The sequence below is a fragment of a genome, unplaced genomic scaffold (assembly GCF_019419815.1).
Source record: "Pyrus x bretschneideri cultivar Hongxiangsu unplaced genomic scaffold, Pyrus_bretschneideri_v1 Contig26, whole genome shotgun sequence".
NCBI lineage: Eukaryota > Viridiplantae > Streptophyta > Magnoliopsida > Rosales > Rosaceae > Pyrus > Pyrus x bretschneideri.
The window spans coordinates 4975344-5118157 of record NW_025999568.1 but is presented as its reverse complement, the minus strand read 5'-3'; the positions used below and the strand labels follow the sequence as shown (position 1 = coordinate 5118157).

General features: G+C 36.9%; 11 protein-coding genes, 2 long non-coding RNA genes and 1 pseudogene across 18 annotated transcripts in view; 8 read left to right on the top strand and 6 right to left on the bottom strand.

Moving 5' to 3' along the window:
• The window catches only part of LOC103957172 (protein ROOT HAIR DEFECTIVE 3), a 10541-nt gene extending 8884 nt beyond the window's left edge, over window positions 1-1657 (bottom strand). Inside the window, 3 exon segments of the mRNA XM_048587169.1 lie at window positions 8-74; window positions 410-559; window positions 1477-1657. Of these exon segments, the coding sequence (XP_048443126.1) occupies window positions 8-74; window positions 410-559; window positions 1477-1480 (221 nt within the window). The 5' untranslated portion in view covers window positions 1481-1657.
• Window positions 1658-16681: 15024 nt separating this feature from the next.
• On the top strand, window positions 16682-22791 carry LOC103933110 (WD-40 repeat-containing protein MSI4-like). The gene is made up of 15 exons (XM_009342759.3): window positions 16682-16909; window positions 17295-17358; window positions 17776-17862; window positions 17953-18015; window positions 18934-18999; window positions 19153-19227; window positions 19526-19601; window positions 19866-20073; window positions 20286-20367; window positions 20599-20672; window positions 20879-20990; window positions 21107-21181; window positions 21808-21875; window positions 22132-22231; window positions 22360-22791. The coding sequence occupies exons 1-15, from the start codon at window positions 16788-16790 to the stop codon at window positions 22453-22455; spliced, it is 1368 nt and encodes a 455-aa protein (XP_009341034.2). The 5' UTR covers window positions 16682-16787; the 3' UTR covers window positions 22456-22791.
• A 1702-nt stretch (window positions 22792-24493) lies between these two features.
• Window positions 24494-29182, top strand: LOC103933134 (transmembrane 9 superfamily member 7-like). The gene is given in 8 exon segments (XM_009342788.3): window positions 24494-24742; window positions 26009-26173; window positions 26302-26411; window positions 26621-26729; window positions 26805-26917; window positions 27484-27634; window positions 27760-27813; window positions 27815-29182. Coding segments are annotated over 8 exon segments (2040 nt in total). The 5' UTR covers window positions 24494-24508; the 3' UTR covers window positions 28919-29182.
• A 4716-nt stretch (window positions 29183-33898) lies between these two features.
• Window positions 33899-35295, top strand: LOC103957187 (bromodomain-containing protein 2-like). The gene is made up of 2 exons (XM_009369299.2): window positions 33899-34999; window positions 35257-35295. The coding sequence occupies exons 1-2, from the start codon at window positions 33899-33901 to the stop codon at window positions 35293-35295; spliced, it is 1140 nt and encodes a 379-aa protein (XP_009367574.2).
• A 907-nt stretch (window positions 35296-36202) lies between these two features.
• LOC103957168 (beta-galactosidase 1) lies at window positions 36203-42655 on the bottom strand. The gene is made up of 19 exons (XM_009369277.3): window positions 42134-42655; window positions 41824-41919; window positions 41605-41717; window positions 41437-41503; window positions 41238-41330; window positions 40951-41094; window positions 40382-40470; window positions 40149-40254; window positions 39974-40061; window positions 39259-39377; window positions 39010-39174; window positions 38637-38815; window positions 38418-38527; window positions 38040-38149; window positions 37833-37943; window positions 37642-37752; window positions 37312-37517; window positions 36887-37223; window positions 36203-36790 (listed from the first exon to the last, which is right to left on the bottom strand). The coding sequence occupies exons 1-19, from the start codon at window positions 42308-42310 to the stop codon at window positions 36680-36682; spliced, it is 2532 nt and encodes an 843-aa protein (XP_009367552.1). The 5' UTR covers window positions 42311-42655; the 3' UTR covers window positions 36203-36679.
• A 24831-nt stretch (window positions 42656-67486) lies between these two features.
• On the bottom strand, window positions 67487-71237 carry LOC103957167 (mini-ribonuclease 3). Its single transcript, XM_048587092.1, has 7 exons — window positions 70923-71237; window positions 70152-70312; window positions 69374-69463; window positions 68792-68844; window positions 68470-68572; window positions 67778-67892; window positions 67487-67694 (listed from the first exon to the last, which is right to left on the bottom strand). The coding sequence occupies exons 1-7, from the start codon at window positions 71146-71148 to the stop codon at window positions 67675-67677; spliced, it is 768 nt and encodes a 255-aa protein (XP_048443049.1). The 5' UTR covers window positions 71149-71237; the 3' UTR covers window positions 67487-67674.
• A 1047-nt stretch (window positions 71238-72284) lies between these two features.
• Window positions 72285-78213, top strand: LOC103957166 (DEAD-box ATP-dependent RNA helicase 20). Of its 3 annotated transcripts, none has more exons than XM_048587212.1 (10): window positions 72285-72484; window positions 73001-73266; window positions 73666-73845; window positions 73961-74122; window positions 74343-74497; window positions 75749-75841; window positions 76050-76135; window positions 76232-76458; window positions 77101-77168; window positions 77268-77410. In XM_048587212.1, exons 1-9 carry the CDS (start codon window positions 72429-72431, stop codon window positions 77151-77153), a joined length of 1278 nt encoding a protein of 425 aa, XP_048443169.1. In that variant the 5' UTR covers window positions 72285-72428; the 3' UTR covers window positions 77154-77168; window positions 77268-77410. The 3 variants fall into 3 exon arrangements, with proteins under 3 accessions (XP_048443169.1, XP_048443170.1, XP_009367550.2); XM_048587213.1 differs by having other exon boundaries at window positions 77096-77168; XM_009369275.3 differs by lacking the exon at window positions 77101-77168 and adding an exon at window positions 77968-78213 and having other exon boundaries at window positions 72286-72484; window positions 77268-77501.
• A 2000-nt stretch (window positions 78214-80213) lies between these two features.
• LOC103957165 lies at window positions 80214-83329 on the top strand. Its single transcript, XM_018649853.2, has 3 exons — window positions 80214-80511; window positions 80667-80834; window positions 82798-83329. Exons 1-3 carry the CDS (start codon window positions 80229-80231, stop codon window positions 83091-83093), a joined length of 747 nt encoding a protein of 248 aa, XP_018505369.1. The 5' UTR covers window positions 80214-80228; the 3' UTR covers window positions 83094-83329.
• Window positions 83330-88974: 5645 nt separating this feature from the next.
• On the top strand, window positions 88975-96456 carry LOC103934102 (3-epi-6-deoxocathasterone 23-monooxygenase CYP90D1). Of its 2 annotated transcripts, XM_048587149.1 has the most exons (9): window positions 88975-89783; window positions 90174-90498; window positions 91504-91653; window positions 91853-92107; window positions 92872-92961; window positions 93061-93246; window positions 93386-93507; window positions 95735-95864; window positions 95998-96456. In XM_048587149.1, the coding sequence occupies exons 1-8, from the start codon at window positions 89491-89493 to the stop codon at window positions 95832-95834; spliced, it is 1521 nt and encodes a 506-aa protein (XP_048443106.1). In that variant the 5' UTR covers window positions 88975-89490; the 3' UTR covers window positions 95835-95864; window positions 95998-96456. The 2 variants fall into 2 exon arrangements, with proteins under 2 accessions (XP_048443106.1, XP_018505368.2); XM_018649852.2 differs by having other exon boundaries at window positions 88976-89783; window positions 95735-96456.
• Window positions 96457-98415: 1959 nt separating this feature from the next.
• LOC103957161 lies at window positions 98416-104482 on the top strand (annotated as a pseudogene).
• Window positions 104483-106463: 1981 nt separating this feature from the next.
• On the bottom strand, window positions 106464-107086 carry LOC103957185. The gene is made up of 2 exons (XR_007259493.1): window positions 106812-107086; window positions 106464-106705 (listed from the first exon to the last, which is right to left on the bottom strand). It is a non-coding gene; the product is annotated as an uncharacterized LOC103957185 (long non-coding RNA).
• A 6469-nt stretch (window positions 107087-113555) lies between these two features.
• Window positions 113556-115804, top strand: LOC125478691. The gene is made up of 3 exons (XR_007259459.1): window positions 113556-114307; window positions 115130-115267; window positions 115561-115804. It is a non-coding gene; the product is annotated as an uncharacterized LOC125478691 (long non-coding RNA).
• Window positions 115805-132180: 16376 nt separating this feature from the next.
• On the bottom strand, window positions 132181-133313 carry LOC108867940. The gene is made up of 3 exons (XM_048587148.1): window positions 132981-133313; window positions 132520-132769; window positions 132181-132215 (listed from the first exon to the last, which is right to left on the bottom strand). Exons 1-3 carry the CDS (start codon window positions 133311-133313, stop codon window positions 132181-132183), a joined length of 618 nt encoding a protein of 205 aa, XP_048443105.1.
• A 346-nt stretch (window positions 133314-133659) lies between these two features.
• On the bottom strand, window positions 133660-135915 carry LOC103957164 (calcineurin B-like protein 10). 3 transcript variants are annotated; one of them, XM_009369272.3, is made up of 9 exons: window positions 135773-135915; window positions 135486-135660; window positions 135273-135355; window positions 135070-135129; window positions 134602-134710; window positions 134449-134501; window positions 134238-134318; window positions 134041-134153; window positions 133660-133935 (listed from the first exon to the last, which is right to left on the bottom strand). In XM_009369272.3, the coding sequence occupies exons 1-9, from the start codon at window positions 135842-135844 to the stop codon at window positions 133881-133883; spliced, it is 801 nt and encodes a 266-aa protein (XP_009367547.2). In that variant the 5' UTR covers window positions 135845-135915; the 3' UTR covers window positions 133660-133880. The 3 variants fall into 3 exon arrangements, with proteins under 3 accessions (XP_009367547.2, XP_009367548.2, XP_048443069.1); XM_009369273.3 differs by having other exon boundaries at window positions 134083-134153; XM_048587112.1 differs by lacking the exon at window positions 133660-133935 and having other exon boundaries at window positions 133942-134153.
• Between the last annotated feature and the right edge of the window lie 6899 nt (window positions 135916-142814).

Below are 142814 nucleotides of genomic sequence, written 5' to 3'. Positions count from 1 at the left end.
AACTTGCCTTCCTCTAAAAGCATCCATCTCGCGAAAGTTGGTAGCAAATAAATGATTTAACAATGTGCTCTTTCCTGGCCAGATCATTAGTAGGAAAAAAAAATTAAGTGAAACCTTAACATATATTCAGGAAGAAGAAGACAATATGACATTCCTCCATGCAAGCTAAACTCAAAAAATAGCTTATCAGTGTCAGATTTGAAAACAGAAAACATATTCCATAGAAATTCATGCCTTTAATTACCAAAGCACATTATAAACTCTTCTCCGTCTGATTTAAACTTCAAACAGGTAGCAATATACTGAACAATAATTTAATAAAACACACTTCATCATATCTAAACCCTCAACAAAGTTACCCGGGAAAAATAAAGACTTATATGCTATGCTTGAGGAAATGAATGCATACCACTACTTTGTGGTCCCATAATGGAGACAACGGCATAAGAAAGTCCGCATTCAGCCAATTTTGCCTCCTTAATAAACTGATCAATTCCGGTGACATTGAATGTACCATCCCCGTCAAGAAGCTGAGTAGAGCAGCACTCCTCACTTTTTGCTGGATGAGAGTGTGCTCAAATGTTAGATAAGAAACAAAATCCATGGATTTCAACGATACAAAATGTCCTTAAGAAACAGATAAAGAATTCAATCTGGCACACATTAGGTTTGTTGATTCAAATATCATGGAAAGCATTTATAAAAAGCCAAAATAAACAAAGACCAACTGTACAATCAAACAAAATAGCCACCAATTTTCTCATTACTCTTAAAAATTCATCCAATCATATATATTTCTGCGTGCCTTTTGTACATCACAACAAAAACATAATTTTTTTAGTTCTTGAATTTAGAAAGGTAAATTTTTTACACTGATCTGCAAGTATCATGCAAATTAACCTTACCCCGATATTACATTGCTGATGAGAAAGTTAAATCAATTACATTTGTGTAACAAATTAATCTAACTGACCTCAATTAAGCCAAAAAAAATCCTATAATCCCCAGATTAACATCCAATTACATTTCCGGCATCTCAAGCTTAACTCAATGAATAAAAGAGAAAACATTTTGGTATGTTTTCCTACACTTTCTGACTAACCAAACAGAAACAAAACAAAAACAAAAAAAAAAAAAGGGGGCTTTTACAACCAATTATTTCCCCTTAATCTACCCTTCAAAACCCCAAAATTTGCATCCAACTGATGCAAAATCAATCAAATCAACCTAAATTAAGTTATATTACACGAACAGTTAAACACAAAAACTGAAACCCAAAGTAGAAAATGCTATATACGCATGACCGCTCTCTGTATCACAATCAATAAACGTCTGAAATTGATGGCAATCAAGTGGTAAATCGCAATTAATTAATGCAAAACGGAAAATTAAACAAATGGATAAATAAATAAACGTCTGGTTATAATTATGATTTGGGTAATATAAATCAGGTGGATCGGAGGAATGAGAAGGTACCCATTTTCGGGCGAGATTGGCCTCGAAGAGCTTGAGATGACAGGCTTCAAAATGTGTGCGAGATTGAGAGAAAGAGATCGGTTAGGAGCAGAGAGAAGAGAGGGAGAGAGAAAGAGCAAGCGATCGCAGAGGAGAGAGAGTTTGAGCTTTTGTTCTTAAAAAGTGGGCGTGCGTGACTTTCTTTTGTTCCTCTAATTACTTTTAGGTGATTCCTTTGGCTAAATCATTTTCTTTTAATAGGTAAAACTTTTTTTTTTTTTTTTAAATTCCCTCATTTTACTTTCTCCAATCAACTTGATTGAATAATTTAACTAGTATTTAAAATATTCACGAAATTGTTATTTTTTTTGTAATATATTCGAAAAATCAAATGATTGATACAGAAAGGTAAAATGCAAACTTTACCTTATATCGTCGAGATGTAAGAAAATCAGTGGATATTAATAATATTTACCAATTCACTACAGAATTCCACCAGAACATATTGCTGATTTTGAACTTTTGAATTTTTTTGAGAAATTATTGTCATTTTGATTAAATCTAAATGAGTTGACCCACCCAATTACAAATTTTTATAAGTTTTGTTGAGGATAACTGATATCGATTTCGTTATATCCATCGATATTTCTATAAATTTGTATATCGATATTTCCACCTATATCGATATTTTAAACACTAAATTTAATAGACACCAATATTTTTTTCTTGTAGTGAAAATATGCTAGTTTTACCTATAAATGTGGTATTTGCTAATCATTTTGATTAATTTATTCAACATTAAGAATATTTTGTTTCTGATGTTAAAGCTTTTCAAACTTTTTTTTTTTTTGTCAAATGATATATTTTGTTAGATTAGTCATCGACAGGCTTGAATCCACTGTCAGTCATACAAGGGCTCAACACATTTCCACCACTATGGTAAAGGATCACTTGCTCAAACTTTGTATTAAGGCAAATAGGATTCTAAAGCATCCCCAATGAAAATATGCAAATTTGATATTAGAAAAATCATATTATATTCTTTTTTACTTAAGAGAGATGTAGATGAGAGTTATTACTTTTGATTTTATTTATATTTTTTGATAAAGACGATACTTTTCGATAAAGATTTATCTTGTACATTTGTTAAGCATTTGGCATCCCTAACCACTGTTAAATGGCACACCTCATTTTAAAGCTTTCAACTAGAAAATCATGTTGTTGTCAATTTTCGCATCTCGAACACAAAATCATAGAACATTACTAACATGGAATTCTACGGCATTTCTACTAGACCACTTATTAGTACGCATGCTATGCATCAAATTTTAATTGAACATGATGGTTGAAAAAGAAATATTGTGTGTGCTCTTTATATACACACATACAAAAGAACTTGTATACTATACGTATCATAAACATGTTCCACAATTTAATTAAATCCCCGTCCTCCAAAAAATTGATACAAATTAGAGGACAAGCATATATTTCATAAAGCCTTTAGCTATTGGTCGCCATTTCTCGAGGCAATTATGACACATGATGACTTACGGAATTATTAAAGTTGAAAAGAGTGAATTATTATTTGGAAGTTTTAACGAAAAGCACATGATATATTTCATTTTAACTAAAAATTATATTTTTACACTAAAAAATGAGTCATGATACTATTCATATTATCCTTTATTTTATCTTTATCATTAAAACTCAAAGTTTTCAAACCTTTTTCATTAGTTTTCTTTTATTATTTTGGAAGATTATAGTTGCACATATTTTTCTTCTTTACACATTGTTTTTACTTTTAACTAAATATTATATTATCGAAAAAATGTATATTACATGAGTTCACCAACATTTGGTGTTTTAGGTTAATAATAAGAGAATTTGTGTTTTTTTTTTTACACATATTCTTGTGCTCTCGTCAAAACTGAAATTAGTTATATCAAATGACAACTAGTACTACAGTCTAGAGGTATTCTTTTTCACTTGTAAGTGAGAGGTTTTAGGTTCGATTTTCACCAAAGGTGAATTTGAATCACATTATTGCTAGCCTATTATAAGTCTAAGCCCACCCCTTTTCCTTTAGCGTAAATAATATCGTTTGTTCAAAAAAAAAAGTCACTTAGTACTACGATTTAGTGGTATTTCTTTACTAGTAAGCGAGAAGTTTTTTTGTTCGATTCTCACCAAAGGCGAATTTGACCCACATTATTACTAGCTCATTGTGAGACTTAACTCACTCCCCACCTCCTTAACGTATATAATATCATTGTCAAAAAAAAAAATTCTTGTGCTCTTGTTACAAGACGATACAGCAATTGTTTTTGTTTTTTAACAATCAATATTATCTATACTAAGGGAGAGTGAATGAACATAACATCACAATGGACTAGCAACCTATAGTATACAAATTGATATCCAAAATGGATTTGAATCCCATCCGGATTCAAATTGTGAGGATCCTAAGGATCCTCATATTCTAGTCATTCATCGTACATCGTGCGGTCATAAATTATTTTGAATTTCTTATTAAAAATTAAACACAAATAGCACCTAACAAAAAATGGTCGCATAATGTATGATGAACAGCTAAGCTATGAGAATTCTTAGGATTCGCAAAAAAAGAATCCGAATAGGATCCCCACCAAATAAAAAAAAAAAATCAAGATAGGATCCCACAAAAAAATCAGAAAATAATCCCTATAAAAAAAATCCGGAGAAGATCCCACAAAAATGATCGGAGAGAATCATCGTCTCTTCAAAATAGGGGTGCATGGACCCACGTTATTTCACCGACCCAGTTGCCGCCCAGTGTCGTTTTCAAGAATTGAAAAAGAAAAAAGGTTGGACGGCTCGATCGGCATGGACTTTGCAGCGCCGTGGGGACACGCCCAGCTCGCAGCCTTCCGTAGTGGCTGCTTTCGGTCCACAAACCCAAGCGTGGGACCCCTCTTTGCTCGATTCAATATTCAATATATCTTCCCGCGGTTTTATACTAAAATTAATCACCAAAATACATTAATATAATAATAAAACAATATTGAATAGAAATGAAGAGCGATGGCTCTCATCTGTATCGATATTTTTTATTTTTTATTTTTTTGTAGGGTGGTGGTGGATAAACTTTTTATTGTGATGGGAAACATTAATGATACACCATATATTTTTATGCAAATGGTTGAAAATTTTATCTAAGTTATTAACTTTTTAACATACATATTCAACTATTTATATAGTAACACATGATGTACCACCTTGTGTGCTGATCACACTAAAAAATTTCTAGTGGTGAATGTTCCATCATTATTAAACAACATTCGTTTGTCGAATATTGGTCAACAAGATGAAGTTATAAAGATAGTCCAAAATTACACATTCATTTATTAATAATACCAAAGAGTAGTGATAACCAGGTAAACGTTAAAGGTCTGAGTCAAGTTTGTTGTACATCTTGTTTCGCTTTGTTTTCTAAATTTTTAATTTGGCTATGAGGTACTATGCTTTTAGTATGAACCAATATCTCCATGTCTACGAGTTTTACTAATTATTTTTGTAAAACTAAAGGTATTTTCCCATTTAGTTTGTAGAAGACTGAATTTGTAATAAAAGTGTAATTTTCAAATTCTCTTAAAACTTTTTTTGTTGAACAACTGATAGTATCTACATTAAAGATGAAGGAAGCTTAGTCTCATAATGCACTAGCAATAATGTAGTCCAATTTCACATTTGATGATAATCGAACCTAAGATCTTTCATTTACAAACACATACAAAGCTACAGAGGGGGCCACCCCTCCCTCACCAGAAATGAAGCCTAGGAGTAATGATATGTCCTTCCAATGGGGTAGCCGCAAAGGCGCAAGGAGGTGCGGCTGCACCTTCAGTCGACAAAAATCAAGCCTAGAAGCGAGATTCCACCCCTCTACTTACTACTACTTCTCTATTGCGGTTGCAATGGCAACGGATCCCTTTTTTTTCAGAAATCTAGGCCAAAACAACGTTAGTAAAGAAGAAAGTTTTAAATGAAACTGGTTTGTTTTGTTAAAATGAAGAACAAAACAGCAGGTGACCCATAATCCATATACACACACATATTGACGCACTTTGTGGTCATCTGGCGATCTGCATAGATTTTCCGCTCATTCACTTTTAGGTTACAACTTACGTGGTGATATGAGATGAGATGACATGTTAAGGTCAAGTTTTTAGTGATCTATTTGTGAGAGTTTCCCTAACTAAAATTTTAAATCCAATTAGCAGGTTAATTGGATGCCATATATGGCCTATACTTATTAAATTTTTTCACCACCAATCAAAATATTTGCTAGGAGCCTAATTAAAAAGAGTTTGACTAGATAACGTAAATTTTTTTAAATACATTTAATATACATAGGCATGTGAAAAAAAACGTTTCTCTTGTAATATGATTCGACATGTTGTATTATTAAATTATCAATTATATATTAATTATTAATTGTCTATGTAATTTTTATTTGAGCTAGGATTTTTTTAAATAATAACACAACATGCCATGCGCCATTATCTAGAAACCATTCCTAATGGAAATTGTCACGAACCTGAAGTGGTCTTATGGAGCTCATTATCTAGAAAAATAACATGAAAATAGTGGTGTTTTAATGAAAGTCACTCACTAAGTTGGGATGTATTAAGTAGTCCCCTCACTCATGAATGTTGGAGAATAAGTTTGATCACTTATCAAAGGAATGATGAAATGGTAGATCAATGATTACATGATAGCATGGTTGTTTATACTGAGAAATATGTCTTTGCTTTTATAGATGATGAGCCTATTATGCGATGTTTTATTGACGTAAAACTTCGTCGTTAATAATTGTAACTTGTTTATATTGATAAATTAAGAACGACAGTAATATTGTCTACTATCTAAAAGGATTTGGTTGTCTACATTTTCTTGGGATCATTTACCCTTCAAAATTTTGCTCCTCCTCTTGACACATCTTGGCTTTGCCACTGCTTACAAGTGAAGATGAATACCACTAAACTGTAGTACTAATGAGAAGGAAAAAAAAAGCATTACAAGAAAGATGGGGGAAGACTGTTCTTGTCACGCCCCGCCCCGAAATATTTATTTCGGGAAATAATATTGGTGATAGGCCCAAACTAAATTCTTGTTTAGTTAACTACCATTAATCACTATTCCTTACTTCAATTCCTTAATTCCTCACAAAATTATATCCATATTTCAATTATCAAAACATACAATTAGATTATCAATTAAATCCCCAAATTCCTTCTATTAAAACAACTTTCCAAAAAAAAAGTTAAAATTCTTGATTATTTAGGGCTGCATCTAACCCTTGTTAGACTACCTACGTATCCTTGAGCGGGATTAAGCCCTTCGTAGTTCACCATTCAACCTTTTATCTATTTCCGAAAATATTCTAGAAATGAAATATTCACCATTATGCTTCCACAATTGAATCACATCACATAGGTACCAAATACGGATTTAAAAATATTAAAATCTGCATGAAAATGAAGCGTCAGCCCACTGGCCACGCGCCACCGCAGGTGGCAGTTTCCGACAAACGGACCCAATTTTTCAACTAACTCTAAAAATTACTAAACTTTACAAGCAAGTAGATTTCAATGAGAGGAACAACTTTCATACCTGGGCCAAAGTCTAATTCGGTCGGGAAACACCTGAAATCATCCTTGGACCACCGAACCCTAGAAATAGGTGTTCTCAATTCGACCTTAAACGAACTTCAATGCCCCAACCATTGCTTGGGCTTTGTTCCATACATTGAGGGGAGACTATTGGTGATGGTAATGGCTGGAGTTAGCTCCAGGTTTTGGCGAATCGAGCCCAAACCCACCGTACCCACCATGCAGGTTCCTCTTAAAATCAACCATTTTTCTTCGGTTTCTTGGGTGTAACTTGGGAGGGAGGACAACTGAGTTTGAAGTAAGGATCATTTTGGCACCGGTTCTGTCGTTAACGGTGATTGGAATCGGGAAATCTGACCGGGTCGAGTCGGGGGTCAATGAAGGATCCAATTTTCTCCTCTATTTTTCCCTCATTTCCCCTCATTTTCTCCATCTCCTCATTGGCGGGTTCCCCCATCTCCTTTCCCTCCTTTCTCTCATTTCTCTCCTTCCCTCTTCATCACAGCCACACACGTGGCATGCTCCAGATTTTCTGGAACATTCCAGATTATAGGAAAATTACCAAAGTGTCCTTAACTTTAAACGTTAATAACTCTTTCGTTATAACTCTGTTTCATGAACGGTTTGCGCTTACCCGTTCGTAAGTTCAAGTCCTATTCAAAATATAAATTGTGACCTAAAAAGGTCTACAGATTTTAAATAGTTAATTTCTAAACTTTAAACCTCATAAGCAGTTTAATTTAAAACTGAACTCAAATAAATTAATATAAATTCCCGAAAAATAATATAAACTCTCAATACTACGAGTACGTACATTATAATAATTCTCGTAACAAAACTTTACGATTTTTCCCAATTCTATCTATGGGACCGTACATCGATTTAATTTCGATTTTCTTCACATATTCACAATTATGAATATAAAATTCATATATTTAAATTTTCAGGGTGTTACAATTCTGTTGACTTTTCTGTCCTCTGGCATGAAAAGAAATCAGAGGGGGAGGGTGGGATTCTGGATGACATTTGGTATTTATACACCTATCTTCAAATTCATCAAAATCCATCCTCTATTAAAATCCTAGCAAATCTTTGAGATTTTCACTACCTAGACTTGTATGGACTTTTTTATAATCCTTAACGACTACTCCCGGATTTAGATGTATTCCTTAAAATCCTCTAAAATTCTGATTTGACTACAATATAATTTCAAATTTTTTTAAAATCCTAATTTACTACACTCAAATTTTAAAGTCTATTAAAATCGTATCAAATCCTGATTGGGTTAATGACACTTACACCCCCTCAAGTTTATCGTGTTTTCACAAAACCCCATCACGTTTGAAACTTAACACTAACACCCCTTGAGGTTCTAATTGGCTTTCACATAACCCATTTAGGGTTGACATCACCTTAAAACATTTTCTTAAAGACAAATTTAGCCTTATTTTAATTGATTTAAAAATAATAACAACTTTGTTTAAAATCAATATAGGGGTTTAGGGCCTCGCCCCACCCCCCCGGCGGCGCCCCCCTGGGCGGGGTTTCACCACAATATAATGGAAATTCCTAACATGTTTCACCTCTTCCCTAGCCGTCATCACATGAAGCTACTCCTTTGTCCCGGTTTTTCGATCAATCAGCCTCTCCACAAGCTTGGCCTCCCTCTCTGCCATAAAAAAAATATGAAAACCGCCGAATTTCGGAGAATCTTCCTCATGAAATGCAAGTTGTCATTGGAAACCTTGAATCTTTTATGCCGAATTTTGGAGAAAGATCCAAGTCCATGGTAGAGGAAGAAAGATAACAATATTTCTTTAATTTTCTTTTTACTTTTTTATTTTTTTCTCAAACGATAGATTTTGGTAGATTAGATGCTAAATTAGTCACCGACGGAGTTCGAACCCACACCATCATGCAATGACTCAACTTCTTTCCACCACTGTGGTAAATGACCACGTGCTTCTTTTTATTTATTTTTAATTATAATGAGGGCAAATTTTTCCTAAAGGGGTTATGTGAAAGTGAACTAAAACCTCAAGGGGTGTTATTGTTATGTTTCAAACGTTAAGGGATTTTGTAAAATCACAATAAACTTGAGGGGGTGTTAGTGTAATTAACCCAACCTTAATTTGACTACACCCTTAAGTGGTTAAATTCTCTTAAAACTTTTGAATCTTCATTATTAAAATTATAAAGTATTTACTATTATTTTAATGTACCATTTTGGAGAATTCTATTACGATTGCTGCTAAAAATGTTTATGTTTTCGATTGAGTTGGTTGTGGTTGTAGTAGAGGTTTCAACCTCTAACTATTTGTTTCATTATCTTTACTAATTAATAAAACACTCATTGTCAACCAAAATCCTATGAAATTACAAGTTTAGCCCTCTAATTAAAACATAATATGAATAAAAAAATATGGGGCAAAAATTTAATTTCACATAATCAAAATTTGCTATTTTTTTTCAAAGCCTCAACTATATGCAATCCTAACATATCTCTAATTAAAAAATTAAAAAATTCTCACTCCCACATTCTCTATCACTCTCTTCTTCTCTCATTCTCTTTCAAAAACAAAAATAAAAAAATTTCTTACACACTTTGTGTGTGCCCATATGCTAGTCTATATAAAATAAAGGTTAATTATGTCCATTAGGCGACAATGAAATTAATGAACAATTGTGAAAATTTACGATTGGGAGAGATAGAAATTGAAAACTTATGGGGGCTTAAAAGGACAATACTTGGGTACGCACAGGTGAGTACCGAATTTACTGACTTCATGATGTGGCACAATAAGAATAGGCCACTGTCTCATCTAAAACTGCCCCAAACATTGGTTATCTTTGTAACCAAACATCAGTCTTCTTCCTCACCTTCAAAGCCTGTTTTCTTTGTGCACCCCAACAACAACCCCATCAAAAAGGACTAGAGTGGGATCACCAGAGGACTAATTGGGGTTGCCGTCAAAGAGACGATTGACGTTGGATTCGCTGGCGAACAGAAGGGTTGGTACAATTGAGGTCACCGGAGGAGAGATGGGTGGAGTTGGGGTTGTCGGGGAAAGAAGAGATTGGGGCAAGCTTACTAATAAATAGAGGGTTTGGGGGTGGGCTCACCTGAGAAGAGGGATTGATGGAAAATTTGGGTTGAATTTGATGTAACCAGAGGTTGGAAGAAGAAGATCGACGAAGCAAAGTTCGATGGAAGTGAGAGGGATGGGATGAGACCTGGGGCAAAGGCTTAAAGGAGAGTTGGCTGTTTGGTTATAGGTGCAAAGGTTACATTGGTTGTTTGGTTATAGGTTTAGAGAGCTTTTGTAAATTACACGTGGGTATATTTAACTAGATCACATGACAATGTCAGTATATTGGGTCCTCCCTGGTGAGGACCCAAAGTATTAGTTCTTATTAGAGAGCTATTTTTCTCTGCCACATGTCATGTTCGTGTTGGTTCTTATTAGTGGATACTACCAGCTGTTAGTGTCACATGGTAGTACTATATCATGAATAATTTATTGATAAATAGAACATGGTAGAGTAGAGGAGAAGATAACAAGATTTCTTCAAATTTTTAATTTTTAATGTAAGATTTTAATTTGGATTTTTTTTATTCTATTTATTTATAAAAGATTTTTCATTTTTAAAGTAAATAATAATGAGGGCAAAATTGTCTTAAGAATTTTTTTTAAGATGATGTCAACCCTAAAGGGGTTATGTCAAAAGTGAATTAGAACCTTAATGAGTGTTGGTGTTATGTTTCAAAAATGAGAAGTTTTGTAAAAACACGAAACTTCAATAGATGTTAGTGTAATTAACCCGTACTTTATTAGGGCTCGTTTGGATGTGCTTTTAAAATGATTGAAAACGCTTTTAGAGAAAATGTTTTTAGGTTCTAAAAGCACTTGAAGTGCTTTCTGTAAGAAGCATTAGTTATGTTTGTAATGACCCAAAATTTCTAATTCAGAAGCCAAACACAGGGTAGGCCACAATAAAATAATGGTTAATTATAATTCTAACTAACCACACTAAAAAAAAATAATCATTTTGTTTAATTTATGGCTGCATCTAACATCCTGGTTAAACTGCCTATGTACCCTAAACGAAGGGATCAAGCCATTCTTAGTTCACCTTACGCTTCTAAAACAACATACTAAAATTTCATTCCGGTTCAACGGTCAGATCTTCGCTAATCACGAAATCAAATGGTGGTCAACGTTTTATTTTATAAACTTGCAAATCCAATTCGAGAAGATTTGTACGTTGGACTCCCGATCTGTAAGTTCCTAAGGTCCTCAAATATTACATACGATAAGGTCTCAAAGTTTGGTGACCATCCAACGGTTGGATCATCGATTCACAAATTGATCAAGTAAGGTATCGTAGTGAATTTAGGTTCAAACGATCAACCTACGTCATACGAATATCAAAACTAAAATCAAGGCATCTAATTTGGCCTAAAAATAACATTGACGGCCCTCTGGCCATGCACCACAGTGGGTGATGGTCGGCCACCCCGACACACCGGAAAATTTCAATTGTTTCCAAAAATTCTTAAATTTTATAGAAATGAAGATCTCAAAGAGTATAGCAAACTTTATACCTGTGGCCAAGTTCAATTTGGCTGGAAAGGCTCCAAATTGACTTGAACCCTGTCGAAAACCCTTGATTTGGGTAGTTGTTGATTCGTCACCAAAATGAACTTTGTCGCCTCATCAAAGACTTGGGCCTTGCTCATGGGGTTGAGAAGAGTCTTGTGGTGATGGTCATTGATGGTGAAGCTTGCCGGAGCCACCGGAAAAAGATTAAAGCCGCCTCAAAAGTCATGGGCTTTATGGCTTCAAACTGGAGAAATGGCAAAGAAATTGGGAAATCTAACACTACAGAGATGTAGGGCTCGTCAAGGGCTTTCCATGAACACCAAAATCACCTAAAATGGAGTTCGTAAGGAAGAGATATGAGCAGGTCAAGTTGGTGGGTTGAGTGGAGAAACCGGGTTGGCTGGTTCTCTCATTCTCCCATCCTCCTTTCCTTCATTTTCCTTTTCTCTCATTTCCCTCCTTCCTTGTTTTCTGATTGGGCAGTGCTCTCCCTCCCAACCAATGCCACACACATGGCACCTCACAATTATCAGGAGAAATCCATATTATGGTCAAATGACCATTTCACCCTTAACTTCACTCATTCATATCTCATTCGTTATAACTCCGTTTCACAAACAGTTTGTGCCTACGCATTCGTGAGATCGAGCTCTATCCAAATATGCCAAGAAATACAACGAAGCATATAAGGACAAAATACGTCCTCATAAAATTACATTTAGTCTAAGAGAGACATTTTTGTCATTTCACTTTCCGATAAAAATTTCCACATAATCATATATTTAAAATTTTTTAGGGTATTACAATGTGATTCTTCCATGAAGCACTTTAAATGTTTTTTCATAATTTACTTGCATTTATACTAAAGATTGGTTCCAAAAACATTTTCATCAAAAGCGTTTTCAATCATTTTAAAAAGGGTAAATTACACAAAACTACCTCAGCTATGGGTCGATCGATACTATCATACCTCATTTTTTTAAAATGACAATGTCATACCTCATCTTACGAATTTGTTCCAATGTCATACCTCCATTGGTTTTTCTGTTAAATGTTGACGTGGCTAGAGGTGGGTGGGGCCTACTCACTAATCCAACTGGATTAAAAAATAATCAAATATATTTTTAATAATTAAATATTAAAAATTTAAAAATTGAAAAATTAAAAAACTAAACAAATAAAAAATGGCATAGGGACGTGGCCTTCCCTTTCCTCCACCCGCACCAACCCTTTTTCTTCTTCACTTCGATAACCACCAAACCCTTCCTTACCCGTCCCCCCAACCTTCCTCCACCACCATCTCTCTCTCCTTTCTCTCTCCTCTCTCTGGGCAACCTACAATCTGCAATTTAAAACTCTAAAAAAAATCTAAAATTTAAAATTCAAAAAAAGTAAACCTAAATCTGAACCCTTCCCTATCACCCAGACCCCTTCTTCCTCCCTCGTCCTTGTCGACTCGGTCTCCCTTGTCGGTCCCTCTCCCCACTTGGACTTGTCCTTCCCTCACCACCATCTCTCAACCCGACCCATCATTCCTTTAGTCCCTTTATACCTAACCGGACCCATCATTCCCCTAATTCTTCCATACCTAAACCAACCTGACTCGATCTCCCTGCATGAAAGATCTAGTACATATTGATGCACTATGTTCATGCCGCTGACGGCGAACGACTCAAGCTGGTCAAATCCGGAGGATGGCGGGATTGATGGTGCATATGAGCTTGGTGCGCCTGGTGGAGAGGAATCCATTCTCTGGGAGCTTAGCTTAGGTGACGGTGTCAACCTCCATGGAGCTGAAAAGAGCATGGTCGGCGTGCGAAGCAAAGGGTTGGAGCCCCGAAGAGGATGTGTCGTTGTTGGTGATGAGAACGGAAGGCTCGCGATCGGGGAATGAGGCTCTGATTGAGAGCTTTGGGAACAAAAGGGAAGCGATTATGGTGGTGGTGGTGACCGGCAACCGGCGATTAGACTTTGCATCTCGCAATGCGTGGTCTTTGGATTTGGGGGGACGGGTGGGGAAGGGTTTGGTGGCTGTCGAAAAGAAAAAGAAAAAAGGTTGGTGTGGGTGGAGGAAAAGGAAGGCCTGCATCCCTAGGCCATTTTTTATTTGTTTAGTTTTTTAATTTTTAATTATTTTTTAATCTAGTTGGATTAGTGAATGGCCCCGCCTCTAGCCACGTCAGTATTTAATAGAGAAATTAATAGAAAAACTGACGGATGTATGACATTGGAACAAATTTGTAAGATGAGGTATGACATTGTCATTTTTAAAAGATGAGGTATGATATCGTTTAACCTATAATTAAGATAATTTTGTGTAATTTACCCTTTTAAATAAACATCCAAACGAGCTTGCGTGTCGTAAACCAAACTCAGTTCAGTATTAGAGCAGTTCCATCGGACACAAAATTGCCCAGGACCCTGTCCAAAATTCAGCCTAGCACCCTATCAATCTACTCCAGCCAGCAAAACAACCTGGCACCCAGCCCAAGCCAGGCAACAGACCAGCCCATTTCGGACAGACCTAGAGGCCGGCCTATTTGGCTGGCACGTGCAGCACACTTGCGACTGGCCGTGAGTAGGAGACAGGGATGTAGGCAGCGGGGCCCGCTTGTTAGCCCACTTATGTTCACTTGGATTACAGCTACGTGGCCCTCCTCAGTGTCGTTGGATTTCCAACGGTAAAAAAATTTTAAATTTGACTTTTAAAATGGACCGTCCGATCACAGATTAATGGTCCACGTTTTTTCCACCAAAAATAAAAATAAAATAAATAAAAAAAGGCCTAACGGTCATAATTATGACCATGGGCCATGTGGCAGCACCTTGGCTCTTGGATTTGAATATTTTTCAAATCCAACTGTCGAGATTAATTAACTATATTAAAATTTATTAAAAATTATGAAAAAATACAAAAAAATTATTAAAAATACAGAAAATTTTTAAAAAAGTTATTTTTTTTCTATAAATACCTAACCCTCATCTTCCACCTTACACTACATTTCAATATTTTCTACACTTTCTACCAAAGCCTTCATATACTTTTTGTGTGAAAAAAATACCAAAAAGCTCATCCTTGATTTTTTTTGTCCATATAAACCATACATCCCTACATCCATCTTCATCGTTTTCAAATCTTGAGTTTTTTTTACAGTGTCTTCTTCAAGGAGAGTGCATAAACAATTTGTGGAGCAACATAAAAGATAGTTGGCACAACAAGAAGAATTGATCAATCTGGAGGAAGGTGGAGGTGGAGATGAGGCTATCGCAATGGAGGAGGACTCGGATGATGACCATAGAAGGTAGATGGCCTCACATTCTCGTCGTGTCATGAAAGATGTGGATCAGATAGCCAAACCCAGATGTGCCGCAAAGTTCAATAGAAAAAGGGAAAGACGAGGTAAAGATCTATTGGAAGATTATTTTATTCCCAACAGCGTATTCCCTTATTATGATTTTAGACGTCGTTTTAGAATGCAACGAAGTTTGTTCAACAAAATCATGAGTGCTACTTGCAACCATGATCCATATTTTGTGCAAAAAGAGAATGCTTTTCGTGTTCTAAGTCTTCTTCCAGAGCAAAAAATTACGGCTGCCTTGCGATTGCTTGCATATGGAGCATTTGCAGATCAAGTGGATGAGATCGTGAGGATGGGAAAAATAATTGTTTTGGAGTCCCTGATGCGGTTTTGCTCTGCAATTGAAGCCCTGTACACTAATGAGTACCTCCGGACACCCACGCTAAAGGACATGCGAAGGCTTCTGAGGAAAGGTGAGATGCGAGGCTTCCCTGGCATGATTGGAAGCATCGACTGCATGCACTGAACTTGGAAAAACTGTCCAAGTGCGTGGTAAGGAGCTTATGGCGACATAAAAGGAGTCAAAAGTATCATTTTGGAAGCGATGGCTTCATTTGATACATGGATTTGGCATGCTTTTTTTGGTGTTCCAGGAGCTCAGAATGACAAAAATGTCCTTGCTTAATCTCCAGTGTTCGACAATCTGCTGCAAGGAAAATCGCCCAGATGCACATATTGGGTTAATGGCACTAAATACGACAGAGCATACTACGTTGCAGAAGGCGTTTACCCAAGGTGGTCTACGTTTGTCAAAATAGTGCCACATCCACAGATTGAAAAGAAAAACACTTCGCAAAATGTCAAGAGGGGTGTAGGAAGGATGTGGAGCGTTGTTTTGGTATCATGCAAGCTCGTTGGGCGATTGTCAGGTCTGTTGCTAGAATGTTTGATGTCGAAGCTCTTCGATCCGTCATGACGACGTGTATTATTCTCCACAACATGATTGTGGAAGATGAGTATGATTATGATGCCGTCGATGAATATGAGCCGGATTCGATGAACAACTCAAGAACACGTATCTACTGTGCTCATGACCGGACCGAAGATCCCGTGCAACACAAGCAGTTGGAACAGGATGGACGTTATAATGAATTGATCGTTCAGTGGTACACTGATGTGCAAGAGCCATACTGGCACGTAACCCGCTAGAATGACTTGATTGAGCACCGGTGGGGATTGCAAGAAGGTGAAGATAATTAAAATAAGCTTGTGGTTGAAGAATAAAGTGTATTTGATGAGTTTATGTAATTTTATTTTAGTGTGTTTTTTTTAAGTTTATTTGATGAGTATGTAATTTTATTTTAGTTTGTTTTCTTTTAAGTTTATTTGAAGTTTTATCCGAAATTGGTTAAAAATCTTATCTGAAAATAAAATTATTATTTTTATTTATTCTTGTTAAAAACCCAGCACATTTTGTAAATGTGGAGATCGTTTGTGCTATCGAATTTTTAGACTGGGTGCCAACGCATTTTTTTAGGGGTAGAGAGCTTTGGCTTATTATTGTTCATTGGGATATATTACTGTTCATTTGAATGGGTAAATATGCTGATGCAAAGTCTTTAGGGTGGAACTGCTCTTAGTGAACTGAACCGTTCCCTGCACTTAAAAAAGCCGTGTATAGTCGTATTCGTCACTCCTTAAAAAAGCCAGGAGAGTGAGAGCGACCGAGTTTGATAGAATTGGCGGGAAAAGAGGAGACTCGGAGAGAGACGAAGGAGATGAAGGGGAAAGCTACGGAGGCGTCGGTGAACGATCGATACACGCAGTGGAAGTCGCTGGTGCCAGTGCTCTACGACTGGCTCGCCAATCACAACCTTGTTTGGCCTTCTCTCTCTTGCAGGTCCGTACTCTCCCCCTAGGGTTTCCTCTTCTTCTAAATTCAATTATTTTCGTATTTTTATCGAATTTATCACATGATTTTGCACAATGTGGGTTGTCCTTACCTGGCTCTCTTGTACTTTTACAAGCACTAATTAGTTTCGTTTTCGATCAAATTTTTCGGTTTGGATTTGGGTAAATGCGTGTGAACTGTGAAGTCAAAGTAAAATTAACTTTGTAGAGAATGTGCGCTGTTCTTAATTTGTGTTTGCAATAGATCTTTGTAGTGATGCTTGTGTTTGTTTCAAGCTTTCGGTGAATAAAAATTCGTGTATTGGTGCTACATTTGTGATTGCAGACTTCTAAGTGAATCAAAATTGATGATTTATCAATTTTGTTTCTTGTAGATGGGGACCGCAGCTGGAGCAAGCCACTTACAAGAGTCGTCAGCGCCTTTTTCTTTCGGAACAGGCATGAAGATCTCTCTTGCAGCATCTGACTCTCCATTTTGTATTTGATACAGAAATGTTGTAATTTTTTGTTTGGATAGCTCATTAATACGATCAGATGCTTAAAACCACGTGCCCTTGGCATTGGCGTGTTAGTTTTAAACATTTCTTATTAGTAGGTGGTCGCCTGGTCGGAAGTTTGTGATGTAATGTGGAATGATTTTGTCAACTGTCAATGCTGTGCATCCCTCTCTAAAAATTAGTGCCTCATATCATATATTTACCAACATATGATTATTCATAATCGTGGGCAACGCAGTTACTTGCCTACGCATGTAGTGTTGATATTATGTGGATGTGCCATCTTGTCTCTTTTAGATTGTGTATCATCCTCTTTATTGTTGTAGTGTGTTTTGCTTACGTTTGTTTGTTTCCACAGACTGATGGCAGTGTGCCAAATACACTTGTCATTGCAAACTGTGAAGTTGTCAAACCCAGGGTTGCAGCTGCCGAGCACATATCACAGGTTATGTTTCATTTATTTGCCTTAGCTGATATCCTGTAAATTGACTAATTTATTAGCTAATTATGGTTATCTTTTGCTTGATCTATACAGTTCAATGAAGAAGCACGCTCTCCCTTTGTGAAAAAGTATAAAACTATTATACATCCCGGTGAGGTAAATTACATTAAAGTGTGTCTGCTTACAGTAATTTCTGCTTAATGAGTTCTTGATGAGAATGATTTGCACCGAAAAGTACTTAACATCTTATTTTTTAACGTAATTGCCGAATCATCTTTTTAAATGGAACTTATTAAGATAATTGCTCTATATCGGAAATGGAAAATGGGTTGTATTGGAAACAAGGAAAAAATTTCAACTATTTATGAAGACTTGCTGACTGTAGTCAATACGCTAAGAAGATAATTTCTAGGTAATAAATCAGTGAACTATATTAGTCTCCGTTTAAGGGGTTAGCCTTGTGCATTTGATTCATTGATGGCATATCTAAAAACTAACTTGTGCTTTAGTTAATAATCTATGCATGATCTTCTAAATGATTTGTAGCCATGAGTATATTGTCTTGCGGGAATGCTAATGTCTTGAACAAATTGGGTATGACTTGTGTGAATTACTTATATTGAATTCGGACCAAGCTAATGGATAGTATTACGTTTAAGATGCATTGAAGATATGTAGCATAGATATTGCGAGTCAATCCCAATCGACATACTATTGAAAAGACAGGTCTTCTCCAATTTTCATATGTATCCTTACTGAGATGCATATCAGACTTTTGCATGCTCAATTTGATGCTATTTAAAAGGAACGGAAAACCCTTTGGGGAAAATAATGGAACCAACTATAGTTAATTCAAAACCCATTGGTCGGCCATTGCTATTACCACCTTCTCCGTGCCAGAAGATATCCATTTAGATCAACTGCCCACCAAAACCACTGAACCCTAAACCCAAACATTCCCCACCCACCTCCAAAAACAAATTGGTGTAAGCTTATCTCTAAGATATTTTCTTCCATTATACTGCAATACGAAATAAATCTGGATTGTCAGTAATCTACGATTATGTTTTGCAGGTGAACAGAATCAGGGAACTCCCTCAGAATAGTAAGATAGTGGCAACACACACTGACAGTCCTGATGTAAGCATTCAGTTATATGTTCATTCTTATGGATGGATATTAACTATTAAGCTTCCAAGGGTTTTTCAGTTAACGTTATTTTTTATTACGTATTTGGAAGTTTATATAGACAAGTGGAGGTGGATAAAGTTTTTCAACTTGTAAACAAAGCAGGTTCTCATTTGGGATATTGAGGCTCAACCTAATCGCCATGCTGTTCTGGGAGCTTCAGATTCTCGTCCAGATCTGGTATGCCCTGTTTAGAGAAAACTAATCCTCCTGCTTTCAGTTTTACTTAGATCGACTTGATAGGTTTTTTTACACGGTGCATGACTATCTGTTTAGAACTCAAAATCTTCCAACTGTAACCTTAGACCTGCACCAATTAATGGCTCCTTAAAGCTTTGGAGGGTAAAAATAATTGTAAATACCTTCATTCTAATCATGATCACAATATACTGAAAGAAGAATTTATTCATTACAATAGCTTCATCATCTTTCTCTCCTTGCATAGGTGTATACTAAATTTAATTGCATTGTGTTACAGCTATTGACAGGGCATCAAGATAATGCTGAATTTGCTCTTGCCATGTGCCCATCTGAACCCTTTGTGCTCTCTGGAGGTCAGAACTTTCTATTTTAGTGCTGTATTCTTCATTTATTATACTGATTAGGCAGGAAATAATGTGTAAAGGGAATGTCAAGTAAACTGCATAGAATATTATTCATTTAACTCACCTTACTTTCTGTAAATATAACTTCCTTTGATTTACCTTCTTTCTTTTGATTAAACTTCAATGCACCCACAAACGAATTACGTGCTGCATGGACCATGTTTGTATTTTCCTTGTACCTTCTCATCTTCTGAATGGGAGATCTTTGCGCAGGGAAGGATAAATCAGTGATTTTGTGGAGTATTCATGATCATATCTCATCTTTAGCATCAGAACCAGGATCTGGAGGTGGCAGTGCTAAACATTCTTCTAAGATTGGTGGGAGTAACGATAAACTCAGAGACAGCCCTTCTGTTGAGCCACGGGGTGTCTATAAAGGGCATGAGGATACTGTTGAGGATGTGCAGTTCTGCCCATCTAGGTATGTGTTGATTAATAATCAAATACATTTCATATCCAGCTTATTTTGTTGACATTGCCACTCCTTATGTCCACTCATGTACTGGCAGCTATAAAAGCTTTTTTTTTTTTTTTTGGATGAGAAAGTTATTTTATGAAGATAAAGTAGTTCAAGATGATGGCACATCGGCAATTTTCTGATTATATTATCTGTGTGTTATTTATGTGTTGTAGTGCACAGGAGTTCTGTAGTGTAGGTGATGATTCTTGCCTCATACTATGGGATACAAGAGCTGGATCTAGTCCAGCTGTCAAGGTTCTTTTTCTTCCCCCTCAAAAGTCTATCAGTCTGCCCTTATGTTTAGTTATTCCATTATGACATTTATCTTGCGTATCAGGTCCAATCTGCGTTGCTCTCTCTCTCTCTCTCTCTCTCTCTCTCTCTCTCTCGCTCTCCGCATGTGTATAAATATAGTTCGAGTGATGATTTTTTATTCAATCATTATTTACATTTTTTATATTCATATTCATTAACTTATTTGAGCAGGTTGACAAAGCTCAGGATGCTGACCTTCATTGCGTTGATTGGAATCCACATGAAGTCAATCTCATACTTACAGGGTATCTGCATCTTACAGGAATTGCTGGATCATAAACTTTGATATCCACAGTGCAATAAATGAAACTTGCTATCCTGATCAAAATGATCAAAATCCTTATATTGCTATGTTGACGTTTTATATTGATGCATCCATAAAAAAGAATTTTCACATGGACAGTCTCATGCTGTTTGGTTCCATTTATTTTAATTTTCTCTTACCTCTTAGGTCTGCCGATAATACTATTCGCTTGTTTGACCGCCGATATCTCACTTCTGGAGGAGTTGGATCACCTGTTCATACATTTGAGGGCCACAATGCAGCTGTCCTCTGCGTACAGGTGCCAGGAAACTCTTCTGGCTTCTTTATTAACTCGATTTCTGCCTTTTGTTTTTCATAATATACTTCAAGAACTACATTTTCATTTTTCTGTGTTTCATTTTGTTGCTATTCCAGTGGTCTCCTCACAAGGCATCTGTTTTTGGAAGCTCTGCCGAGGATGGCTTACTAAACATCTGGGATCATGAAAAGGTGTGAATATTTAAATGAAATTAATGATATTTATTAAAGGTATAAGTAGTAGCAATTTCTCTGGAAAGTTTACGTGTCCAATTATTCTTTGGTTTCATATTTACTTTGTATTAGTGGGTCTGAACGTTTGATATATTTTCGTAGTGGTGTCAATATTTAAGCGATTCAAAACAATTAGATGACAGTAGTGCTCTTCATCTTCCTTTTTTGTCTTTAACTCTTACCTTCTCAACAAATGGTAGGCCTTTTTCTTTATTATTTCAGGAGTAAACAGTTTTGTTTAGTCTAATCACAGTCTAAAAGATCTCTATATATGTTTATATACATACACACATTCGGGGGTTACACTCTTTCTTCTTATGCGACATTGTTACATTTTGTAGCATTTAAGATCTATTTGTTGCATTACACTTTGTATGGACATTTGAAAAACCAGCTTTGGTCCTTTTTGTGATCATGAAATAAAAGAAGATGAAGGCCATTAGTATATAAATTAGGTTTTTACTCTACAGTGACATTATCTGCATGAAATTGTGGAGGCATAATAAATGAAATTGTTGCGATTGTTAATGCCCTTCCTACCGTTTCCATCAATTTAGAGAAAAATATTATTGGCTTCCTTTCAGGTTGGCAAGAATGGATCAAAGCCTTCAAATGCTCCTCCAGGATTGTTCTTTCGACATGCTGGTCATAGGTATGTATGATTTACATACATGTTTTAACAAGAGCGGCAGTGATGCTTTGACTACTTTCAATGCAAGCAAGATGGTGTAGATCCATCTGTTTGATGATGTCGACAGCCAACTCCTTACTATGCATGTGCAATCGGTCTTACCTGCTACCTTTAATCTTAGAAAGAAAAAAACAAAAGATAATTACGTACTAATATCAATATTGGACAAGCATGCAACCTTTTCTTGTTTCCTTTATGATACTTTCATTGGCTGTAGGGACAAGGTTGTTGACTTTCATTGGAATGCGTCTGATCCGTGGACGATAGCTAGTGTCTCTGATGATTGCGGAAGTACCGGAGGTGGTGGTACCCTCCAGGTAACAAAAACATTTCTAATTCTAGAAAGTTGACCATCACTCTTTTTTGGCGCTTGTATTAGTTCTGTACAAGCACATTATCTTTTTATACGTTTATGGTCGATGAACGATTCATTTTGATGATGCAGATATGGCGGATGATTGATTTGATTTACAGGCCCGAGGAAGAGGTCCTCGCGGAGCTGGATACGTTCAAATCTCACCTAACAACATGCCAGGCGTGATGTCTCCTTTGTTTTTGAGAAAATGTGAGACAAACTAACCCCTCGTTCTGTAGTTTTCAAACCAGTCCGCTAAGACAGCGACTCCTGGTCATCTAATTTAGTCGGCAGTCCAATCCTAGGAAACGAAAAGGAAAGCAGAACTTCTTGGTTGATTGGTGCAGAAACCTTTCCTTTCAAAAGGAGTAGTGTTTTTAAAATCATTAAAATGTTCTCATATGGCCAAAAGCACTTCCGACTATGTTTGGCAGAAAAAGTTATTGCTAACGAATTAAAAAAAACACATGAAGTGAACACTTGCTATGTGCTTACTTTAGAAGACATTAGCATTTTTATTTAGATTTTTTATGTGCTTTTAATAAAAGCGGTAATTTCCAAAGGGGCCCTAAAGCACCAACAATTCTAAGTAAAAAAAAAAGAAAAAAAAAAGAAAAAAGAAAGGAAGAGTTTTGTATGTACGGTTGTATAAGAATGTAGCATGCATATACACCAACTAGAAATAATATTGATGTGTTTTAATGTTAATTATTGATTGTTATTTCTTGAGAGGATAAGTCATGGTTGCTTGAGATAGGGGGTTTGTACGAAATACAGGAGAAAATAATTTAGTAATATTTTTAACTAAAAACAAATCAGAGTAAATTGTAGTTATGGTCCTTGAACTATGATTGAGTTGTAGCTATGGCCATTCAACTAAAAATCCATCAAATTTGGTCCTTATTTGACAAAATGTGTAGCATTGGTCCTTCCGTGCTAACACCGTTAAATTTTCCTTCAATATGATGACGTGATGCAAACATGGGATTCATGATTAATATAATAGTTACGAAAACCTTGTACCTAATTCTCTCCTACATCCTCCAAACCTTGTACCTGATTCTCTCTTCAAAACCCACCGTTACATTTGGTGCGGAATTGGTTATGGAATGCGGCTGGAATGTCGGGGGTGCTTTGGGTGGGGTTGTAATGGTGAGGGATTGGCTGTGGCGTGCGGTTGGGAGAGATAAAAGAGCGAGTGTCGTCGAATGGGGGAGGATGGAGGTAAGATGTGAGGTATGGCGGGACAACACCCTCTCTCTGTCCTCTGGAACATCTCTCTGTTTTTTCTTTTCCAATTGTTTAAAGGTTAGGTGATCTGTATTTGTATATATTGTTTAATTCTATTCGATTTAAATCTATATTTCAACAACCAACAATTTATTTCCCAACCATATTAAATTGTTTTAAATTATATGGCTTATACTCTACTTTAGTTCGTGTATTTTTTATAAATTTTAGTTTGTTGATGACTCACACACTTGAATTGAAGGTTTAGTGGTGTTACTCTACATTTGTAAGCGAGAAAGTCTTATGTTCAAGTATGATTGATGGTGAATATGATGCCAAATTATTATGACAAACCACGGTAGTAGAGCACTGTAGACCACATTTAGACCAACATATGTTGATATTCTCCCTTCTAGACCTCTATACTCGTAAACAAGTAAACCTTATAGCGTCGTTTGCTATCTACGATTCGATGAAATGAACAATCCCCTAGTTTCAATGTATATTGAAGGTAAAAACGAATGATTTTTTATTTGGACAACATCTCCAAGACATGAAGAAACAAAAACCTATAAAATAAAGTAAAGTTTGTTTTACATAAAGGAAAAAAAGTTTGGTATGGACAGGACAATACATTTTTAATTATTTATATAACAATATATTTTACTCTAAAAAAAAAAAAAAGTTCGGCTAAGTCACACAATGTGCATCTTAATTTGGTATCAAATTTGTCATCCGAAGAGAAAATACTAGTAGATCGTAGTGCTGAGTAACAATACATTTTTAATTTTGTTGATGAGAAATGTTAATGAAACATTCTCAAAACTGGGAATCTCTGCGAACTATCTGCCATCTCATATTTTTTTAACTTTATAAAATTGATACCAAAATTAGCGTTAAAAATGTGATATCGTTAACATTTCTATTTGTTATTAGTACAACCCTATAAGGAGGGAAAAGTAATTTGGCTCATATAATAAAATGGGTTACCTTTTGACAATTCTACTTCATGAATGAAGAACTGGAGATTCGCTTATGCCATTTTATCCCTGCGGCAGCCTCTGTAAGCACCTCTCTCTCTCTCACTCTCGAATCCAAGTTGAAGAACCAGAAGAAGATGGGTAGGAGGATCTCCGCCCCTACAACCAGCAAGGGGACGACCCTTATCTTCACCGTGCTCCTCCTTATCTCCTCGTCCCACTGCTTCTACCTCCCTGGCGTTGCTCCTCGCGATTTCCACACTGTAAGCTCTCTTCAAATCTCATTTTCTCTGTTTTCCCTTCGAATTGGCCGACCCTTTGTTTGTTTATCGCTTTAATTGCTTTCTATTTCTTCATTGGTCGCTGCATTGCCGCTGAATCGTTGTCGGTTTGTCTTCGTTTCCACTGAACCAGTGGTGGATCTAGGGTTTTGCGTTTGATTTGTTTTTGCTTTTTTATTAGATCTACGATATGGGTTTTTGGTTTTGGGGTTGGGGTTTGAGCGGGCTGTTTAATCTTGTTGTTGCTTTTAGTTGCTTTAGAGTTAAAGATTGATGTGTGGGTTAATCAAGTGGTTGCTTTTATTTCTAAAGTTTTGGTTTAATTTGGTTTAGTATATTTTTCGGCGTAAAATGATTCTGAGGATCTGTGTGTGGCTGTAGGATTACAGCATTTTTGTGTTTCCTGTGGGTGAAAATATCGAAAATGTTAAAGAGGTCAAAGTTTTAAACTATCGAGAGTAAAATATGGTTGAAAATTATGATCTGATATCAATATCAGGCAAAATTCAGATAATTCGGAAGCAACAAAGGCTTTCAATGCTTCCAAAGAGAGGAACTAGTTAATGTACTGATAGAACATTACATATTTATTTGTTTAATATTTGTGGATAATTTTTTATTTTTCCCAAGCATAATGGGATTTAGAAGTGTGTTTTTAGAGAGTGAAGTAGCAGACGAGATTTGTACACTCTGTGCATCAGAATGCTCAAGCTAAATTTTGTTGTCTACTAATCTTTAACAATGTGGCATGCGTTGGTGATATTTTTGCTAAATTTGATGTTTTCCTGTTGTGTTTGTTGTAATAATGATGCCAGAAAATTCATCAAAGTGTGGCCCATCCATCTGTTGTTGATTATTAGAAATGTTTTTTTTTTTTGGCTTTCAGAGGATCTGATTTTTTCAAGCTCATACAATCATTTTTCATTTCATCAATAATTATGTTTCTGCTCAAATTGTTAGAGAACATTGGGGTCAAGTTCTTTTCTAAACAAATTAAATGTATACACATAGTAGGAACTCATGTGACAGTGCCCTGGCTGTTTCTCCGACATACATGAGTTAAGCCGTCCCCCATGTGCCATATTGTATCTGGCTATAAGTTTTTATTAAAAATGTGATTACAGCTTGTAGCCTGAATGTCGCATTATACACTTTGACTTTGGAACTCTTCTATGTTCCCTTTCCTTGTTTGCTATTTTACTACATAGAATACTAATGTTTTTACTGTGGTTGTCTTCTTTCTGACAGGGAGATGAACTTTCTATCAAAGTGAACAAATTGTCATCTACAAAAACGCAACTCCCGTATGACTATTACTTCTTAAAATATTGTACTCCCCCACAGATTATAAACAGTGCAGAAAATCTGGGGGAGGTTCTCCGTGGTGATCGCATTGAGAATTCTGTATACACTGTGAGTAGTTATATCCGTTTTTCATTTTGGCGACCCAATTAGTAGAGAAGTTTTTGAACCATATTGTTAAGCTCAATCTCATTTATATAACTATGTTTTAAAACCTCTATTTGTAAATTCTTTTCCAGTTCAAAATGAGGGAGGAGCAATCCTGTGTAGTAGCTTGTCGACAAAATCTTAATGCTGAATCTGCAAAAAATTTTAAGGAAAAAATTGAAGATAAGTATCGAGTACAAATGTAAGTAAAAATGTCATTCCTGTATTTTCTAGTTTGTAGTTTCAAGTATTCTCTTCTTTTAATTTTCCAAGTGTCGATCCTTTATGATTTGTCTGCTTTAGTTTTACACTAACTTAATTTCTCTCCCTGGTCATATTCAATTATTATGAAGTCAATGATCATTTGATGTTTCTTATTGGTTTAATTGAGACCTCTGACTTGGACTGCAGGATTTTGGATAACCTTCCAGTTGCTGTTCTCAGACAGAGGCGGGATGGAAGCCCCTCAACAACTTATGAACATGGATTCGGTGTTGGATTCAAAGGAAATTATGCTGGGGTATGCCTTAGAAACTAGTTGCTAATGTTGAAGTAAGACTCATTTATGTTATCTTGTGTTTTATTTGCTATACAGAATAAAGAGGAGAAATATTTTATTAACAACCACTTGAGCTTCCGAGTTATGTATCACAAAGATCCTGAGACTGATTCTGCTCGAATTGTTGGGTTTGAGGTTACTCCAAACAGGTGCTATATCTTTTTTCCTTCTCCCTCTTCCAGTTGACGTTCATTCAGAACAGGCCTTGTATGTTTGAATGATAGAAATACTGTAATGCAGTTAAAACTTGAAAGTAAAAGAAAAGAATCTATGTACATTTCTTGTTTGGTGCATGTTCATTTGACCTCTGCTGATTACATATTTTGTTTTGTGTGGTCAGTTTACTTTTAATTTTGAAGTTAGAGAAAGAAAGTGCGGTATTCTGTTCTAGATTCCTGGAGGGTCTTTCCTTTGTAAAAATCTAGGTCTTTCCACAGAGATGTTTATAAGATCGATTTTTACAATTAGCTGCATATAAATAAGGGTTTAAGAATTCTTATTGCTGAATATTGTTTCTTTTGTGTTCCTTTATGCTGGATGCCATGTAATGGGTTTCTTGGCCAAGTAATGAATTCTTTACTTATATAACCCCTTTTTTTTAACAAGATTCAGTAGGAAGAAACCAAGAGTTCTTGAAAATGATCACTTTCTATTCATTAAGACTGAATAACTTTATTATGATTTTCTTTTTTTCTGATACGCCTCTTTTCAATAGTATCAATCACGAATATAAGGAGTGGAATGGTAATAATACTCAGTTGGTAACATGCAATAAAGACACGAAAAATCTACCACCGGGAAGCAGTGTTCCCCAAGAAGTTGACAAAGATAAGGAGATTGTATTTACATATGACGTCTCCTTTAAGGTACATAATTTTGAACCCTTTGGCTACTTTTCTTTTTTCCATTTTACAAACTTATGAACTTTTCTTTTCTTCATTTCTACAAACTTATGAACTTTGCCTTACCACGCCCCACCCCTCCCTCCCAGGAAAGTGAGATCAAGTGGGCATCTCGGTGGGACACGTACCTTCTCATGAATGACTGATCAGATCCACTGGTTTTCAATTATAAATTCATTGATGATAGTCCTCTTTTTATCTGGTATGGTGGCTATGATCATGATGAGAACTCTATACAGAGATATTGCCAACTATAATCAGCTGGACAGCCAAGATGAGGCTCAAGAAGAAACTGGATGGAAACTTGTTAATGGAGATGTTTTTAGGGCACCAATCAATTCCAATTTACTTTGCGTCTACGTAGGGACAGGGGTTCAGATCCTTGCAATGACACTCGTAACCATGATATTTGCATTGCTGGGCTTCTTGTCTCCTTCCAACCGAGGGGGTCTCATGACTGCCATGGTTCTCTTGTGGGTTTTCATGGGCTTATTTGCTGGTTACTCCTCTGCACGATTGTACAAAATGTTCAAGGGTACAGAGTGGAAGAGGAATACCTTAAAGACTGCCTTTATGTTTCCAGGAATTCTTTTTGCCGTCTTCTTTGTGCTGAATGCTCTAATTTGGGGGGAGAAGTCTTCTGGGGCTGTGCCTTTTGGGACAATGATTGCTTTGGTTTGCCTGTGGTTTGGAATATCAGTGCCCTTGGTCTTTGTGGGTAGTTATTTGGGGTTCAAAAAGCCACCTGTTGAAGACCCTGTAAAGACTAACAAAATTCCTCGGCAGGTGCCAGAGCAGGCATGGTATATGAAACCAGTATTCTCTATACTGATTGGAGGCATTCTTCCATTTGGAGCTGTTTTCATCGAGCTGTTCTTTATCTTGACATCAATTTGGCTGAACCAGTTCTATTACATCTTCGGCTTCCTTTTCATCGTGTTTGTTATCCTTCTGATCACCTGTGCGGAGATAACAATCGTGCTATGCTACTTCCAGTTATGCAGTGAAGACTACCACTGGTGGTGGAGATCTTACCTGACCGCTGGCTCATCTGCTCTCTACCTTCTCCTCTACTCTGCCTTCTACTTCTTTACCAAGTTGGAGATTACAAAGTTTGTTTCGGGCATCCTTTACTTCGGGTACATGCTAATTGTTTCCTATGCTTTCTTCGTCCTGACCGGAACCATTGGTTTCTACGCATGTTTCTGGTTTGTTCGAAAGATCTACTCCTCTGTGAAGATTGACTGATCTGAAGATGCATGTAGGGGTTGAGGGTAAGATAGGAAGAACAGAGCTACACGAGGATAAGAGACTTTCTGAATCGCACCGAAACCTTCTATTTTGTTTATTGTAGATAGAGCTTGAGCAGTATTTTCGTCTACGGTGTCATGAAACTGTACGTGGTAGTTTAAGCTTGTTGCTTCGATACATCGTCGCTACACTTCTACGATTCTGTTATGTTGTACTTGCTTAATTAGTTATTCGTATTGAAGAACTTGAAAGTTACAGAAATACTCTCTTCATCACTGAAACTTGAAACCATAAGTGATACACTGCAGCTCAACAGTTTACACGCTAATTTTGCTTGCACGAAATTAAGAAGAGAGGTATGAGCACTCGATCTAACCATGTACATCCCCGTTCTTTGGGGCTCTTTTAATTGTGTTTTTAGGTCAATATTATTATAATGAATTAAATCATATACGCGTAGGCCGAGAGCTCAAATTTATAAGATGATTGGACGAAGGGAGGCTTGATGGGCCTTTTATTGTTTTAAGAAAAAATGACTGACTTGAAACATCGAGTGATAGAGTTGGACTATCGCTGTTATTTAGCTTTTGTTGAACTTGTCTGTTTCAAAAAAATAGATTAAAAAGTGATATTTTAAAGGTAGTTTTGTCAAATTACTTAATTTTTATTTTTTTAACCCAAACAACTGAGGGGGAAGAGACTTGTCTTGCTGCATATAACTACTACACATATCAACTAGACTAAATTATGTAATTAGTAAATTCGAAACATATAGCAGCTTGGAAAATAGAAACAGATACAACGACCAGAAATAGTTACTGAAATAATATCATTCCATTCAATTTGGAAATGAATCGTACAAAAATAACGAGTTACATCCTCTTCCAGAACTGTGTCGTGTTGCTACAAGAACAAACGAATCTGTACTGCGACTGCTAGTAATCCACTAAAAGGAACTATGTATATCACACGTATGGGACTGACTGAGAGACCAAAGAAGAAGATATTCATCCCCCAATGATCTCTCCTTCCTCCCCTTCTCCGCTGAGAAGGACGTCCTCGTCGAGTCCTTGCAAGTCATATTCTTCGTCCTTGATGTGCAAACCCAACTCCTTGAGAGGGAATCCTTGTCCAACGTTGAGAAAAGGATCTTTGCTGCCACACCCGCACAGCTTCTCAAGTTCCCTGAGATAGTGCTTAGAATCATGATCAAACATCACAGACTTTTGCACACTCGAAATCCTACGCCGAGCTGATTTTCTGAGGCTATCCCTTCTCTTGGTCCTCTGCTCGGGAGGAGAGTCGTGTAGACCTTTTAAGATCTTGTTAGCTTTCGACAAGGTGTCTGAAAAGCGAAGCTTCAGCAACTCAACCCTCCCTTCTCTTGGTCCTCTGCTCTTCTCAGTGACAGTTGCAACAGAATGTCCAGAATGTTCAACAACGAGGGTGGCAATGACAGAGTCATCGTCTTTACCATCGGTGTTTGCAATTGAATGAACCCCAAAAAGCCCTTGACTTTGAATAACCGTAGAAGTAAAAGAAGAAGGAGAACAGGTCTCGGCCTTACCGCCATGTATGTGTTCGGGTGAGAAGAAGGACGAAGACGGCAGAGACGACAAACCCTTGGTCTTGGGCGGTGGCAGAGGACGATGAACTGAGAATTTGGCCATGGTTTCTTCCCACTCCCTGTTAAAGAGATTACTGAGATGTTGGGCGGCTGCGCGGACATAATTCCCTCGAGGGTAATAGATCAAGGCATTCAAGAACACCCGCCTCACATCAGCGGCAAAGGAATCGGCGCTGGAGTAGTAACCCTTCTCCAAGTCGGACTTGATAGTACCTAGATCAATCGGCTTCCGGATGACGTAGAGATAATCCGGCAAATTCGACGCCACAGGATCAACGCGCTTCGAAAATTGCTTCCCATGGCCGTGCTGCATGAGAAGCTGCAAGATTTCAGCACAATGGGCCTTCAATCTGGGGTCCAAGCCCTGCCTCTTTTGCCTCTTCTCGACCCGCCGCCTCTGAAATTCAAAGGGCTCCGACTCTGTCTGCCTGCGCTTTCTCGCAGACCACGCCATAAACCCTAAAATAATCAACCGAAAGAAAACCCTAGAAGAAAAAATGCACGACCGACTTCGCTCGATGTTCACCCTCTCGAACGAAAAACCAAAACCCAGATCACAAAACCCAAAACCCAGAAAGAAAAATCAACCGAAATCGAGCAAACCCTAGATTCCAAAATTCACGACCTGCTTCGCTCGATCGTTACACGTTTTGAATGAAAAACCCCAAAGCCAGAAGTCCCTTAATTACTGGCTCAGTCGTCGTTGCGATTGCAAAGAGACAGAGGGACAGAGAGACAGAGAGACAGAGAGGGAGGCAAGTGAAATCGTTTCACACAAAGAGAAAGAACTCAGAAAGAAGTCGATCGCTGCTTGGTTTTCTGAGAATTTTGGTAGCAACTCAAGGAAAGAATGAGAAATTTCTAATGGGTCTAGGGTTTATACTACTCTTTGTGGCGCCAACGGTCTGCTTTCTTTGGTTTTCAAATGACAAAGTCGGCTGGTAGCTTTCACTCGCTCACTCCACTCACTCCAGTACTCCACTCACTACGCGAAAAACGCCGCTGTCAATGATCATTATTACAACTGTAATTTCCAAATATAAAAAACAAAAGCAAAAAAAGTTGCTCCTATAATCTATATATCTAAATTATCTATTACTAAAATGATAATGTTAGAAATATTATCTATTTTTTATAATTACGTAAACTATATGATGTTTTGTTGATGATTGAATTATTATTAACGCACTTATTTTATATTAGTGACACATCATATGATTTGTAAATATGATCTAAAAAATTAATTCACTACAAAGACAATCTGATCTTTAATCACAAAATAAGATTGTGGAATAGTAATATAATTTTGTCCAAACTAACTTTTTGTTTTTTTATTTAAATTTCCCCCGCATGACGCCATAGCATCTTTAATTTAAAATAAAATAAAATAACCTTTGTTTTTTATCTCTTTTTCTCTCTCACATTTCTCTCCAACTTTTATCCGGTACAAAAAAAAAAAAAAAAAAAAAAAAAAAAAGAAAAAAGGAAGAAGAAGAAGAAGAAAGATAGGATCAGACCAGTTGCACAAGAGGCACCCAAGTCGATTTGAAAAAACTCACGATTGTTATTTCAAATGAGTTTAAACAAAATAATTATTCCCTATTCAATAAAGGGAAAACTAATGAAAATAGATTGAAAACTTTAAGTTTTAACCATAAAGACAAAATAAATGATAAAATGAATAGTACCAGGATTGACATTTTAGTATTAAAATGTAGTTTTTTGTTAAAATGAACAGTATTTCGTTAAAGTTCCCATCAATAATGACTAAAACTTTTAGTAGAATTTGGCATGTAATATATATTGATTTGCCGCTTGTGAATGATAAAAAATTAATAAAATTTGATAATTATATTGATATGATAGCGCAAGGTGGAAATACATACTGCGAGGATGTACAAGGCAATATGACTTAGGGTTCGTTTGGTTGTGCTTTTTAAATGACTGAAAAAGCTTGTAGAGAAAATATTTTTGGGTTCTAAAAGCAGTGTAAGTGCTTTCTACAAGAAACACTAGTTATTTGTTTCTTCTAGGAAGCACTTTAAGTGCTTTTCCAGGATTTACTAGTATTTTTACTAAGTATTGTTTCCAAATTTATTTTCACCAAAAGCTCTTTTAGTAAGTTTAAAAGCACATCCAAACGAGCTCTTAGTTACAAGATTACAAGTCCTAATGCTAATCGGATTTGATTTCTTTATTTCAATTTGCATGCGGTCCAATATTTTAGCTGCTTTTTAGTCAAAATGGTATATTAGATTTGTATAACACATAACGTTGGTCCTTGAGATTTAAAATCAATAAAAGTGGTCCCTGAGATTGTCCACCATCCATTATTTTGGTCATTCCATTAAAAAACTCTATAAGTTGAGGGTACAACACATAACATTGGTCCTTGAGATTTGCATAATACCTAATTTTGGTCCCTGAGATTTGCATAATACATAACTTTAGTCCCTGAGATTGTCCACCATCCATCATTTTGGTCTTTCCATTAAAAAGCTCAAAGACCACTTAACGAAGGTTTTTACTGGAATAACCAAAATAATGGATGATGGACAATCTTAGGGACCACTACTGTGGATTTTAAATCTTAAGAATCAAAATTATATGTTACGAAAATCTTAGAAACCATTTTAACTAAAAAGCTTATTTTAATAGATAAAATTTTAGAATCTATCTTGCTTTTCTGTTTCGAAACTCCTCATTCAATATTATCGCAATACATTCACTCCCTCCCCCCCCTTCCCTAATAATAGTAAAAATAATAAACATGTTTTAATTTATGTTTTTCGCGTAGTGAGTCGAGCCGAGTGGAGTGAGTGAGTGAGCGAGTGAAAGCATGACCAGCCGACCTTATGATTTGAAAAACAAAGATATCGGACCGTTGGCGCCACAAGAGCATATTTACCCTCCTTTCTTGAGAGCAACCCCTAATTTCTCATTCCTTTCCTTGAGTTGCTTACTATAATTCTCAGAAAAACCAACGAGTGCGAGCGAGTTTTCTGACTTCTTTCTCTGTCTGGGTCTGTCTGGAACGCTTTCAGTTGCCTCTCTCTGTCTCTTTGCAATCGCCACTCAACGCATCGACGATCGACTGAGCCAGTGACTTTTAGGGTTCTGGGTTTTCGGTTTTTCGTTCAGCCAGTGGAAAGATCGAGCGAGGCCGCTCCGGAATTTTGGAAACTAGGGTTTGCTTGATTTCGGTTGGCTTTTCTTTCTGGGTTTTGTGATCTGGGTTTTGGCTTTTCGTTCAAGAGGGTGAACATCGACCGAAGCCGGTCGTGAATAGGGTTTTCTTTCGGTTGATGTTTTAGGGTTTTATGGCTTGGTCTGCGAGAAAGCGCGGGCAGATGGAATCGGAATCGGAGCCCTTTGAATTTCAGAGGCGGTGGACCGAGAAGAGGCAAAAGAGGCAGGGCTTGGACCCCAAATTGAAGGCCTGCTGTGCTGAAATCTTGCAGCTTCTGATGCAGCACGGACATGGGAAGCAATTTGCGAAGCGCGTTGATCCTGTGGCGTCGAATTTGCCGGATTATCTCTACGTCATCCGGAAGCCGATTGATCTGGGTACTATCAAGTCCGACTTGGAGAAGGGTTACTACTCCAGCGCCGATTCGTTTGCCGCTGATGTGAGGCGGGTGTTCTTGAATGCCATGATCTATTACCCTCGAGGGAATTATGTCCGCGCAGCCGCCCAGCATCTCAGTAATCTCTTTAACACAAAGTGGGAAGAAACCATGGCCAAATTCTCAGTTCATCGTCCTCTGCCACCGCCAAAGGCCAAGGGTTTGTCGTCTTCACCGACCTTCTCACCTAAACACATACATGGTGGTAAGACCGAGACCTGTTCTCCTTCTTCTTCTACTTCTACGGTTATTCATAGTCGAGGGCTTTTTGGGGTTCATTCAATTGCAAACACCGATGGCAAAGACAATGACTTTGTCATTGCCACTCTCGTTGTTGAACATTCTGGACATTCAGTTGCAACTATCACTGAGAAGAGCAGAGGACCAAGAGAAGGGAGAGTTGAGTTGCTGAAGCTTCGATTTTCAGATACATTGTCGAAAGCTAACAAGATCTTAAAAGGTCCACCTGACACTCCTCCTGAACAGAGGACCAAGAGAAGGGAGGCCCTTAGAAAATCAGCTCGGCGTAGGAGTTCAAGTATGCAAAAGTCTGTGATGTTTGATCATGATTCAAAACACTATCTCAGGGAACTTGAGAAGTTGTGCGGGTGTGGCAGCAAAGATCCTTTCCTCAACATTCTACAAGGATTTCCTCTCAAGGACTTGGGTTTGCACATTAAGGATGAAGAATATGACTTGCAAGGTCTCGACGAGGACGTCTTTCTCAACGGAGATTGGGAGGAAGGCGAGATCACTGGGGGGACATTGGGAGGAAGGAGAGATACATTAATTGATGAATCTCTTCTTCTTCGGCCTCTCAGTCCCGTACATATCTGTACGTAGTTTTCCTTGAGATGTTAGTTACAATTTCCACTCATTTCCATTCAATTTGTTTCTAGTCCCCTTTAGTGGATTACACGCAGTCGAACTACATATTCGTTTATTCTTGCAGCAGCATGGTTCTGGAAGAGGATGTAACTCCTTTTTGTACAATGCTTTCCAACATGAATATATAATGATATTATTTCAGTCACTATTTCTGCTCGTTCTGTTTTCTATATCTGTTTTTGTTTTCCATGCAGCTGTGTTCTGTTTCAAAGTGGAATGACTCCATAATTTGAATTCAGTTTGGAATGATTATTAGTTTGCTGTGCATTATGGGCAATTAGAGTGGTCTCATTAGTTTCTTTACTGTCAGTACGTGTGAGCGTTTCCTATGAAATCTTCTAGGGACTGTGATGATTTTCGTCTTTTGGATACGCCTTCATGTATGAGTTTGCAGACTTTCCTAGTTGATGCTCTAAATTTCTATGTTTTTTGGGCATCATTTATTGCTTCCACATTTGTTTTTCCTTTATTCAGTTTCTTTAATGTCAATACAGCTCCTATTACTAATTACAATGTGTGAGCATTTCCTATGAACTTCATGGGAATGTGATGATTTTGTATATAACAGATGCTTTTTCAGCAGGCTTTCATCGAACAATTTCATTTGTCCATTCTGTGTTGAAGCTTTCACTTGCAAGTTTATATGCATTAGGACTTTCCTAGACAAATCTCTGCAATGATGCTTTATATGTAGTTTCCTAAACCCTTTTTCCCTGTATAAGATTGTCATTGCAACGTACTGTTTGCAATCATAGAACTGACCGGTAGAAGAAGAAGCGACGTTGAATGGACATATGCATATTAGTGTATTTAATAGCCAAGTTTGCCAACTGGAATTTGCCAAGAGGAAAATCGACTCGAGTTTCTCTTATAAACTTTGGTATCTATTTTCGGTTTGATTTGGATAGTAATCGACTTCTTGTCACTGAGATAACCTATAGGCTTGTGTATTCAAATTGAAGTCGGGAGCATCTGCTGCATGACAAAGCAGATTTGTGTCATCGTATAAATTTGTGTCATCATGTCATTCATTTATATGCCCGCCGTGCGCTCTCTTAAAAACAGTTAGTAAACTTTGCAAAGAAACAACGCAGCTGTCGAGATTTGATCATGATACCGTTTATCTAAGAGAGGTTTAACGATGAAATAAGTACTACATATTATTACCAGTGGGAACTTTCTTACAACGACAAAGCAATGAAATAATTGCTTACCAAGTTACATAACAATTGAAATATTTAAATTACTTGGAAACCGGATGCTTCCATACTGCTAACTACATTTGCACACGGACTCGATTAGCATCATCTCGATGTGCTTCCGATCCCCTCGTTGATTCCACATTTCTCGTAGCAAGCAGGGTGGATCAAAACGGAGGACAGTATATACTTACAGCTTCTCCACAATCAATCGCAAACTGTATAGGCTTTCAACCAAGTGGTGTGTTGTATGTTTCTACAACTTCACCTTGGAAAAGCCGAAAAATGAATTGACCGAATGGGGTTGCACTGACCTTTTTTAACTTAGCCAGATATAAGTAATTGAAATTGCTTAATTGGTGTGTGTAAATAAATCAATATCGGACCTTCATCAGTTTACTTGAGAGATTGAGAATCATTAGCTGCAAATGGCCTCCACGGAGAGTTTCTTCATTACACTTGGACATGGATCGCCTCCGAAATTCTCAGGTGCTACAGTTACCGAGCATGAGTTCTGTCCGATACAACTCTGCAAGAGTAAAGTCCTTTAACATGTAAGCAAGATACGAAAAGGTGAGGAAAGAGTGAAAATGCTAGGTGTTAGTTGTGCAAGATAGTGAAATACCCTTTGAAAAGCGTCATACGAGTTGTGGGCATGACAGGCTCCCTCACGGAAGCTTCCACAAGCGCCTTCCGGCGTTCCAAAACTAGCAAACTTTATTGATGATATTTTCTGTCCAGGGCCACATGACAAATGGGCTTTAGGCCTTACCGGTTTCTTCACCTTGCCTGAGGCTTGCATTTGATAACTCATAAGATTTGGTTGCCACTCATAAATATCAGCACATATGCTATCTACTTCCCTTCTCACCAAAAATATCCCATTCGGATCTCCTCCCCACTCTTCTAATACAACCAACAAATTGCCTGTTGGGTTTAGCCACGACCGAGGAACATGATACCTGAAATTATTAACAGTTACCAGTTTGTAAGTTACCTGTACGTAAGCATAACTGGAGCTTGAAATCAAGTTTATTTGATTTGACATACCATCTCTGGGAAGCCTGTCCACAGTTACTTAAGCATTTTTTCTCATTGTACGTCCCAGCATAGTTACAGGCGCCACAATTACCAGATGCTGTATATGCAGGCCAGTAGCGGCCAATACTTCTGCCATTTATCCATACTTGACCTTTGCCCATGCTGATCATATCTAGAGCCAATGGTGAATTTCCAGCTGGTTCATTGAAGGTTGTCTAGAATCGTGACAAGGACACATATAAGTAATGTTTTGACACAAGCTCGGGCAGAAGTTTTATATATTGTCACCTCAGGAAACTAACAAATTAATAAGGTTTAGTTGAAGTTTGATCTACTCACTTTGAACCATGTCAGAGGCTGCTTTCTTGTGACATATGACCCCTGAATCCACTCGACTGAGGAACTCCCACTGAGCGAATGAAGACTCAGGGCTTCTCCTTTAAGCCCAACCTGATTGAGGATATACCATTCAATGAATATTTCACATGTCAGTGCACAAAGAGAAGGCAAGGTCAAAAGCAAAAGCATACCTTGTAAGACCATTTCTGCCATGACAAGTCCCTCCTTCCCTCATTCAGACCATTTAATATGACTGGGCCAAGAACACCAGCATTCCAAGTCTCAAAATGTGGACCAACATTCTGCACGCACATAACAGCAAACTCAGTCAAAATGCTTCGGCTATGTGTGCAAGTGCGTACGTGTGCGCACGTGTGTGTGTGAGAGAGAGAACAAACCGGGAGGCCAACAGCAATGCTTAGAAGTGCAATCTGGTTGATACCAGCTCTCAAATTCACACCTTGACTAAATGTTAGTTTTGGGAATTCTAGACTTCCGTAAGAAGTTCCTGCGGAAAAGAAATCAACAATAAAAGGTTATGGGCGGAATCAATAACAAAATGATCAATTAGCCCTTTCCAAAAAATATAACATCGACTATGGTATATTCAAGGGTGAAACATAGAATTTATAATTTAAACTAATACTTCAAACTGTGTTGTAACACATAGATTATATTTCAGTGTTTCACTTAACAAAGTCCAAGCAGTTTACTGCTAGTAATTATGGAAATGGACCACTTTGTTAAATTTGCTTGACCAGAAACATGCTGCATACCTGCAAGTTGACCATTGATGAAAACACGCAAAGCATGGCCAGCTGATAAGACAGTGAGTTCAGGATACTTTCCGCTTCTCAAAAATTCCTCATTGGGATCGATATTAACACTGGAAAGGGAAGAGAGTAAGATTGATATTTCATAATAAATCTGTCAGATGTTTTTCCTTCAGACAAAATATTCATGAAAAAAAGACTGAATGGGTATATGTTACTCACTCTGTTATGTACCACAGATAATCAGAGGAATCTCTAGTGGTATTTATCTGCTCCAACAACCCGGCTGTGGTAAATGTAGTGTCACCGTAAGAGGCAGCCTCATCAGGGTACGACTGCCAAGAGAATCCTCCGTGAAGAGGAACACGAGGCATCTTCATTAGTGCACTCTGCGCACCAACCTGTACACAGATATTGTTGAAACATAAGTTTTATTGTCTGAACTCCACGAGGGGGAAATCTAGAACAGATATCTTATATTTCTTTACATGAAGGAATATATGAAGAGCCAAACTGCAAACATATAAATCGTGAATATCTGTTATAATTGACTCTTGCTAGAAGTGTTTCAGCAAGGTAACATTCATATACTCACTCTTGCGGTATTATAAACAGTGTTCTTGCAGTCGGGAAGAATGCTAATAGACCAAGGAGGTAGGTTGTAATGCATATTTCCAAATGCCACTTTCGCAAATGATCTTGGGTTGTAATTTGCAAGAAATGCAGAACAAGCTCCAGAATTTGATTTGAAAACATGAGCCTGTATGATTACAGGTAACATGTTAGTTACCATCCAAAACAATATGAAGAAAACCAAAATAAGTGAGAATCTTAAGTAGTTAACCTCTTGAAATCTGCCAAGTGATTGTACAGTGGGATCCGCAGAAACTAGAGCTGGTTCACACAGTTTTATTGCTCTGTGCAGATCTTTCAGATGGCCCCATTTAGGTTGCCTCAATAGACCTGCATAAAGAAATAGGCAGCACTTTTCATATTCAAGCAAAAATATGGAACCTTACAAATTTATTTAAGCTGTTTTTAAACTTGCGACTACTTTAGGGACAGCAGATGCTAGTAGCTACCAGAGAAATGAAGGTTAGTTTAGATGTCATGAGATTCATCATTTCTCAGAGAAAGGCCCAAGAAACCTTATGCGGCAGTCACAGCCTTTATACAGGGAGAAAGCGGGAACTTAATGATAGAATTTCGATGAGAGAATCTACACTGCTTGCAGTCACTTTTTGGTGAATAAATCTCTTGTTATCAGATGTGGTAGGACACTATCATTACTATACTGAAATGCAAAATCTTGGCTCATGTCGTATGGTGAAAGTGACACAAGCATGCACTTGGCTGACACGACAAAGGGTGCTTGGTGACAATATGATACGTCTACGGTCTACCACAGAGAACCAAGAATTTAAAGTTTTAATTCCAGCCTTTTCTTACTATAGAAGAAATGAAGGAAAACAATAAATATTGCCTACTTAAGGTCTATATCAGACTGCAAAAAGTCAAAATGTTTAACAACTTCTAGAACTCAAATCCTTTGCACATACCGTATTCATCAAGAGGAGCATCATAATCATAACTAGTAGCAATGAAAGGACCTCCAGCAGTTCGGCCAAAATTTGTTCCTCCGTGGTACTGGAATCATAAGACATGCAAAATTACATTTTTTTAACATTTTCAGAAATGCGGTTTCATTAGAAACCCTCTAGAAAATAACCTTACCATATAATAATTAATGAATGATCCACCCTTCTGAATAAACCTCGCAACTGAGAAAGCTAAATCCTCAGCCGGTCGGTAAGGAACTGCACCTCCAAACTCAGTATACCTGCAGAATAAAACAGGGCAAGTATAATCAGAAGATATCCACAGGCAGTTTATTATATATAAGCCTAGTTTAGGTGGTACAGAATCTGGAATTGGTTCTATTACAGGAGACAAGCACGAAAACTTACCAGCCAGTCCAGGCTTCTGTCCACATCTTTGGTTTATATGCCTTGTTCGGAGAGAAGTAGTCACAGTAGAAGCCATTGCAGGCATTAATCTGTAGAGGTAAAATAATTATTAACAAGGGATAACAAGTCACACTAAGACAAATGACAAAACATATACTTAATAGCAGAAACGTTCAACAAAAATATCGAGTTGCAAATCAGGCTACAGATCAAACACATTTCCAGGAACTCAATGATAAAAAAAAGACTTTCGGTAATTTTAGCTAGAGCACCAGTGGCACCAACCCAAGATGAAAAGGCCATCAGTACAATTAAACATAAGGCATGGCCACCGTTCAATCATTACAAAAAAGGCCACACGAGAGAGAGAGAGAGAGAGAGAGAGAGAGAGAGAGATAAAGTGAAAGAAAGCACAGCTTAGCCATGTGCAATGAGGTATCATTATTCATGTAAACCATGACCAACTTGGAGTCAAGACACTATTTAGTAGCAAACCCCACAAAGAAAAAGGGAACATAACATGATAACCATCCACAAATATACTCCAGAACATGACAAGGAACTCTTACAATAGGATCAGGGGCATCATCTTGTTTGCACATCACCCATGGGACACCCGTGCCGAGCCCCAAAGCCATCTGAGCTGCCCAGTCAGTGTACTGTTTACCGGGTGCACCGAGTTCATACTCCATCGGTCCATACTCATTTTCAATCTGTCACACAAAAGTTACTCCTCAGTTTACAATCTCCATTCATCAAATTGTATGAGAAAACTTGAGCAAAAAAATTTCTAGGAAAAAAAAAAAAAAAAAAGTAGCAGATTGGATTCAATACAATAATGGTGTAGTTTGGCTACCTGGGACATAATTATAGGACCACCTTGAGTCTGGAACAACCTTTCTGCTTTCATCATATTTACAATCTTGGTTGTGAATCTTTGCATTTGATTCTTCAAAATGGTAATTCAGAAAACAAATTAAATCGGTGAAAAAAAAAAATCAAATATATTTAATGAAAAAAAAAAAAAAAAAAGAGACGGAATTGCAATGCCAAACCTTGAAGGGACCATTATCTGTTCTGAATTGGATACCAGGAATGTACTTCAGCCAAACAGGAAACCCCCTGGAAAATGAAGCAATAAATTCTGCTTAGAATCTCAGAACATTAAGCTGGACTGAGAATAGGCATCTTGCCATTTTTAGAAATTACATAATTATTATTACCCAAAGTTCCATTCAGCACAAACATAAGGACCAATCCTGAGATGAACATATAGGCCTGCCTGCTGAACCAGCTTGATAAACTTGACCAAATCATAGTTGTCTTCAAAATAATACTGCAAAATAATTAAAAATTAAAAAAATTAAGGAAAAATTGTAATATGTAATTTGCATTCCGAGATAGAAAGCATTCAAAAGCAGAAGGGTGCCACTATCAATTACTTTGCCAGGTGAAGGTTCATGCCCATTCCAGAAAACATAAGTCTGAATCACATCCAGACCTCCTTCCTTTGCTTTCTGAATAAGATCTGGCCACATCTGCAAAAACCCAAAAAATAAAATAAATTAAAATAAAATAAATAAAAAACCAACACTTACAATACAGCAAAGAAAAAAAAAAACCAAAAAAAATTAAATTTAACAAAGATGAAAAAACAGAGTTGCCCAGATGGAGAAAAGCAATTTAGAACAGAAAGAAAATGAAAAGACAGAAACTTGGAGCTACCCAGCAAACACATTTGGTGAAAAATACCTCAGGGGAACTTCTTGGGTAGTGAATAGATCCAGAAATGAGGATCTTTCTCTGTCCATTAATCACAATGGCCTTGGAATCATATGAAACAGAAGCTCTCACAGAACCAACCCATGAACCCAGCAACACGAGCAGCAGCACAGCCACATTCCACATTACAAGCCTCAAAAAACCCATAAAAACATAAATTTTGGAAAATTTTAAGCTTTATGTATTTTTTTTTTTCAAGCCTTGAGCTCTCCACCACCACCACCCAAAGCAATGGCCTTTTTGGTGTAAATATTCTTTCTCTGTATCTCTGCTCACTTTATTATATGCTTATTTGGGTGACTCAGAGAGAGACAAAGAAAACCCAGCTGGGTTTGTCTTCTTTTTTCCTTTTGTGTGAGATTTCTCTTTATTTTCTTTCTAGGGAAAAGAATGGGAGAGAAAATAAAAATCAAGTGTTTATCGAGCTGGGATTTCAGACTGGTGTAAGTAGCATTCAGTGTGAAACTGTGAAATAATGGGGTTTTCTTTGGAGTGCACAAATGAAGTGCTTTGTAGCTGGTTTTAAACAATGGAGTATAGAGGCTGAGAAAGTGATAGTGGGTCCCACTTGAACGCCTTTGGACCCCACAATTTTACCCTCGCTCTCACTATTCCCTAACTCGAAACTTTATTATCCAACTATTCCCTAACTCTGGAACTTTCTTATCTCATGTATCATTTGAGTATTCTTTCTTAATTTGCAAGAAATTAGGGATGTTTGATATGTTCAGGGTAACTAATACATCCGAGATTTGGTCGAAAATTTAGTAGTTAAAATTTTGATCGAAAAATATGGCTAGTATTTCTTCTTTTATACAACTGAAAGTCCATCAAAGGAATTTAAATTGTAAAAAGAAAAATTCAAACTCAGATGTGAAAGCACGCAACTCTCTTTTATAAAACTGAAAGTCTATCAAAGGAATTTAAATTGTAAAAAGAAAAATTCAAACTCAGATGTGAAAGCACACAACTGTAACTAATTTAGCTTTACTCTTGACGACAAGTATTTTTTTAACAAACGATGTTAACTACACCAAGAGGATAAAGGAGTGGACTAAGCCACAATAAGTTAGTATAATATGGTTAAATTTGTCTTTATTCTAACTCTTGACGGCAAGTATGAGTATTAGAACACTGTATAAAAAAAATTAAAAAAAAAAGAGTTAAAAGGTGTGTTTGGCTGCTAATTGTAGGGGCGTTAGGTTTTTAATGACACAAAGATTCTCAACTCAATCCCGAAACGGTTTGCTTCCCCTTTTATCGGCCGATACATTTGTGTTTGTTTTTCGCATATTTTCATCCCCACTTGCATAAATAAATCGCTTGAACAGCAACAAACGTTAAATACCATGGATTCTTTTTTTAGGAGAAAAATTAGAGTACCGTTCTAAATAGTGTGAATGTTTGTACATGTAAGCAATAAGTATGACAAAAAAAAAAAAGTAAAAATCTTTAAATAAAGAGGTAATTGTATCATAGAGGATGTAGATATATTTGTTGCACTTTGTAAATATTATGTCTTTTTTCCTTTATATATCATTCTATACATCCTCTGTTTCAAAACAATATGTATAAGGTTTTAATTTTACTTTTACTATTAAAGGAACCGATTGGCTCAATAACATAAAAACAAAAACAAAAGAAAATTGGTTGAGTTTTGGGGCAGTCTATTCACTTCTGTGTTAGGCGCGTGAGTTAGCATCTCTCTTGGTTATTGCGTTAATCAAGGACTCAGTTTTTAGGACTGCCCCCAATACACAACCTACCTCGGTTTTTTCTCTTTTTTTTTTTAATTTTTAATTTTTTTTTTTTTGCAAACGATATATTTTTTTAAATTAGCCATCAATTAATAGAGTTTGAATCTACGCCTTTATGCAAGTGCTTAACACCTTCTCATCATTTGATAAAAGGCTACTTGGAACCTACCTAAGTTTTGCATGGCTAAAATTAGTAACGTTAATTGATGGCTAATTGATGGAATTGTTACGATCACAATTAGTATAAGGTAATATTAGGCACGAAATTCGTAAACTAAATTTATAAATGAAATGATCTGGTAATATTCTTCTTTACTTGTAAATGAGAGATTTTAGGTTCGATTTTCGCTAAAAACGAAATTGAACTACATTATTATGGTTGACTCATTGTAAGACTTAGTCTAAATCCCCACCCCTTAATGTAGATAATATCGTTTGTTCAAAAGTGATAATCCAATCGCTACTCAGTACTATGGTTTGGTGGTATTCCTCTTCACTTGGAAGTGAGAGGTCTTAGGTTAGAATCTCGTGGATGACGAATTATTTGATGTCAAATTAGGTTGCCTATTATGTAACTTTGCCGAACTCCCCCTCCCCTTAGTGTGAAAATATTGATGTATTCAAAAAAAAAAAAAGTAATAATCTAATCATCAATTGCTATTTTATGTAGTTTATCAAATTTAGTCTACCTAACATTACTATTTATGAAATTCATGCTAAAAAAGGTACCTTAAGATTAGTATTATTTGGATCACATTGGACAACATTTTTCTTCAGTAGTCCAGACATGTTACCAATCCGCTTATTGTAACTCTAAAATGTGATCTTAACAATACACGTGCGATAATTTCTAACGACATCTATGTCGGCATGCAAATTACGTATGCAAAAAAAGAAAGAACGAAATTACCATCACTTTTTACCAATCAATAATACGTTATCATATGGAATGAAACTTACACATAATAATATATAGTTAGACTGTAACACTATGTGATAGTGAATCCATGATTTCATATAAATCATTCCCTTAAAAAAATACGGCGAGTATACATAGTTTACAATTAGTTTTTCTTATTAGGAAAGGAGTTAATTAACCAAGAAGAATGTTGATGATTAGGTAAACGTCAAAAAGTACAATAAATTGAAAAGTAAGATTTGATGCATGAATTAATTTGCAACTTCTAGCCGGTTGCTCAATTAAAATGCAACTACCATCTACCAACATGTACTAACGAACCACAATTTTTTAGTTCTCTTCATTCAATTCAGATGAGGACTTCCAAACAACGTACGTGTTCATATTATAGACCGTTTATCTCTCATTTTCAATCCAAAATAGTTAAATCATGAATCATGTATTCATGTGTTATTTTTCATTAAATACTTAGTCAATTTGTGTGCGAAGGACTGACAACTGTTGATTGGTACGAATCATATGATGAATCTCACACATACGAATATATATGTACATATATATTAAAAAAATATCTTAAGATATAATGCCTTTTGCTTTTAACCAAATTTGTTGATATGCCTTCTAATCCACTCAATCTAAGTAAGGATCGAAAGGAAAACCAAAAGGTAACAGAAAGTGGAGCTCCATTTGGTTGCAGTTGCAATAATCATGTCTCGAGGGCTAATTTTATTCTCCTGAAACTTTGCTCTGAAACCAAGTTGTAGACAAAAATGCAACCAAAAAAGCGGAACAATTATGCTTAATTTCTCCCTAATAATTCAAGGAATAATAAACTAAAACTCTCAAAATATTCGTATAAAAATACCAGTACTATTGAAAAAAAATCATCACTAGCGTCAACCAAATCAGTTTGGTTTATGCATGCATGTGAGAGTACAGAAAAAAAAAAAGTGAGGATCCTATAATTTGATTTTCTGAAGAAATCACAAGCATATATATATATATATTAACCAAATCGGACGATCTCTGGAGGTTGGTCTTGGATTTTGGTTCCTCCTCTCAATAATGCATGCATGCTTTGTAATTAATGTTGCCAAATGTATACATACAATATTATTATCCATCTTGATTATAATTAGAAAAATGCAGAAAGCTTTCCGTTTCAGATATATATACACACACACATATACATATATAATATTATAGAAAACTAGATTTTAATCCTTAAATAAGATGAAGCTTAGAAAAATGTCTTATACAAGATTAAAAATTGATTTTAGTCCCTAGACTCTATTTAATACCAACATATTAAATGTCTCTCTTTTTTATTTATAATTTTATGATGTTCAGAAAATTAAATTTTATGAAAATACTATAAATTTTAATTCTCATTATGGCAAATATCTTATATAAGAAAATACTTTTGTAAAGATTTTTCGGTACACATGTTTTTACATATTTTCTTATGTGCCACTAATTCATTACAATATATTTATGTATGAACATTTCGGTACACTAAATTAGTATAATATGTTTAGGTACGGACATTTCGGTACACTAATTTATTATAATATATTTAGGTTAGTATCATGTATTTTGGTACGAAATTTTTTGGTACACTTGTATTTTTGCATATTTTCTTATGTGTCACTAATTCACTACAATATATTTAGGTACAGACATTTCGGTACACAAATTTAGTAAAATATATTATGATACGGACATTTAGGTATAGAGGAAGTAAAATAAACATAATGAATTCAAATCTGTATAATAATAAATAATTTTAATTTTAATGTAATGACATTAAATAAGATATTTATTAAATCAATATCCAATCTAACACCAGATTTTTATTGAATTTTAATCTTCTTCAAGGATTAAAGTTCAAAAACCCATATATATTATTATCCATCATGGTTAAAATTAGAAAAATGCAGAAAGCTTTTCCGTTTCATATATATATATATATATATATATATGTATGTATGTATGTATGTATATGTATATATGTATATATAGTTTACTTGCCGGCCGGAGGAGAAAGCGTGAAAGGAAAAAGGAAAAAATTAAAAGCAAAAGAGCCAAAAAGCTTTATAAAGGTACTATGCATATAATCTATATATGTTTGTATCTATACATATTATTAGAACAATAGAACATCTTTTAAGAGTCCTCCAAGCGAAGCAAAGCAAGTCACAAAAGAGAGGAAAAAAAAGGGCCTGCGTCCACTCCTCCCACTCCTACCAATCCTCCATTATGCACTAGTTTATTACAAACACCAACCCTAGCTCCCACATTTCGAAGATTGTTCAAACTTAAAGTCATTATATCATAATTTTTATTAAAAAATGAATCATTATATTTTTTAATAAGGGAATTTCCACGCAGTTTTTTTTAATTTTACATGTCCAACAATTAAATTGAATAAACCAAAGGAGAATAAATCAAGGGAGAATAAATTTAAGGAGAATAAATATATAGAAATAAATATAGCTGTACAGAAGACGCAAAGGTGTATGTGAAAAATATTTTCTCTTTAATTAATAGACATTTGCTTAAGAAATATACCCGTCTCCAGAAGCTTAGCATCCTCTTTCCTCAAACTGGCAATTTGTTCCTAGTATAGCTCAGAGATCTTGTTTCACTTAGCGAAGGGCATTTCTATATTTTCCTTCCATGAATTGGATGAACGCGCCTTGTTTTTAAAAATTAAAAAATTAAAAAAAAAAGGTTTGCTGTGGTACGAAAAAGGTCGTATGATTTAGTATTCAGAAAATTTGTCCCCTTCTTTATGTGCATGTTAGCTGTGGTACTGAGAAGAATCAGAAAATTAAATTAATGACTAAACATGCATGAACGCGTTTTGCATTATACATTAGAAAATAGAGCTCCATTCCAAAAACAAAATTGATTTTTATTTATGCATGCGATAATTAAACATAAATGTTATGAGATGCAGGACTTGGAACTTTCATTTCCTGCAAACAGTTCAAACATATGGGACACCACACTAAGATAGTGCAGTAATTTCCTGTTCAGTTTTGTACTCTATGGTATAATGCATACATAATATATAGCCCCACAATTTCGAAATTTTTTTCAGAGATCTTTAGAAAAGAAAAACGAAAGGGAAGGGTATAATTTAAAGGGAGTTTGCATATCTAATTTGAAGCATCAAGAAAGTTTATGAATATGTTTTTGTTTGCAAGTTTGTGAAGTATATGTTAAATTAATATAATTTAAGGATACTTTAGGGATACAATTCTTGCAAGAGAGAGTTACTTGTAAATTAATGTAATGCCCATCATGGCTTACATGACACCAACCAATTCTCATATCAATACTTTAGCCACCAAGGCTTTTCTAATTTGGGTGGCAATTGGCCAATGATGCTTAATTAAGCTTTATGATCATTGCTAATTTAGAATACTGATCATATTTTAGCTACACATTTGTGCTCCACGCAAGGTTATTCATATATATATATGCTAAAATATGTTACATTGTTTAGTTTATACGAATCAAAGATGTGTGCACGACACAAAACTCAACGTACCCTTTGTGACCAATACAAAACAGGTTAAATATGTGCACTAGCAGTTACTCACGACACAAAAAACATAACTTGTTTCCAAAACCACATTGCTCAAAACAACAAAAATCATAAGCTACACCATAACCCTAAATTATAGCTACCACCACAAAACCACAGCCACGCCCACCATAGAATTCACCACATCTAACTAAGAAGAACACGAGTACAATAGGTATATTTGGAAAAGAATCAATCTACGAATGATCCAACTCCAGTTAATAGCATATTATGGTCGCATAAGTAATTAAATAAAGTCGAGTGATATGGATGGTCAAAAGCACATGGTCGCATCAAACCGAAGTGCTTCAGATCGGGGTAGCAATAAAATTAAAAGAAATGGAAAATTTAGTGGAAGCGTTGCGAGGGAAGGATTGGAACAAGAAATTAGTATAAAAATGGTTTTCGGGTACTGAACTCCGAGCATGACTCAGACAGACTAAGTCACTAGAAGAGACTTCTCATTAATTCACCAATACGAAAAATAATAAACGATGAGATGGGGGGAGGAGAGTCTAGGTTTTTGTTTTTCTTTAGGGTTTTATCTCTAATTAGAATCTAGTGTTAGTTTACTTGAATTTGTTCAAAAAAAAAAAAAAAAAAGGGATAAATTACATAATACCTCTTAGGTTTGAGGTATATTACAACCCTATACAGCATCTTTAAAACATTTCACTTTCATACCTCAAGTACTATTTTATTTCAATATAATACATCCGTTACATTTTCCATCCATTAATCCGTTAAGAGTTGACGAGGCTACCACATTTGTGTCACGTGGCTACCAACTCTCACCCTCTCTTCCTCCATCTCTACCTCCCTCCTATGGCGCTCCTTCCCCTCCCCCTCCTACACACCCATCACCCTTTCTCCCTTCTTCGTCCAAACCATCTTCCGTGTCTGATATCCCCACCCATCTTCTCAGTCCATATTCCACATTCTCTGCAATTTTTAGGGTTTTTGATACCTTCATATGGCTTCCATGGACGCATCGTCTTCATGGTGCTACAGATGTAGCCAATCTATTCAAGTTGGTTCGGACCCTATATTCAAACCTTTTCCCCGAGATTCATTCGATCCCCCACCTTGCCCAACGAATCCCGCCCACCGCTTGCCCGCGGTTCATACCAATTAACCCGATTGTCTGGGCTTGCATGGGGAAGTCGAGAGGTCCAAGTCTAGTGGAGGAGATGGCGGTGGGAGTGGCGGGGGAGGGTGGAGTCTGGAGCGGATTGTGTTGTGGTTAACAGGTTTTGAGAGAGATTGTGTTGGGGTTCGTGGTTTTTTCAGAGAGAATATGGAAGCTGATTGGAAATTTCACAAAGCATGAAAGATCCTTTAGTCAAAAGCAGAGTGAATTTTAGCCACAAAGCAGGCACACTTGCTATAAGCTTATTGGTCTGTCATCAAAATTAGGTTTTGTACTGCTGTTTGGCTTGATTGTGATGGGAGCAGAGAAGGTGGATTGGGAGAGGTTTCTGGGTTGGTTTTTTTTATTTTAATATGATCAATATTATAATATTTTTAATGCATAAAAATTATTTTTTTGCCACGTGACACAAATGTGGCAGCCACGTTAGCTCTTAACGAATTAATGGATGGAAAATGTAACAGATGTATTATATTGAAATAAAATAGTACTTGAGATATGAAAGTGAAATGTTTTGAAGATGTTGTATGAGGTTGTAATAAACCTCAAACCTGAGAGGGTATTATGTAATTTACCCAAAAAAAAGAAGTTATTTTACTTGAATTTGTTCAAAAAAAAATGTTAGTTTACTTGAATTAAATTTGGAGGCAATAAAGCTTTTACTTATGCAAGTGATTAAGATTGAACGATGACATCATTTAGTATTACAGTCTAATGATATTCCTTTTCACTTGTAAGTGTGAGGTCTTAGGTTCGACTTTCGACGAAGGCGAAGTTAACCATATTATTGTGGCAAGCCTATTGTAAGGCTTAGCTTACTCTCCCACCTCCTTAGTATAAATACTATTGTTCGTTAAAAAAAGAAAAAAGATTGATATGATGACATCATAACATGTTAGATTATAGGAGTAACATATCCAAAACGTATATGTATTGTTACATTATTAAACTTGTTTACTAAGTTTTTATATATTCAACAAATTAAGTTGCAATAATATTTTGCTTAAAGATTCACTGAAAACTAATCGTAGTAATATGCCACCTTAATTGAAACGTTGTTGCAATGTGTTACCTACAATGAACTTCATCAATTTCTTCACTTAAGAAGTCGCATGTGCTTGACCCGAAATCTTTCAAAAGAAGTAGATAATGATATTTATAGTTTTTTATATTTAATTAGTTTTTTATTTATTTATAATTTTGTATAATTTTTTAATAATTTAAATTGTGGCTGACGTCATGATGATGTCAGCCTTACGTCACATAGGTAAAGTGCTGGACTAGGCGATTATTGTCTGACTTCCCTATCAGACTCGCCTTGAATCCAATTGCTCGAGTGAACTGGAGTGTTTTGAGAAATGGGAGAGTGAATTGCCTATCCCAAAGTAATAAACAACGGTAGAGTTGCTCTAGCAATGCATAGGCATCGTGTGTGCGCGAAAGAAAGTCCAAAAGTTGCCAGCTGATGACCAATATTGGTAGTGCCCATATCGTCTGGGTTTGGAGTCATGCATAAGATATACCAAATCTGGCTTAGCCTACCAACCTTCTTGATCGACATTCCTCTTTCCCGCCATTTAATGTCTTCTGAGACAGTTCTTCCACTACATGCACCGAATTGCGTGAAGGCCCAACAGCTCTCAGGTTTTTGAAATTCGTAAAGTAAGGTTGGATAGATTAAATTTGTTGATCAAATTTATAGATTAAATGATATGTCATCAATAAAAAATAAATACAATAATCAACATTTAAGTAATAATTTGATCATCATCTTACATGTCATTTAATTTATAATATTTAATCTACACATTTAATCTCTCTAACTTTCACTTTTATGTATTATCTTTGTTCTGCAACTGCATTCAATTGTCTCTCATACACGATGCATGCGATCTTTAATTCTTTTATGCACTAACGGTCTCACAGAACAAGAAAACTTAGCTGCCTAAATTAAGGTTCCCTTTACCTAAAAAACAAAAGAACAATTTAAGAACATCTTGGACTTTCGGCTGCTGGGTTAGTGTCATGCTTTATTTGACATTTGAATCAAATAAATTGGATAAAAAAAATCAAATAAATTGAAAAATTGAAAACTTATAAATAATAAAAATGTGTAGAAAGAGATAAAAAAAAGTGTACAGAAGTTATGGTAACGTTTTTATATTAATATTCTATAGAAGAATAATTTTCTTATAATCATAAAAAATTTCTGTGACAATGTGCCCTAACTATTTATAAGAATAAACTCCACATTGTAATAATTAACTTATAAATTATTGGTCACGTCTTAAGGAAATTGCATCCATATAGTAATAGTTGTCAATAAATACAAAAATATGAAATGTCACATATAATAGTTTATTACGATGAACTAAAATACTCTCTAAAGTTGTTTGGGACAATACTTTATTTTTTACCGTTAATACCACATCTTTGAACTTGCGAGTACGTAATACCTCGTCAGCATGGACATCTTCACGATGAAGTCAAATATTTCTAAGTTCTCAAACATGTTTACAGCTTCTTGACATGAAGCTTTTGATAGTTAAGTACTATCATCCTCAAAATTCTCTCTTTCCTCTTCTTACCCAAATGCATCAATGATTTCTTCTTCAGTTAAAGCATACACAACTTCTAACACAGCTTAACACAAATATTTTCATTTAGCTGACTTCACTTATTGATGGGTAGCATGACTGATTTGATAGAGGAAGAAGAAAAAGTATTCACTTGAATTGGTTGAATATTGCATTTAGTGTTTTGTATTAAATAGATTACATCAAAGAGAGCACTATATGACACACCCCGACCCGAAATGTCCAATAGGACTCCGAATCGAGTTGTGCTGGCTGACACCTGAAAGGTGACAAAGCCATAAAGTATAATGATGTGGAAAATGTGAATAAATTTAAACCTAATAATGCCTAAAGACAAGAGTGCGCTGTGAGCGGGAATGAGCCCATTTCACATGCGACGTCAGAGCATAAGTAAAGTACAGTAGTGTGGGTAAAGATCATACCCTCAGAGGTTGCCACCTATATTGAGATTCACCACGAATCCTCGTCAATACGAACTTTTAGCAGCTAAAACCTGGATGGTGTGGTCGGGGCCCAAAACAAATAATATCGTGCTACGGTGGAGTCGAGCCCGAGATGTGGTGGTGGCCCAGGCCGGGTTGTGACAATTTGGTATTAGAGCCAATCCTTGGGCGGAAGTGTGCCGACGAGGACATCGGGCCCCTAAGGGAGGTGGATTGTAAGATCCCACATCGTCCATGGGTGATGATCATGTAAGCCTTATATGTATATTCCCATCTCTACCTAGCATGAGGCTTTTTGGGAGCTCACTGGCTTCAGGTTCCATTGGAACTCTGAAGTTAAGCGAGTTGGGGACGAGAGCATTCCCAGGATGGGTGACCCACTAGGAAGTTCTTGTGTGAGTTTCCAGAAACAAAACTGTGAGGGTGTGGTCAGGGCCCAAACCAGACAATATCGTGTTACAGTGGAGTCGAGCCCAAGATGTGGTAGGGGCCCAAGCTGGGATGTGACACTATATGCATACATGCATTAGCTTTTAAAAATTAAGTGTCTCGTTTTTTTCAACGTTAGATCTTGAAAATTGGTATGCTCCACTATTAATGTAAACTTTTATATCAAACGTACAACTTTCATTAAGGATAACTATGTCACCAAATTATATTTTTAACTATTCCTCTATTAATTAATATCTTTCTTAAAATTATAAAATTAGTTTGGTCCCAACATTCTACAATATAGAGGTTTTACTTTTTCCTAATTTATGTAGGGACATTATTTTGGCACTTCACGTTTAACTTCCCACACTATTCTATCATCTTGCACCCGAAGAGTAAATAACTAATTTATAGTAACTTCGGAGTGCCAAAAATCTCACTTTAGGGAATTGATTTTTTGTACACCATTTTTAAGCTCTCACATTCTTTTCATTTATGGCTTTCGGATTGAGTAATTCAATAAAAAATAATGGACATGATTAAACAAAGGTGTATTGCATGAGAAAATAATATGTGTTCATTAGTTCCTAATCAGAAATGGGTCATGTTAAGGTTAGTTGTGTATGATATTTATGATCGTAAATAATGATGAGGTTCATATCAATAACAAAACTAAGTAGAGGTTGGACATGCCCAACCCTAATTTGGCCCAATGCTTCGGACCTTCGGTCTAATGTACGACCCCCAACTCTCCATTCGAACGCACTTTCATTACCTGAGTTTTGAAGAGCAACTTGCATGAAAAAGATGCGTCATCACTATAACATCTTGATCTAATAATACAATCTTATATCAAAATAAATTTACACATAATATTATAAATTAAATTAAAACAGCATGGTAACAATATGCCCCTTATCTGCAAGTTATTCTCCTAGGTTCCGCCATCCATCCATCAATTATCAAAATTGCTCACACGCACGGCTGCAATTGAGCTCTAGGAGCTCAATTTTGAAGAAACTACATCAACACAGCATGCAATTCAGTGAATTCACGCACGCGTTTTGTTAAAAATTCGAAACCGCAAGAGACGTGACAAAAGGAAGGGTTTTTTTTTTTGGTCATGGAAGGAATCAACGAGCTACGTGACACGCGCTGCAATACAACAGAAAGTACAAAATGACATTGTAAATAGATTATTTATGTTAAATGAACCTTCAAGAAAAAATGAAGAAGACAAATTTGAGGGTATGTCTGGCAATTGCGTCATGTTTAGTCATCACTCATGTCATGTGTGGTTGGTTTTGATTAAATGCGAATCTAAACAAAAAGTAAACAATGGCTGTCAAATTTCAGTCCCCCAGAAACATATCTGCCTGTCAAAATTTAACAAGTCTTTAAAAATGAAACTTCGTTTCCAAACAAAATTTAACCGATTTATCTTATTTTTAGGTTAAAATTTAAAATTTTAATCTAAAAAATTTAGGTTTTCATTGAGAAATAATTTTTCTCATTCAACCTTTTTGGGTTAAAATTTTAACCCACGATTATTAAAAAATGAATTTATGATAATTTTTTTTTCTTAAATTAACTTAAAAAATATATATATGTTGTCACATCCCGACCTGGGATCCACCACATTCCGGGCCCGCTCCTTCACCGTAGCACAATATTGTCCGCTTTGGACCCCGACCACGCTCTCACAGTTTTGTTTCTGGGAACTAACACGAGAACTTCCCAGTGGATCATCCATCATGGGAATGCTCTAGCGAGTTACTTGCTTAACTTCGGAGTTCCAATGGAACTCGAAGCCAGTGAGCTCTCAAAAAATCTCGTGCTAGGTAGAGATGATAATATACATATAAGGCTTAAAGGATCAATTTCCTTGGACGATATGGAATGTTACAATAACCCATTGGGAAATTCTCATGTGAGTTCCCAGAAACAAAACCATGAGGGCGTGGTCGAGGTCCAAAGCGGACAATATCATGCTACGGTGGAGGAACGGGCCTAGGATGTGGTGGATCCCAGGCCAAGATGTGACATATGTGGACTATTCTAATTTAATTTTATTAATATTTTAACCTAAAAATATTTAGATACCAATAAATATTAAAAAATTACTAAATCGGCACCATGAAACTCGTGGAACACTACAAAGAATATGAAACACATAAACTATTTTTTTAATTACTTTAACAATTAGATTTAAATATGGACCATTAGATTTTTTTTTTTTTTTTTTTTTACCATTAGATTTGATCAAATTAGATCTTAGATGTTGGATTCAATAAATTTATAAATATAAAACTAAAAAAAATATGGTGGGTCAGCCTCACTAATCTAGGGAGAATCTTGAGCTAAATTTGTCCCAGAAATGAGTTTTGAGTTTTAACTCATATTTGGTCCAAGGGTTGGAGTAAGTTGGGGTAAGTTTAAAACCTAAAATTTGAATTTTACTCCAATGATTGGAGTATGTCTTACCATCATAAACTATAGCGTAGGTAAAGCATATACCTAATCCATTGCCACATGTCTTTTCACTTAATCTTGGTTTTTTTTTTTTTTTTTCAAAATTGAAAAATGAGCATTTGATATGAAAATTAATTAGAGTTAGGTGAAAGATACAATAGATAATTATGTGTATGATGAGCATACGCTAGAGTTATAGTAGTGAGCAAGTAACGAAGCGGACTATGGCTACCCAATAAACAATAAAATGTGAGAGCTTCCGAGCTCGATTCTTCGAGTTAGTAAGTCTGCTTAACTGTGATTATAGATATAATGAAAATTTTTATAGCTTCTTCTGACCCAAAAAAATAAATGATTGTACCGTACCACCGGTTCATCTTTTTTAGAAAGAAAAAAAAAAAAAAAAAAAAGCAAAAATGCTTTCAACTTAACCACGCTCCACTATTTGCAGCGCGCGTCACTTGGACTTCTTTTTCACTAAATTGTCCCCAAAGCGAAGCGCAAAGAGTGCCAACCAACTTTTAGGAAATGATGTTAGGAAATGATTATAAGTTTGAAACTTTTTTCAGAACTATATTATAAGATCATTTTTAATACAGGGTTGTAAATTGACCAACAGGATCTTCTTCAGATTCTTTTGATGGAGATTCCGGAGATACGTGAATGATGTTCGTAAATCAAATATCGTGCGATCAGTTTTTATCAAGTACTGTTTATGTTTATTTTTAAATAAAAATATTTAAAATAATTTCTGACCGCACAATGTACGATGAACAGACACGATTCTTGGATCTCTAGGATCCTCACAAAGAGAATCCGAACTCGTAAATTGAGATGTAAAAATTATATATACAATTTTATTTTATTTTATATTTTTAAAATATGTTTATTTTAGTTCTCATCCGTTAGAATTTCTGGCTAATCGAAAATACAAAATGCTCATTGCAAGGCATTTGCATCTTCCGTTGAAAATGTTCTATATACAGTACTGTTTTAATGATATGTCAAGCTGCTCAGGCAATAGAGTAATACTAGGTAGACTAAATGTACAAACTAAATGATGTGTCACTAATAGAAATAAGCACGTTAATCAATACTTAAATAATAATTCAATTATTAACTTCCATGTCATTTAGTTTACAAAATTTTAACTACATATTTGATCTTTCTAGCATTACCCATTACTAAATGACTCAGTCATTTTAAATTTTTCTTTCATTTTGAATACTAAAAGATTAGGAGAATACTTTTATTTCATGCATTGAGATATTACTAGGGAGACTAAATTTGTAGACTAAATCTTGTAACTAAATGACATGGATACTACGAGTGTTAAGACGACCATGTTAGTTACTACGAGTACTTAGTTACCGTAATTTATAACTAGAATTAGGTAATACAAGTGTTAAGACGGCATGTTAAAAAATAGGGTGAACTGCTAATTTAGTCCCAAAATTATCACCAGAGAGAAAATGAGGTCCCTAAACTATATTTTAAGAAAAATAAGTCATTGAATTATAAAAATCTGCCAATTACATCCCAATATTAGATTCGAAGCTACTATATTCAATTTTTCATCACTCTAAGTCACGTTACTTATATGTGATACACATTTGATGATATATTGGTAATTTTTCATAAAGAAATAGTGTATGGAGTTAATTTTGGAGGGTAAATTATACATTAGATTCGCAACCTATATGAAATGTTAAGGGTTTACACATGAGAAAATGACAGTATTACACTTTAAAGTGTGTCAAATGACTTAAGTTGACGAAAAATTGGATAAAATAGTTTTGAATATAATTATAAGGATGAAATTAATAATTTTTAATAAATTTAGGAACTTATTTTATCGAAACAAATAATTTAAGAATCTAATTTGTACTGAGGTGATAATTCAAATCACCCTAAATAATAAGAACCCTTGGAATTTCTTTATATTAATCTTTGAAAGCAAAGATGAAAGACTGCATGTATGTCGTATGTAGACGACATCAAGCAAAGCAAACCAACATTACAGGTGGGTTAAGTGTAACGGTGCATGGTGCATGGATGCGTGGAAAGGCTTGGTACATACGTTGAGGTAAAAAATTATCTGCCGGTAGGAAGCAAGTTGATCATTTTCCTACTACGTCAATGTGGTAGCTTGTCGCTGGTTGTCAACTTGTCTTTGTCTTCTACATCAATTAGGAGTTACTAGCTACTAGCTAGTACGTAGTAACTCTCAACAACATGATCCTTTTCCCTTTGGGAGGATTTATTAGGACAATAAAAGAAAATTTACTCCTGATAGGCAATAACTTTGAAAGCAGTGTATTACCCGGTCGTTAGGATTTTTTATTTGAACTCACTGTGTTCATGTTCAAATCTTACTCTAGTTTTTTATGTAAATTAATATTAGAATATAGTTTGTAATAGAAAAAAAAAAAAAAAAAGGCAATAACCCTACACAAGGATAGAACCATGACCAAACAGCATGGCAAAGGGAAGTGGATTTCCGCCTTCTTTTTGCCCTTTTTTTCCAAATTTTCACTTTGTTTTTCTTTGATTTATTTAATGATGGCTTCAAAACCGTGTAAAAGATGAAAATGGTAGTCCAAAATCACTCATATACGGTAAAGCCAGTTTAAGGGTCAATGGACTTAAAAATGATTGAATTCAAATGTTGTAGCTCAATACACTTTATCCTTCACTCGAAGTTTTGTATTCGAATCTAGTTTCTGAATATTACTTGTCGAAAAAAACTAATTGTTTAATGGATTAGGGTCACATCTTAGTTTTGTTAAAGAACAGAGTTAGAAGGATTACATTAATTTTGAGGATGATAATCAATCATGACTATAGAGTCATAGAATTCAATTATAAAATTATTAATATGATTTAATCGTAGCGTAGCTTAGCTATATAGGGCAAAGTAGGAGATATGACACAATAAGGTCGCCCAAACACAAAATAAAAGAAAGAAGATTCCCCATCTCCTTCAACCATATACGTTTATGTTCTCAAATCCGAATATGTCTAATGAAAGACCATCTTTACCAATATTTATATTATTAGGGTGTTTTTGTTTGGGCTCACAAACTTTCTTTGGATTGGACTGGACTAATTGTTAGTTCAGTCCCATGTCTGTTAGGCAGCGGGATTAAGTTAAGTGGGATTCAATCGGACTCGCTCCGACTATCTCCTTCGCTAAGAGTTCTTAGCGAGCACCCTTAAATATGACAGGATTGCTAAGACCGTCTTTGAAAGAGTTCGCTCGTCCTGCTTCTCGTCTTTGTCTTGTAGGTCCTACTCCCTCATCCAAGTCTTGCTCTCTCATCCTCTTCTTGCTCGTCCTCATCCTGCTCCTCTCCGATTTAGTTTTGCAGATCTGAAATTATTATTGGTTTTTTTTTTTTTTTTTTATCGATTTTGTTGTTTTGGGTTCAGAGTCTTTGAAATTTTTGAATTTTTATCACAAAAATTGGGTGCGATTGTGTTATGTGATTGGGTGTGTTTTTTAATTGATTGCTACCCTTTTTTTTTCAATTTTTCTGCTATTTTTCTTGACAATTTGTTGATCCTTAGAGATGGGAATTCGGTGTAACAAACGCACCCTTAAAGCTTATCATAATCCATCGGTATTTCTCAAATTAGATCTAAGTCCTTGCTCCACACACACACACACATCTAAGTCCTTGCTCCACACACACACACACTTGCATGGTGCATGTTATTATTATATTATTCATTATTGTTATTGGATGGGAGGTGGTCAAACTTTGTTTTGGACATTGACTGTAGATGCCTTGCAATTGCCCAACATGTACAGCTTTCATTCACATGAAGAAACACACTTTTTAGAAGACTACGTGGTTAAGTTGAAGATAATATCAGTGTTTAATTATTAGTTTGTTTTTATAAAACTTATTTTTTTATTTTTTATTTTTTAATATAACGATATATTTACACTAAAGAGTGTTGAAATAAATTGATTCCGAATTCGTTATCCAAAAAAATCGAATCTAAGATCTTCACTTATATCTAACAAAAAACACGATTAAAATGTGGTATTAAGTGACTTTTAACTTTTTATTAATTTTTTCAGAATATCATTATGTAGTTGTTTACGTATTTATCATTTAGATAATGTTAGACAAACCAAATTTTTAAACTAAATTAAATAATAAAATTTGATTAAAAGATTCAGTTTCCTGACAGTAACTTTATCATTTAGAATGACAAATAGAAAAGTGCGCGCGAGGGAAAAACAAAATATTGATGCGATATAATTCAACGGCGGGTCCAAGCATAGGAAGAATGACATAATGTCTTTTGATTTACAAGATTTAGAACATCTGATCATGGTCTGTCTTCCACTATCTCTGCGAGCGTGCTGCAGCTGCGGCCTGCTTCCCGTTGCAATTTGCACTCCGGTAATCTTTATGCCAGCCAAATTTTTTATCTCTTAACAAAAAGGGGAAACTTTCACAAACATCCTTAGAGTTGGTTTGGTATTGTTGTGTTTTGAAAAAAAAACTGTTTTTGTTGTGCTATGAGAATAAGCAGCTATGAAATGAAACAGCAGAGTGTTTGGTAAACTTTTTTGTAAAAGTGCTTTTGAAAAAAAAAAAAGTAGTATTATAGTGTTTGGTAAACTTTTATGTAAAACAGATGTGAAAAAAAGCCAATTTTTCAAAGCTGGGTTTTGCAGCTTCTTGTTTTTGGTTTTTTTCACCCAAAACTGTGATAAAAAGCTGAAGCTGAATGTTTACCAAACACAAAAACAGCTCCTAACTTTTTTTTATACCAGTTTTTTTTTTTAGAATCATCTCAGTACCAAACCAGACCTTACTAATTTACCAACCAAACTCACACGAGAATGTGCCACCTTCACTAATTTTTGTCAAATAGTATCGTCTGCAAGTTATATGGGACATTTTTCTAAAAGTCCTTTTTTTCATTCAAATGATTAGGCGGTTTTTTTCAATTTCAACGATCTTTTGTGAGAATACAATTCGAAATTAAAAATTTCAAGAAACTTATTTTCTTTCAATAAGTACATTCAGAATTAAAAGACCCCTAGATGATTTTAGATATGAATTCAGTTTACCCAAGTTCGTGAGCCATATTTTCTGGCTTATCCAAAAACAAGTTATCGTCACCAAAATTCTTACCCAAGGTGCTCAAGTACCCAACACATGACGACTTTGGATGCAATTGTTAATGAAAATTGACATAGGTGGTATATCTACACTGAAAGTAGAGTCTAGGTTCGTGTTGACAAGATTTTTAATTTGGTTGGTATCTGCACACACGCATAATGTCCAAATCTACTATATATACAAGAAAAAATATTAGTATAATTGCAGTTATGGTTGTTAAATTAGCAACGTAATCGTTTAATTTGTTATTTCAAATTAACCTTATAGATGAGTATTAACTGCGAGGTTAATAAATTTGACCCCACTAATTAGCACCGCCAAGACAAATTTCTTAAAAACATATGTAAATGTAATGGCCAGCTCAGGAGTAAGGTTTTGTTTCATTTCAGCTATAATTGCATGGTGGGTTACCTAAACTCCATTAAATATTTATATTTATACGCGACTATTACATCTGCATGCATTGTCAATTACTCATCAATTATTGAACTGAACACCATATTAGCCTAAAATCACATGCACGAGACCCCATTATAGACGAATCCGGATCCTCTCTCGATTCTTTCCGTGAGGATTTCACGGATTCATAAATCATGTTTATTCATTATATATCGTGTGATCAATTTTTATTAAGTAATATTTATGTTTAATTTTAAATAATTTCTGATCGCACGATATATGATGAACGAACACGATACACGGATTTCCGAGATCCTTACAAAGAGAATCCGGATAGGATTCTTGTTCATTACAGTATCACCTGTTGAACAGTCTGGTTCAGTACAAGTAACTACAATGATTTAATATATGTGATTAATTATGATCGTAATTATCGAATGATTTAACAGTCTGGTTCAGTACTAGTAACTACCAAGATAAGTTGTTACTATTGAAATATAAGAATTGGGAAGCACGATCCTTGAGCCGAGGTCTTCAGTTTCATTCCTCCCTCCTCAAATATCACTTGTATAATACACACACACTCATAGATCTATTGTCAAGATCGGGGAACAAGTATTTTTTTTTTACACACTTTCTTAGGGTCCACCTGATAACATTTTTCAACAATCCGTACAGTCTAAGTTTCAATTTGTTATTCATAGGCCATCCTTGCAAAATTTTTAGGCAAATCCAAAACTATTAAGACATTCAGTTGTAGTGAAGAAAATAAATGTCTACGGTTTTGCATAGAAACACTAAAATAACTATTATTTAATCTCACGGTCATATAGTTTCAGATTTGGTTGATTTTTGATATACGTGATCTTTGATGGAAGGCCTAAAAGATGAATGGTTTGATCATTAAAATACATTACAAAATTGGCCCTATGTGTGAAAAATGAATGTACGTGATCTTTGATGGAAGACCTAAAAGATGAATGGTTTGATCGTTAAAATACATTACAAAATTGGCCCTATGTGTGAAAAATGAATGTCCCGCGATCCTAACCTATACATATATATATATATATATATAAGAACTGTAAAATTAGCATTGACTTATAACCACAAACATGAATCTAAATAATATCTATCTTTTTGCAATCATTGTACAATTTTGCAAAAAATTGTGAACATGTGAATTGCAGAGTATGATTTGGATTTTCTTTTGCTTGCAGGACGTCGTAAAAAATTATGAATAATGCAACAACCTTGATTGGGACAAATCAAAGACAAAAGCCAAAAGCCAAAACCTAGATTTGGAGTTTGATACAAGCAAAGAAAGGTTGTTAAACATCTATAGAAAATATGGGAATCCATTACCAAATGCATAATAAAATATAAAAAGAAAAACCAACCTACTTAATTTCCTGTGTAAGCCTGTAAGGGCTTTTACTTTTATTTTTCTCTTTGGGGTCTTCAGGTTCCAAAGACGTTGTCAGAATTCAAACTTTAATCGGACTTGTGAAGGTGAATGAGTTAATACAAATGTTTGTCCTCAAAGAAACTGACAATTTGTGAAAGTCCTCTTAATTTGTTGTTTTTCTTGCCTTCGCACTAGGGTTTCCAAATTCATTAAAGTCTACTTTTATCTTTCGTTCACGGTAATTACATATAATTCTTCGTAAAATGATGAACATGGAAGATTCGAACTTGTAACTTCTTTTAAAATTGAAAAACGAAGTATTACAGCTTCGCGTGAGGTCCCCATCGCACCACTGACTTTTTTTTGTCATCTTATATTCTCTGTGGTAATTCTATGCATCCTAGATTTCCATTAGTCAAGTGCTTCATAAGTTTGTCAACTGCAGTTTCAAATTTGAAGTTTAAACTCTATGATTTGTCCTACCTAAACTATCAGTACCTTGTGTTAGGCAGAATGTAGGGCAATTACTAGGAGTGATTAGTTTTTGACATTTGGTTGTAAAAATGATCAGTTTTTAGTAATGGCAACATATTGATCGTTTATTGATGACTCAGTGATAACATAGCAAAGCACACAATGATGATATAATGACAACGTAATAAACACTACCATTTTTACAACTAAATGTTAAAAACAGATCATTCCTGCTAATTGTCCTAAAATATATTCTAGCTCTAGCTCTATCAATTTGCATGGCTTTTACACACAACACACACACACACATACTAGAATAATGTCAAGGAGACTAATTTTGTAGACAAAATTTTGTAAACTAAATGAAATAGAAGTTGATGATTGAATTATTATTTAAGCGTTGATGAACGTGCTCATTTTTATTGGTGACACATTATTCAGTTTGTAAATTTTGTCAACAAATTTAGTCTTTCTATCATTACCCATATATATATATATGTGTGTGTGTGTGTGTGTGTGTGTTTATAATTTTATTTCTTAAAATAGTTTTCTTGATTCAGCAACATGAGGATGACAGATGAAAAGATACAAGTAGCAAAACCATGCGAGACAACTTGATGAGTGTGACTCCTTATCCATAAATATATATATATATATATATATATATGGGATCATGAAACAACACTACATATAGTTAATCCATTCAAACAGTTTGATATACATCATCTTAGAAGGATTGAACTTAGAACAAAACAGAAGAGGAACAAGATCATACACGCATCTATGCATACATCCGTATTTCATACTTGAACGAGTGCATGATAATTTATGCGAATTTTTTCCGACTCCCCTCCAATATTATGAACACAAAGTTGTACCTACATCTACCGTTGATATAGCATCTTAGTGCCATGCCAACAATTTTTTTATTATTTAAGATTTATACACTTGAAATTGTGTAAGGAGCACCTCCTATTCTTTTGGATGAGTTTACCAGTTGCCACCAAAAACTTGAAGCTCTGTTCTGGATGAGTTCGTCACAAAAAACATTTTGCAGATAAGTACATTTTGGTCCTCTGGATTGGCACGGTTGATCCTTGGTCCTGCATCACTATCTGTGGGCCTAAAGATATGAACATGTAACAGCTTAAGCATCTGATGTCATCTTAAATGGATTTTAACTTTTGGTTAGCCATAAAGGAGTAGTTGGGCCTAGTGTTTTCTGCCTTTTCACTATTCCTAATGAAATTAAAGAATATTAATACACATTTGTATATGGTTCAAGCATTTGACATAGAGGCACTTTAATGACACGTTTACTAATTCATAAACGGGTGAGGAAGAGTTGGTTTGAGGAGTTAGGGTTCAGATTTCATTGAAAGATGTATGATCAACTATCCAAAATCGGAGTAAGATAATGATACTGATCTTATATAAATCGTCTACTAATACACATGAAGGTAAATGTAGCAAAAAGTGCATACATTGTGTATGATATACAATAATATGTACATGATTGCGATGGGGTTTTTTGTGATCCTTTGGCAAGGATAAAGATGACATATTTGGTCACTATATATCTTGCAAAATATGATTAATTAATGGCTATGAGGTACAAAGAGGGTCCAACACATACCCAATTTCTTGGACCACCATGCATGCCAATGGCATGAAGGGCAGATAGCTTGGTTTCCTTGTGCCACACTCTACTCATTAATTATTGAAATTGGTTAATTGAGACAACTAATCACTGGCCTGCTGTGTATATGAATCTGTTTCAGCAAGGCCTCCGTTATATTGGGAAGCTTATCCAGAAAGTAACATGGCCCTACTCTTATCACAATACCTGTGGCCAGATGGTACCACTTTTCTGGGTTTTCTTTCTTTCTTTCGTTTGCTTTCATTCAACATTGTGATATGATATGCAGTTATCCATTTGAACACCATAGGTTTTTCATGTTATATATGCACAAAAGTGGATAGGCCTTATCATCCTACTCATGGAAGAGAGACACTACATTTATGATCTAACATTCTAATGACACCACGGGATCTCTCGTGGAAATCTCAAATTTTATCATGAATTGACGAGTTATGGAACATAAGGAATCAATAAAATACCATAGAAGGTTGAAGTGAAAGAGGTTTACGTAGGACAACAGTTATCACACTCTATATTAAGTATTTTATAGGTTTTCACAATAACAATAAAAGTGTCGTAAGTCACTCGAAGAGTGCCAAAATCCTTACCCAAAAATAACCATAATTAGTTATCAGTCCATTGCATAGTTTATGAATGGCCATGCAGCATGGCCTTTGAGATTGTAATGCCACATATTTTTTTTGTTGATAAGATATTAAGGTTATTGTTACATACTGATAAAACCATATCCAGAAAACAATTGGTCTTGCATGTTGGTCCTACTTGGCTCAATATACGCAACAACGATCACATGCATGCATATCCTATGATTCCCATCGTCTTCTTCCTACTGTTTAAGCAGTACTAGATTGAATTTGATTCGAAGATTAAGTTTGAATTATGTCGAATGAAATGACATGTAGCTAATAATGTTACCCAACTTGAATTGAGTTGATCAGCATGAAAATTCATTCACGACGATGGCTCACAATATGAATAGATTCACGACGGTTCACAATTTGAATAGATTCAAATGATAAGAGAGATACTAATATAAGAATATAATCTAATATATTATCAACAAACAAAAGACAATGCAACTCGAATGATTTTAGTTATGTTTTGAAGTTTGAATGTGAAAAGAAAATAGAAAAAAAGACAATTTGCACATTACTTCTCGAAGTTTTATTATATTATTCTTATCTAATTATTAATGTATTTCTCCTTTTTATTTTTGCGTAGGACAAAAGGGGTTTGCTTAAACAAATAATTGAAGGTTCTCTAATCGCACTTATATCCATTTGTTAGATGATTAGTTATGTCCCTTTCCCCCTACTCCACTACGTCATTAATCATCACCAACCATAACAAATACTTGAATTATAATACGATAACCATTGCATGCATGTCTTTCATCTTGGCCATACCCTCTAATTAGCATTGGTTTTAGCATCCTAATCGGATTGATTAAATAGTAGGGCAAATTTGTTAGTGATGACACACCAGCAAAAATGCAGGATCATTACGTGACAAATTTGATTTTTAATAGTTATAATGAAAGAGAATCGAAAAGTTGACATGATTTAATCTTAACTCATTTCCTGCTCGTCCTCAAGGCCTCGAGGGCATCGTGAAAATACAAGTGATACCTCAAAGATGGACCTTTAGATAGCCTTTGGCATGGATGACTTTGGCATTATGATTCTTCATCTCAGAAAGTGATATCTTACCAATAATTTTTATTAAGCAAATATATAGATCTACGGACCAATTTTTTATTTTAGGAATCATATAAAGTTTGAAGCCATTATTTTTCTGCCGGAGAGAAGCACTTGCAACCACTTTTGACTCTCAATTGATTCGAAAGCGGCATCAATCACTATATACACTGACTAATGAAGATTGATTGATTACTATAAAAATAAATTAATACATAAAGGAGGAGGTTTTGAAATAAAGGAACTAAATTTCGTGAGATTTGATAATACTTGCTTTTTCTCATAGGAAAATATACGCATCACACCTTTTATGAATAACTTATCTTCACCATATATATATTTGATAATCAAAGCTGTTCAATTTTTAATATTTATCTAAAGATTGAATCAGAGATTGTTTACACATCCAAATGTATAGAAAGAATTGCCAATGTGAGTATCAATTGATGTTTTCATGATGAACCATCCATTTATTTGATACATTTGGATGACTAATGATCTTTGATTCGAATAATTTTTTTGTAGAGATAAATCTTCAAATAGAGATTAAAAAATTGAACGATTTCGATTAGAAAATTTATGTAGTGAAGATAGGCTAGTTGCAAGGAGCAAAATATGTACATTCTTGCCATAGGGATGCAAGTATTATATCCATAAGGATTTGTTATCCGTCACCGATAATGTCCTTGTTAAGACGGTTCCAAACCCCCATGCTCTAAACATTTGTCCATCTTGGTCAATTGTCACAAGGGGACCATGGGCTCAACCACCCAAACCCAAAATTCACCTAACAGACAATTTTTCTTCGAGTTCAGGTATGGGCTAGAGCCCCTAGTTACACCCGAATCATCCTCTAGAGTTACACTACAACGATTGGTTATCCGCAATTAGATATCAAACTAACTACAAGTATGTATTGTTCAAACAAACCTAAGACCCTCTTAAAACAAAGCAGAGACAACTACCACTAAACTAAAGAAATATGAAATTAGTTTCGTAATTTTGAAAACTTAAACTGCAAACTTAAGCCTGGTACAAAACTAGAAATTTTAAGTTGGAGGTTGAGTTGAAGCAAAACTTTTTGCTTGAATCCGCAACACCGTTGCTGCTGCTACTAAACCACGTGTTATACTTACGCGGATTTGGAGATTATACTTTGGGATGCAAATATTAACAAACACACTAAGGATTTTACTCAAAATTGTCTGTCAATACAAAAACATATGATGGGCATGACTGTTCTCGTGTATCCTAAACAACATTTCTCAGTTTACGGTATTGCTACATCTAAACAATTAGTAAACGGCGGCCAGCCTTCTGCTTACGGTACAAACAGCACACCTGATTCGGTGGCGTCTTCATTCACTAGGATGCGTGCCTACCAAGAACAAACAGATTGCTGAGCAAATATATGACAAATTGACATCAAGAACATGCTTGAAACGGCTTGTGTTGACTTACCGTTTACCTCCTCGGGCTCCTCTGAAATTATCTGCACAGAAGAATCAGTTGAGAATCCCAACTTTATCATGACTTCTTCTAAGCGTTCCATATTTGTCAGGTAGAGATAACCAACCTACATAACATGCAGGATCAGTTTATGTTAAACATTCAGAATCTCATTCCTGGATAGTGAATTGCAAGTTGCTTAGAGGATATTAACATGCAGATTGCCATCAAGAACATGCTTGATTATTCCCCAAAAAAAAAAAAAAAAAAAAAAACCTCTACAATTCATACATATGCATTTGCGTGCATAAGCTTAGCTTATGTATGTGCATAACAGTTAGATCCTAAGATTTCCTGCATTAGCGAACTGTACTATGTGAAAAACTCAATATGTCAATGCTCTTTAGGCCTAATTGTAATAGCACCGTCTCCCTTAAGAACAGTGGTGGTTTATTGCCCCGCCAGCATTATTTTAGATTATGCTGGATAAAATGAGGAAAATGCAGTCTCATATCATAATCATAGAAAGCCTTACATGTGTGTGCATGTGTTTGTTGGTTCAAATGGATATCAACAGGAACTTGACAAATGAACCCAGCAGGGGTTTCATTGTCGGCTTCCTTTAGAATCCGCGAGTTTAAAATTCCAAAGATGAGAGTGAATAAAAAATGTTCAAGGAAACCACAAGGTCCAAAGGCACAGACCAATGCTTCCAAGGAAGATGCTCTGTTATAAGCTGCTGAACCAGCACGTTTTTTTGTTCGGGTTTTTGCTGAACCGATATTCTTTCCCCATCGGAGAACATTCCTGAAGCAAAAAATTATCAAATGACATAAGTCCACATAACAACTACTGCACTTGAAATGTAAATGACTCCAGTATGTTCGGTATATTTTTTACAGCCCTCCACATAATGAAGGGATGACGTAGAAGGGATCCTGCAGTTTATGCTTGATTCATTGAAAGATGATAGTTGATATATAGAACAAAGGAAAAATAACTGAGCCCAAAAAATAATTTACAGACCTTTCTTCTTCTAATAAAAAATCATCACTCAGAAGTTTCCGGAGCAGTGCATCCTGAAATGCAAAGACAAACTTTTTAATGCCTCCTTTGAAAAGTATGTTCAACTCCAATCTATATAAGAAAAGAGCACTTCACCATGTAAGAACTACAAAACCACTTTGTAAACACAAAAAATGGGCACCTAGACAGCTAGTGAAAGCAATAGATATATGTCAAACTATTGGCAGCTGAAACAGAATGGAGTACCACATTTTATTGTCTACTGTCCACAAGAATATCTATGGGACATAAGTTATGACGACTGGTGCTGGGTTGCAACTTCTCAAAATAATGAAGCATTTTCCTTCTTATTTACTCTTGAGGTTGTGGAACATAATACATAAAGATTACCACTTACAATGCAGCTCATGGGATAGTTCATTAGCATGAGCGAGCACAGGACAATAAAAAGTTAAAATAACAGCAACAAAGCAGAACCACATTACACAGACACACATCAGCACGGAGGGAACAAATTCCTCATACCACTATGATATTGCCTATTTGACACAAACATTAAAACTGTTTAAAAATATATCGTACCTGTGCTTCACAACGTACAACTGCCATCACACGATCATTATATTCTTCAATATTCAGGGGAGGAAACAAAAAATGCCTGCGAGCATATAGCTGCAACAGAAATAATGGTAGTGAACCAAATAGGAAGTTCAAACTTCAGAAGTATAGTAATTATGTCAGCTATTATACTGCAAACTAAGCAGCACCAAGGTATATGTTTTTCTCTCGTGCCTTCCAAATGATGAAAATATATTCCATTCTATATATGGCATTAAATTCTTTTTAGACCTTTTACACTCGAATGTTCATGCATGGCGTGAATTGTTGAGCCATTTCTTTGCTATATTTTTTGTGTGGAAACAGTTGTTTTACAATATGATCATGTTATTTTTTAATTTTATTGACCCCCTATGCGGGTTCCTTGAACCCTGTTGGAGTGGAATTCTGCACTTACTTACTAAGCCATCTTCATGTCTCAATGCATTTACCTCCTCCCTTGTGGTCATGCTTCTACATGTGACATGCAAGCTCTTCGCTCGATCTCAACATTAAAGACATCCAAACTCAACTTCAGACCCAATTATTATGCCTCATTGCTAATGGTATATTCTATGGAATTTTGTTTTTGTCACAATTCACCTACATATATAAAAGTACGGCACACATGTAACTTAATTATCGTGGGTAAACAGCTGTATCCTCAATACAGAAGCACAAATACAAGTCTTGAATAGTGGTCGGGTGCAGTTCCCTATAAGAACGCAAAATGGCAGAAATATAAGTTGAAACAGAAACACACCTCGTAAATGCAATCACCGATATAAGCTAGCGATGCCGCATTGAGTACAGACCGAGGCTTCTGTACCTTTGGTGGACTAGGCAAACGCTTTTGTACCTTTGTTGGAGTAGGTGACCATCGCTCATAGCCCAAGTATAACTCATCCATTTGTACTGTTTCCCCTACCAAAATAATATTGCAGAACACCGTTATCATAATGCTTCATAGAAGAACAACAATACTAAAGGGATACAAAACACCTAAACAAACTGAAACTTTCAATGTTATTTTCGCCGTCTTTATATAAATTCAGGAGAATATATACACACTCCTACAGAACAAAAATATATTTTAAAGCTCCATTAAATTGTGCTTAGAAAGCTATTTTTTCCATCCGAGCGAAACGAAAAAACAGTATAATACAGAAAACTGCAAACCCAATTTTCATTCAGTTTCCTCAGTTTTCACGATAACCAAACGTTACCAAGTAAACAAAACCACAAAATTCAAGCACTCACTCACATTTTCTCATTTTCTCTTCAATTTTCTCGGTACTAAAGTGAGAAACTCAAACCAAACATTTCCCATAATCCTAACTGAGACTAAGTTTTCATTTCCCATAATCCTAAAGAACAAAACCCACAAAAATTAAACAACTTTCCCACATTTTCTCACTGTCTGCTCAATTTTCTCAGCAACCCAGAAGCATACAATCCAAAAATTTGCAAAGCAAAACAAACCCAGATGAAAACGAGCAGCCAATAACAACTGGGGAATGTAAATACTAAATACCTTGAGGTGTGCGTTTGAGGAGGTCAACAACGGAGTCGGCCGTTCGGGTAGTTGTGGTGGTTAGTGTGACGGTTGGAGGGGGTTTGGCGGTGGCGGGGCTTTCGCTTTTCTGTATCTTTCTTGGAGCGTTGCGGTTGTATGAGACTCTTTGCTGTGTATCCACGGAAGCTCTCACTGTCACTACTCTCGCACTCATCGGCGGAAAAGCCACTGATAGAGTTTGCATGCTTGCTCTTTTCCTACGTCGGCTCTGAGAGTGGTAGCTCCGCTCGTCCGACTCCCAATGAATTGGGATTTTCTCACTTCACTTATCGTAATTTAGGTCCCTATATTTTAAGAATTGACTCTTCACTACCCTAAAGTTGCTTTTTTTCCCTTTCTTTCTTTCTTTTCATTCTTTTTTTTTAAGTACAAACGATATTGTAACACTAAATTACAAACTATAAGGATGAGAAGAGTTTGAGTTCGAGACGCTGTTAATTAAAAATGAATGTTTTAAGGTATTTTACAGTAGTTTGAATCAGTGTGATACCATTATATCGGAATTAGACAGTTTGAATTTGATACATATGATACTACTACTACATTAGTATGAGTTCAATATATTAACACTTATGAATTTAATATATTAAACTCGTGAGTAATGTATTAGTATCACGCTCAAAATTTCATGCCTTACAAAAGTGTGGTTGATATATGAGTCAATATATTAGTATCACACTAACTTTTTTCAATCTACCATAAAAGGTCTAACTACAAGAATAATACACCACTTATATTAAAGTTACAATTGTTGTTTTTTCATACAAATACTCAATATGCCTACCTTTTGTTTACATGATTCACAAATTAATGACATTTTTTTTTTTTGAACAAACGATATTATCTACATTAAGGGGAAAGAGGTAGGCTTAACCTCGGTAGTAATAATGTGGTTCAAGTTCCCTTTTGGCGAAAATAGAATATAAACTTCTCACTTATAAGTAAAGAGGAATACCAGAAGACCGTAGTATATGGGCAATAGTAAGAATTCGTAATCTCAGTCTTTTCAACAAAAATTTCCAATAATAAAATAGTGAAGTGTCAATTCTTAAAAGTCAGGGACCAAAATATCACTCATCCAAAACTAGGGGTGCAAAGTGTTAATTGCTTTATTTTGTTATTGGGTTTTAATTGGATTTCAGAAGGAGAAGAACATTACATTGGGCCGATTGGGTATAAACTTGCGCTTCATACGATGGGCCTTGTGTTTTAGAAGCCTATGTCGCAGACTTTCACCGATTACACGTGGCTTCTCGTTATTGGTTATCCAGCCACTCAGATACATTAGACCCAAAGGTTTAGCAGTACAACAAGCTGCAGAGAATCATAGGAAGAGGAGAGAGAGAGAGAGAGAGAGAGGAGAACATTCTGGCCTCTTGGCTGTTCGAACAGCTGCTTCTAAAACCCTCAAAATTCCCTGATAATCTCACCGGCGGTGACGCACAGCAGGAGTAACTCGCCACCATGAGCCGCTACGACAGCCGCTCCGGCGACCCCACTTCCTACCGTGACCGGAGAAGGTAACGCCTCCTTCTGATTCTCTCTCGTAGGAATTTAATTACTCTCCTCTGTGCGTTGTATTGGTTCACATTACATCAAATTGATTTTTTTTTTATTTTAATTCTGCTGACTTGATTTGTAAGGTTTAATTGGGTTGAACCAAAATACAGTCAATTCTAAATTTACTGCCTTCAAATCCATTTTTCTTCTTTTATTTGCCTGAATTTTGTTGTTTTCTGAGTTACCCTTTGTAAAATTGTGCTTAATTTTAACCTATTAGCATTGTTTGTGTAACATGATTCTGTTCTCCTGGGCCCAACTCAAAAACTTATCAATTTTGGATAAATTTGATACAGTTGTTTTCTCTAATATTGACCCATGAATGAAAAACTGTTGCTTTTCATTAACATGTATGAATTTGCTCAATTTTGTTTTGTAAATTCTGTGGTGTTTTAGTGATTCTGGTTTTGGTGGGGCTACCGGTTCATTTACAGGTATGAATTAACTCAATTTTTATAAATTTTTCGGTGTTTTAGTGATTCCGGTTTTGGTGGGGCAACCGGCTATGGTGGCTCAACACGGTCTTCTTCAAGCAGGAGGGAGAATGATGGTGCTGAGTCACCAGGGAAGTTGGATTTGGACGGATTGATACCTTTTGAGAAGAATTTCTATGTTGAGTCGCCTGAAGTGGAAAAAATGTCGGAGGTGGAAGTTGAGGAATATAGGAAACGGAGGGAAATTACTGTTGAAGGCCGTGATGTTCCAAAACCCATCAAGAGTTTCCGTGACACTGGGTTTCCAGGTACTTTTTATTTTTTCATACAGCAAATTTATAACTACTGTTTTGAGGTGTCACACTGATTTATCGTGAGTACATGTTATAAAGGTTCCATTATTTGGTCCATCTTGAAACTCTTTGTGATTAAAGGATATGATAACTTAGTTGGAGAGTGATTAGCAGCCAGCAGTGATACTATACTTTCAAATTATCAGTAGTTTAGGTACGAGTTATGCTCGTTTTACATTATTCTTTCACGTAACTTTTCATGTACACTATGAGCTCAACTGTATTATAAGTTCACGTAGTCAGATTTGTTCTTGGAACTAGCTAGCTGACTACTCAAGGAATGTCCCCTTTGGATGTTAATAAGTTGTTTCCATAAATAGTGCACTAATTGAATGGCTCCTCATTGGGCTGCAGAATATGTTTTGGAAGAAGTTACAAAGGCTGGATTTGTGGAACCTACACCAATCCAAGCTCAAGGATGGCCAATGGCTTTGAAAGGTCGTGATCTCATTGGTATTGCTGAAACAGGATCAGGGAAGACACTAGCCTACCTGTTGCCTGCAATTGTCCATGTCAATGCCCAACCAATTCTATGTATGTAATCATTAAGATGGTTAAATTCTCAAATATTGATTGTATTTCTTTTTACCTTTTGAATTACATTTGTATTGGTTGGGCATAAGAATCTAACTTTATAATATTTATTTAGCTCCTGGAGATGGCCCGATAGTTCTAGTTTTAGCTCCAACCCGTGAACTCGCTGTTCAAATCCAACAAGAGGCTACTAAATTTGGTTCATCGTCGAAAATTAAAAGCACATGCATATATGGTGGGGTTCCAAAGGGACCTCAAGTTCGTGATCTGCAGAAAGGTATGTGGTGGTAATGGTGAACTTAGTTTTTGGAATTGCTATTGTACTGCTGTAACTTTTATTGTATCATATATTAATATTATGTACTCAGATATCCTATTAAGACATTAATCATGGCTAAGATGACTTATCAATTCGTTTAGGTATAGTTGGTAAATAAAGCTCTTGTTTTAGTAATTGCTTATTTTTCTTGTTGGCGTCATTCTTATTTTTGGATCAGGAGTTGAGATTGTAATTGCTACACCCGGGAGGTTGATTGATATGATGGAATCACATCATACCAACTTGCGAAGGGTCACTTACCTTGTATTGGATGAAGCTGATCGGATGCTAGACATGGGGTTTGACCCACAGATAAGGAAGATCGTTTCACAGGTTTGAGATTTTACCAATCTGTATGAATTAGAACATGTTCTACTTTTATCTGTGTATCAGGATGATTTATTACTTAGTTTTCCCTCCGCTTGTCAAACCCTTTTTTTCTCTCTTACTAAAATCGTATCTAGCTTTTGATACCTACTGATGTTCATGTGGACTTATGATTTCTTGAAAAGCTGGAAAACATTATTGAATGTCTTTAAAGTCTACAACTTAGCTCAGAAGAAATTGAGTAGTTCTAAAATTTTTACTCTGGGTTTCTTAATCACAAAATGTCTTGATTTGTTAGGAAACTTATTCTAAACTCTGTAATCTGGGTAATGCTTGTTTAGTTAAACATGTATTACTATTTGAGTTCAAATTATCTGGAGAAAGTTACGGGTCATTCAAAAATTATTCCTACCATACTGAAGATCTGTAAACAAATCAAGACTTTTAGAATGCATATGATATGGTAGGGCCAATATCTAGGTGAAACGATAGGGTATCATGTGTGAATTATCAGTGAATGTATGTGCTTTTGCGTGGTAGCAAAGTGGTGCATGTATTTTTATTTATTTATTTATTTTTTTGTGTGTTTTCTTTTCCCCAATGTTTATGTTTGGTAGCCACTGTTTCAAAGATACACTTCCTCTTTAAGATTTTTATTGAGATCGTAGACCATTTGCTCTTTCGGTTGCATCTCCAACAAAACAAAATAATGCCATTGAAAAGCATTGTGCCTCAAATGGTACTTATAGAGATGATTATTTCCATCATTTCAATCATATTGTAAGAAGTTTTGTTACCATTACACATGCTGAGAACTTTCTGGTGAATACCATTTAAAGCACTTTTTGGATAAACAGCACACAAAGTATCAGTAGTTTGATTTTTGACAGACGAGTGAGGTTTTGATGTTTCTAATTTTTCTTGAGCTGTTGGACATCGCAAAACAACATTAAGTGTGTTTGTTTATGATCCTGTATTGTAACATACTGCTGAACCGGGAAGCTTCTGGATCTACTCCTTATTCTAGTGGCTGTAAGTTGTTAGAGTATGACTTACATAGAAAGTATTATGACGTAGGTACATGTTAGTCAAGCCCAACTAGGTAGGTCAAATCATTTTTGCATAAAAGGTGCATCCTGAAATGTCTATAGAAACAAGTGAACATGAATTTATCCCTTGCACATCTCTCTCTCCTTCTCTCATAGTTTATGTTCAGTTGGAATTTTCCATTATACTTTAATGTTTCATTGAATGCAGATTCGCCCAGACCGTCAAACATTATACTGGAGTGCTACCTGGCCAAAGGAGGTTGAACAACTGGCAAGGCAGTTCCTCTACAACCCATACAAAGTACTCCATCTTTCGTTTAGTATAAAAGCGCTCTGCATCTATTAGTACAATCTTCAGTTGTCAGTTTGTCACCTTCAGTTATTTATACTGCATGAAACTGGCAGTAATAAAATTTCCTTTTCTTCTATCATGTGGTTGCAATAGTTCTTATTGTATATATAATATTATTTTGCCAACAACTAATGTACATATTTTTTATGTTGAACAGGTGATAATAGGTTCTCCAGATTTGAAAGCTAACCATTCGATCCGCCAAATTGTTGACATCATTACTGAAAATCAGAAATATAACAGGTAGGGTGCCATCTATGTTTTGGTTTGTAACTTTCAAACTGGTTGGCCTTGTCATATTTCTGCAGGTTATCTTTCTGATTCCTTTCAAATTTCCAGATTGGTGAAATTGCTTGAGGATATCATGGATGGCAGCAGAATACTGATATTCATGGATACTAAGAAAGGATGTGATCAGATCACTCGGCAGCTCCGCATGGATGGTTGGCCTGCTCTTTCGATTCATGGTGACAAGAGTCAAGCAGAAAGGGATTGGGTCCTCTCTGAGTTTAAAGCTGGCAAGAGCCCCATAATGACTGCAACAGATGTTGCTGCTCGTGGTCTAGGTATGGAAAGAATTTCTCTTAAGCTTGTGAAAAGACTTGAAAAGAATTCTTGTTTGGTTAGGTTTTAACTGTTATTTGCATTATCTTCAGAGTTGAAGACTTCATTTAATCTATGAATAGAATTTTTTTCGCCCCCCTCCAAAATCCTGTTTCATGGTAGTAACTTAAGAAAATGGAAGCTGTTTTCACTTAAGAGAATTTCGTAGCATTGATTGTCAAATGCACGCTGGACACCATTTTATTTTTCTCTTTCCCATGTTCTATATACGACATTTTTGTTTATCAGCCATTATTTTTTCATTACTTATCTACTGAAAGATGATATTCTTCCCAACTCTTTTTTCAATTTCTTTCCCAACTTTCCCACGTGGAATGAGACCCACCCCACAAAGGAGAATACTATTTTTCTGATTATTAAGGCTATTCGTGCATACTTGAAGCATCTGTACCAAATTTTAGACTCTATGATTGGACTGGAACAAATACGTATTACACAGTAGTTAATTTAAATCTAATGCCATCCACATTTGGCTGGATGGTACTGATTTTGGGTTTCATATGGAAGCCTACACTTCATCCTCTAAGGTTTTGGTGGTAATCATCTCTGCCTGTGAATAATTGTTTCCCTTTGAGCCAGGTAAGGTTTTGGAGTGCATCGGATTTGCCTTTGGTCTTTGGTAGGCAAAAACTGCTAACTTTGGGGTGCATAGGTGTGTTAATCTAGCAGAATTTCTTGAATGTACTTAGCCTATGAATTGGCCTACATTCTAGTTTCTAATCTCTCTTTGTGATGTTTGATATGGTTGCAGATGTGAAGGATGTGAAATTTGTTATTAACTATGATTTTCCTGGATCCCTTGAGGATTATGTTCACCGCATTGGCCGAACCGGAAGAGCTGGGGCAAAAGGAACAGCTTACACATTCTTTACAGCTGCTAATGCTAGGTTCGCAAAGGAACTTATTGCCTTGCTTGAGGAAGCTGGACAGAAGGTCAGTCCTGAGTTGGCAGCAATGGGTCGTGGTGCACCACCTCCCCCTTCAGGTCAGTTAGTCTGGACGCCTTCAGAAAATATTGCTGGACACATACGTACAAGTAGTGGATACCGCTTTTGATGAATAGGTTACCTTGTTGGTCTTGCTCATTGTAGTTTGGATGTCAATGTGAGAGTTTTGTTGATAAATAATGCACAAACGTATGGACCATCTACCAAAATTTAGCTTTTCCAATATCTTTACAAATAGTTTAATTTTTGAAGAGGGACCATCTTCTGGGGATCATATGTGATTAGTTTGAAGTTGATTAGAAGTATGAAACGATGTTTTCTTAAGTCTGTGTACTACAGTTTGATGGAATTTGAAATGTCTATGCACACGCTGAAAATGTGCGTGTCAGTTTAATGTATTGGTGTGCATAGTGGCGTCCATGAATCAGCATGCTAAATTGTCTCGATGAGTGGTTCAATAAACATTACTGAATTTGTATGGTTTTGTCATTTTTAATTGATCAGGTCATGGGGGCTTTCGAGATCGTGGTAGGGGCTATGGAGGCGGTCGTCCTTGGAACTGAATAATGATGGTGCGCTTGAACTGGACGTCCATAACGAGAGAAAAACTGAGCAACCGAATCCGTCCAATATGGCAAACTACAACTGTATTCTATTCACAAAACAGGAAAAAACTTGTATGAATGCTTACTAGGATGTGGAGTTTGTTGGAACTAACAGAAATTTTAGAGTTTGTTTACTCTCTCCCCATTTCTTTTTCTTCTCACACACTGGAAACAAGTTGTCCAAGATGATATATGCCACTGCTTAGGATACTATGGGGTTCGTAGCATGTTATTTTGGTTGGGTGCAGGGGTTGAGTTATTGAGAGTTTGGGTTTGGGTCAAGGGTTTCGGCTCAAACCTCGCCTCTCAAATCCCGGGTCTTGGAGTATGGCCACATTTGATCAGCCAACGAGTAACAGGTTTATTATTGCGTTTGAACGGACCCTTGCTTAGAATTTGTTCAGGCTGCCACACCATATGTCCATCTAGTTGAAGTGGCGGTAATTGGGCAGAGGAGCTGACATGATCACCCACCTTTTTCTTCAACAAAGAGACATGGAATGTAGGGTGGGTTCGAGTAGTTGGGGCCAACTCTAGCTTGTAAGCCACCTTACCAATGCGTTCCAGGACTTTATAGGGTCCACAGTAGCCGGAGTAAGTTTGTGACAATGATTTTTCTTCATTGTGGTCTGGCAATAAGGTTGGAAGCGCGCATAAACAAAATTGCCCACCATGAACTCGCGTTCAGTACGATTTGTGTTCGCATAGTTTCTCATCCGATCCTGAGCCATCTGCAGGTTATGGTGAAGCTGCTTAAGGAGAGAACCTCGCTTTTGTAGAGTAGAATCCACTGTAAGACTGCTGTGGAACCTTGAACATAAGAAGCCACAGTAGGCGGTGGGTAGCCATAAACTACTTCGAATGGTGTCATCCTTATTGCGCTTTGGTAGGTGGTGTTACACCACCACTCGGCCGATGGTAACCTGGAGCTCCCGCTAGTCAGTTAGTCTTCGACGAAACATCAATGAAGTCCATTGCAATGTCCTGCCATATATTTTCCGGGATTGGCAGAGGCTGGAGTAAACCGGGGGGCCTTCATAGCCTCATAATTTTGGCATTGACACACGTCACAAGCAGCGACAAATCGCTGGACATCCTTTTTTGAGCCTTGACCATTTGAATGAGCGAGAAGTTTGCTTGTAGGTTCGTAGAACGCCTGAGTGTCCTGTAGTCGAAGTTAAGTGCTTGAATTGATATCTCCTGCACCCAAAATCCTGTGTGGTTTCTATATGACCAATTTTATTAAGCGGCCCGTGTCATTTTAACTTACTTTATTTTTAGTTTTTAATTTTTTTTATTGAGAAAATTAAATGAATGGACACGTACGACCCAACGATATAGATCATAGACAAGCAATAAAGAATTTTGAGTTCCTAACTGTAAACACGAAAAATTTCTGAAACAAGAAACAAGAATACGTGTACAAAAATAATATTTTGTGTTTAACGATTTTTGGGTTACGATCTCTCTCAAATTTGGTCCTCTGATTCTATCTTCGTAGGGTGTAGGTTTGTGGATGAGTTGTTGATCCAAAGAGCCGTCGGGGCTTGATCTAAGGATGAACAGTTGATGAATGGATCTTCAAGGGGCGTTGGGCTTGATCTTGAAGAATGGGTGTATGGGTTTGTTGAGGTTGTTGATCCAAATGGACGTTGGGGCTTGATCTTAGGATGAACGGATGATGAATGATGAACACTTTCTTCAAGGGGCCGTCGGGACTTGATCTTGAGTTGGTGGGAGTTCTTCAAGGGCCATTGGGGCTTGATCTTGAAGGAGGATTTGACGAAGAACGAAGATTGCTTTCTTGATCCTTTGGGATTTTCTTGAGAGCTTTAGAGCTTTAAGGCTTCAAGGTTTTTGTGTGTCTATTCCTCTTGATGGAGAAGCCTATTTATAGGCTTTGAGAGTGAATCACCACCATTCATTTTTTTGATGAAGTGAGTGGATGTTGTAGGTGAAGTAAATGAAGTTGGTAGGTGAAGTAAGTGTGTGAGGTTGGTGAAGTAAGTGGAAGTTGTAGGTGAAATGAGTGTGTGATGTAGATGAAATAAATAAATGTTGTAATTTTAATACATTGGTTAACATTTATTTCACTGAAATTTCGATGTCTACACTAACATTTGAATTTCAACCCAAATTCAACACTGGGGCTGAGATTTCATGTTTGATTTTGGGCTGGAATCGAAGCTCGGGAAACTCGAGCCCTTCATCAGCCGGAGGTCCGGTCTAAACCGGACTGGACCGGACCGTCATCAACGGGGCCCGGCCCGGCCCAATCACGACCTGACTGCAAAAGTTGGAAAACCAAACGATAGTGTAGATTGTAGAGGAAGCAAGGAAAAGGACTTTGGAAGTTTGGAGAGAAGAAAGGACGGAATTTCAGACGTTCCAGCAACAATGATAGAAGATGGTCCCAAGCTCTACGCCAACAAACCCAAGAAAGGTAGAAGCCCAACTTCCCTGCCTATCATTTCTGCTTTTTTCTTAATCAGAAGCAGCTTTTTCTCAATCGCTGTTGAAATCAGAATCTTGTTTGCTTTTCAGTAATTGGGGTTTTGGAATCTTATTTGGTCGCTTTCTGTGTTTTCGAATAAACAGCGCAGCTGAAACAGTTTCAGGATCAGTCTTCGTCTCCGCCATCGTCATCGACAATGACGTCGGCTCAGTCTTCGTCTCCGCCGCCACCTCCGCCCCCGAAGGAGTCGTTTGCTCGGCGTTACAAGTTTCTCTGGCCTCTGCTCTTGACTGTCAATCTGGGCGTTGGAGGTATATTTCCCTTTCTCTTTCCTTTTAAGTTGATTGAATAAATTGTTGGTTTTATTTTTTTGTTTCTGCCAGCTTTTTGTAATCATGGTATCTGTTTGTGAAAGAAAGTATGAGATAATGGTGGATTGGAAATGGATTTTAGTACCTCTTCATGCTTTTCTTGATGGCGGTTTTGTTCGATAAGTTGTTGATTAACTGCTAATGATTGACTCTGATTTTATTTGTTTGGTCAGAACCCAAACCCAATTGTTCCACATAAAAGAAGAGAAGAAAAACATAGTGGGTTAGTTTATAAGCTCTTGAGCTCTTGTTTTAAGTTGGTTTTAGGGGGAGAATTTCGACTTGTGGGTTCATTGAATTTGGCATCAGAGTAGTTTCCACCGTGTGGCCTGTAGGCTAGAGGATTAGAGTGCCTTGGGTATTATGTATGATTTGTGTTGTGAATCTGTGACTGAATACGAATGAGGACGTCTCGAAAGAGGGTATTTTGGTGCAGGGTAAGAATTCTTTGGCATTTTTTTTTCTTGTCAGTCAGTTGTGTAGGGGTAAGTTCTGCCCTCTACCCTCTGGGCCGCTGTGTTCTGTTTAAAATTTTAAATTTAATTATCATATCTATCTAGAGGGAAAAACCCTTGAACGTTTTTTCTGATCCAAGTTTGACTTTGAAAGAATGAATTTCATTTTGAAACTCTCCTTAAGGGGCGTTAAGTGTACATACTGAGTAGGTAGTTAGGCCTGAGTTGCTTCTATATGCTGAAGTCGTTGACGAGTAGGGCTTATTGGTTGTATGTTAACGTATATCTATGGGGAAGGGTAATGAGAGTTCAAAAGTCCCTTTAGAAGTAGTTTGGATGTCTAAATTTTGCTGTGTGTGATGCGGGTACAATTACAAATCCCAAAACATGTGATTGCTAATTACAATCAAAAGCTATTATGCTAATTAAATATAGTTGATTAGACAGATTGAATTTTATTTTCCCAGCATCCTACTTCCTGTAACAATCACAATTATTGTAATAAGACGGGATTCTAGGCTGTATCAGCCTTCAAGAGAAGATCTCTAGATTCTCTACAGTTGTTGGTAGTTGCTTGTGAATTGTATGTGATGGAAATTGTATCAGCATGGACTTAAAATTACTTGGGTGACTTTTAAGCTTTAACCAACTTCTTCTTGAACACTGCCCTCAGATGTTGTACTACATGACAAGATGTAGTGATGAAGGGTAGTCTGTATTTACTTGGTATAAGCTACTGGTAATTACTTTTTGGTGTAGGTTTTATATGTTGAACTCTGTACATTCCCATTCGGTATGATTTTAGTAATGCTCAAATGGGACTGTGCATGCTGGTAAAGGGTCAAAGTGGAAATTTGAGAAAACTGATGGTTGCCCATGTGGACACAGCACATATGAAGGATGTTTTTGTGATTTGCTACTGTAGTTCAACTTTTTTTGTTACTTACACTAACATGGTCAATACTGTAACTAGGGATGCTGATGAGTAAACTAAATCATGGAAGTTGCCATTGAGCGTAGGTTGCACTTCACTTTTTTGTTTTAGAAGTGGTTCAGTTTAAAGACTTTATTCATTGGTGAGAGACCTGATGATATACCCAATGCAGCCATCTTTTTAACTGTATCAGAATAGAATGTCTTCTTGTGCAGATCGTAATCCCTGTTAACTTGAACCAGCTATTTACAGTTTGGCATTATCTGCTTGTGTTTGCAACAGATTAGGGAAGAAGTTTTATGAATTGTTCTGAAACTGTAAAACTGGCTTTCCTTTAGTCTATCTGCCCGTGATTTATTTACACTTGCGTGTATGGACATGGGATGCATGGTAGAATGGAAAATACCTCACTAGGAATATGATTGCTTCAATACCTTATTTGCTTCTTTGTTGCATAATTATGGATCTTACTGCACTTCTCTTTGGAGACTGATGTTTGGAATTACTTTTGTAGCTTACCTGTTTATGAGAACAAAGAAGAAAGACATAGAGGAAGACGTGACTACTACCGTTCCAACAACAGCTCAAACAACTCCTACTACCGAGAAACCCCTACCTTCACCAACCGTCACAGAGCCTGTGAAATTGCGGGAACCAATCCCGGAGGATCAACAACGCCAACTTTTCAAGTGGATGCTGGAAGAGAAAAGAAAGGTTAAACCAAAAGATCCTGAAGAGAAGAAGCGCCTTGATGAGGAGAAAGCCATTCTCAAACAGTTTATCCGGGCAAAATCCCTTCCAAAAATCTAACTGCTACCAACAGAAATAGCCATTTCTCCTGATTGACTGGTTTACCACATTTCCTTTTGGATTGTTCCGGGAGTGGATCGTGTCTGCATAAATTTATGTGTCATTGTCAATTGAAAAAAGTTCTAAAATTCGTCGTTGTTGCTTTGTGTAATACAAGGAATATTGTTCCTTTGAATCAGTGAATATGTGGTGCTTTTGGACCTGGAATAAATCTTGGTTGCTCTTGTCGATTTTTACACAGCTGTGTGAGGTCTGGCTGGGACTCAGGTTTGCTGGTGCAAACGTGGCCCAACAGACTCGAGAAAACTTTCACATAATCTGAAACAGGAAAGGACAATAAAGAAACCTTTCCGTTTGTGAAGATGGTGATTTTTATTTTAGCAAACTGTCGTTTATGCCTCTGAACTATCACGTAATTGTTAATTTACTTCATAGATTACTTTCTCAGCCATTTTACCCCTTGTTTGAGTAAATTGACAATCACGTGATAGTTCGGGAGTTAAAACGGCAGAAGCCTTTCCACGATTTCTCTATGGAGATGGTGATTTTTATTTTATATATTGACTTATTAAGTTAGAAATTCAGAATTTTTTTTTGAAATACGGTACAATTTTTATACGATATTATTTTATAAGATTGATACGAAATTCAGTATCTTAATGAGTTTGCTAAATCTTAATGCAAACTCTGTACACAACAAAAAATCCTAACGCAACCTAACTATGCCGATATTTAAAAAGAGAACCGCAGATCAAGAATCAAGCATGCTTTTCTGGTGATTATGCTTATATAATTATGTTTTGCCCTCCCTTCTTCTGATTGTGAAATTTAGGAATGGTGACAAATCCCATGACTCTTTCCCTGTCATATCTGTTTGTCTCTGGCCTCTCTCAGCTGAGTAGCATTTCCAGAGGGAGAAAATAAAGTTTAATTTTCATTTGTGTTCTGCACAACGTGTAAGTGCACTGTCTTTTTAATCGCCCCAAGAAAGCTCGTGCACCACCTACTAGTAATTAATCTAATAATATGTCTTTTTTCGCTGTTGAGAGCGGTCCTAAATTCGAGTCGTCTTCTCTGAAAGCATATGCACACTTACTAGAAAGAATATGGGCATTAACAAATAGAAATTGGTACACACAACCTAGACTAGTGCAAAAAATATAATATATGCTCCAAAGATCCCAAAACCCCATGGTTTGGAGAGGATAAACAAATATGGAAGAGGATCCTCTCCTGATTCACTTTGTTGGGATCTTAGGGATCCCCACATTTTAACTGTTAATCGTATATTGTGTGGTCAGTTTTCATCAGATACTATTTATGTTCAAATAATTTCTGATCGCACGGTATATAATAAATGACTAAGATGTGGGGTTCCCTAGGATCCCTACAAAATAGATCCGGATGGGATCCAATTCCAACAAATATATCCAAAATATTATATTGGATTCTGAAGATTTAGTGGAAAGTCAACAAATGGGGCCGATTAAGAGCCGAATTATTTGATGAAATGATGATTTGTGTGACTAAAGTATTAATTAGTTTACCTATAAAATGATGAGATCATCTAATTAAAGTATTAGATTATGTTTAAGAAAATCACAAGTTAGGTTAGTTTGAAGTTTGGACAAGGAAATAAAGCAATGCTGCATCATAAAGGACATGGGCAGTAACAAATGGTCCATTAATCTATTTGGATATAGATTTGGAATTGTGTAATTGGGAAACTAGTTACTAGTTAAATGATTAAGGATGATAAAGTAATTAATTAAGATTACAATAAGTTTAAATTTTATTTTGTCCATCGTAACAAAGAAATTTAAAAAGTTGAAGGAAAAGTGTTTCGCTTCTGCAACATTCTCGGCCCAAGAGTTATTTACAAGAGATTAAATTTGCATTTTTTGGTCTTGATAGAGCAACCTCAGCTCTACCCAACTGCGAAGAGAATTGAGCAATCCAATTCCCTCAGAAAGTCGGGAAAATTGTGGGCTGAAGGTTTCCGGACCAAGTCACCGGACAATCCTCGCGCCGTGTGTGTGCTTGAGTCCGTTTGACATTTTGGCTGACGTCAACTACATTATTATTATTATTATTATTATTATTATTATTTTGCGTTAGGCCTGCCAACCAACATGGACCATTGAATTTATAACTATCTTATAATCCAAAGATTCATCTTAATTCGTCCTTAATTTAGGGATAAAAATATGAAAAAAAGAAAAAGAAAAATATTTTGGGCCCACTTGGCACAACCTAGCCTATTGAATTGCAAAAAAAAAAAAAAAATTGTATCTTAAGGTCCGCATTAATTTGGTTAGAAAATAATGTTAAACATTTAATTTTTTTTTATTATATATTTTTCACAAAATACCCAACCATACTTTTCCACAAAAATTGTAATTTCGGATAATAACACATGGCGTGATAGGATTAGTTAAAAATCCTTTCCGAAATTAACATTGTGGTGTTAAAAATCTGTTGTTTTCAGTCTTGACAAATTTGTACCAACAAAACAATCAACATCTTTGATCAAGGACCAAAGCCGCATGCATCCACCAGGTTGCCGGTGGGGAGGGGGGAGGGGTTGGATAATGGATCACCGATACCTAAGTCAGTATCTCTTAGAAGAGTGAGTTTTTACGGTTTGCATGCGTCGCCAGAACTTATTAGAAAATGATGTAGTTGAAGTATTTATAAGGAGATGGCTAGCCATGGGGTTAGGGTTTTGCCCTACGCATGTCGGTTTCCAATTGGTCAGGTTGTGTTGTCCGTAGGATGAATGAGGAAAGAATTATCCCAAGCTATTAATTAGGAGAAAATATTTGGGATTAATAGGCATCCTTGATTGATTATGATGAAGATTCCTTATTTGTTTGAGTTGGTCTTTAATTAGGAATGTATTAAAGATAGGATTTGGTGATTAATCTTATCTTTAATGCCTTTAACTTTTCCATGCCATGAGCAGGGAGTTTGGTGATGTCGTAGGCAGCTGCTCAAGCCTTTAGTATTGAACTGCGCATGGGAGCATTTGTTTGCCCTGCCCAATTAATGAGGGCAATCTCGTCTTCTTTGAAAAAAAATCCACGTGTCATTTTCTGAATTTTGAGATTATTTTTTGTTGCACAAACATATTATTATCTTTTATTATTTTTTTAAAAATAAAATTTTAAAGCCAATTGCCCGGACTATTCATTTATGAGGTGCATATGCACTTGGGTAATTACTTTCATTAAGGCAATAATTGCTTATTGCCCAATTGCTTGACAATTATTGGCCTAAGCTTGTAGATGTTGAGGAGAGAAAGATAGAGATTAAGAGAGAGAGGACAAAAGTTGAGGGGGAGGGAGGAGAGATATTTCAGTGTGTTACAACCAAATTTTTTTTTTAACAAACGATATTTATCTACACTAAGAGGAGAGAGTGGGTTAAGCTTCACAATGGGCTAACATAATGTGGTTCAAATTCAGCTTTGGCGATTATCGAATTTAAGACCTCTCGCTTACAAGTGAAAAGGAATATACCACTAAACTGTAGTCAGTGGCGGATCCATAATTTTACATTTGGAGGATCCCAATAATAAAGGTAAAAAAATATATAGATAAAAATAACATTTAAAAGTTAAATTATAATACATTTCATTCATGAATCATACGCAAACAACATTACAAACTATAAAATTATAATTCAAGTGTCTACGATGATGTTCATAGTTTGAAAATGTTCCATTTACCAATATGCTCTTTGGCTTGAAAAACCTTTCCATATTTCTTATCTCCACACTACACATTAACAAAAAAAAAAAAAAAAAAAAACACAAAAAAAACATATACCAATTAATCAATAAACAAAATTCCAATAATTAAATGAGTACACAAACATAAAACATATTTATAATCATATCAATAATAGATTATAAATCTCCATCAATAAATAATATAATTTAGTTGAGATTAGAATACCAAAAAATCTTATTTAAATCTTGAACCAAATGGTGGTGGTGTGGATATTTGAAACAAATTGAGATATGATATTCGAGTAAAATTAAAATATGAGTTTGGGTGGGATTTTAGGATTTTAGGGTTCTGAGAATTGGGAAATTGAGGATTGGATATGTGAAAATGGGGGGTTTTAGGTTTTGGATGGGGGAAGGGATGAGTAAGGTATGGAGATTCGGGAAGAGTGACGGGGTCTTGGAGACTTAAAACAAAAAGGAAGCAAATGGCAGCGTTATGACATTGTCTAATTTTTTTATTTTTTTTTCAAAAGGTTTTAATCAGTTGGCTAAAACGTGCATTTTGAGCCGAAGTTGAAAAAGGCAAAATTTTCTTTCTTCCTCCACACGTTCATCTTCCTGTGAGGACACCATTGCTGCAACTGCACATCCTTCATTCAAGTATGAGGAATCTCTGAAAAATTTCAAGAAACGATTTAGGGGTCTTCGAGGGGTCTTGGGTTCTCCCAAGTCCCTTTGTGGGTTTGCCACTGATCATAGTACCAAATGACAGGAAACACAAGCTGATACATTAAATGTAATAATACAATTGGTTAGAAACTTGCCAAAAAAAAAAAAAAAAATCTCCAACCAATATTATGACACAAGAGTATACTGAACCGTGTTTTCCGACAAATTAAAAATTTCTCCTAGAAAAGGGAAGGGGGTAAGGGTAAGGGTAACGGAATGATGATGAAGTGTGGTTGGATAAATCAAGGTCTCACATGAATGCACGAGGCCGCGCAGCTGAGCCTGTGCCAATGGGGGGCCGCCTCAGTACACATTACACGCAAGACGATCAATCATCAACTTGTGGGACTTGTCTCTCAATTTATAGATATATCTGTATTATATCCCAACCAACTTAATCATGAAAGAATTTTAAGTTCTTTCTGCTACTTTTGCATCAAAAGAAAAAGAGCAAAAGAGAAAGTTGTTTCTTATCATATTCCCATGCCATATATAAGTCTTGTTATGAATAGATCATTTGACATATTATGTTATTAGATTTGTCGATTTAATTTACTTAAACACTTATTTACTTAGTTAATTCACCAAAGCTATAAACATATACCTTGTGCTATAAACATATGCATGTTGTATTACGCATATATCTTCCGACGTTTTATGTTATTAAATTTGTCAGTTTGATTTACTTTCTCGAACACTTATCTAATTAGTCATTCCACTAAAGCTATAAACATATAACTTCTGCTATAAACAGATTACCTTTGTGCTTGATAGCCATAGTGTTGACTCATTAGTCAATCCAACTCATAAAGTTGGCTTCTCATGAAATACAATGTATCAAATGCTTGATTGATGTTCCTTGTTTTTTATTTATTTTTATATATAAATAAAAAGGTGGACAGATGATGGTAAGCTATGGTTATCCATTCATTCAGGGCCCAGAAAGGCTATAGGGAACCCTGCTCGTAGCCACAGTCAAGCAGACTCACCAGTTCGGAGCATCAAACTCGGGATCTTCCACATTTTTTTGTTAATCACTGAATTTTAAATCGACGAATTAGTGATCGTATATTTCATTGTCAATGCAAGAGAGTTTATAACTAGACTTGTCAATAGCATTATATACTTCTATATACGAGATCATGGTTCAATTTCTTCTTTTCACAATATCGCTCGTATAAAATGAATATTAACAAAAAAAAAAAAAAAACTCCTAAAACTAGCTGCTTTTTAGCCAAAATGGTCCCTGAGATTTGCATAACTTATCACTTTGGTCTCTGAGATTTCAAATCAATAGAATTGGTCACTGAGATTCTTCATCATCAATCATTTTGGTCCTTCCAATATTATGTTAAATAAGGATCTAAATGACAAAAATATCCTCAATTTAATAAATAGTAGGCTAAAATGATTTGACAAAAATTGAAGGTATTTTTGTCATTTTATTATTGTTTAATAGAGTTTTTTCATGGAATGACCAAAATGATTGATGATGGACAATTTCAAGAACCAATTTTATTGATTTCAAATCTTAAGAACTAAAGTAAAAAGTTATATAAATCTCAAGAATTATTTTGGCTCTCATGCTTGGCTATAAATCTCAAGGCACCACACTAACCTTCTACATTTAAACCTTAAAAAAACTGCCACAAAAAAAAAAAAAAGGAATTCTCATCCATCTCCCAATACAAATATATTCCCTTAATTAAACATTCTCTCTCTCTTCGACCAAAACAAACATTCTCTCTCTCTTCCCACACGCGGGCACTGCACACATGCACATTTATTTTTCAGTCACAAAAATGTCCTCATTGCAACCATGATTGATAATATTATTATTTAAGAGGGAGCAGAGAGGTAAAGCAAAAGGCAAAGCATAAGCTTATTTTTAGAGGAGCGTAGTACTGCATTGTTCGTGCGGCAACTTTTCAAAAAATGGAAAATTCACTGATTGTACTAATATCAGCAGCAGCAGCAGCAGCAGCAACAGCAACAGCAATCGTGTCGATCTTGTCCATAATATTCCTCTACAGAAACAACACCACCAACTCCAACTTTCTGAGGTTTTTTACTGCTTCTGCTACTACTTCACTCATCGGATCAAAACACAGAAGAACCCAACTTCCTTTGGGAACTCTTGGGCTTCCTTTTCTTGGTGAAACCATTGAGTTTGTGACTTGTGCTTACTCCGACTGCCCTGAGAGCTTCATGGACAAGCGCCGCCACTTGTAAGTACATTAAAACGTAATTAGTAAAAACAGAAATTAATTAGTACCCAAGTAACTTGTATTACTTTTATATAAACGCTTTTTTTTTTTTTTTTGTAATATTAATGTGCCATGCTTAACTTTTGATTAAGCTTGTGTTAATGAATATGCTTCATTGGGTTTGTGTTTTGCATTACAGATACAAAACCCAATAAGCACTTTTCAGTTCTGATGATTCAGCTTCTTGTTTCAGCTGATTTAACTTTACCGATAATTTCCAAAGTTGAAAACTTGAAATTCCCAATAAGAACTTTTCAGTTCTAATTCAGCTGATTTACTTCATTAGTTTCGAAAGTCGAAAACTTGAAAATCCCAATCGTATTTGAATCTTTGGGGGTGTTTAATTTGTAGGTATGGGAAGGTGTTCAAGTCACACATATTTGGAAGTCCAACAATTGTATCAACAGATGCAGAAGTGAGTAAAATTGTTCTGCAGAGTGATGCAAAATCTTTTGTGCCATCTTACCCAAAATCACTCACCGAGTTGATGGGGAAGTCCTCTATTTTGCTCATCAACGGAGCCCTGCAGAGAAGAATCCATGGACTCATTGGAGCCTTTTTAAAGTCCCCACACCTCAAAGCTCAAATCACCACAGACATGCAAAACTATGTCCAACAATCCATGGCAAATTGGACAGACGACCATCCCATTTACATACAAGATGAAACCAAACATGTTAGCTCTCTCTCTCTCTCTCTCTCTCTCTGTTTTCTCTCTCTCTAAGTTTGAAGTTTGAAGTTTGAGATTGTTTGGTCTTCGAGAAGAGTTTCAATGGACAGAAGACAAAACAAAAATGCCATCTCTCTTTAGATCTACTGGTGGATTTTTCTCTTCTATTAAAATGTTTTTATAATAAAGTAAGTGTTAGAGATTATGAATCTCACATTGAGAAAAGAAGAGATTTTGCATGTGTTTATAAGTAATTAGATTATTTTTCATATTACCAATTGATTTTATAATAAAAACTCAACATTGTTCATGATAAAGAACCTGTTCATGATAAAGAACCTTGCATATGTTTATAATCTCAATTGGTTGTTCGGTAAAACATCATCTTTCTACAATAAATGCTCCATTAAGCACTTGGGTTAAACAAATCTCTCTCTCGTGGCCAAATAATAAATCATTGATATTTGAATTTTTATATGTGGCTTCTACTTAGGTTAAGTGGCAGAATTTATGATCTTCCATAAAGAAATGAACCTAGTTGTAAAGGGAAATGATTTTTATAATTTTGTGGTGTCCTACACTCCGATGCTTGTTTCCGTCTTTTTAATTCGCCGTTGTTTATTTAATTATATGACTAGAAACAAGAGGGGTAGTGCAAGAGGATAAAAATGGAGTGCAAAAAAGCATTTTCCAGTAGAGTAACATTCTTTTTCTTCTAAATTTTTCTATTTCTCTCTTATTCTATTTGAACGATCACGATTAATTCGCGTTAATATTTTATATTGAGTTTTTATAAAGAGAAAGACAGAGAACAAACTATGAAGAAAAAGAGGAAAATAGAAGAAATTTAGAAAGAAGAGAATCTTACTCCTTTCCGAGTTATGAAATGCCAAATGGGATTCATAATAATTCTGCATGAATGATATTGTCTGTGGAAATAGATTCATAATTATTAAGTCTCTTTACAGTCCTTATTAAAATTTACCAAGAAATTGTCCTTTTTGTCTGCAGATTGCTTTCCAAGTACTTGTCAAAGCATTGATTAGTTTGGATCCTGGTGAGGACATGGAGTTCCTAAAGAAACAGTTCCAAGAATTCATTGCAGGCCTCATGTCTATACCCATAAACATTCCTGGAAGTAGACTTTACAGATCATTACAGGCAAGTTAATTATCAATTTTTAATGAAAAGTTCATTTGTCAGAGAGTCTTATGTTGCTGGACCGTGATTTCAAAACTTAGGTTAAGTTGGGTTTGTCTTAATATGTGATCTGAATTCACAATCTGATAATATAAGTAGTTTAATGTTGTTTTTTAAATCATATTCTCGTAATGATATTTTGAGTCCTAATTAATTTCAGGCAAAGAAGAAAATGGTCAAGCTAGTACAGGAAATCATACAAGCTAAAAAAAAAGAGAGTGATATAATCTCCAACAAGGTTCCCAAAGATGTGGTAGATGTTCTGCTGAGAGACACAAGTGAGCAGTTAACAGGAGATCTGATAGCAGATAACATGATTGATATGATGATACCAGGGGAGGATTCAGTGCCACTTCTCATGACTCTTGCAATCAAATACCTCTCAGACTCCCCCACTGCTCTCCAACAATTAACTGTATGCAAAAATCTCTTTCATTTTTTTGCTTTCATTTTGGTAAATAGCAAATTCTCTTTACTGCAATGATTCATTCTAGTAATACATCCATTTTCCATTGCCCTCGTCATACTAACTTAATAAGCGTGATGAAGATAGGAAGAAGGAATATATTTCTAGCTGTATGCAAGATTTTCTTGTTGCTTGCTGCACGGATACTATTAGTTACACAATCCCACCTTTGCTCATGAATAGTGAAAAAAAAATACATTTAATTTGCATGTAAGATTATCTCATTACTCGTGCCACGATTACCTATTAATAAACGTCACACCATCTTTTTTCTAAGATTGATCTCTTTTTTTGGAACTTTGTGACACTCAAGTCCAACTCTTTGACTACTTTGTATGTGCCATTTTTCATTTTCCTTGTCGTTTTGGTGATTTTGCTCTTTTCGCGTGTGGCTGTCTAAGCAATACAGTTTATGGGGCAAGTGGAATTCTAAGACATATAAACACATGGTATTCGGGAGCACATTACAAGAACAGTATATTATATTTTCTTAATATAACGATACATTTACATTGAGAGATAAATGAATAAATTAGTTGCGAACCCATTATTTTTGTTGTTCGAATATAAAATCTCTCTTATCAGTAGTACTGTATGCAAATTTCCCAAAGAAACAACATATCTGTTATTGTCTCTGAAGGAATAGGAAATTTACAAAAAAAATCCATTGTTGTTTTGTTCTTTTAAAATTGAATTCTTGATGATGAACTCAGGAGGAGAACATGAAGTTAAAAGCTCTGAAAGATGAGCTTGGAGAGCCACTGTGTTGGAGTGATTACTTGTCCTTACCATTTACACAAAATGTAAGTGAATACCACAGTAATTTAAAAGTTCACAGCAGTAACTCACCAGAACACTATGCATTTTTTAAACTTTTTAATTTAATTATTGTAATTACACAGGTGATCACAGAAACCCTAAGGATGGGAAACATCATAACTGGGGTGATGAGGAAGGCCATGAAAGATGTGGAGATAAAAGGGTATTTAATACCAAAGGGATGGTGTGTCTTCACATATTTCAGATCAGTTCATCTTGATCAGAATAACTATGATTGGCCTTATCACTTCAATCCATGGAGGTGGCAAGTAAGAATGACTACATATATACGCATGCAATAGTGACTACATATATACGCATGCAATAGCGTTAAAACGCTAACCAGTTAGTACATTAATTTGGACTCTTGTTTTTAAGTAACGGATTGGAGCTGTATAATCTCTGCAGGACAAAGATATGAGCAGCTGCAACTTCACTCCTTTTGGAGGAGGACAAAGGCTATGTCCTGGACTTGACTTAGCAAGGCTTGAAGCCTCCATTTTCTTACACCACTTTGTCACTCGATTCAGGTAATTAGATATGAATGACAGAATGAGCATCCCTCTTCCTTAATTATAGGCTTTTGTTAATTAATTCATAGGTCTATGTGGGGAAAGTTTGGTGGAAAATGAAGTCTAAGTTCACTGAATAGATAATATTAAGGGATTAACTTAAGTGAAAAGCATAGTTTGAAATCATATCGCGTGGGAGGTTTTGCTATGCAATGTCGCGTTATGTAGCAGTTTTGTTTAAGCTATTCAAGACTTGCATAGCTTATTCTTCCATGAAGCGATATAGAACGTTATATTGCACAATATCGCGTGTTTTTAAAAACTATGAAAGAAAATGAACAGATGTGAATTAGGTCAGTTGATCAGAATACTATGTCGGTCATTTTATACCTGAATATTACTTCCTGTAGATTAGAGTAGTATGGTATATTGTTTTGTCAAACACAAAAACTCGAGGGAAAATGAAAGAATATACATGGCATGTATGCTTTTTGGGATTTCTTCAACCAGATGCAAACTAAATGCTTTTTGGGAGAAATTGAACAAAGTTGTCTGTTAAAAGTAGTCCTGCATTTCTTCCACATTTGTTACCATTTGAGCAAAAGACAATATTGCATACATCAAACTTTCTGGCACTTCCACTATCAGTAGCTTGTCTTTGACATGCACCTTTTCATATTTGCTTTCAACCATGCTCTTTTACTGCTAGGGTAAATTGCTATATTTATGAAAACCTGACTTTAGTTAAATGGGCTTGAGCATTGTGTTTTACGTTCTACGTACTTAAGTTTGAATTAAAAAAACAAAACCCTCGTAGCATTGCACACTCAGTACTACATAACATCTAAATCACACACTATATACAGATAATTAGTCACTTGAGAATGTTCCAACCCACCTTTGCTATCAACCACCAATTTACCCACATGGGTTTCCATGTGTGAGGAAAGTTAAGACCAAAAAAATCTAAAGACTCCATGAGAAGCCCATAATACACATGATTTGGTAATATAGTAACATCATAACAGATAGAGTGGCAGATACCCAAGCTCTTGAGAGTAATAGACGATGTTCTCTTCCCTGGACCTAACTCAACCATTAGTCCACATGTGATTCACCAGACTGGATTGATCTTGAATGACTCAACTTTTCATGCATATAACTTATTAATTCATTAATAATATGGTTTGTCTTTGGTAATCCAATTCACTATAGTCCGTTCTTTTAAATAATTTTTACTATTCGATCTTTAAGATTCAATCTTACAGTCAAATTTTATCATTCATTTTCCGGACTAGCCCTAAATTATTGAAGACAAATTACAATAATAGTATAGTTCTAAACCAATGTTTTGTATGCATGTTAGTGCCTTGAGCTCATGCTTGCATGGAATTTGTCTAGTTATTTATCGACACCTTCATCGACAATTTTCTACACCATGTATCTAGTGCTCAACACTAGTTTAAAATGCATTTTTTTTTCTTCAAGAAAGCACTTAAGTTTATATGTGCATGTAAAGAGCTTATGCTAAAGGAGGCAGATTCTCTGCCCTTCACTTTTCATACTCTTTTGTTTTGTGTAATCATGATTAAACTATGTTAACATTTTATATTTTTTTTATATTAAAGATAATAAGATAAAAACATAATAATATAAAATATTAACGTTATTTAATTGTAATTACATAAATAGAAAGGCATTAGAAGAAGGGGAAGAGAATCTCCCTCCTCTGCTAAAAGCACTTGTTCATATTTCTTAGGAAAGCACTCCCAAAAGCAGTCAAAGTAGGTAGTAATAAGTAGAGGAGCCACTAGTTCAGTACTGCGGGAGGACTAAATCAACAATCATGAAAGTGGACAATAAACAAATGGATAAATAAGGAGGAGTAGACAGACAAATCACGGTTTTCTTGATCTTCTTTTAATACAAAACCACTCAGAATCAAGGAGGGTTTCTTAGCCTTGCGATAGCGCTGCTGCATATTACCATCAAATATTAAAAAATAGAAAGTGGTAAAAATTGAAAAATACCATTTGATCTCTAGGTCTAACTTTGACTAAATCTTTTTCTTCTTCCCACACAAATATTTTACAACAACTTTTTAATATGAAGGTCTGTTCTCTGTTGTGATGTCGTTTTTGGATCTAATATTTTTTTTTTTGTATAACTAATAAATAATTAAATACTTTAATTACACATAACATTTTTTGAAAATTACAAATTGGTTTGAAATGAACAAATGCAGGTGGGCGGCTGAGGAGGACACAATTGTGAACTTCCCCACAGTAAGAATGAAGCGGAGGATGCCGATCAGGGTCAAAAGGAAAGTTGGTGGGACCCACTAGATTGGGATCAGATCCTCTTCTGAGTAAAAGGTGAGGAACCTCCTGATTAAAATCATCGGGCTTTTGAAATTTTATCCAATAACTATAATTATTATAACTTTTAAAAAAATCTTTTGTTTGTAATTGTTGAATAAAATTTCAACGGTTCAATGAACTTGATCAGAGGGATTCTCAGGAGAGAGAATCTTGATCCACAATTTTGTACACAAGCAATGATACAAAACAGCCAGACCTGAAAAGACAGGGAAAAGAAAAGGAGTGTGCTGGGTTGGGTCTCCAGTTGCACACGTGTGGTTTGAGTCGGCAGATATCACAAAGCTCACTCTTTTTGTCCTATTTGATGACCTTTATTGCACACATAGACAAAAGACAGTACAAATATATAGTCTTCGTCGTGGGTCCTTCATTAAAATTTCTTTAGAAAATGCTACATTTATTATCTATTTATATCGGTTAGTACTATATTTATTATTTATTTGTATTATTTTTTTAATAAAGATAGAATCCGTCAACACATACGAATCTTATCTCTAGTATAAAAATAGTATGCGATGGACATTGCTTATCTTGTACTGAATAATCGGTATTTTTTTGGTATCGACTACGGCACAGTTCATCAGTTTATAGTTTTTGGTTTTTCTGAGATTTGGGGACAAATTCCAGCCCTAACAGCAGCTGCCAGCCTGCCACCATCCCTGCGAACCAGATCACAAACTCGTATCCTGTACATCAGCTTCAAAGCTTCAACCCCTACCACTGTACCACATGAATCATGGACATCCTTCAAAGTCCTTCAAGATCTTAACCTCATGAAGACCAATGAATTAATTCCTTCCCAACCGCTTACCCACATGCATGCCATCACCAATCCCCATCACTTACCCACATTCCTTCCCTTGCATTGATGCCCATCACGAGTCTGGGGTTCAAAACTTTCACCTGCCTTAAATTAATGTAATACTTTCCAATCAAGACAATGGTATGTTATATATATATATATATATGTGTATGTATGTATGTATGTATGTATGTATATATGAATAACCATCAAATTTATAAAAACCAATTACAAAATTTTGAAGGGAGACCGGAAAGAGGTGGTGGTAGTGCTCGGAGGAGGGGTGAGTAGTGGGTGTGAGTCTGGTAATGGTTGGCCAACATGGATAGCCGCTGGTAAGGTTGCGTAGGGAGGGGAGCAGAATTTAATGAAATCTTTGGTGGAAGGATGAGATTGTTTAAATCTTTAGACATATATGTATCCTAGAATACACCAAAATTCACAATTTTATGAAATCCAATCAAATCTATAATTTTTTACTACAACTAAATTTATATACGCTTGTTTGATGTACATTAATATCCTTTTTTTTTTTTTTTTTCAAAGAATAACATTTATTAAATTTTAATAGAAACGTTTACATCTTCAACAAGAATATTAAATAAAAACTCCAGACTCATAGCATCCTAACGGAGACACCTTCATACGAGATAACGTATGATGCTACAACATGAACAGCGGCATTTTGACTATCCCAAAATGTTAAAGGTCTTTCTAAATACTTCTAAATCGTAATTCGAGCACATCAAATTTTTGTGATCATTCTCTTTCCAATATTGTCAAAAGTTTCAAATTCAAATTCAAATTCCTAAAATAATTTGAACAAAAAGAGAAACTTAGCTAACTAGGGCTTAGCATGATTGCAATGTCTAAGGTTTGCTTAATACTTGTATAGACAAAGTTTCCCTAATTACCGATAATTATTATGGTGTAGGGACTGATGGAAAACAACCGGAAGAGTAAATACGAACTTACTACATCTTCTGTCATTGGAGATGGAATCACACATCAAACTTAACACAAATATATATCATTCAGACGTGTGGTTAGCATTTATTTTTAAATTTCTATCTTAGGCTAAAAAAAGGCCAATTAATTCGTTAATGAGCCTCTAATTCACGAATTTTGGTCGAGTTTAACTGATTTCATGTAAATTTTTTTCAAATTCTCAATACGAGAGGTGGGTTTTGTTTGTACTTAAAATACATTATGAAAGTTCTTCAATTTCTCTAACTTTTTAAAATCCTTTAAAATCCATTATTAATTGAATACATCTAGAAAGTTATAAACTCTTACACCAAGATTTCTATTGATTTTAGTAAACTCTCTCAAGATTGAAAATTTGTGGAACCACCTTGCTTCATCTCTGATGTTTTGTTGGAAGATAACTCACTTTAGTTTGTTTTATTTCTTCATTGTATCGTTGAGGATAGCAAATTTCCAAGCCGTTTGTGTATGAAACTTTTTTTTTCTTTGATCGGGTTGAAATCCTCAACAAGATTTTTATCACAGTCCATTATGCATACTATTCTCTCTTATGTACGTATTCATTTTTTTTTTTCAATAAATATCGTACTTTCCTTCAAAAAAAAAAAAAAAAAAACCTCTCTCAAAGTTCTAATTAAATACATATAAATTTTCAGAGAATCACTTAAAATTTTAATGAAATACCCCTAAATTTATAAAAAAAAAAAATTAAAATCCTTCCAAAGTCGTAAGAAATGCGGTCGACAGTTTCTACAATCTGATGGCCCAATAGGACAAAACGGCGTCACTTAGAAGCAGCATTCAATAGCCTGGTACGCAAAAACAAATTTGAGAAATTGCTCGCTTGCCCAGAAAACAAACAGCTCAGGACCTCTCATTCGTTCAGAAATTCGATGCAACAAAAGGTTCGAATTCCAGTTTGATTATTAACTTTTTGGTATACAAAAGAAATTGAAATTTGGATTCTCAGTTATTTTAATTGTGTATTAATGCAATTGAAACCGTGATTAATTACTGTCTGAACGGTGCCCAACTGAGAAAAGTACGTTTCTTTTTGCCCTGAGAAGTTGCATTACGATTATATACAGGATTATGTGCTTGTGTGTGTGTGTGTGTGTGTAGTATGCATTTTGTCTGAAGTGATGAGAAATTTGGAATTTTCAGAAAATAGTTTTGTTTAATTTCCTTCAGTTTCTTGGAATCCAAACTAACCCATAAGGATTAATCAGATATGAGTGGATTAATTAGTTGGATAAAATGTAGTTGGTATATGCTTCACACTGACTGTCAAATTGTGTAATTGATTAAATTTCAGCTTTTGCAAATGCTATACTGTTTAATCTTTTTATTACAAAGATATCCTGACTTCTATGGATATGTTAGTTTGGAGAATGATTTAGCAGTCACTGACGTGTTCATTCCTCCCCTTCCTTAGGATGATATTTCCTACAAATTTGTGGGTTTCAGGATAACTTACAATGGCAGGGAGACATCGTGTTCTGCGCGAAGCGATGAAGGACTGGCGTGGCTATCCTATTGAAGGACCTTATGGCCAAGGCCCTCCTATGTGGCCACTTCCCCATCCTGCAATGTTGGAGGAAGAACTTGAAATGCAGCGTGCTGAAATTCGAAGACTTTTGGCTGATAACCGGGGACTGGTTGAAGACCGGATGACGATTCAGCTTGAGCTTGGTGCTGCCAAGGAAGAGATTCATCGGATGACTGTAGCCTTGTCAGATATTCGTGCCGAAGAAGAAATGAAATCAAGGGAGCTCTATGAGAAAAGTAGGAAATTGGAAATTGGAGGCTGATCTACGGGCAACTGAGCCCTTCAAAAATGAGGCTAAGCAACTTCGCTCTGAAGTTCAGAAGCTGACTAGTGTTAGGAAGGAACTTACCGCACAAGTTCAGACCCTCACGCAGGACCTAGCGAGGTTGCAGTCCAACAATAAGCAGATTCCTATGCTAAGGACTGAGATTGATGGTCTGCATCAGGAGCTTATGCATGCCAGTATGGACCTGCTTCTATTGTATTTGTTTTCATTTTCTTATCTTAGAGCTCCTTTTCATTGTACATATCTTATCGAGAGTGTATTAGATTGACTGCTTGTATGTTAACTTAGAAGTTTTGTTTTGTAGACATGCAATCGATTATGAAAAGAAGGCAAATATTGAGCTTATGAAGCAAAGACAGGCAATGGAGAAGAACCTAGTTTCTATGGCACATGAAGTTGAGAAACTACATGCAGAACTTTCTAGGGCTGATGGTAGACCATGGGGTGCAGGTATTACTTAGTTGTCTTACCATATTCTGGAGGCATTTATTTCCTGCTTCTTGCACATTCCTTGAACCTTCACTTAATATGGTAAAATTGGCTTCTGAAGAGATGAGATGTCATGTAACATACGTATGAGAATGGTAACCCCTCTCTCTCTCTCTCTCTCTCTCTCTCACACACACACGCGCGCGCGCGTGCATTGGACCCATTCAGGCCCACAGCCAGAAACACACAAGTATACTTGAAGACAAACTCACACATTGATGAAACAATTGTATTTTGCTTACCAACATAAAAAAATTTCATCACATTCTGTTCTTATATTCCTCTTTTTAATGTAAATACTTAATTTCATGTTTATTGATTCGTTGAGCTCTGTCTGGTTGTTGAATAGAGGAATGAATTTCATCTTCCACAACCACTTGGGAGTTGGGTTGATATCTCGTATTTCTTACAATCTATTACAAAAATGAACTATTTTTATTTCTTTGCATGGGCGATATTTGAAATTGTTTTCCCAATGGTCAGGTCGTGGAGCACAAAAGAGTATCTTGTGCATTTGGGATTATGGTGTGACATCTTGCTTTCAATCTCTTAATTCATATCTCACCCTTTTCTTTCTTTGAAGGTGGACAATATGGTATGAATTTCACCAGCCCAGAAGGGGCTTTTCCCGCTGCATATGGAGATGGATATGGGATGCACATGGTATGCTTGCTTGTATGATTGGGATTCCAATTATTTTTTCGTATCCAGTAGCTTTTTGTGTTGGTGTTCTCTTTTCTCAGAAATGTCTAATGGTGTATCTTTTAGGTTTACACTTCTCTCTAAAGTTGTCTCTATGCTTATCTGTTAGGGTGCTGCTGACAAAGGGCCTATGTATGGCCGGGGTCCAGCTTCGTGGGGAGGATCTGAAAAGCCTCGCATGACTCGTCTGGGTGATTATTGTTTCAATTACAGAGTTGTACGTCCCACCTTTGGTTGCTCGTCATCTGAGCATAAGTGGTCAAGAAGCTTTAGCATCTATATGTGCATGCCAGATCAGCAGCCCTTTATTTTTCTCAATACATTGTTAGTCATCTCAAACTGATGTAGACAGGGTTTTAATATCTCTTTGCTTGATAGCTAGACGTTAATTACCATGTCTGTGATAGTAATATAATGTTTGTGATTTCCTGTCTTAATTTGCATCAGTTATATCTTATATTGGTCATTTGACATGGTAACTTATTAAGGATTGTTTTCTATCTAGCAACGTTCTTTGGATTAGATTTCTTCCATTCTCTTCATGGTGGGTAGAATCAAACTTTAGAATGGTGCTATACTTTAGTATATCTTTTGTGAACTTGACGTTTTTTCTACTTCTGTCCAATTTAACCCTAATTTCCCTAAGTTGTGTGGAGGCAGGAGCATGTCTGAAATGCAATTGAAGGGAAGCTATGTGATCATTGTATTGCATGAAAGTAATGCAACCTGCATTTCTGTAGATGATGCAATTGTTGGATTTGAGTTGTGTCGTTTCATAATTTATGAACATAACATATATGGTGTTCAATTTGCTGGGATGTGGGTTTATTTATTGGAAATTCCCTCTTGCTGGTTTTGGTGTTGGAGTTGGACATAAAGCTACTTCTTATGCATCAATTTATCTGGGTGTGGAGTATATACTTATTTGAGGATTAGGAGCTATGCTGGCGATTTTGCATCACAAAAATTACAACATTTCCTGTTGCTGCGTGATCAGATGAAATCTACTGGATGTGAGTTCTGAGTTCTATCGTGTGATGACTTGCTAACAAATAATCTTTCTTGAATATTTTTTAGGATGTAAGTGGAGCTTCCCATTATATGAAGTTATTGGGTTTAGAAAATTGCATACATGAAAGTATTCATAAATTAAATGGGAGTCGTGATCTCTTTTAGGTGGGTAGCTAGGGCCTAAGAAGTTGTAATGCTCTGGAAGTAAGGTTCAGGCTTTTCCATTTGTAGGTTATATTTTGACTAGGACCCCAGAATTCCATATGGTTTATTTGCCAGGTTAACATCTGCAGCTCTGTCACAGCATCATATTTATGTGGCTGCTCTGGATTAGTGCTCTTTGGATAAGCACTAGATTTTTCTGTTCAAACATGGATGAAATTTATGCACCATTGAGAAGTTCCTGGTAGTACCCATATCTTTTGGCTGGTATTGGAATAATGGATTTTGGAATGTGGCCAGCTTAGGCCCTCATTGCAGTAGTTCTGCAGCACAGTCGTATCTGGTGTATTGTTCTCAATATTTATCTGCGGTGCATGGGCACCCTGATATGATGTTCTAACAGAGGGTGTACCAAAGGCTTGTTCGTATAGGTTCAAGTTTTCTGGGGCTTGGTTGAAGTGATTTATATTGTGAAGGTACTGTAGACCACTCTCTAGTGTTCCTATTTATGCTCTAAATAGCCAAGTTAGACTTCTCCGGCAATTATCTAGAGTCCAATTTAAGGGTTATGGTTCAGTAGGATAATTGGGAGTTGTAATTCTTAGCCAGAGGACATGTTTTATACAGAGGTGGAATTGTGTCCAAATAAAAGGGCTGGATGTTGAAGCCTTACATTCCTATTTTGAACTTGGTTATTGAAACTGAGATGTACAGTGTGTTCTTCTTCCAATATGTGGATTCGTACGATTTTTCGTTACAGTGGACGTGGGTGGCAGAGTGGAGATCAATAAATTATATTCAGTTACAAGTAGATGAAGATTCATGGATTAGGAATATTCTTGCATCTATCCAGCATAGTTTAAAATTCAGGAGCTTGGTCAGTGATGCAATCTTGCTACTTCTCATGTCTTGTTGCCAAGTTTCTTGTTCCTGATTTTGAGATGTGGATCTGCAACTTCCATCATCAAGATATTTCTAGCCACCCCCACAATATGGCAAGGAGCTCCATGTGATGAGATGGCGCTGGACTATCCCTCAAGGAAGGATGGTGGCCTGCCATAGGCGAGCTACTTATCTGAACTTATAGGCAAGTATTCTGTCTTATTTTTATGGGTTTCATGGTTATGGAATCTTCATCTTCTTCCCTAGCTAGACATAGTAGGTTTTGTCCTTCTATGTTGCCGCTTTTATATCCTTGACTACTGGTTGTATTGCTTTTATTTAGAACTAATTGTTTCTTTCTCCTAGATTTGACAACTACCTTCAACTGATTTACCGTAAACTTTCTAGGGAATTATTGTTTCATTGTGATGCGGAGCGTTGTTCCCTTCTTGCTTTATTAGGGCTTATAGGAGATTAGTTTCAGACTAGCTATAGAGAGACGTCTCTAGTTGGTTGCTTCTTTTAGAGAATACCTTTAGCAGGTCATGTTAATATCTCAGTTTGATTTACTGGAAGAACTTGCGTAGGAAAAGCTGATGAGACAAATAAAGAATGAGGTGAGGTCGTGCTTCTACTCTCTTGAATGGACTTGTTACCACTTACCAGGTATAGAATTTTGTATAAAGAATGATAAGAGTGAGATCTGGTCAGAAGGGAAATGGGAGTATTTTTCTTGGTCGAATGAAGCAGCCTACGGGTCCACCTCTTATACTGAAAATTTTAGTTTGAGTCTGGAGATGGGATCTATCTTGATTGGAGAAGTATAGGGCCGTTCTTTTGTTATTCCATTAGACGGTCTTCATTGTTCTCTTGTAATTGTAGGAATTGATGTTTGTGAACTTATCAGACAATGGCATAAGTCCTCTGGAGATACGACTGCTGGCTACAGAATTTAATGATGAAAAGCTATAGTATATACTGCAATGATGATTGGTCTTGGAGCTTGTAACTGGACAGCTAACATGGGAAAAGCTTTGATAATTATATTCCTAAACGTAGCCGCATGAGTGTCGTCTTTATTCTCAAATGAGGAAAATCTTTAGATGGTTATTGCCCAACAGTCTGATCACCATTGGAAGTGAAAGAAATTGCTTTCTGAATACAGACAGACCCAGCGGGCCAGCTTGGGTGGAGTGTTTGTTGAAGATTTAGATTAAAGAACATTTTGATTGAGAAGTTTTAGCTGAGTGTGTTTGTTGTATGGTCTGCTAGTAACTAAGATAGATTTGACCGAATTCCGTAACTTCTATTGAAATTGTTATTGATTTGCTGATTTGTTGATTGCCTTCCATATACTGCTATAACCTCGCCTATGCGGTGAATTATGATCAGTTGATTCTGGATGCTTGTCATAGTTTTCACGGAAGTTTTGCCTGCATAACGTTGTGATGAGTTGTCTTTAATTGATGGTTTTACCTACTTATCATATTGTTGCACAAGTTAGCTGTATGTTCAACTAATAGTTTCACCTCCTTTTGCTGCAGATGGAAGGCACGTATTCAAATGCGTTAAATAAATATTGAGTAACCTGCTGTTCCGGAGGAGAATAGAAGTAAATGTGATTCATACAGGAGGTTGGTTTGACTTAAAGATTGATGAATGATGGACGCAAATCTCTTACCCCAGTTGTTGAAATTGGTGATTATTAATGTTGTCGAAGACTTGAAGGTGTAAGGATGCATCTGTAGACATCGAAATTTCAGTAAAACAAATGTTTACCAATGCATTAAAGTTTTGACGTGTCAAGGCATACATGGCATACGCCACGTGTTGTACAAATTGTACACATGGCGTGTGACTCAACAAAATAGGAAGAAATACCCTTGAAGGATTAAACAAGTTTTTCTTCTCATTTTGGGCAATGACAAGGCAAGTACATTTCAATCCATTGAGGATCAAAACAACTTTTTCTTCTCATGTTGGGCAATGACAAGGCAAGCACACTTCAATCCATTACGGATCAAAGCAAGTTTTTCTCATTTGGGCAATGACAAAGCATACACATTTCAAGTTTAAAATGGTGTTAAGTGGGAAATTAGGCCATAAGTTACACCACTTCAAGTTTAAAATGGTATTAAGTGGGAAATTAGGCCATAAGTTACACCACTTCAATTTCAATATTGCATTAAGTGGGAAAATTAGGCAATGGTGCTTGGAAAGGAAAAAAATATTTTTGTGGTGGTGATTCATTCTCAAAGCCTATAAATAGACTTCTCCATCAAGGTATCAAGCATCAAGGAATTCACAAATACATTTCTCTACTCCAAAACTAGAAGAGGAATTCCCCAAATCCTTGAAGCTTTGAAACTCCAAAGCTTCCAACCATCCAAATTCCCAAGAATTCCGAAGGATCAAGAAAGCTCTCTTCGTTCTTCATCCAATCGTTCTTCAAGATTAAGCCCCAACGGCCCTTGAAGATCCGCTCATCCATCAACCTTCAAGATCAAGCCCAAAAGCCCTTGAAGAAATCCACACAACCATTATTCAAGATCAAGCCCCGACGGTCCTTGAAGAAAGTGTTCATCCGTTCATCCTAAGCATAAGCCCCCAACGGTCCTTTGGATCAACAACCTCAACAAATCCACACATCCAATCGTTCTTCAAGATTAAGCCCCAACGGCCTTTGAAGATCCGCTCATCCAATCAACCTTCAAGATCAAGCCCAAAAGCCCTTGAAGAAATCCACACAACCATTATTCAAGATCAAGCCCCAACGGCCCTTGAAGAAAGCGTTCATCATTCATCATCCGTTCATCCTAAGCTCAAGCCCCAACGGCCCTTTGGATCAACAACCTCAACAAATCCACACATCCAATCGTTCTTCAAGATTAAGCCCAAAAGCCCTTGAAGATCCGCTCATCCATCAACCTTCAAGATCAAGCCCAAAAGCCCTTGAAGAAATCCACACAACTATTATTCAAGATCAAGCCCCGACGGCCCTTGAAGAAAGTGTTCATCCGTTCATCAATTGTTCATCCTTAGATCAAGCCCCGACGGCCCTTTGGATTAACAACTCATCCACAAACCTACACCCTACGAAGATAGAATAAGAGGACCAAATTAGAGAGAGATCGTAACCCCAAAATCATTAAACACAAAAATATTATTTTGTACACGTTATTCTTGTTTCTTGTTTCAAGGAACTTTCGTGTTCACAGCATCGTGCAGGCTGTCATTTCTGCTATTGAGTGCCTGCTTCCTATCTCCTTTACTCGAGTCCAGATACACTTGCTAGGCAACTTGATGTTTTGACAAAGAAAAGTGTCATACAATTGATTTTTCGACATGGCCAGATGGAGGAATCATGTCTCTTGTTGGAGCGTGTAAACACGGATTTTGCCCTCCGTCTCACTTTCACTCGTCGAATCGGGGATTGAATCGGGGCATCTCTCGTCCGGTCGCATTCTCGTTCACAGTGCTGAAGTTTTAGGATTTGTATAGAATAAAACTGGAAAAATGATGGATCGCAGCTCTTCTTTTTCAATTGTTTTCTCTTTTCTGTGTCATCAGTATTTGCTTCTCATCTCTCCTTTTGCGAGTCTGGAATTGGTTTTAACAGACGAGATTTATTCAGACTTGCAGTTGATGTTAGATTAATTTTAATTTTCTCCCCGAAAAGAAGGGTGTAATTTGGAACTCCTGCTTGCTCTTGTGCACTCCTGGTTGTCTCAAAATGGGCAGAAAAATTGTTCTCATCGGTTTCGGTTACATCATTTAACCGGGAAAACGAATGAATGGGCATAAATTATGAACATTCAATTTTGGTAGTTCAATCAGACCAAGAGAGACAGATGAATTTCGGGTCACTGGCGGATTCTGATTCTGATTATCCGGCTTACGGTAGCAATACAATGTGTTGAACTCCAGTGTTGAAGAAAAAACTTGGAAAAACAGTTGTGATGTGCCTGGCGTGCCAATAAAATAATTACAGCACGTTTAGGAGAAGAAATGGATTGGAGAAGAATGTGAAAAATTGTTGAACACAAAGGAATGACAGTAAGCGAAAGGTACTTTAAATATGGAAGCGTCATGTTCTTTAGGAGTGCTGGGTACCGAATAGCATAAGCTTTCCAATCGTCTTTGCTAATTTTCTCCTCCCTGTCAGCGTCGGCATCCTCAAACGTCTGAGCAAGAAAACATAACTTTGATAGTGTGAAACTTCAGAGTAAAGGTAAAGAAACAGAAGTTTTAAACATCCAAAATTCTTGCCTTATCGACGACAGCTTCCAGAGTTTCATCTGGCATCTGAATGCCGGATTCCGACAAAGTAGCAACTACCATTTGGCTGACCTGAAAGCAACTGCAGCTGTTAGGTAGAGCCGTAGAAGTAATACAACAGACAAATTAATCGTCGACAGAATTATGATGAATCAAAACGACAGAACTTGTTCAGTCTCAAACACATGAAGATACTTCTTCCCGCTCGATACAACCTAAACGCGACTGCAAGCAACCAAAGACCAAAGAAAACATTTAACACGAAAGGCCTCCAAACATAATGTTAAGCAGTTGAAGTTGGTTGACTACTTACAGTCAATCTTGGCCTCAAGAGGAGCATACTGATGAAATACACTGCAGAGTAGACACGTGATATGCTATTATTGTAGTTTTTTAATGATAGAAAAATGGAATGTGGTTTTGTAAACATTTCTCCATTTTGTCGCATACTAACACGTCATCTTATGATTATTGTAAGTTAGTGTTAATAAGCTTTACACGGAACTTTTCTCCGGGAAAAAAAAAAGATTGCTTTACATGGAACTTCGTTGGATAAAACTTAGAAGGACCCACACACTAATATGAAGTTACAATTATTAACAAAGAATCAAAATTTGACATTGGAGAATTTATATGGAACATATATATACCGCTATTATGATGTTTCGAGAAAATAAAATAAAAACAAAAAATTATTATTGGCGCTTTAAATTTTTTATTAGCGACATCTTTCCCAAATAGAAGGGATATGGAATCGTTAATCACTCTATCCTTAATAGCCTTAAGGATGGCGTAGTGATTGGCCAAACGAATTGATGTGGTCCACGTCAACCAAATGACCGAAACAAGAATCCTTGATTTTCTTGAGCTGTTTTGAAAATTGGCTTCTTATATTACACACACACCCCAATGTGTATGATAGGCAGGAAATGGTGGTAGGAAACACTTCATTCGGCGGACACATGAGTTCCGAAGGTGGAGAAGATTTGACTTTCAACCTGCAAGATTTTTAACAGAGCCTTTGAATCCAACAATGACAAACATAAGGTTCTATATGCACATCAAATTAATAACATATAACATGCACTCAAGATATGCATGGTATATGCACATTATATGCTCAAATTCAACCAATTCTTGAACCAAATTCAAGAAGTATGCCCAACATGTACATATGCACATAATATGTACCAATTTATGAACCAAATTCAATCAATTATTTCCAGCAATATCAAAAGTACATGCACAAGATATGTATATAGTATGCACAAATTCAACCAAGTCATGAATTGAATTCAAGCAAGTATGCCCACCGTCTACACTGTATAACCAAAGTACAACTTAATCAATTAATTTCCAGCAATATCAAAGCACATGCACAAAATACGTACACAGTATGCACCACTATTCTAAAAATCCCCGTCTAGTGTTGCCTAGGTGGGGCGGCTGGCCACTGTCTTGATTAATGCCTAGGTGTTTGAAAATTAAGAAAGGTCGCCTAGACCTGATAAGGCACCCACCTAGCCTGCCCAAACCGACCTAGGCACCCGCTTAGGTTGCGACTCACATAGACAAAAAATAGATAACTTTCATGTAATTACATAACCCTAAAGCCTAATCCGTTAATTTTCCCCAAATTAACTGTACAAAAGAGTCAATTGCACCCAAAACCCTGAGTTCCCAAATTGGGAAAACCTAAGTTCAAATAATGAAAATTCAATTCAAAACATACCTCTTTTTTTTATTTTGCCATTACAATTGTTTGAATCGATGGATACCAAACTCGCATTGGCCGCGAAACTTATATAAAAGATTAGAAACTGGGTGTCGGTTGGAAAATTGGAGAGGATTTAGGTCGCGCCGTTTGGGGCTTAGGGTTCTTTGAGCTGGGGGTCAAGCGAGAGAAATTTTCAAACCATGAGTAAATGTTGATTGGGTTAGACGAAATAACCATTTATATGGGAGGCAATTTCGTCATTTCAAGTTTTAAGAAAATCCTATTTCTGTCACATTCTTATGTATGTTATGTGCATGTTCTATACATATCCTAAAAATCCTATTTTGGTCACAAAATTAAGAACATGGTCCATTGATGTCAATTTTCCAAAAATAAATGTCAAATGTTAATTTGATGGCTGACATAACAATGTCATATTTTTTTTCTTCCCTTAACCTATATGTATTTTTTCTTTTGTAAATGATATTTGTAGAATCCATTTAAAAAAAAATCAATTTTGAGATATATAATTGGTGCATTAATGTGACGCACACAATAAAATAATTTGCCATTATAGTGTTCGTGTGATATTCATAATGAAGAATGCCTATTCAGTCGCATGGGATTATGTTACACCCCATCGGTGAGTGCTTCTTCTTCAGACACTAGTGGTAGCCCTTTCTCTCCATCATGGAAAGTTATATGAAGGGCTAAAGTCTTGCTGAAAGTGAGGAACTTGGTGCGGAGAACTTGCCAGAACATTCTCCCAACAAAGTCAAATTTATCAAGGAAAAGAGTATCGACAAATATGATTTGTGTCTTCAGTAATGGGGGTCCCGAGGCAGAGGTACATGTTCTAAAAGAGTCATTTCGCTAGAGCCACATGGTTTGCGGTCCCATTCATTTTCTTGGTTGATTCAATACCCGGCCATACCGTCAAAGAGTAGTTTTTAACTTTACTAGAACGCAGAAATCCTGCTTTCGACTTTGCTTGTATGGTGAAGTGGCATCTTTGGCAGGAAATGAATGATCGGATTTGGAGCGGAAAGCATGGGTCGAGAGAGGTGGTGGCGCAACGCGCCATGGCATGGTGGCAGGAATTTCAGGCTGCTGCGGCTCTCGGGTTTGTAGCACAACAACAAGGCTGCCCAATCCGCATAAGGGCAGCCATAGGATAGAAGAAGGGGTGTTGGAAGAGGGTTGGGTATGGCTTAGTGTGGATGGGGCGACAAATTTGCAGGGCAAGGTAGGTGGGGTAGGTGCTGTCTTGTAGGATGCACAGGAGAATTTTGTGGCAACGAGGGCATGGTTTTTGCGTGCAATCTCGTCGCCACTTCATCAGAGATGCACGCCATCCTTCATGGGGCAGAATTGGTATCACATTTGGGGTTCCAAAAGGTACGAATTGAGAGTGACTCCTCCCAAGCCATATCCATCATCAACACTTGTGTGGATTGTGCTTCCACGACTTTGTTAGAGGGGGGCGTACTTCATAGTGCAGCTATATTTAATGCCTCAAAATTTAATTTTGTTTCCAGGAATAATAATGGAATTGCCCACCATTTGGCAAAGGTAGCATTGTCTAGCGTTCAAAACTATCTGGATTGAGGAGCCTCCAACAGTTATTCGAGACCTTCTCATCTAAGAGCCAGTGTAAGCATTCCTAGTTTAATGATATCATCTTCGTTTCAAAAAAAAAAAAAAGAAAGGGTAAATTACATTTCTCCCCCCCTCAGAACATCTCAACCTCATACATTTAGTATTTATTTCATTTCAATTTTATACATCCGTTAAAAAATCTGTTAAGTTAACCATTAAGTGATGAGATAGCAAATATGAGGTCATCATTTATGTAGACGTGGTTGCAAAGTTGTGCCATGTAGCAAAACAATTAATAAAAAAAATTAAAATTTAATTTGGATATTAAAATATTAAAATAATAAATTTAAAAGTAAAATAATCCCAAATCTTCATCTTCTTCTTCCCCCCGAGCTACCCCTTCTCCTACCACCACCCCCTGCCCTACTCGAACCACCCTTCTCCTATCATCACCCCATCTCCCATCACTTTCGCACCTCATTCTCTAACTAAAAATCCCAAATTCCTCATTTTTGCATCTAATTTTGTCCGAATTCCACATTTACGCTTGAAACCCTAGATCCCAAATCCGAGTAATTCAATTGAATGATGGGTCTCAGAAAAACCTCCAGGCCTTAGTCATCTTTAGAGATGCTAGGAGCTCAAGTCGAGCTCATCCTTGATCTCCAAAATGTTGTCGTCTATGAGCGCAATGTCATGGTGAATGGCTGGGTCAGGCTTGAAGGAGGTTTGGTTCGAAGATTGGGTGCCATGATCCCGAGTCGAGTTACTCCAAGGATTGTGTGGCGATGAAGTCCCCAAACTCCTCCCAGTTAAGTAAGACATGTGGAGCTGAGTAGTGGGTGGCGAGTCGTTTGGTGAGGTGGGGTGGAGGACATGACTTGGGGTTTTCTGGGTTGCTCTGGGCTTTGCAGAAGAGGAAGGTGGGACAAAATTGATGGTGGTGGTGCTGAAGGAAGAAGCTTGTTGGTGCAGAAGTGATGAGGGATGGGGGTGGTGATGGGAGAAGGGCGGCTTGGGTAGGGAAGGGGGTGGTGGTAAGAGAAGGGGTGGCTCGGGGGGAAGAAGAAGATGAAGATTTGGGATTTTTTTTTTTAAAATTTATTATTTTATTATTTTAATGAAATTTTAATTTTTTAATTAATTGTTTAGCCAATGGCATAAGTTTGCAGCCACATCAGCATAAATGATGACCTCATATTTGCTGATTCATCACTTAACAGTTAACTTAATAGATTTTTTAACAGATGTATGAAATTGAAATTGAAGAAATACAAATGTATGAGGTTGAAATTTTTTAAAAATGATGTAAGAAGTTGTAATTGCACACAAACCTGAGGGGGGAAAATGTAATTTACCAAAAAAAAAAAATTGACATCACATTTTCTCATGAAAGTTCATATGTCAATCCACATAGGATTGACATACCGGTTGGAGTTTATTCCTACCTTTAAATTTGATTAAATGACATTTCACTTAGAATTTGAGATTTCCCTTGGATTGGAGATGGTCTTAGTGAGTCAAAATTTAAGTTATTGGTGACATTTATTTCACCAAAATTTCAATGTCTACAAGTATAAAAGAGATTATGCGCATATGATCTTCTCATGTTGGAACCAGCAGTGATATGATCTTTTCATAGTATGTTGCCACTGGTGAACAAAGTTATGGATAAGGTTGTGGTTGGATTTTATAAGGTCAATCCCAGAAATGCTTGTGCCAGTTGAAGTAGGGGAACCTTTAAGAAGTAAAATCATATCAACACAACTCCGTTTTGTTGGTCAAAGCAATCCTAAAACCCAGTACATTTTCTGATTCTGATTTTCCACCTTAATGTAGCATGTAAAATAGAGTAAAATATATTTTGCTGAAGTGATTTTCTTTTATTGATACCAAGACATTTATACAAAGAAGAACTCTTAATAGAGAAGTAAACTATCCTACATTCTATGTATACAACAGGAAAATAAATCTATACAAATCAATTACAAATTTATTTCCTAAACGAAACCAAGATATTAGGAATGATATCGTTGACTTCTCTACACTCCTCCTTATGTTGGAGAGTGGATGTCAAGAACTCTCAACTTGTGTATAATAGTCGAGAAAGTGTCATTCTCCAATGCTTTCATGAACACATCTGCAAGTTGGTGTGAAGAGGGAACAAATCATGTGACAACGGAACCATCTTGTATCTTATCTCAAATAAAGTGGCAATCCATACCTATATGTCCAGTACGTTTATGGAAAATTGGATTAGCAGCAATATGAAGGGCTGCTTTGTTGTCACAATGCAATAAGGCTGGCTTTGGATGCAACAAACCCAAGTCCCTTAGAAGATATCGAAGCCATGATAGTTCACAACAGGTTCCAGTTATGGCTCTATATTCGGCCTCAACTGATGACAAAGATATGGTCTTTTGTCTTTTTGATCTCCAACAGATCAATGAAGAGCCCAAAAAAACACAATACCCTGTAGTTGATCTCCATGTCGTAGGGCATCCTGCCCAATCTGAATCACAATATGCATTCAAGGTCAAGTCATTTTTAGAGGAGAAAAACAAACCTTGTCCAGGAGTATTCTTTATATATTTCAAAACTCAAAAAGCTGCTTCCATGTGTGGACGGTGAGGTTCATGCATAAATCTACTTAACACATGCATTGAATATGTTATGCCAGGCTTAGTAATCATTAAATAGATCAATTGGCCCACCAACCTCCTATACTGTACCGGATCTTTAAGCAACTCACCATTGTCTGCAAGCTTAAGGTTTTGTTCCATAGGAAACTCAACTGGGCGAGCTCCTAAAAGACCACCATCCTTCAAAATCTCTAAAGCATACTTACGTTGGGAAATGAAAACCCCATTCTTCAAACATGACACTTCAATGCCCAGAAAGTATTTCAAGTCACCAAGGTCCTTGATCTTGAAACGACTATTAAGGAATGTTTTGAGAGCCTCAATTGCATTAGGGCCATTGCCAGTGATCAAAATATCATCAACATAAATTAAGAGTGCTGTAAAAGACTTGCCTTGTTGCCGTGTGACCAAAGAATAATCAGCCTTTGATTGGACATAACCAGTAGATTGATGTTGTGTTTGGGACAACTTAGATTTTTTTAAAAGCTGGGATGAAAAAAAGTTGTTGTTTGAATTGTGTTTGGTAACCCAGAAAAAAGCACTTATTTTTAAAGTTGCCGCCAGAAACAGCTAAAAAGTGGAAGCAACTATTTGTTGCTTTCAAAAAACAGCTTTTTATTATGAAAACACGGGTGAACAGTACCGTTTAATGAAAATTTTCAAATGGCCATCCTACCTTCTCGCATCTCACTTCTCACTTTTCTTCCTTGCTCTGGCATCTCACTTCACTCCTTCCCGTTCACTTCACTCCCTCCCGTCCACTCATTCACTTCCCAACTCCTAACTCCTAACTCGTCACCCCAAGACCCGATCTCCAACCTGAAACTTCCTTCCTCCCAGCGATCTCTGTCGTTCTCCAGGTCGATCTCTCTCGTTATCTTTTCTGGGTTCTGTTGTTTTTTTATGAATTTCTGGGTTCTTTGCTTTTTTATGGAAAATGTGTTAACTTTTCTGGGTTATTTTTTTTGGGTTAATAGCTTTTTCTGGGTTTAAAGAGCTTGTTTTAGACATTTGATTTATGGGTTTTGTTGCTTTGTTTGTTAAGCATGAAACTCTATTCCAGAGTCTCTTTTTTAAGTTTTTCCTGTTTCAATTTTTTTTTGTAGATCTGTTCGAATCTGGGGTTCATATATCTAAGGGTTTCATTAATTTATTGGTTCTATAATTTACTATAATTTAAGGACACTTCTGATTGCATTTTTTTGCATTGCTGCATTTCCAAGAATATTATATGCATTTTCTTGATTGTTTGGGAATTGGTTTCAGATTCTGGAGCCACTTATTGGGAAAGTTTGGAAATTGGAAGATTTTGAATCACATCCTGCTTACTGGTGAGTTCTTGCTTTGTATTTTTCTTCAACGGTGTTTTGGATGGTTATTTTTTGTTTGATTTTCTTATTATCTGTCATATTATATATGTCATGTATTGGATATTGGCAATTAGTTAGAGTGGATTTTTAGATTAATTAACATGAATGATGGGTTCTTCAATAACAAATCTTGAACGAATATTCAACTACAAGAGGAGTGCCTTCGTGAACATGGATGCATGTGGTGCATGGTTGTCATCAGGTTGTGCTGTAAGGTGGTGTGTTAAGGGTTACATTCTTATAATGGATTAATAAACTAACCTCTAATTAAAAAGAAGAAGAAGAAGAAATGATTAGGTCACTGATTGAAACTTGATATAGAGATGCTTCAACTTTTCTAATTCTAGACTTCTAATGTGAAGGCTTTCACTAGTACAATACCCAGTTAGAATAGGACGACTTTAATCTGTAAGCACAATACCCAGTTAGAATAGGACGACTTAAACATCATCTTACTACAGAATAAAAGCAAAAGAGTTACCATTGTAAAATCCACCAGCTGAATGTGCAGCAGAGGGATCTTCATAGGCTAAACATGCGTTGCCTTTGTTTTTTCCAGACTCTTCTGTGTATATTATGATATTATATGGCCATTGATCCTTATAGCCATGTTTCTGCTTGATTCTTCCCACCTAAACATTAACCTAGCATTAAGTAACCAAATAAATGTATACCAATTTGTGTTCAATGATCTTGTTTCTATTGAAATCTGTTTCCGCGATAGTGCATGACCAGGAATTTGTAGGATTTTGGAAATGATGTAATTTGGTTTGATCTATGTAGGCTTTGGATAAAATTCGACTTGAGAGCCTTAGAAAAGCAAGCTCGATGCTCAGCCGGAGCTTTTCATCAGGATTGTGCCTGACAAGGACAACAAAACCCTCTCCATCATCGACAGTGGAATTGGCATGACCAAAGTAGGTAAATATTTTAGTAAATTTCACTTCTTTTAGTTCACTTATTGATCTACTTGGCTTCCAAGAAAATCCTACAAAATGGATTCACGTAGAGATTTTGGGTAGTAAAAATTGCATCTTGTATTGAAGCTGACTCCCCTGGTTAAAACTATTGTATTTGTAATCGCTTAAAATTGTTCAGAAATCAAAACATTGAAAATGGAATGGTTAGTTATGCTTGGTGTTATGTTAATTAAGTACTAATCATCTATGATTATGTTCATAAGCTGTCAAGCTGATTGCACTTGGTTTCTGTAGATTTGGTGAACAGCTTGGGTACAATTGCAAGGTCTGGAACCAAAGAGTTCATTGAAGCATTGCAAGCCAGAGCTGATGTAAGCATGATTGGGCAGTTTGGTGTTGGTTTCTACTCTGCCTATCTTGCTGCCGAGAAGGTTATTGTGACCACCAAGCACAACGACGATGAGCAATTCATCTGGGAGTCACAGGCTGGTGGTTCCTTCATTGTCACAAGGGATGTCAGCGGCGAACAGCTTGGTAGAGGCACCAAGATCACCCTTTTCCTTAAGGAGTATCAGGTAAAGAACCAAGCTAATTGATTAAATATTTCTTTTATATGATTAAAGAGAAAAATTGGGTACTAATTTTTTGTTGGGTTGTGATCAGTTGGAGTATTTGGAAGAGAGGAAGATCAAGGACCTTGTGAAGAAGCACTCTGAGTTCATCAGCTATCCAATCTATCTCTAGACTGAGAAGACTACCGAGAAGGAAATCAGCGACGATGAAGAAGAGGAAACCAAGAAGGAAGAGGAAGGAGATGTTGAGGAGGTTGATAAGGACAAGGATAAGAAATCAAAGAAGAAAAAGATAATGTTGAAGGATCACATGAGATAGAGGCATTAAGAAATAGAATAACAGCAAGTTTAATGAATGCATCTAATTAGACTACCTTCAAGTACATTAACAATATTGTAATAATGAATCCTAGCTATTCAGTCTAAAATATTTCAATTGAAATAGTTTGTCATACTAATTAATATTTAAGATAAAGTTTATAAATATTATTTTTTTAAAAATAAAGTATATTTAGTAATTCACCTTTATTAGTTAAGAAAATTAAATTAATAGCACATGTAATATTATACCCTTTTTGGTCATTTTACACAATTATAGCTGTTTTACATAAAAGTTTACCAAACACTATCATACTGCTTTTTTTTCAAAAAGCACTTTTACAAAAATATTTACCAAACACTCTACTGCTTTATTTCATAGCTGCTTATTCTTATAGCACAGTAGAAGCAACTTTTTTTCAAAGCACATCAATACCAAACCAGCCCTGAATCGCTTCGAAAAACTTTGCAAACCATTGCCGAGATGCTTGCTTCAATCCATATAAAGATATGTTAAGGCGACAAACTAAATTCTCCCCTTGTCGCTGAAGACCTGGAGAAGGAAGCATATATATATTTCTTCATGAAGATCACCATGAAGAAACGCATTATTAACATCAAGTTGATGGAGGGACCAATGATGGGAAGCAGCAAGAGCTAAGAGGCAGCGAACAATGATCATTTTGGCGGTGGGAGAGAAAGTATCATGAAAGTCAATACCTTCAAGTTGTGTATAACCCTTGGCAACCAAATGAGCTTTATAACATTAAATGGAGCCATTTGAATGATGCTTGATTTTGTAGACCCAACGACAACCAATGGGAGATTGGCCAACGGGAAGAGTAGTGAGAGTCCAAGTATTGTTGGCTTGTAATTTGGAAGCCATGATAACCTACCAATGAGGAGAAGCAACAACTTCGACATAAGTCTGGGGTTCAACCTTTTTAGTAATAGTTGCAAGAAAAGATTGTTGCGTGGGTGAGAAACGATGATAAGTAAGGTAATTAGCAAGTGGATAACATGTACATGTAGTGTGACCAGATGACGAAGATGACGGAGAAGCTAGATGGGTAAGCTTAAGAGTAGGGCAATCACAGTCTTGCAACTTTAGAGGTAGAGAGGAGTGATGGGTAGAGCGACGAAGCACTGGTGTAGGAGATGCAAGAGGCACAGATGGTGCAGAAAGGGACTCTGAAGGTGTTGCAATAAGAAGTGCAGAAGGCTCGGTAGAGACAGGAGAATCTGGAGAAGACTCGAGCTGAAGGATGGTAGTAGGAGAATCACTAGACTGTTGGAAAAAAAAAACTTAGAGTACACAACTCTAGCACAAGTGTTGGAGAGACAATACAAGTAAACAAATTACTTGTATTACACAAACAAACTATTACAACACAAACTATCAAAGACACTCTTGAGAAGCTATGACACTCACTCACTTTCTAGAGACAAACTCTAGAACACTCACACTCTTACAAGACTATTCTTTCTTCTCACTCACTTGCTTGCTTGGTTTGTTGTTGATTTTGTTGATACAAATGGTGTGGATGCCTTCTCCTTTTATAGGCATGGATGGAACCTTGGAGAAGCATGGACACACTATGCTAGAGATATCTAGATAATTCCACTAACTTCCTAAGCTAGAATTATCTACACTAATCTTGCATGTTGGTGGAAACCTCACCATTCTTCTAGACTCTTCCACCAACTTAAGAAACAACATTCTAGTCATTTCTACAAAGTACTACTTTAACTTGGATAATCTAGCTAACCAACCTTAGTGAATGTTCTAGAATTCTTTATTCTAGATTTGTGTAGGTCCTTTAATGAGATGGGGTTGATTGCTTTAACACTCCCCCTCAACACCATCTCATTCTTTACTTTACGCTGGGTTGACAACGCTTCATCTTGAACACCCATTTGTATGAGATGGGTTTCACATTTCTTAGCCTTGCCACTGGATCCCAAATTTGATATTTCTTTAACGCATCGACCTCTTCTCTCAACTTTGAAGCACTCAGGTCCAGTTGCTTCTTCTTCTATGATTGCGTTGACGTATCTAGGATTTTGCCTCCAGATTCTTGTTGACCTCCTTAGTTGTGATTATGGAGTTGATACTTCCACTTCACTAGGTCTATCTTCTTCTGGTTGTTGATATATGTCAGCTTGGCAAGGGTTTTGGGGCACTGTTTGCTCAACATCATCATCATCAAGCGAATCTTCAGACTTATCAGGTCTCGACTGGATTCGAACAATTTGCTCCCCTATCTTTTGCTGCAACTTATCTTCTATCTTTCTTGAATCAGGCAACGCCTCTTTTTCTGAGGACCACCAAGAAGATGCTTCATCAAACACCACATCTCGTGATGTGTAACACCTTCCATTCGTAGGATCACAACATTTCCACCCTTTTCTTTGGCTGTCGTATCCCACAAAGATACATCGGACTGCCTTCTTGTCAAACTTGCTACGTAAATGACTTGGAACAAATACGTAGCACACACAGCCAAAGACTCGAAAGTAACTAATTGTCGGTTTCATATCCCACAGTTTCTCAAAGGGTGAGACAAATTCTAACCTGGGTTGAGGAAGTCTGTTGATCACATAAGCTGCAGTTCTCATTGTTTCGGCCCAAAACCTTCCTGGTACATTCTTGGCATGGAGCATACTTCGACATATTTTTGCAAGATGCCGGTTTTTTCTTTCCGCTACGCCATTCTGTTGTGGCGTATTGGCACAGGTGAACTAGTGACGTATTCTACATTCTTGTAGATACTGGGAAAACTCATTCAAGGTATATTCTCCTCCATTATCTATGCGTATGCAACGGATCTTCTTTCCTACTTCTCCTTCAATTGTCTCCTTAAACTCTTTAAATTTTGAAAATGTTTTAGATTTTTCTTTCATAAAGAAAACCCACACATACCTCGAGAAGTCATCAATGAATGTCACCATGTACCGCATCCCACTTATCGATGGTTGCTTGACGGGCCCGAACACATCAGAATGAACTAACTCCAACGCCTCTTTCGGTTTAAACTTTGACTCTTCGTATTGTAGTTGATGTGCTTTACCATACTGGCATCCTGCACAAATCGTGTCTATTCTCACGTCAAGCTGAGGTAGCCCCTTAAGCATTGACTTCTTCATCATCACATTTAGCTTGTGATAGCTAACGTGTCCCAATCTCATGTGCCATAAATCTGCTGTCTCGTTCTTCCTTGTCTTGTCTATGTATGCAGTTTTTGCTGACATTACATAGACTGACTGCAGTCGCCGTCCCTCCATTGTTGGCATCCCTAAGATCTTGAGGTGTCGATACACCTTCACATCTCGTGGACCAAACAAGACATAATTTCCCAACGACGTCAGTTGCGGCACTGAAAGCAGATTTTTCTTCATACCTGGAACATGGTAGACATCTTGAAGTGGCACATGGTTAGTGCTGTATCAGGGCTTAATTACTGTTTTACCGATGTGAGCAATTGGTAGCCTCGAGTCATTAGCCATCACCACTAAGTGGCCTCCTTTGTACTCAGTCAGACTTTGTAACTTTTTCTCATCACCTGTCATATGGTTTGAGCAGCCTGAATCCACGATCCAATCATTCTGGTAGTCAATTGACTCCAGACTTGTTGCTGTGAGAGCTGACTCTTTCTTCTCTGTAGCAATAGATGCTTCACCGTCCCATTGTTCCTCCAAGGCTAGAGACGCAATGACATCCCAATCATCTTCACTTTTCTTCTTTGAGTTGGCGACGTTACTTTCTGCAGGCCTTTTGAACCAGCAATCCTTCGCCATGTGACCATTCTTTCCACAATTGTAACACTTGCCCTCAAATCTTTTATTATTCTGGGACTGACCACGATTGCCGTGATACTTCGGAGCTCTCCCTGGCCAAGAACTCCCTCCTCCTTGATGACCTTTTTCCTTGTCACCATTTCTTTTAGATCCACCACCAGCACGCTGCTTAAAGCTGCCTTTACTTTTGGTGTAGAGCGCTTCCTCCTCACCTTTTAACGAGACCCCTCCCATTTGCTTTGCCAAAGCTTCTTGATCGGCAAGCAAATTCTCGAACTCAACAAGTGATGGTTGGGTTGGCCATCCTTGTACAGCGGCAATGAAGCCTCGATATTCGGGTCTCAATCCATGGATAATTATTCTTTTTATCCTGGATTCTACAATGGCAGCACTAGGATCTAATTCAGAAATTTCATGGCAAATAGACTTTACCTTGTGGAAATACTGCGCAATCGTCATGTCCCTTTGGGCCACTGATAATAGCTCGTTCTCGAGAAGCTGCAGTCTTGTATCGTTCCTCTTTGAAAAGAGTGTGGCGAAGGTGTCCCACGCTTCTTTTGGTGTCTTGGCCTTCCGTATGTGCTCCAACATGTCATCTTCAACTGTGGTTTTTAAGGCAAACATGACCTTACCTGCCTTGATCTTCCACTTCCTCAAAGCGCCGCTAGTGTCTTCTTCTGGCTGCGTAACTTCATTACCGCCGACGACATCCCAAAGATCTTGGCCTTGTAGGTAAGACTTCATACATGTCGCCCACGTGTTGTAATTTTTGTTGTTCAACTTCTTGATTCCTCCAACAACTTGAAGGTCTCCCATCGTGTCGGCAGAGCTTCGATAAGCCGAACAAGATTAACGAATAATCTTGCGAAGTACTAAACTTCTCACGATTCTCAAAAGCTTTAATAGAGACGGTCCCTGATCGTACCGCTCTGATACCAATTGTTGGAAAAAAAAAAACTTAGAGTACACAACTCTAGCACAAGTGTTGGAGAGACAATACAAGTAAACAAATTACTTGTATTACACAAACAAAATATTACAACACAAACTATCAAAGACACTCTTGAGAAGCTATGACACTCACTCACTTTCTAGAGACAAACTCTAGAACACTCACACTCTTACAAGACTATTCTTTCTTCTCACTCACTTGCTTGCTTGGTTTGTTGTTGATTTTGTTGATACAAATGGTGTGGATGCCTTCTCCTTTTATAGGCATGGATGGAACCTTGGAGAAGCATGGACACACTATGCTAGAGATATCTAGATAATTCCACTAACTTCCTAAGCTAGAATTATCTACACTAATCTTGCATGTTGGTGGAAACCTCACCATTCTTCTAGACTCTTCCACCAACTTAAGAAACAACATTCTAGTCATTTCTACAAAGTACTACTTTAACTTGGATAATCTAGCTAACCAACCTTAGTGAATGTTCTAGAATTCTTTATTCTAGATTTGTGTAGGTCCTTTAATGAGATGGGGTTGATTGCTTTAACATAGACTCGGTGGAGAAGGAGGTGGAGGTGAAGAAGGGCACGGTAAAGTGGGGTTTGGAAGTAGTGGTGATGGAGGTGCAGGTAAGGAAGGGAAGATGAAGAAGAATGGCAAGGGAAAATATGTTCATGAAAAACAATCTCGGCTTGTAAAAAATTTGTGAATGGTAAGATTGTAAAGCTTGTACGCTTTTTGACTAGCAGGGTACCCCTAGGAAGACATATTTGTGAGCTCGGGGGGCAAATTTGTGAGATATATGGGTGTCGGTTGCATAAGCAAGACAACCAAATACTTTAAGATGGGAAAAAGAAGGTTGTTTAGAGTAAAGCCGTTCAAAAGACGTTTGATGGGAAATGATTAGGGTAGGGACACGATTAATGAGATGGACAACTGTTAGCACACATCCACCCAAAAAATGAAGGGGAATATTAGCTTGGAAACACAAGGCATGAGCAATTTCAAGTATGTGACGATGTTTGCGCTTGACTACCCCATTTTGTTGAGGCGTATACACACAAGAGTGTTGATAAATTACTCCATGGTCTTGAAAGAAACCATGAAGTAAAAAAAATTCTCCGCCATTGTCTATTGTTATTTGGCGAATGAATGTATTAAACTGAGTGTTAGCAAAAGAGAAAAAATCTTTAAGGATAAGTTACGTTTCTGATTTGTGTTGCATAAGAAAAATCCATGTGAAACGGGAATAATCATCCACTACGGTTAAGAAATATTTTGCTTCAGAAGTAGAAGCAATTTTATAAGGACCCCAAATATTGCAAATAATCAAATCAAACAGTTTTGTAGTTGTAATGGAACTGACACCAAAAGGTAAATGATGCGAGAATTATACGCACACAAATTAAACCCTCTTTTTATCAATTGTAGTATAAGTATAAGTAGGGATCGTTCTTAACCGGGGATTAGGAGGGATTGCAAAATCACTTGGAAACTGACTCAAAAACGTAAAATAAAGTTTAAAACACTAAACTAGACTCAAAGAATGCAAAACTAAACATTTAAAACACTAAAACAAACCAAAGGACTCAAAACAGCCCCAAAACACTCAAAACTGCCTTAAAAACACAATCTGGGCAGTTTTGAGCACTTTGGTGAATTTGGACGAATGTGTGTAATAAATTGAATCAAAACACTTATAAACACAAACTAAGACACTTTAACACTAAACTAGACTCAAAGAATGCAAAACTAAACACTTAAAACACTAAAACAAACCAAAAGACTCAAACAGCACCCAAAACACTCAAAACTGCCTTAAAAACACTTTCTGGGCAGTTTTGAGCACTTTGACTACTTTGGACGAAATTGGGTAATAAAATGAATCAAAACACTTAGAAACACAAACTAAGACACTTTCTAACTAAGTTGGACACTAAAGCAAGGGGGGATTGAGTTTTGGACGAAATTAAACTAATTGCACAGATTCTAATTAAAACAGATTGTAAGTATGAATGTGATGGAATTGAATGGATGGGATGGCTAGCTAAGGGGTTCATCTCCACACATGTTACACTTGCATAATAAAAAGATTTCCAATTGCATTTCAATAAACCATGAATTCTCAACACCCCAAGTTAACCGTGATGCACTAATTAACCTTCAAATCTTCCTAACGTTATTGAATTGGATGATTGCATACGACAACCCAAAACATTCCCCACAAGTCCCCTACATGATTGCATAATAGAGATACAAGCAAGAATCATTACGCTCTATGAAAATTATAAGTGTTGACGAGGCATTCGTTACTATGATTGCATGAAACTTATGCCAAGAATTCGTTTAACGCGATTGTTTATAAGCAACCTCCACTACTTGTGAATATAAGTTCGTAACTATTAGGTGAAACTCACTTATATTCTAGCGTCATATTCATGCATGAAAATTAAGCGTATACTCTCAATAAACATACATAAATAAGTTATCAATCAAACAGTTAAACAAATTGAATCCACAACTTATGAAACGCAATTAGAAGTAATCAAATCAAAATGCAAGCATAAACATATATTTTGAATCCCCCCCTAGCCAAGGGGGGGGTTTAGTTCCTCATACGTACAAAACAAAGAGAATTGAAATTAAACATTGGAATCGAGGAAAAGAAACACCTAAACATTCCAACAACTCAAACTTGAATTGTATGAACGTTTAGGCACTCTTCTCCTCCTCTTCGTTGTAGCACAAGGTCTAAGGATAGGTTTGGAGGGATGGGGAGTTATGGATGGTGTAGAATGATGTGTTTAGGATAGGGATGGATGTAGGGGACCTCAAGGCTTCTTTTTGAGCAGAAAATATGAAGAATGGTGAAGTATGGATGTGTTATAGAGAGGGGATGAATTTCTGGCGTGAATGGTGAATGAATTGTGTATGAATGGGAATGAATGAATTGTGGCTGCAATGGATGCTTATTTATAGGTGAAAAGGAGGGAATATGACAGCTAGGAACTTGGTGGAAATCTGAAATGGTGATGGGAGATGCATGTGGCTGATTTATGCATGTGATTAAAGGGTAATGACAGCTAGGTTATGATGATGAATGCATGTGCAAAGTTGGATGAATGATTATGGGTGCATGTGGCTGATTTATGGTGCAATGATGAAAGGCAAAGTGCATGTGGCTGATTTGTGAAGGGAATGCATGTGGAATGAATGTGTGAATGATGGCAGATTGTGTATGTGAATGATTAGGGTGAATGTGCATGTGCTTTGACAGCTAGGTTGAATAAATTAAAGGGAGTGCATGTGGCTTGGCTGGAATGATTGGAATGCAATCTGAAATGGGATGTGTTGGTGTGAATTTCTGGTACAAAGGGCCTCCTTTGGTCTTCAATTTCGTCCATCTACTTGGCTTCAAGTATATCCAATCCATTTAACGCCCCAAACTACTCCAAAATGCACCAAAATGCACCATTTTGCATACTTTGCCCTTAGAACCTGAAAACACACAAAAGAAGCATAAAGGACTAAAATAACTAATGAAACATAACGTAAATGCACGAGAACAAGCCATTTAAGTCGCATGAATATGCTCCTATCAAATACCCCCACACTTATCTTTTGCTAGTCCTCGAGCAAAACAGAAAGAAAAACAAAACAAAACGAAACGAAACAAAACAAGTAAAACACAACCTAAACCTTCCAACAATCGTCTCAGGGATTTCCAATGCACATGACATGTTAAAAATCATCATTCTCACAGATTTTAGTCATCTTCACACTTAAGTACATTCTTAATCATAGTCACCACATACTATTTCACAATTAAGCATTTAAAACCATGTTTTGAATGTAGTAACATGCCTTAGAGAATTTGCTCAATTCCTTACAAGATATGCACTCGATTTTCACTCAGATTTTCTAACTACACACCCTAATCTAGTCATTTGTGAGAAGATTAATGAAAACGAACACTCACATATATATATCACAAAGAGAGCAATTTCTGGAGTTAATAAGCATGTTTAGATATGATCTCATGAATGGAATGCTACTACTTAGACGCGAGAACCAGTGACTCCATAAGCTCATATCAATTCCAAACTCCACATTTTGAAACACATAACACTCAAGATAGAAGTCAAAGGGTTGTAACGGGGCTAGGGTATTGGCTAACAATGAAAGGTGAAGGATAAACAAACATTCTTAAAGCAATAGTGAGCAAAGTATTGAATTAGGCACTTAGAATTCCCTTAAGAACGCAGAAGTCAACTTTGAGCACCCAAGGGAAAATCACACAAAACTTAGGGCCATATTCAACTTTTTGGACCCTTTCTTCAACCATCAACGCTCGTGAGTTCATTCTTACTTATTTTCACTCTTTTTTTTTTTTTTTTTTTTTTTTTTTTTTTTTTTCTTCTTCTTTTCTTTTTTGAATCTCAAAACATACATATAAACGTAAGAACAAACTTTTACTCCCCCACACTCATTTTCTTGCATAATGTAACTCAAAAGGAATTCATTTAAGTCATGCTCACTATACTTTAAGAACAAGGGTATAGGAAAGTCCTACTCTAGGCTAGGTGAGGAAAATGTGGGTAAACAAAGAATAAAGGCTAAACAAGGCTCAACGGGGTTAAAACTTACAACATATATGAAATATGGGAAGTAAGGCTATTTGGCTATGGTGGTGGTTACACAACTTCATCTTGATATGTGTTATGCAATTCAATGTCATGCTTTGAATGAAACGGATATAAGTTCTAGCATTTAGTTCTATCATGATATAATTGCATTCTAAGTAGCAACCAAGCAAGGAATAATGAGATCATGCAACAACTTTAGAAAACAAAGAATCACAGATTATAACTCTCCAAAGAAGGTAATGGCTCGAGTCTCACAGGGTTGTAGCGTTTGTTTGAGTTCCTTCCTTCAAGCATGTTACAAAAACGAATTTTTCTTTTATGATTGCATGTGAAGTCATACATTATAACCATAACCAAGCATATACCAAGAGTAAATCAAACTTTTCTCTATGTTTATAACTCTTTTTAACAGTCATGCAATTACAAACCAAATCCTTATCATTGTGTTGGAAGGTATCCTAAGACACAAACACACAAAAACGACTTAAAACACTCTTTTTAGGCTTTTCAAAACATGTTTTTCAAATTTTTATGTGATTTTCGGAGTTATAAAACAAAACATACTAAAACACTCTAAAACATCTTAAAAACACCTTAAAACAGCAAGGAACAACATTTGAAGTTATGGGTGATAAAATCCCACGAATTTGCATCAAATATACTTAGTTACCCCCCCACACTTAAATCAAACATTGTCCTCAATGTTTTAAGCATAGATTCACACAAAACATAAGTAAACACACAAAAAGCAACTAAACATACTAAACATGGCAGAATGTAGTTAACAAAGAGAAGAGTTTAGAGACGCAAATCTGGTTATATAGTGTAAATTCCATCTTCTCCTTGGTAATTGCATTGAGGCTTGGATCTTTGTGATTCCACAGGCTTACTCTTGAACTGCGCTGCTCCCATCGTTGATTTTCCTTTGTGCTACTCTTGAACTGGGCAGCAGGCTTCCTTTGGTCTCCCCCGAAGGTCTGAGCTTCATTCTCTTATCTGTTTCTTTGTTCAATCTCTCCAATTCGTATTGAAGAGGGTTAGAGGATAGCTCAGCAAAGCTAGGTAAGCAACCAGGGAATAGAGTCTAGATAGACTCCAAGTGCCGGCTGATTGCTTCTTTCACTTTGCCATGCAAGTAATAACAAAGACAAAGGAAAAGACAGGGAAAGAGCATGATATGAGATACCTTTGCTTTTGACCTTGATGATATGAGATACCTTTGCTTTTGAAGAAGCGGTGAATGAATCAGCACATGTATTTGTTGTGCTGCTTCCTCCTGGGTCATCTGTACTCCAGGCATCTGGTATCATCTTTGGGGAAGAAGAAAGAATTGAGTGTTTCGAAAGGCTTTGCTGGGAGTGCGCCCTCAGAGGTGAGGAAGAGTCGGGCATTTTCTTCAGGTTTGCCTTGCCATAAAAGATGAAAGTCGACAAATATAGGGATTTCCCAATAGCAAGTGGTGGTACTGTTCTTTTACCCTTGTCGACAAACGTTTTGATCCCGCAAATCCAGCTTTTTGAAATAGTGACGACTCTTCGATCTTTGAAGACGCCTCTTCGATTTCTGAGCAGGCGCTTTCTGAAAAGCAGAGAAAGCGTCGCCGAACTTTGCGCTTGTCGGCTAAAGACGTGTAGTTGTGATGGTGGCCTCCACGTGTCGAACGCGTTTTCTGAAAAAGCCGAGGGAGCGTCGCCAAACTTTACGCCTCAAATTCCGGCTTTTTGAATCGGTGGACGCGTTGCCTTGGCTTTTTATAGAGCTATCGATCACTGCCAACTTACACACTCTGAAGATTTCCCATTCTTGATACTCGTCTCCGGCCCTTTTGAAAATTTACTCCGTCCACCCCTTCTCTTTGAACACTTTTGAAAAATGGCAAACCCATCGAACCTTAGCTTAGAATTGAGTCTCCGCAGTGATACGGGCGTGCCGCGTCAAGGTAACGTATGACGCCCTTCTTTCTTATCTTCTAACGGTCCTCTTACAGGTGAAGACTCCGTGATGCAGGACGCCACAACAGCTACGATAGTAGCTCGGAACCTCCTCACTCCCAGAGATAGTCAGCTGTTTTCAGGACGGTCCGATGAGTTGGCCGTTCAAGAGTCCCTGGCTCTCAACGTTCAGTGCGCAGGCTCTGTGTCCAACATGGGCCAACGCCTCCTTGCTCGCTCCCGTCAGGTTGAATCTTTGATGGCGGAGGTGGAGAACCTGAAACAAGAGATCAAACAACTTAAGTACGAGAATAGAACTTTGCATGTGCTTGCCAATAACTATTCGTCGGGCATGAAGAGGAAGCTTGATGAGATGCAAGAATCTCAAGGTCGGATGCAAAGTGACCGTCAACGGCTTGCGTCTTTCTTCCAGGGGCACCTTTTTCCTGGGTCATCCAGCGTTCCGCCAAGTATTGGGGACTGGAATGCTCTATATCCGATGCCTCCCGCTCCTATGCCTCTCGCTCCGATGCCTCTTGCTCCGATGCCTCTTGCTCCGATGCCTCCTACTTCGATGCCTCCTGCTTCGATGACTTCCGCTTCTAGAGTTTTGCCTCGTGGTGGGTCTTCACGCAAACAAAAACAAAAACAACCTTTGTGAAGCTCCATTTGTTAGATACATTTGTAATTTCTCGAAAATTAATGAAAAAGCTTTGTTTTATTCACTGTATTGGGTTGCCTCCCAAGTAGCGCTTTCTTTAACGTCTTGCAGCCGGACGAAGAACACAATCATGCCTTAATGGAACCCACGGCATGGAGTTGATCATTGAATGGATGATGATACTTGAAATGTTCCGGCAATGGTTGAATTTCAAGAGTGGGTGCTCTAATCATTGACATCAACAACATATTAGTCAAAAACGACTTTGGATTTTGAGTTGGTGGCTTACCTACATGCTCCAATAAGAACTTAAGTACATCCTCCACGAAATGCTTCTCAAAACATTCAAGAATTGGATCTTTGTATGGAGTGGAATAGAGATCTGTCCTAAGATCCATGTAAACTCTTTCACCAAATTGGATTTGAGTAGGTGCCTGCAATGAAGAATGTAACACACGATTAATTGAAGTGGGAATTGGAATTTGAGTTGGTGGCTTACCTATGGGCTGCAATATTGGCTCTAAAGTCGCAGCACATTCAACAAATGCACAAGGGATGTTTTCATTCAGATTGGACATTCTGAAGGTTGTGGCTGTGTGATCCACTCCAATTTCCTCCTTGATGAATTCAAGATGCTCCTCAACCACTTTTTCCTCGTGAATTGTTGGAAAGGTGTCCAAGATGTCTTTCTTCCCCTCATCTTTCATGGATTGCATGAACCTGCCAGGGAAGGGTGCATTTGGGGGAACAAAGTTAGAAATAATTAAATTTGGAACAACCTTACTTGAATGGGGTGGTGTAGGAATATTGGGAGGTTGCGGCAAGGGTTGTTCTTCCCTTGCTGTGCCTTGTGCATCCTCCTCCTCTTTGAGCAGTAGCAATTCATCCATGGGCTCATCTTCAACCATTTGTTCTTGAATTTGTTCCATGCATTCTGCATTCTGCCTAAATTGACTGTTCCACTCAGCCAACTTTTTTGCTTGATAGAAATCCTCAATTGGTCGCCAAAATGCGTCTTGTTGAAATGGTTGAGCTTCCCTGCCCTGCTCCACAGAATTCAGTTGTTGAATAACTTCCTTATAATAATTTGATATACCTGAATTTGGATGTGAAGATTGAGGGGAAGGCTGTGGTGGTGCATATGAATCCTCATATGGTTGCCAATATGTTTCTTGGTGAGTCTCCTTAGCTTGATTTTGTGAACCCTGCACCAAAGAGTTTAATTCATTAAGAATTTGATTATAATCTATTGACGAATTTGAGTTTGGTTGGGCATATTGAATATGAGGTGGCTCCCAATATCTTTCTTGTTGAATATTTTGAGGTTCCCACCACATAGAAGTTGAATGATCACTCCAATCCGAATTGTAAGTATTGGAAAACACGTTATTCCTTGATTGAAGATCAACTATATCAACGTTTTGCATTTGGGACCTTTCCATGAGCTGTGACAAAAGATAAGCATTATCAAGTGCCATGTTGTGCTTCTAAAATCAACAAAATAAAACTAAAAATATATACACACAAACGAAAATAAAACAATCCAAGAGATTAGCAAAGTTGCTATTCCCCGGCAACGGCGCCAAAATTTGATGCGAGAATTATACGCACACAAATTAAACCCTCTTTTTATCAATTGTAGTATAAGTATAAGTAGGGATCGTTCTTAACCGGGGATTAGGAGGGATTGCAAAATCACTTGGAAACTGACTCAAAAACGTAAAATAAAGTTTAAAACACTAAACTAGACTCAAAGAATGCAAAACTAAACATTTAAAACACTAAAACAAACCAAAGGACTCAAAACAGCCCCAAAACACTCAAAACTGCCTTAAAAACACAATCTGGGCAGTTTTGAGCACTTTGGTGAATTTGGACGAATGTGTGTAATAAATTGAATCAAAACACTTATAAACACAAACTAAGACACTTTAACACTAAACTAGACTCAAAGAATGCAAAACTAAACACTTAAAACACTAAAACAAACCAAAAGACTCAAACAGCACCCAAAACACTCAAAACTGCCTTAAAAACACTTTCTGGGCAGTTTTGAGCACTTTGACTACTTTGGACGAAATTGGGTAATAAAATGAATCAAAACACTTAGAAACACAAACTAAGACACTTTCTAACTAAGTTGGACACTAAAGCAAGGGGGGATTGAGTTTTGGACGAAATTAAACTAATTGCACAGATTCTAATTAAAACAGATTGTAAGTATGAATGTGATGGAATTGAATGGATGGGATGGCTAGCTAAGGGGTTCATCTCCACACATGTTACACTTGCATAATAAAAAGATTTCCAATTGCATTTCAATAAACCATGAATTCTCAACACCCCAAGTTAACCGTGATGCACTAATTAACCTTCAAATCTTCCTAACGTTATTGAATTGGATGATTGCATACGACAACCCAAAACATTCCCCACAAGTCCCCTACATGATTGCATAATAGAGATACAAGCAAGAATCATTACGCTCTATGAAAATTATAAGTGTTGACGAGGCATTCGTTACTATGATTGCATGAAACTTATGCCAAGAATTCGTTTAACGCGATTGTTTATAAGCAACCTCCACTACTTGTGAATATAAGTTCGTAACTATTAGGTGAAACTCACTTATATTCTAGCGTCATATTCATGCATGAAAATTAAGCGTATACTCTCAATAAACATACATAAATAAGTTATCAATCAAACAGTTAAACAAATTGAATCCACAACTTATGAAACGCAATTAGAAGTAATCAAATCAAAATGCAAGCATAAACATATATTTTGAATCCCCCCCTAGCCAAGGGGGGGGTTTAGTTCCTCATACGTACAAAACAAAGAGAATTGAAATTAAACATTGGAATCGAGGAAAAGAAACACCTAAACATTCCAACAACTCAAACTTGAATTGTATGAACGTTTAGGCACTCTTCTCCTCCTCTTCGTTGTAGCACAAGGTCTAAGGATAGGTTTGGAGGGATGGGGAGTTATGGATGGTGTAGAATGATGTGTTTAGGATAGGGATGGATGTAGGGGACCTCAAGGCTTCTTTTTGAGCAGAAAATATGAAGAATGGTGAAGTATGGATGTGTTATAGAGAGGGGATGAATTTCTGGCGTGAATGGTGAATGAATTGTGTATGAATGGGAATGAATGAATTGTGGCTGCAATGGATGCTTATTTATAGGTGAAAAGGAGGGAATATGACAGCTAGGAACTTGGTGGAAATCTGAAATGGTGATGGGAGATGCATGTGGCTGATTTATGCATGTGATTAAAGGGTAATGACAGCTAGGTTATGATGATGAATGCATGTGCAAAGTTGGATGAATGATTATGGGTGCATGTGGCTGATTTATGGTGCAATGATGAAAGGCAAAGTGCATGTGGCTGATTTGTGAAGGGAATGCATGTGGAATGAATGTGTGAATGATGGCAGATTGTGTATGTGAATGATTAGGGTGAATGTGCATGTGCTTTGACAGCTAGGTTGAATAAATTAAAGGGAGTGCATGTGGCTTGGCTGGAATGATTGGAATGCAATCTGAAATGGGATGTGTTGGTGTGAATTTCTGGTACAAAGGGCCTCCTTTGGTCTTCAATTTCGTCCATCTACTTGGCTTCAAGTATATCCAATCCATTTAACGCCCCAAACTACTCCAAAATGCACCAAAATGCACCATTTTGCATACTTTGCCCTTAGAACCTGAAAACACACAAAAGAAGCATAAAGGACTAAAATAACTAATGAAACATAACGTAAATGCACGAGAACAAGCCATTTAAGTCGCATGAATATGCTCCTATCAGTAAACAACTTTGCTTGGCTAAAGGACAAACATCACAAGCATTATTTGACTTGAAAGGAAAATGCAACAGGTTTTTCGACATGAAATCTAGTCTAGAAGATGATAATTGACCCAGACGTTGATGCCACAACTCTGTAGGGGAGAGAACAAGGTTGCAGACTCGGCATGGACTACTAGATGTTGTGGGAGTCAATGCCACCAAATAATAGAGCCCTCCGTGTTGCTTACCCAAACCAATCACCGTCTTCGTCGTCAAGTCCTGCATAACACACTACAAAGGAAAAAAGGTTACGGAACATGTAATCCACTTGTAATTTGACTCATAAACATCAAATCTACTTTGAAAGTGGGCACACATAACACATCTCGCAACAAAAAAGTAGAACTCAAAGGGACATTCCCAGTGGAGACTATGTGAGCTTGCTTTCCACTTGGTAATAAAACTGATGACAAATGGGTATTTTTGACACCATTAGTGAGTAAATCTGATGAGGAGGTTATATGATCCGTTGCACGACTATTGATTATCCATCGATGTAAGGGCAAATGGGATGTTGACAAACCTGCCTTCATGGCAACGACATTAGCTTTTGGAGGAACGGATGCATCACGTCCTTTATTATTCATTATGTGAAGGATTTGCTGGAATTGGTTGTTAGATAACCCGGACATCACCGACTTCATCTCCTCCAAAGTGGCACATTCGGAAACTTGATTCACTGAAGAAAAAGAGCTGCCTTCCTTTTTAGAAGGCTTGCTTCCTTTTTGAGGCTTGACTTTGTGAAGACGATGCCCCGGTGGATATCCATGAAGCTGGTAACAAGTATCAATTGTGTGATAGTCATGAGCACAATGAGTACAGTGCAGGGGCTTGCGACTGGAGGACCCACGTGAAGCATCTTGTCAAACAGCCATAGCTGTTGTCTCAGTGACCCCACATGAAGCAGTAAGAGATCTTTGTTTCTCTTCTTGGGAAATTGAAGCATAGGCCTGACGAACAGTGGGAATCATTCATCAGTAAGACTTGTCGTCGAATGGCACCATAGCACTCATTGAGGCCCATAAGAAACTGCATCAACTTGTTCCTTTCATTCTGCGCTCCACATGTGCAGGAAATGGAGTCACTGTAAGGCGCTAATTCATCCCACAATTTCTTCAACTTTGTGTAGTACGCAGCAACTGAAAGTTGGTCTTGAGTAAGAGAAACGATGTCCCGTTGTAACTGGAAAATATGAGGAGCATTGCTTTGTGAAAAACGCTCTCGCAATTCCTCCCAAATTGCATGAGCATCAGTCATGTAGAGGATACTATCAGAAATTTCTGAATCAATGGAGTTGATAATCCACGCAACAATCATATTGTTGCTTCTCTGTCATGTAGCATGGTCGTCCGGTTTGATCTTCTCGGTAGGCTGTGTGACAATACCATCAACAAAGCCGAGCTTGTTTTTGGCACTTAGGGACATCCTCATCGCACGTGACCAGGTAGAGTAATTGTCCCTATTAAGGGGCTTCGAAACCAGCATCATAGATGGGTGATTTGAATGATGGATAAACAATAGGTTTGAAACATCAGCCTTGGCATCAGCCGCGGTCGTTAGTGGCCATGACTGTCGACGGAAAAAACTATTGAAAAATAGCAAACAAAGGGTCAGTAGCAAGAACTATAGGATTTTGACCTAGCTCTTGATACCATGTAAAAAATAGAGTAAAAATATATTTTGCAGAAGTGATTTTCTTCTATTGATACCAAGACATTTATACAAAGAAGAACTCTTGATAGAGAAATAAACTATCCTACATTCTAGATATACAACAGGAAAATAAATCTATACAAATCAATTACAAATTTATTTCCTAAACTAAGCCAAGATATAGGAATGATATCGTTGAATACTCTACATAGCAGAGCATTACCAACATTTTCAGTCTTCGACTCCAGTGTTGAAAATAAAACTCGGAAAAACAGTCGTGATGTCCCTGGCGTGTCAATAACATAATTAGAACACGTTTAGGAGAAGAAATGGATTGGGGAAGAATATAAAAACAATTGAACGCGAAGGAATGACAGTAAGGGAAAGGTACTTTAAATATGGAAGGGTCATGTTCTTTAGGAGTGTTGGGTACCGAGTAGCATAGGCTTTCCATTCGTCTTTGCCAATTTTTTCATCCTTGTCAACGTCGGCATCCTCAAACGTCTGAGCTAGAAAACATAGCTTTGAGAGTGTAAAACTTCATAATAAAGGTAAAGAACACAAGTTTAAAACATCCACAATTCTTGCCTTATCGACGATAGCTTCCAGAGTTTCATCCGGCATCTGAATGCCGGATTCCAACAAAGTAGCAACCACCATTTGCCTGACCTGAAAGCAACTGCAGCTTTTAAGGTAGAACCGTAGAAGTAATACAACAGACGAATTAATTGTTTACAAAACTATGATGAACTGAAACGACAGAACTTGTTCACAGTCTCAAACACATCAAGATACTTACTTCTTCCCGCCCGATGTATCCGGTTTGCCTCAAATCATACAACCTAAATGCGACTGCAAGCAACCAAAGAGAAAGAAGAAGACAATGTCATTTAACACGAAACACCTCCAAACTTATTGTTAAGCAGCTGACATTGGGTTGTTGAGTACTTACAATCAATCTTGGCCTCAAGAGAAGCATACGGATGAAACACACTTAGTGCGTGGACAAACTCCTCAAATTCAATCACTCCATCTTTCTTTTCGTCAAAAACATCAAACACCTACATCCCATTTCATCACAGATTAAAAGGAAACAGATCAAAATATATGTTGGTTCAGTGTTCAGACAAGATTGATAACGTAAATCGCTTGGAGTCACATTACGACAGTTGAAAAAAATGTTGCATTGACGTGGAAGGATGAAAAAGCGGCTATTAAGCTAAAGAATGTCACTAAAGAATAAAGATTATGAAATCTTCACACTTTCCTTTTTGCTTGAAAAAAAAAAAGGCAGCAACTAATTAATATATGTACCCGGAAGAGAAATTAGAGCGGATGTGCTCTCCCTATGCATCCGACATCCAGTCTCCCTTCCCGCAGTTAGGATTAGATTAAATTAGAGTATCATAAGCGAGCTTACCCTATCAAGAAAAAGATTTTCACCAGCTAGAGTTTTGAAAAGCGCCAACCTCAGCTCCTCCTGGACATCAACAACAAATAAAATTTCAGCTACTAATAAATGAAAAAAAAATCAAGGAAAAAGATATAATTTCCACGACCCATGTCAAAGAAATTAAAATTAAAAAACAAAAAATTGTAGAAGACGTGCATAAGTTGATGAACCTTGTGAAGTAATCCATCGTCGAGAATGGAGCTACTTAACTTGTTAAACAGTTCGCGCAATGCTTCCACTTCATTCACACTAACTGAGAGAGAGAGAGAGAGAGAGAGAGAGAGAGAGAGAGAGAGAAACATTATTCAATTAATTATTTATTTATTTAAAAAAATATTGTCATTTCTGAAAAATTATATACTGAAGAAAAGCTATGTACAAACATGGAGAGGTGGCGGCGAGTCGAACGACGTCATCGTGGGTGAAGGAAAGGCGGTGAGGTTGACAGTGGCAATCGAAGCAACCAGCTAAGCTGAAGATGAAAGCCTCGACCAGGCCAATCAGTGGTCTGCAAAACGCACAGAGTGTCTCGCCGATCTTCAGCGAGCTCGAACTCGTCTGAATTATTCACAGAAGCAGCACAGATTGGCGTTTGAGTGAAATTTTCTTTCTAATTATTTTCTCGGGAAACAAACAAAGAAGGATAAAAGTTAGAGAGTGAGAATAGTACCGTAAAGCTGTAGGCGGAATAATCTATACGAAATAGAAGGTCACGGATTTGCAATCTGGGTCTCTCAGCCATCGGCGTTTGCAGAGAGAGAGAGAGAGGGAGAGAGAGAGAGAGAGAGTTTGCCTGTGAATGCAGAAGGAAGGGAAAATATTCGTATTATCTTGTTTTATTTAAATATAACTTGAAGTTTATTGAAATGCTAGAAAGACAAAAAATTTAGTTATTAATTCAAATTTTGTAAATAATAAATTTATCATCTCACTGCTTACTGAGTACATTATTATTTTAAAAACAAATCATGAAAAGGACTTTTGAATTAATTTAATTTTTCATTCTTCATTTATTTGATTTTGATTGGACTATTACAACCCTACATGGTGGACAAGTGATATGCTATTATTGTAGTTTTTAATGATAGAAAAATGGAATGTGGGTTTGCCAACCGGATTCTCTCTTGATTTTTTTGTAAGGATTGAGAAATTCGTAAATCGTGTTTATGAATCGTAAATTATGTAGTTAATTTTTGTTAGATATTGTTTGTATTTAATTTTAAATAATAAATTTAAAATAATTTCTACTTGTATAATGTACGATAAATAAACATAATTTACGAATTTCTGAAATCTTTACAAAGAAGATCAGAGAGGATTCGGTTTCGTGGGTTTGTAACATTCCTCCATTTTGTCACATCCTATTCCTAACACGTCATCTTATGATTATTGTACGTTAGTGTTAATAAGCTTTACACGGAACTTAATTGGATAAAACTTAAAAAGGACCCACACTCTAATATGAAGTTACAATTATTAACAAAGAATCAAAAGCATTGATTTGATATTGGGTTCATCTTTTCATTTTCTAAATGTGTCATTTTAAAAAGAAGAATACATATGGAACTTGTATATACCGCTATTATGAAGTTTTGTGTAAATAAAATAAAAAACAAAAAATATTATTGGTATTTTAAAAATTTTATTAGCGACATTTTTTTCAAACAGGAAGGATATGGAATCGTCGATCACTCTATCCTTAATAGCCCTAAGAATAGCGTAGTGGTTGAGCTAGCCAAACTAATCAATGGGGTCCATGTCAACCAAATGACCAAAACATGAATCCTTGAATTTCTTGAGTTGATCTTTTGAAAATCGGCCTCTTATATTACACATACACCCCGAGGTGTATGATAGACAAGAAATGGTGGCAGGCAACACCTCATCTAGTAGACACACGAGTTTTGATGAAGGAAAAGATTGACTTTCAACCTGATTCAACAATGACAAACATAAGGTTTTATACGCACATCAAATTAATAACATAAACATGCATGTGGATGCAAATTTCTTCCTCCTTGATCTTGGACAAAATTGCACCTACAAAACAAATAACACCTTAGATCAAGGCCAAGTGCCTCATGCACCCACGATGAATTGGGGGGGGGGGCGCTTTGGCCGAAGAACCTCTGATGCCAAAGTTAGAATTTAGAGAGAAAAGTGTTTGAGAGTTTTTGGGAGTTTTGCAAGAGTGTGGAACTAGCTTTTTAGAGAAAATAAGGTCATATATATAGGGAATGGAGGTGGCCGGGCTTTAGAGGTTTTTTGTGTGAAAATGGGTGATTTAATTGGTGATTAATGGATTAATTAGGAATTAATCCATTAATTAGCCAATTAATCTCCATCTATATGGAATAATTTGTAGGTTATGAAGTAATTACCTAAGATGAGGATGGATGAGATAATTTGGAATTTGTTACCTATTTTGGACACTTTTGGCTGATTGTCCACTACTTGCACGTAGGTTAACCGGTGTGTCTCAGGGGTGACTTTGTCATTTTCACCAAAAATCCACATGTCGCCTTGTGATTATTTTTGGCTCCACAAATGCCCCCACACCTGCTAGGCTGCTCGTAGGAAAGGGCAGCAGGTGTAGAGATCTTCTTGCTCTAGGAAACTTAGGATTGCTTCCTGTTTTGATGTAGATTCCCTCTTTAATATGAAATTAGATCCTTCTAGATAGGGAAATAAATTTCTCTCAAAGCCTATTTAAGTCCACCTTAAGTGGGTTATTAAATCAACTTTGGAGAGTGATTTATTCTACCCTACAAAAGAGAGAGAGAGAGCTTAGAGGATATTTGTTCCCCCTCCTCTAGCAGTCTTCTACATCTTGCCCGTGCAAATGACCGTTTTTCGTTGCTTTCTTCGTCTTCTCCGCGCCGCACCAATGTAATAAAAATTTAATTTCTTCTTGTCTTTTTCTTGGATAGTGCTGTCGTGAGGTAGCTGTCGGGGTGGTGCGGTACGTCGGCTGGTAGGGGCCAGAGTTGGCTCGGCATGGGCCGACGAGGTGTTGTGGCAGAGACCACTGCTTTAGGTTGCTCGGCTTGGCTAGAGCAAAGGGCATCTTGTGCGGTTGTGGTCGTGGATTGTGGCACTAGGGCGCAGTGCTAGGCGAGTCGCATGGCTTATGTCTTTTGGGCTTTTGGACCTGACACGAGCCAGGCTGGCGATTGAGAGAGATAAGGAGGTCGAGGGCCTCATGGGTTGCTGAAATGTTGGGCATTCAGGCCTCTTGCTTGATGGTCTGAGAGAAAAAAAATAAGGTAAAAGCCAGTATGGGTTGAGTTCTCCTGCTGAGTACCGTGAATATTGTTGGCTGCTTAGTTTTCTTCACCGGGAGAAATGTGGGTTGCTCTCTCGAGAGAAGGTAAAGAGGATCAAGGTGGATACTTTGGCTCGTCTAATCGCTATTGTGGAGCCTACTGTGAATGAAGGTGGAAAGAAAAGATCTTCCTCGTCTGCTCAAGAGATGTTGGTTAAGAAAAAACTGAAAACTTCCTCCGCTGCTCGTGAAGGTCCACCTGCTGTTGAGAGGCCTGTGATTGACATGACTTATTCTAATGGGAAGAAAAATGAGGCTGCTAGATCTGAGCCTGTGGCGCCTGTTATGTCAAGAATGGCTAATTCGATTGTTAATAGTATTGCTCAGTGTAGAGGTCTTGTCATGCCCTTAGTGCCGAGGTCTATGCCAAGACGTCCGTTGGGAGCTAAGTCCGGTTCTTATTCGGAAAGGCTTGCTATTATGAAGAACGATAAGGTGGACTCTGCTGCTAAAGTGGCGCTAAGGCCCACTCCATCTGCTGCTGAGACTGATTCGCCTGCTGGGAAGGAGGAGACTGCTCGCGTGGGTAGCTGTGAGAAATCCACTAAGCCTGCTTTTAAAGAGGCTGCTGAGATATGTGTGCTCTTGAAACCAGATCTGCTTGAAGACATGGACGCTTGTGCCAAGTTTGTTGATGGCGTTAGAAATGTTTGTTTGCCCAAGTTCCTTTGTGAAGCATACAACCCAATATAGAAGGACTGCTATGCTTCCTATGATGCATATATAGCAAGGCTGCCAAGGAGGTGGTGAAGACTATGGCAGCTGAAGCTTATTTCTTGTCCGAGGAGATCAAGAGGTTGGACTCTGAGCTCGTTGCTTTGAAGAAGTCCAATATTTTTGCCCCCACTTCTCTATAGCTTGAGACTGCTCGCCAAGAGATCGTTGTCTTGAAGACTAGACTTGACGCGATCCAAGTTAAGTATGAAAGTGCAGAGAAGGAGATTGGAAGTTACATACCTCAGATTCAAGATCTTGAGTTTGCAGTTTCTGAGCTTCATTTCGCTGCTTATGCAAAGGATGAAGAGTTGATTGCTGCTTAGAATCAAGTGATCTACTTCAAGAGAATCGTTGACAAGCTTGAACCCCAAGTGTTGGAACTTCAAGGTGTACTGAAGATCAATGAAAGTTTGAAGAAGGAAGTGGATGAGCTGCAGCGTATACATGTTGGTCTACTCGAGGAGAATAAGCAACTGAAAGGTGAGAAGGATGGGCTCGAGGTTTCGAGACCTTCTCTATTTCTCCGGAAGACTTGCTTGCTTTTACTTTTAAGGCTTTTATTGTGAAGTAGTTGAAGAAGTTGGTGCCCAGGCTAGGGCAGCCGGGGGTGAAGCGCTGGATGATGCCGCTGTTAAAAGCGTCGCTGCTGCTGACTGAGTAGTCGTGGGATGTCCAAGCTGCTGGAATGTAGTCTTTTAGGTTGCCTTTAAGATTTTGTTTGTTTTTCCTTGTAGCTTTTTTTTTTTTTCTTGAACTCCTTTGGCCTTTCAAGTTGTTTAAAAACATTCTTCCTTCGCTTTCTTCATCTTCGCTTCTTTTGTTCATACCCTAACCTTTAGACTATATAGACTAGTGGCAGGCGTGCTACTTTTCTATAAGCAGACAAGCCCGCGTAGTCTATGCCGCCGTAGATGTTGATATAGAACTTTGCAAAGTTGTTAGCCATAGGGTTGGCAGCTGGATGCCTTACTTACAGAAGTAGACAAATCCGCGTAACCACTAGGCTGTTAACCTTGGCTTTCTCTAATTCCGTAGGTTGCATAACAAGTATCACAACACTTTAGGACTCGGTGTAAATTGTTCCGAGATTGGCAGAGGTAAAGCTTATCGACTACATAGCATGTCGGTAGTGGATAAAGCTTCGTATATGTATGCTAGCTTGTTTAACCTTTCACAAGAATGTGCAGTTGTATAAGTCTAGCATGGCTTTATTGCTCGAAGGGCAAGCTGTAGGCAGTCGTCTGGAAACCATAGGCTACCTTAGTGCACTCGGTAGCAGCTTTAGGGTTCCAGGGTAATCATCCATCGGATGTACTGCGTAATGTGCCCCCTTCGTCTCTAGGGCCCGGTTCCCCATGGATTAGGCCAAGAGACCCAAAATCCTTCAGTTAGCTAAGCCTTGAAAAAGACCATTATGGCTACATTTAGGAATCCCGGTGCAAGCCATCGTGCATCTAGTTATACTAAGGTAACCAGGCTCATCTATGTCTGGATACTCGGAGTGTAGAGTTTATCTTTCTGTCTTAAAGAGCTGACCCATGTGGGTGTTGGGGAATTGGTTTACCTTCTCGCACTGGAGAGCATGGTTGGTCCCTCGGGGGGGGGGGCACAATTCCTGCGATAAGTCCATAAGAAAGGCGCGATCTTCTTTTGAAGTGTTGAAGGGACTAGTTGTTTTAAGCATGCAGCTGAGCCAAGTTGTGATTACTTCTAAATTCCTCATTGAAAAATGAGTGAAACGAACGAGAACTTAGCTGTAAGGTAGGAACTGCATAACAACTGGATAGTCATCGGCTTGTGAGGTGGTCTTCGTCGAGCTGCTTGAGTCTTCGAGCTTTGATGTAGTAGGAGGTCACACATGGTACTTCCTCAGATTGTAGGCGCTCCACTGCTTTTCGATCTTTTTGTCGTTTCATGGTGGAGAGGGTGTAATTACTCTTGCCGCCTACTCTGATGATCTTGTACGGACCTTTCTATATGAGATCCATCTTTTTGGAGCCTTCTCTGTGGGCAATGATGAAGGCTTTTCTTAGGACTAGATCTTCGGGCTGGAACTGCCGGATCTTGGCCCTTTTGTTGTAGCTGGAGAGGAGATTTTGCTGTTAGGCTGCGATGCGGGTGATGGTCTGCTCGCGTTTCTCCTTTGCCAGATCTAAGCTTGTGGCCATCTCCTGACTGTTTAGCTCAATGCTTGGTAGTAGAACGGTGATACTTGACTTGATGGCATTGGGATGCATGATTGCTTATGAGCCAAATGCCAAAAAGAAATGAGTATTACCCTTTTGGTGATGCGCTATGCCCATAAACATCCGGGGAGTTCGTCTGGCCATTTTCTCTTCTTATTGGTGAGGGATTTCTTGAGGCAGTCGAGGATCATCTTGTTAAATGCTTCAACCCGCCTATTGCCTTGAGGATATCTCGACATCGACATGTGCTGCTTGATGCTATACTTTTGGAAAAACTTCGCCATACATTTGCCCATGAATTGCGGGCCGTTGTCAGTGACGATGGACTGTGGGATGGCAAATTGGCAAATGATGTTCCTCCATATGAAGTGCTCTATGTCCGTTTGAGTCGTGGTCGTCTTGGGCTCTGCTTCTACCCATTTGGTGAAGTAGTCGGTTGACACGATCATCATGCTTCTGCCCCCAGAAGCAAGCGGCATAAGTCCTACTAGGTCGATTGCCCACTACATGAATGAACAAGGACTCGTATACGGGTCTAGCTCGCTGGCAGGCAGTGCTGGTATCGGCTTGTAGCGCTGACAGCGGTCGTACTTTTGTACTAACTTCTTAGCATCTTGGTGCATGGTAGGGAGACGCGGAGCTGGGGCCATGTTACATGTAGCAGGAGATGCTCAACTGTCGGTATTGGACCATTCTAGAGTTAAATTATGGAGCAAGGGTTGGCTAGGGCCGTGTGACGCGTAGCAGGAGGTAATGCTTAACTGCTGGTACATGTTGCTCCTATGTAGAATCTTTTGGGGCGACGAGGACAAAACTTGCTTCCGAGTGTGTCATTTTAGTGTTCGTTTGCCCTTGGCATGTCTTTTGGGCCAAGTTGTTGCGTTCGTCAGAAAACTTTGCATCCGTCAGGGTCTACGCCTTTTATCATCATGCATTTAGATTGGGCGGAATAATGCGTCATGAGGATGACTGTATGCGTTTAAAGGTAAAACTTAAGCTTTCGGGTTGCAACAACTATCGCCAAAGTTAGCTTTTGAATTTCTGATAGCATTGATGAGAGCTTTTGAACTGTGGAATACAGGTAGTCAGGCCCCTAACTCTTCTTGTATGATGGTAAAGCTTATTGCTACTTCAGATACCGTCAAACATGTGAATCAGTCCTCCTATGCTTTAGGTTTGGATAGTAAGGAGGTGATGTCAGGTACTTCTTCAATTCTTGAATATGCATTGGTGTGCCTCGTCCCAAAGTGCATGCTTCTCTGCCAGAGCAAAAGAGTCTGCTAGAGTTAGATCTTCTTTCATGATCAATTTTCTGAATAGAGAGTGGTGTGCTGGAAGTTCTTTTTGGAAGGCTGCTCTAGCTATCGAGTCGTTGCATCCGACTATCCTTGCCTTCTCTGCTTTGAACCTCTTCACATAGTCACGAAGCAACTCTTTTGGGTTCTTCTTGACGTTGAACAAATGGTTGGACTTCTTTTTGATCG

Bases quoted from the DNA above. Each gene is read 5' to 3' on its own strand.
- LOC103957164 (XM_048587112.1), bottom strand. From the start codon at position 135,844: ATGGCTGAGAGACCCAGATTGCAAATCCGTGACCTTCTATTTCGTATA. The intron at 135,661-135,772 runs GTACTATTCTCA...TGAATAATTCAG, and splicing joins ATTCCGCCTACAGCTTTACG to ACGAGTTCGAGCTCGCTGAA. The intron at 135,356-135,485 runs GTTTGTACATAG...TCTCTCTCTCAG, and splicing joins ACTCGCCGCCACCTCTCCAT to TTAGTGTGAATGAAGTGGAA.
- LOC103957165 (XM_018649853.2), top strand. From the start codon at position 80,229: ATGTTTGATTTTGGGCTGGAATCGAAGCTCGGGAAACTCGAGCCCTTC. The intron at 80,512-80,666 runs GTAGAAGCCCAA...TCGAATAAACAG, and splicing joins CGCCAACAAACCCAAGAAAG to CGCAGCTGAAACAGTTTCAG. The intron at 80,835-82,797 runs GTATATTTCCCT...TTACTTTTGTAG, and splicing joins TGTCAATCTGGGCGTTGGAG to CTTACCTGTTTATGAGAACA.
- LOC103957167 (XM_048587092.1), bottom strand. From the start codon at position 71,148: ATGCAAACTCTATCAGTGGCTTTTCCGCCGATGAGTGCGAGAGTAGTG. The intron at 68,573-68,791 runs GTCTGTAAATTA...TTTTTGCTTCAG, and splicing joins TTTTTATTAGAAGAAGAAAG to GAATGTTCTCCGATGGGGAA. The intron at 67,695-67,777 runs GTAAGTCAACAC...TGTTCTTGGTAG, and splicing joins GGAGCCCGAGGAGGTAAACG to GCACGCATCCTAGTGAATGA.
- LOC103933110 (XM_009342759.3), top strand. From the start codon at position 16,788: ATGAAGGGGAAAGCTACGGAGGCGTCGGTGAACGATCGATACACGCAG. The intron at 19,228-19,525 runs GTATGCCCTGTT...ATTGTGTTACAG, and splicing joins CAGATTCTCGTCCAGATCTG to CTATTGACAGGGCATCAAGA. The intron at 21,876-22,131 runs GTATGTATGATT...CATTGGCTGTAG, and splicing joins TTTCGACATGCTGGTCATAG to GGACAAGGTTGTTGACTTTC.
- LOC108867940 (XM_048587148.1), bottom strand. From the start codon at position 133,313: ATGATTGTTGCGTGGATTATCAACTCCATTGATTCAGAAATTTCTGAT. The intron at 132,770-132,980 runs GTCTTACTGATG...ACTTGTTACCAG, and splicing joins ATGGTGCCATTCGACGACAA to CTTCATGGATATCCACCGGG. The intron at 132,216-132,519 runs GTTTGTCAACAT...TGTGTTATGCAG, and splicing joins TGTCGTTGCCATGAAGGCAG to GACTTGACGACGAAGACGGT.
- LOC103934102 (XM_048587149.1), top strand. From the start codon at position 89,491: ATGGAAAATTCACTGATTGTACTAATATCAGCAGCAGCAGCAGCAGCA. The intron at 89,784-90,173 runs GTAAGTACATTA...TTTAATTTGTAG, and splicing joins ATGGACAAGCGCCGCCACTT to GTATGGGAAGGTGTTCAAGT. The intron at 92,108-92,871 runs GTATGCAAAAAT...TGATGAACTCAG, and splicing joins CTGCTCTCCAACAATTAACT to GAGGAGAACATGAAGTTAAA.
- LOC103957187 (XM_009369299.2), top strand. From the start codon at position 33,899: ATGGAATCGGAATCGGAGCCCTTTGAATTTCAGAGGCGGTGGACCGAG. The intron at 35,000-35,256 runs GTACATATCTGT...TTTTCCATGCAG, and splicing joins TTCTTCGGCCTCTCAGTCCC to CTGTGTTCTGTTTCAAAGTG.
- LOC103957168 (XM_009369277.3), bottom strand. From the start codon at position 42,310: ATGGGTTTTTTGAGGCTTGTAATGTGGAATGTGGCTGTGCTGCTGCTC. The intron at 41,504-41,604 runs GTAATAATAATT...TTCATTTTCCAG, and splicing joins TGTGCTGAATGGAACTTTGG to GGGGTTTCCTGTTTGGCTGA. The intron at 37,224-37,311 runs GTATGTCAAATC...TAATAATTTCAG, and splicing joins GGACAGGCTTCCCAGAGATG to GTATCATGTTCCTCGGTCGT.
- LOC103957166 (XM_009369275.3), top strand. From the start codon at position 72,429: ATGAGCCGCTACGACAGCCGCTCCGGCGACCCCACTTCCTACCGTGAC. The intron at 76,136-76,231 runs GTAGGGTGCCAT...TCAAATTTCCAG, and splicing joins GAAAATCAGAAATATAACAG to ATTGGTGAAATTGCTTGAGG. The intron at 76,459-77,267 runs GTATGGAAAGAA...ATATGGTTGCAG, and splicing joins TGTTGCTGCTCGTGGTCTAG to ATGTGAAGGATGTGAAATTT.